Source organism: Phaethon aethereus (genome assembly GCF_964289735.1).
Source record: "Phaethon aethereus genome assembly, chromosome: 1".
NCBI classification, from domain to species: domain Eukaryota; kingdom Metazoa; phylum Chordata; class Aves; order Phaethontiformes; family Phaethontidae; genus Phaethon; species Phaethon aethereus.
This window is the reverse complement of record NC_138575.1, coordinates 35,063,221-35,207,399: the sequence shown is the minus strand read 5'-3', so window position 1 is coordinate 35,207,399 and position 144,179 is coordinate 35,063,221. Positions and strand designations below refer to the sequence as shown.

Here is a 144,179-nt window from a genome sequence, read left to right as displayed (position 1 = left end):
GGGAGGGAGCGATGCCGACAGCGGCAGCCTTGGAAAGCCTCATCAGGACAAAGGTGGGACCCGAGAGGGTTGCTCAGCACAGGTCAGCGTGGCGGCGGTGGTTGCTGTGGCAGGACTGGCAGCGCTACCTTTAAAATGCCCGGTCGGTAGCTGCCCTGGTTGCTGCCACCCCCCTTTCAGCCCCTTACGAAGGTTACGTGTCACTCTTGCAGCGAAAACTTCCTCCCAAGGGAAAGCGACGCGTGAACACTTAGAGGGACGGCGAGCGGCACCAGCCCGCTGGTGGTCAGTGCAGGGAGGTCTCCCACCAAATCCCTGGCTCTTGTCACCTCCTCCCTCCTGCCAGCACCCTGGTGCTGCTCCCAGCGCCTTCCCAGGGCCTCCTCCAAGTCCTGACGCCTGCTGCAGCCACTGGCAATATTCCTGTCGACTTCGAGAGCCTTTTCCTTCCCCAAGTACGTAGCCAAGGGCTGTAGCCTCTGAACCTCTGATTCCATCTATTGTCCTGCATCTTTTTTTTAACGGGATAGGGTGGAAGAGACGCTATATCGTGCATGAAAACCCAAAGGGCTGTAAAGATTTATTCTCTTCAGCAGGTCATGCCCTGATTTCACTCAGTCTTAAAATCAGCCTTTCTCACACTTCTCCTCTATCGGCTCTGCTACGTTTCGGAAGAAAAGATTACTTGCTTTCCTGTTGTTTATCCCAAAAATGTTTAACACAAAAATGTTTCCATTCATGTAACACGATTTGTACACACGCAGGCTGCAGTGTACACAGCCATGTTGAGTATCAGGCCAGTTTTCACTTTTTAGCTTCAAAAGGGACCTTCTTGTCAGTAAATCACATGAGATTTTTTTCAGTACTTTACTCTTACGGACTTCTTTCTTTTGGGGCACAGAAAGGTAAAAATCAAGAGACATTTACTATTTATACAGCTACTCCATGCTTCTTGCTCATAAGGAGCAGTTTAAAATGGCAAATCACTGTTCTATAAATCAGATATAGACAGACAACTTACTGGACTCCTTCCAGGATACACTGAGACATGCACCAAAATATCAGAGTGTAATTACTTTCATTATGTATTCCAATTAATCTGAAAACAACTGAGACTGTAAAGACCGCATCCTGCTAATTTTTACTGACATAAACCCCAATATTATTTATAGAATCGGTTGTCCTCTGTTTACTTGATTAAAATATGGACTAATCAGGCACCGCTTTTCTAGAAATAGTTCTTGAGTATGGTAATTTGCCATCTTCTGAAATTGTCTTTATTTAGCCAAAACACAAGTGCAGATTTTAATTCATGGCAATATTTTAAACTTATGTCTGTTTTAGAACCATTGGCTTAACTAAAAAAATTCCTAAACTAAAAGATAATTTTTTAACATGTATCTGAAAGGTATAGTCTCTTATGTGAACCCATGTTCTACTGATATTCCCAAGGTGTTTTGTTGTTTGACCACAGCCCTTTTCCAATAAGCATAAGCAATTATTTTAAATTTAAAATTATTTTGATAATGAACTCATCTTCACCTTTGACATTGCTTCAATGGGGGAAAGAATATACGGGCAGTTGCAGCCATATAACCATTTCTGACTCTGTATTGTCAACTAATTTAGACATCTTCTTTGTCTGCAAATGCAGTGATTTATCTGTCTGTATTATTTGTTTCAAAACATGCTTCCTTCTTCCTTTAAAATCGAGCTTCATTTTTGCATATCTGGAGTTCTCCATAAAAGGAAAAGAAATAGAATGCATCTTAAAATGTTGTAAGACATTAAAAGCATTAGCTAATTAAATACTATTATATAGCACATTTTAATGAAAAAAAACTTTAGCTCTCGCAAAGGATTGGGAAGTTAAAGGCAAGAGCTTGATCACAACTTCCTGGAAGGGCAGTCCATGTTGTGAGTGGATTCAGGAGAAATCTGCTGGCAAACCTGAGCCCTGGGTTTTGAAGCACCTCGAGTGTCTTGCTGGCTATCAGTGTCACCTGCCTGGCCTCAGGAGTACCTGGGGGCAGGAGGTGCCCTTTCATTATTTCCCTTTTTTCTGACCTTGGGCAACAAGATATATCTGTAGATTAATGAGAGAGAGAGCAAGTTGTCCATGCAGCGGATGAGTATATCACGAGTCCACAGTCCGGGGCTTCCTCCCAACTCCTGCTGCTTTACTGGTCTGAAAGTTCCCCATCCCATGTTGCGAGGGCATCTCTGCTTCACCCTCGGGTTTCTGCCTCTGGTGGCTGGGTGGGTCAGGTCACCTCCTCCTTTTCTTGAGGAGCTCTTCTGGCATCCCAGCTGTCTCCCACTGTTATGTGCCTCTCCAGGCACATCACTCTGTGTGTACCAGACAAAGTTTCAAAACAGCTCCAATATCAGCTTTCCTGTACGCCTCTGCTTTACAGATCAGTGAACTTGAAGTAGATTTTCCACATGGTGATGTTTCAGATGCTTCTTTGGGTTTCGTTTGGGTTGGGTTTTGCTAATAATCACAACGGAAGCTACAAGTTAAAGAATGAGGTCTTCCTGCTCTGATGCCTGCACGGGGTGAACATGATGTTGTATCAGACCAAGAAATATTCTCCAACCTTCGGGGCAGCTCAGCAGGTACAGACTTGCACGGAAGTTGAACACAGTGTGCAGGCTCATGGTGGCCATGCTTTGGTAGGCTGGTTCTTCATGGACAAGTACTACCTGCACAGAGAAGACCACTGAAGACAAGGATGTCTTGCCTTGGTGGGCGGTGTGCAGCAGGCCCCAGAAATCTTCTGTGAAGAGAGGAAGGATATTGCTTTTGCCTACTCCTAATCCCGCAGCTTCCCAAACACTGAACTAATTATGTTTGTAATCCTCTCTTCCTCTATCAGTTTAAGTCTTCTCTTCTGACCTCCTTCCTCCCTCTTGGCCCCTTCTTCATTGGCACCATGCTCCATGCAGGGCTTAATTACTCCACCATGCTTTGTGTTCCCCAGTTCGAAGCTACCACTTTGTGTTTTGTCATATTCTGATAATGCGAATAATCCCCTTCCTTTGAAGGTATTTATATTCTGTGATCTTGTCTCCCCTGAGCTTTCTCTTTGCCAGACTGCAGAAATTGAGTTTCTTCTGTCTTACCTAACTCACTGGATACCTTTTAATGTCTTCGCTGTGTGTGTTTTCTGTAGTTTCACGGCACTTCCAAGCTGTAGGGAGCAGAGTGGACCCAAACTGAGGTCTCAGTGCACACACTTAGCCATATAAAGTACTCTATAGCCTATATTACCTTTACAAAATAGCAGTGTACAATCACTCATCCCTCCCGAACTTTTTATCCAATCCTTAAGGTGAAGGAAAGTATCAAGGAAAAGGGATATCCATTAACCTATCAACAATTTGTCAAATTAAAATCTGTGCCCAGTCTAAAACCCATATGATCACAATTTACCATGCAATGCCTATTTACCGAGACTGGATTACAGTTAAGAGCTGTTTTGGCTGAGCCTTATCTAAACTGCACTGGCTGAATACATTGATTCTAATGAAGTTATTCATGGATTGCGTTGACTGATTTAAAGCCTTTGTCTTTCATACATAAATCTATTCTTCCAGATGTAAGGTGGGTGGAAAGTCTTGTGATTAGCTGCAGTGAAGATACATTAGAGAACACAACAACCAGAAGTGCTGTGGCTCCCTCATGTCCTGGGTCCTTCTCAGCCAGGGACTGTGTAATAATGACTTAATTGAAGAAGCTATGGGGGTACAGTGATGAGAAAATTTACAGTGGTTTCTGATGTACAAAGGTACTTTCAGCAAGCACTAATGCCTCAGCTGGTTTTCCTCCATCATCTGGTTTGTGTTATTTATTTTTAGACCCTGATGGTTTAATCAGTGCCATATGGGCTGAAGGCTCCATGTACCTGGAGCTCATGGAGGGCTACAACTGCAGGTTGCAAGAGCTTCATGGCAATGACTGCCATTCATCCCTGTGCAATCTGGTTTTACTGGAAATTATTTGTTAAAGGCTGATATCTCAAATCATCCAACATTTTAAATCCCTCTTGGTCTGAGACATCTCACATTCGCTAGTCATGCCTCCAAGAATAAAAAGAATAAAACCTATGCAGAAAAATACCTCACATTGTTTAGTGAGTATCTCTGGAAAAAATAAAAGTAAACTAAAAGCAATTCTTTTTTCTAGAATCCTTGTTCATCTCAGGATATTTTCAGTACAACACCTTCTCTTTTTGTGTTAATATAGTAAGTGATAATTGCACCCCTTGGGTACGTCTTGGCTGATGCCTAAAACACATCTAGAGCTGTTTTCATATTGATATGAAAAACTGTTTGAAATGGTGACAAGCACTTTAATACCAGGAGCACAAAATGAGCTATCAATAAACCTTCTCTACCATTTAAAAATGCTAAATGGTGCTGAGATTTATTAAATACTGAATATAATTGTATTGGCATACGAAACACCATAGCCGCATTCTGTTACACGAAAAACAAAGAAGAAAATATAAAAATAATGAGTTTTATGCACTCAGAAATCTCATAGAGCCCAGATCATAGCTCTGGTCTTGACTTGGCAGTACACAAAAGCTCTACCCCATGCCACAGAATTTCCCCAAAGCTCTCTGGTACTAATAATGCTTAATGGCTCCAGTGGAACTGGAATTTCTCCCAAAGAAAGTTACTTTCTCCTGCCATTATTGCAAAGGAAGTCCAAACCAAATAATATAATTAAGATTATGTTGTGTTTTCTAGCAGAAATGATCCTGTATTTTGTAGACTTCCCCATAAGAGGTAAGCAGTGTGGATCCTGCCTCGTACTTGCATGAGAGACCTCCTGGGAATCCCACAAAGCGCAATAGGCATAGTACGAGAAGCCATGGCTAACCAGCTGACTAGGAGGAGGCCACAGCAGTCAAATAAACTGGAAAACACCATTTGGCTGTAACATGGGACCTCAGGGGACAGGTGGGGAAAAGATGAAGGGAGTACAGCAGGTAAATTCATGTTTGCAAAATGATCCTCTTCCAAGCCTGGATCTCATTTCATAACACAGTTCAGGCGGTCCACAAGTGCACCATAGGCTTTGTGCAGGCTTCTGCAGAGATGTGTTCAGTATGAAGAAGGTACTCCAAAATATAGAGAAAATATAGATACCAATAATAATTCTCAGTCTCTCTCTTTTAAAATTATAGATGTTTCTAACTGAGCACAGTTGGAATATTCTTTATATGCTAGTCTAAATAAATTCAGATTTACTATGGAAAAACGTACAGTAGCTTTTCCTTATGTACAAGACCCCCATGGGTTTCAAGACAATGGGATCAAATTCCACAGCAGTGATCTTTTAATTTCAAGACAACACTAATTTATTAGAACATCTTGCAATAATCTTCCTTCCCATCCTCTTCCTGGCCCAAGAAGAAACCCATGCAACCAAAGTTTGCAGTTAAATGTGTTTGTTGACATGACATTTGTTAATGATTTTTCTACCATCCTTCACTTTGAAGATAACTTTTTCTGAAGATTTCTGTACCACTTGGCTTCAATTCCTAACCCTGCACAAAAGAGCCAGTGCACAAAAGCAAGTATTTCTGTCAAATGCTACCTGGCTCCCTGGAGAAGGGCAGAACTGTGGGGTTGTAGGGCTGCAATGGAGAGGAGCACAGAGTTGCAGCTCTACAGACCACATCTCCAAGCTGTCCAGAATCGAAATGCTGTTTTGTGCCGGGCATGAAAGAGTGAGACAGGGATCCCTGAGCTTTCATCTTGCCAAGACAAGAGGTCCATGCGGAAGGTGAATGGGCAGAATTACTACCTGAGATCTGGAAGCTGTAGGCTGTATTTTCCCCTTAGTGCTGAGCCTGGGGCTTGCACACTGCCAGGCGCTGGGCACTACTCAGCGGTCCCAGCTCAGGATGCCCACAGGGAGAAAACATCTCAGCTTTTCTTTTTTTTCAGTTTGTGCTCCAGAGGTTTTCTTTTTCTTGCTAGGAGGTTCCAAACCATTATATTAAAAAAAAAGAAAAGATCCTAATACACAATTAAGATTTTGTATATAATTTCACAGCAAACATTAGGTGTTGGTACATGGAATTACCAGGAAATTTATGGATTCTTGCAACTCATTTCTTATGCAAAAAAGATGGAAACTTGCATGTATCTGATGTCAGACTTTAACTGGTTGCTTGGTGCAACAGGAAAACATCATTGAAAATGTCCCTAGTCACAAATCTCAAGAATGCAAAGAACAATGCTAACAACCTGAATCTGTGATGCAACAGCTCGTTATCTGCTTGCTAAATAATTATATGTTTTAGAAACTAATCCCATGCATACAGCTCCAAGACTATGAAAAGAAAGAAACAAAACTGGTACGGTATGAAATGTGTGCTACCCAGCCTTCTGAGAAGTGGAGAGAATGCAAAGAGAAAACACAATTTTGTATTCTGTGAATTCCAGTTCTTAAAAGCTGTCTGAGCAAAATACCTACTGTTAGCTGCCCTACAATGAAGAATGGGAAATGGGCAGCTGAAATATATGAAAGGAACAATAGTCTAAAAGCTAATTGCTCTTATTTCCATATAATTCATAAAGATAAAATTGCCTGAGCAATATGACAAAAGATATTATTTACTCCCAGTCTGTGAATAACTTAAGCCTTACATGTTTCCCTATTTGAGAAAAACTTGTGTAGGAAAGTTAAAACAGTAAGCTCATGCATGCATTTCTTTCCAGGGTGAGGTTTGCCATTTAAAGATGGCATGTAGCTCTCGCGCCTGAGCAGGGACAGGTCTCATCCAGAGAAGAACCCGTCCCCTGCATAGGGCTCAGGTCCTCACCACAGCTGAAGAGTCATCACACAACCCCCTGTTTGTACCGGAAAGAACCCCTGCTGACCCCAAAAGCCTCCTGGGGAGGGTCTTTGTGGTTCAGAGTGCTTGACTATATGAGGTAACTGTTTCCCCACAGGACGGGGACATGGAGTAGCTCAGAAGCAGAAAGTTCATAGTGCCAGAGCTGCACTCAGCGTTGGTCCATCGGCCTGAGTTGCTGGATCTCTGCCTTGTCTTACAACAGCAGAGGACAGTGTCTCCTGCCTTACCAGTAGACACTAATAACAGGGAACACTGCTGTAACTGGAAATAGCAATTAAATTCGATACTGGCAGTGCTACATAGCAGGACTTCAAGTTCAATAGCTCAAAAGTTAGCACAGTAAAAGTAACCATCATTCACACAAAAGCACACATCAAAATGTACTTCTTTGAAAAACTAAAGCAATTAATCTAAAATCACCAGGATAGAAAAAATAATTAAATCTATAGCACTGAGTAAAAGGAAGTATTGTCACTATTATCATAGTATCATAGACTCATAGGATAATTCAGGTTGAAAAGGACCTCAGAGGGTAACTAGTCCAACCTCCTGCTCAAAGCAGGGTCACCTCTGAGCCCAGACCAGGTTGCTCAGGGATTTATCCAGCTGGGTCCTGAAAACCTCCAGGGACAGAGACTGCACAGCCTCTCAGGGCAGCCTCTTCCACTGCCTGATGGGGAAAAAGTATTTCTTTCCAACCAATGTGAATGTCTCTTATTTCAATTTATGCCCATTGTCTCTTGTTCTCCTGCCATGCACCACTGTGAAGAGCCCAGCTCTGTCTTTCTGCTTACATCCCCATAGGTGCTGGGGGGCTGCTGTTGGGTACCCCCAAAGCTTCCTCTCTTCCAGGCTGACCAAGTCGGTTCCTTCAACCTCTCCTCACGGGGCAAGTGCTCCAGCTCCCAATCAGCCTGGGGGCCTCTGCTGAACTCACTCCAGTTTGTCCATGTTGTTCTTGGTTCAGTATCTAGATGTGATCTAACAAGTCCTGAGAAATGGGGGATAATCCCTTTCCTCAATCTACTGGCTAATGCAGCCCAGGGGTATTCCCAGTCACCTTCTTCTCTTTCACGTGCCCAGAATTGTACTCCAAGAGGACTCACTGCATGATTTTCCAAGGGAACAAAGTAAGGCTGGTCAATCTGCAGTTCCCTGGGTTGACCTTTATGCCTTTTTGAAGATGGATGAAAGACTTTCCCTTCTCCAGTTGCTGGGGACCCCACAATGATCTCTGTTCCAAAGACAACAGAGAGCAGGCTTGCAAGGACATCAGCCAGTTCTCCCAGAAACCTTGGATGCAGCCCATCTGGTCCCATGGACTTGTATGGGTCAAGTTCTTGTAAGTGATCCCTGACTTGACCCTCATCCACTGCTGGCAGTTCTCCCCTTTGAACCCTGGGAGACCTTGTTACTGAAGACTAAGGAACATAAGATACCTCAGCCTTGTCTATGTCTGTTGTCACAGTTCACTCACCCAGGCAGCAATGGGACCTCATTTTCCTTGTTAAGATCTTTATTGTTAAAGTAGTGCCTGAAGCTCTTCCTGTTGCCCCTGACATTCCTTGCAAGTCTCAATTCTGGCTGAGCTTTGGGTTTCCTAATAACATTGCCTGGGCAATATTTCTAAACTCCTCCTTTGCAGCCTGTCCCTTCCCCTTCCTTCCTTCCTGTATTCTGCTTTTCTGCATTGGGGCTGTGCTGTGAACCAAGCCGTCTCCTGTTACACCCACCTGTCTTCCTGAATATCAAGGTGGGCCCTTCCTGTTGCTGGCGGATGCTGTCCTTAAAGGCTTGCCAGCTCTCCTGAGCATCCTTCAGAGGTGCCCCGTGGGATCCCACCTGTCAATTCCCTAAACAAGGGGCAGTCTGCTCGCCTGGAGTCCAGGGTCTGTGCTGTGCTGCAGTCCTTCCTCACTTCCTGCAGTGTGCAGGATCTTGGACTATTGCATGGTCACTACAGCCATGACTGCCACCAACTATCATGTCCCCAGCCAGCTCTTCCTCGTCAGTGAATAGCAGATGCTGGGGGGCTTCATCCTACTTGGCCCACACAGTACCTGCACCAAGAAGCTCTCCTTTGTTTCAAAGCAAAACATTAAAAACAGAGGTTGAAATTATAAACATTAAAAAGAGGTTGAAATGATAAAAATATGAGCAAGGTTTGCGAGTTAGCACTCAAATAAACAATCCTCTGTATTTCAAGCCAACTCCGAGTTTGACTACATGCCTATTTTGTGTATTAGGGGAAGAAATACAAAAAAAAACTTTTCTGTGGAAGTGATAGAAGAATGGACCATTATAAACTCTAGTTTACTGCATGAGATTTTCAGCTATTGAAAGGCCAGAAAGACTCTTGAAAGATTCACAGACTGTGTTCTGGAATGTAAGAACAACTGAATTAGGTCAAATTAAGGCTCTGTCACATAATGCTGAATCTAGTAGTGATCAATATAGGATGCCTAGGGTTTGAGGATTAGAAAGAACACAAATGAAAGATGCTCTTGTGTGGAACACCATCTGGTACTCCAGGACACCATTTCATCTTCAGCAGTCATTGAGTTTGGTCTGTTGGGGCTGTAGATTACAGAATCACAGAACCATTAAGGTTGGAAAAGACCTTTAAGATCATCAAGTCCAACCATCAACCCAACACCACCATGCCCACTAAACCATGTCCCAAAGTATCCATACGTTTTTGAACCCTTCCAGTGATGATGACTCCACTACCTCCCTGGGCAGCCTGTTCCAGTGCTTGACCACTCTCTCCGTAAAGAAATTTTTCCTAATATCCAGTCTAAACCTTCCCTGGTGCAACTTGAGGCCATTTCCTCTCATCCTATCGCTAGTTACCTGGGAGAAGAGACCAACACCCATGTCACCACAACCCCCTTTCAGGTAGTTGTAGAGAGCGATAAGGTCTCCCCTCAGCCTCCTCTTCTCCAGACTGAACAACCCCAGTTCCCTCAGCCACTCCTTATAGATTGCACCTTTAGATTGCATCCTTAAACCATCCTGCTAAACAATCCTAGTAATCCTATCCTTTACAAACCCATCTAATTTCCTTTAGAGCTCATTTATAACTTTGGTAACAATAAATTACACAATGAAATTGTAAATTGTGTGTTACGGCAGAAAAATGCTTCCTTTTATTTATCTTAAAGATGCAGTCAAGGCTGTCCCCTAGCTCCTGTGTGACAGGAAACAGTGGGAGACAATGAACAACAATTCCCCGTTCACCCTCTTTCCACTGAACACAATTCTCATGAATCTCCATCAAAGCCGCTCTCGAGCATTTTCTTTCTTGATGAACTTTCCTTGGGATACATTTCATATGTCCATCTGTCTCTTATGCCCTTCCCATGTGTCTCTCCCACAAACACCAGTTTGAGAACTGTTTACAAAACAGTCCACAGATCTCTGACAGACCCTTAAGCAAAATACAGTCTCTAGCCAAAGTCTGTGTTTTGGAAACTGTGTTTCTTTAGCAAGTATAGTTTCATTTTTATTTGATTATCTCCATTTGCTAAATGTGGTTAGCTAGCATTTTACAACAGTTATATTTCATCAGCTGGAAAGACAGGAGGGACTCTGATGCTACATTTGGAAATGGGAGTGGGAGAAAGATGTCAGGAATGGCCTTCACCAAGGTCTTTTAAGTTTTAGATACGCAGAGGGCTCCCCGCATGCCATGTCAAGGTGACTGCCCCATGGGGGTCATCCCTGCCACTCGGGAGTTCGGGTGGAAGGCTTGGGAGGAGGAACTGGAGATTGTCAGGGAGAGGCAGGACAGGGACGCTGGGGTGTTTAGCCCCAGAGCGCAGCGCGTGCTGGCATTTGGCCCCTGGGCTGTGGGCATCCTACCAGAGCAGTGTCCCGCTCACCATCCTGGCTGCCGTGTGCCCTCAGGAGCTGGGTTTGTGCCCTTGGTGCCACCACCATTTGCCTCCGCATGAGATGTGGGGCAGGGAGCAGCACCTTTGCCATGCTAGCATCAGGACATGGCTCTTCCTCTGAGCCGGGGTTCCTGCAGGCTGTAAGGCCATCTAAAAATATTGCCCCTGGTGCAATCAGTGGGATTTTGGGCATTTTTGCCTTGGCTTTAGTGATCTTAGGAACAATAGTCTTACAAATCGGGACCAGAAGATTATTTCTTGCCATGAAGGTAGAGCTTCAGTATGCAGCAGATGACAGGGGTGATGAAGCAGCACGTCATGGACCAACTCCCTATGGCTCCCTGCACTGATGTGTGAGGCTTTACAATTCAATACGTGGCAGAGCAGCTCCTTTCCACTTTTTTCCTTATGAAACTGGTCAAGCTGCATTTTATCCTTTTATTAGCAAGCCAGGTCCACTAATAATTTTAATTCTTGGGGAAGGACTTACTTTGGGGGTAACTTCTGGTCATTCAGGTCAGAGCCAACCTCTCTCCTGTAAATACTTGTGTTTACCCACCAACCAAAGACATTATTCTAAATATAGCTGGGACAGGACAATGTCTTGTCTTTTCCTTATGGTGGCCAATAATGGTGATCGAGATTAAAATAGGAAAGAAAAACAAGGAGAGGCTATCGATTCTTTCCTTGGTGATGTTTGGTTTTAGTCTAGGCTTTGGAAGATCAAGAGAAGTGTCCTCAGGTTTATAATATTTTATATCTAACTACATTTGTCTTTGTTCTGAGTTTGAGCAGGAGTTTTGGCTGCCAGACACACGTTGATAGTTTGTGGTGGGTGAGAACTGATGCCGATCTTCCTCAGTTCCTCCGAATTTTCAGTTTAAAGACGAGTCCTACATTGTGTAACCTTTTTTTCTAAGTAGTGTAGTAAAGTCAACACTCATGTTTTCTCTTCCACAAATAAAGCTTTTTGTTTCCTCGCAGCTGTGTTGCTGTAGCACACCATGCAGACAGATAGTTCTTTTTCTAGTTTCACACCACAGTAAAATAAGTAAACTGAAGGTGCTTACCAAAGTTGATGGGCATTTCATTTGGCAGTAGTGTCAGTATTTTGAAGACTTTTCACTTTCCTTTTGTTTAACTATTCAGCACATTTGTTTTCGTTTTCTTTAGTACCATAATGCACTAGACCTTTTCCTCTTATCTACCCAGACTTCTGTGCTAATGGTTGCAAGCCTTAATTGTGTATGGTTAAAAAGAGAAAAACATAAAGCATTAGTTTTGCCGGTGCAGATAACATACAGCAGATAGATAACAGCATTTACCTATGACTTTCCCCAGCATAATCTCTTACGAGTATACTGAAAATATGCAGACAGGCAATCTGCGTAAGGTTTCTGTGAGTGCTCTGGACAATATTTCTGACTAGATCCTCAGCTGATTTAAGTTGGCATTAGTGTGTAGACTACACTCATAAAAGATTTCAGTTATGCGCACTGAACTCACGTTTATCTCAAATTTAAACAAAGTTTAAAGATGGCTGAAGATCACAAGCTCTCCTAACCAAGAGCCCACTTATTCCTGCTTGAATGATAGAATGCCACTATGCAGCCAAATGCTTTTCACTGGGCAAACTGATTCAGAAAGTCTTCAGCATATGTTCAGTCTCATTGATATTCCATTGAAAAAGTTAAAATGGTACAAAAAAGCTTCAGAAGTTTTCAGCAATTTTTTTTCCCCCCTTTTAATTCCAGGTAATTCATATGGAAAAGAAGTAGAATTAAATTTCAAATAAATATTTATGTGAAACATTAAATTACTTACTTTCCAGTGAAAGAACTTGACAAATATTTAAAATGTGCTTTCCACAGGCAGTATTTCAGACTATGATATTTTATTTCAGAATTTATGAGTTCTGAGTTGCAATTCCTATGTATCATCAACAAAATGTACTGCTACTCTTTAACATGACTATATTTTAACTACATCATAATGAATACTAATAGGAGCACCATGGGTATTTTGAAAAATTTTCTCTATAGATGTCTTTCTTCCATATTTGTATTATAACATCAGGTTAAATTCAGTTAAACCCTGTTTCAGCACCTACAGATACTCTTCTTTTCACTTATGATTAAAAAATATTGATGTTTTCTGTTTTCAAAAATTTTTAAGAGATAAATGAAATTTATACACCTTAGTTCATAGTACATCTTAATCTCTAATACTATGTTTATAAATCATTAATTAGACATAAATAATATACATTTTTTATATATTATCTAATTGCATTTTCTCTATACTATCCACATTACACATGCTAATCTTTTTTTCAAGATATACATACCATTTAGTTTCCACTTTATTTGGTTTTAGTTAGCAAGTAACTATTGCAGATTTTAATGCTTCCTTCCTCTGTTTTTTGTGAGAGTATTTTCCTTAACCATTAGCTGTAGATGGACCTTTACCTCTGGATAAATCGGAAAAGTTGTGGTGTTCTCCTTCATCGGCGATCTTGGTGAGCATACTTTATTTTTATAGGACTTGTAGGAAATGTGGATATAATTTAATAGGAAACATTCAGTTTAGGATTTAGACTTTCAGTTAGACCTTGAAAAGAGTTTGAGGAAACTACAGTACTTCATCAAAGTGCTTGAAGATCCTATTTCCTAAAGCATGAGGGAAAAAAAAAATCAATATTTTATTAAATAAGCTGTTAACCACAAAGGTTTAGATCATCCAGCATGAGTTTTTGAACAAGGGAGAGGCCAAAAGAAAAAAGAAAGATGCAGAGGCTTTGTGCTCTGTGTCCCCACAGAGGGGCTGGGCAAATTCCTGCCCATGTGCTGAAGGCTTCAGCGTCAGCTGTGGCGCGGTGGGATCTGGGGGGAAGCGGAGCCACCGTGGCCAGTGCCTCCGCTGTCTCCCTGTCCCACCTCGACTGCTGCTCCTGCCCCGGGAACAAGTATCGTTGCAAGGTTTCATAAGGAAAATTGAGCTTGTGCCTCTTTCCAGCAAGGATTACCTCCGCGTTTCTCCAAACTGCAAAGGTTGTAGTTTAAACACTCTGTTTAACGCTGCGGTAGTACCTGCCTGTCGACTACCGAGTCAGCTCTCTTACTTTCTTCCTCGTGTGATGGAATATAATCTGATGCATTTCTAAGCGGTTGCAACAGCTGGAAACACATCTGCTTTTTTTCCTGCACAGAGCTCTTGTATACCCATCGTGAAGGACACGGACGAAGATTACTACTTCTTTTTCATTTTTCTTCTGCCATTTTTCATAGTCTTATCTGTGTTTGGAAGGTCTCCAATACGGAAACTGCTAATTCACAACTTTCCTGTTGTGCGTTACTGGATTTACAGTTTTGGCAGTTCTTAAGAATCGATCTTCGATCAGCAGCTTAGCCATTTCCCCAAATGCCTATATTCAGGCTGTTAAAAAAAAAATATTTATATACCATATGTTATATATCAAATATAATTCAGTTTCGCAGGGTTTTTCTGAGGTCACTTGCTGCGGAAGGATCACAGTTCTGATCAATCAGTCAGATCTGTGTTCCAGTGTTTCCTACCCTCTGTCGCAGTTTTCTGTTTCATTGTGGATTGTTACGACCCTTTTAAACTTTGTCCCTTAAATGACACCCCGGGCGATTACTCACTGGCCTTGTGCTAGAGGCAGCTCTGGATAACCCACCTACAGCAAGGGCACCTGCTTCACTGGGGTTCGCAGTCGACAGCCCAGCGAGCATGCTATCTTTCTACCTAGACACCGTGCTGTTAGAGGATTAAGAAAGGTTTAAGAAACCACACGTTTATTTGACTTACCTTCCATTGCGCACAAGGTTTCTCCAAGCTTTATGTTTCTCTCAGGTCTCCGATTCCTTCACTCTGCACAGCCTCTCTCAGCAGTCCCCTGCCTTCCCAGCTATGTGTGGCGGGGCGTGTGATGGCCCTTCTTTTTGCTTTTGGTTTGTTCTCGCATCTATCCTTTCACCTAAAGGTTGCCCTTGAACATCTTCCTTCTGCTGTTCCCACCCACACGCCACCTCCGGGGAGCTGGCTGCAGTGCAGTACGGTGTTTCACTGCTTTCACTACTTTAGGTTCAGGCTGATGCTGTTGTCAACATACCTGTGATGACAAGCCAGTTCTGAGACTTAATTTTTCTTCCATTTATGGAAGAAAATTTCTTCTATCATTTATGTTGGTAGAGTTACAACAAGGAGTGAATAAGCAAGCCCTGTTCATCTTCTCCATACCACTCATGATTTTATTGACCTTAGATGTCTCTTTTCCATATGATGAGTCCTGCTGATTTAATTTTTCCCCCTTCAGAAGGTGCTCCAACCTTTGGACCATCTCTCTCTTGTCTTTCTCCTACAACTGTACCATTTCTACAATGGTTTTTCAAATGTTGGGACCTGAACTGGGAACTCAGTAAGACAGGGTAAATTCACACCATCCACACAATGTCATAATTTCATTTCTGGCTTGGTTTTTGTTCCTTTCCTATATACTGACACCCCACTATAGGGTGGGTCTCTGTAATCCCTTGACAGAGCACAGGGGAGCAGAGACGGCAATGCTGTCCAAATGTTCTTTGCCTGTGATCGTGGTTAATAAAGCTCCTGTCTGACCTATCCTAAACTGTACTTTTGTTACTATGCACTTGGAGTCCCCAGATCTCCAACACTTGACAAAGCCATGTGTCCTTCTGACCACTGTTAACAGTGAACTGAGAACTTCCCACAGACCTACCAGCAGTGACTCCTAGTTCTATTTTCTAAACGTAATAGCCAATTTAAAATCCATTAAATTATATATGTCTAGCTAAGGTTGTTGCCCTCCGTATTCATTACTTTACATTTATTGACATTGAATTTTGTCTGTTATTCTACTGCCTGCATACTCAGAGCGTGTTCTACTAAGTGTAGATGAATGGCATCTGAGCCAGCCACCGTGTGCTCCCATATAGGCAGCAGAGAGAAAGAGGCATTTCTAGGGTTGTGATTCCTCCAATTCTAATGTATATATTTCAAACAGATCAGGGGAATCAAGCCTTTAAAGTGCCTGTTTCTCTCCACTGAGTGTGAAAGGAGCCTCGGGTGACTCGGTTTCTCTAACAGCTATCTTGTAGCTGTCCATGGTTAGGTAAGGTGAATCCCATCTGTGTCCTGTTGCAAGCTGTCTCTGTCACATTGCAGTCAGCTTTTGTTTATATTCCCCTAAACTATTTCATATCCCCAACAAACTCTGCCACACTGCTATTCACTTTTCTCAGACAATTTATGGGTAGATGGAGCACACAGCTTCTGGCAGATGCTGGTGGGACTCCTCTGGAAATCTCCCTTTTTTTTAAAAAGTGACCTTTTGTTCCTACCCTTTCTTTTTGACTACAAGAGTTTTATTTATTTAAAAACCTTTTGGGAGGGACCTTGTCAAAACCTTTTTGGCAGTACAAGTATGCTGCATCGACAGCACCACCGCAATCTGTGCTCTCACTGACTCTTTCCAAGGAGCTCAGCAGATTTATGAGGTAAAATTTTCTCCCTACAGAAGTCATAGTATTATTTTCCAACTGGATCATGTTTGCCCAATGTCTCTTAGTTCTAAGCTTTATCATAATTTTCCCAGGTTGGTGTTCCCAAGTCAGAGTTACAGGTCTGAAGATCTCTGGATCTTTTCTAATTTTCTTTTCCAAAACTGGGATCACATCTGCCTTTTTATTCCCTCATCATCTTTTAAGTGGTGGGTTGTGCACTGCAGCTAGCAGTTCTTTTACAATCCCCAGGCAAATACGGGGAAATACGATATGGTCCTGCTGATTAATTTCTACCTATTTTATTGATCTGTCCTAAATCTTCCCCTACTACGTTTGAGCTTCTCCTATTTTTTTTCTCACCAGGAAAGCCCATGCAATGGGAATCTCCCTGAGATCCTCTTTCATGGTTACCAAGTCCACTTAGTTTTTCTCTTTCTGGAAGCCCTGTGGGCCTATTGATTACCTGACAAGCTGCCAACTTGCAGCAAGTTTGAGAGTGGTTTGACTACTTTTGTTTATTCCTTTAGCTGGTTGTCTCTCAAAGTGCTTTTCGGACCTGCCTCCTTATGATTTTACCTTTTGCTTACTAGAACTTATTCTTTACTGGCCTCCTAGTGATTTGTCCTGTGTGTTGTTTATATTGATCAAATATTTTTCCTTTTGTGTTGTGAAAGAAGAACAATATTCTGTTCATAGCGGATTAGATTAAGTGAAGTGACCTTCATCAGGCACATATTATTTCCTGATGGCAAAGAGGTAGTTTGCCCATTTCTGCTCACAATCTACAATTCCAGTAATGAGAAAGAGAATCATTTCCTTCAGTCTGAAATGGCCAAATATAAGGATGTCCTGGTTTCAGCTGGAATAGAGTTACTTTTCTTACTAGTAGCTGGTATAGTGCTGTGTTTTGGATTTAGAATGAGAATAATGTTGATAACACACTGACGTTTTAGTTGTTGTTGACCAGTGCTTACACTAAGTCAAGGAGGACGTCTCAGCTTCCCATACTACCCTGCCAGCGAAGGAGGCTGGGCGTGCACAAGAAGCTGGGAGTGGACACAGCCGTGAGAGCTGACCCAGACTGGCCAAAGGGATATTCCATACCATATGATGTCATGCTGAACAGTAAGACTGGGGGCAGTTGGCTGGGGGGAGGTGACCACTGCTCAGGGACTGGCTGGGTCCATCAGTCAGCGGGTGGTCAGCAACTGCATTGTGCATCACTTGTTCCTGTGTATTCTTTTATCATTACCATTTTCCCTTCCTTTTCTGTCCTATTAAACTCTATCTCAACCCATGAGCTTTACCTTTCTTTCCATTTCTCTCCCCCTTCACACTGGTGTTTAGCTCCTTGACAGGTTAAACCACAACAAGGCAGCACAGGTATTTGTGCTCTGGTACCCTTCCTTTCTATGCCATTTTTAGAACGCTCTCTGCTCCGTTAAAAAAAAGAACAAACACCTTCCATTTTTTAATTAATTGAGTTAATACTGTTCTCACAAGAGAAGAACTTCCTCAGAGGAAGGTCAATAACATAATTAGCAAAACATAAATATGAAAGTGGTGCTGAAGAAAGAAGTTGCTGGCCCGATGCTTCCCGCAGTATGGCTGGTGGACCCAGGTAGCTGTGGGTGAGGTGCATGTATCCCTGACATCAAAGGCCAAAATCTGCCTTTAGAGAGCATGGTGATGGAGAGTGAGAGGCTGTCCTTTGGCTTGGCTTGCAGAAAAGACAGAATTTGGCAAAATTGCCAGGCTGAATACCTGGCACTTGAAATTCAACACATACTACAATTTGATTTTATGAGCATTGGATCTGTTGCAAGTTTGCATCCCAAGTGTGCACAAAAGGCATGGTTTATGTTCTTTATTTCAAAAATTAATTTTTCATCAGATATTAATTTGTAATATTCAATGTTTTCGATTTGTATTTTGATATTTATTTGCAGATATGAGCTTGTCTGAAGCCTGAAACAACATATAGCCTATTAATTCAGTCCACACTCTCAAATATTTGATCTTAATGAACCCTCTGATCTCTGGGGGGGGTTTATAGAGGGAATCACAACTAATTTGGAATAATAGCCATATTCAAAAGTTTGGGCCTTTGTCTATGACAGTTCATAAAGAGAAAAATCAACAGTTATCCCGTAAATTACTGGCAATGAATTGTTGTCCTTGCTCTATTAAATACCACAGGAACAGAAGAATTGCCATATTTTGCACTGGTGGAGTTTGCAGTCCTGAGGGATAGGGATCAGGCAAAGAGTAAAGACAGGACCCTGAATTTTAGGAAAGCAAAATTCCAGTTCTTCAGGGAGTTAGTCAATAGGACCCCCTGGGAAACTGCCCTCAGGGACAAGGGAGCAGAACCGTGCTGGAAGATCTTTAAGGATGCTTTCCATAGAATGCAAGAGCTCTTGATCCACAGGTATAAGAAATCGGGAAAGGAAGGCAAGACACCAGCATGGCTGAGTGGAGACCTGATGGGCAAACTAGAGGGCAAGAAGGAAATGCACAGGCAGTGGCATCAGGAACAGGTATCCTGGGATGAGTACAGGGACGCTGCCCAGTTGTGCAGGGATGAGGTCAGGAGGGCCAGGGCACGCCTGAAGCTGAACTTGGCAAGGGACGCAAAGAATAATAAGAAGGGCTTCTACAGGTATGTCAGCCAGAAAGGGAAGGTCAAAGAAAGCGTACCCCTCTTGATGAGCAAGACTGGCAGACTGGCAACAACGGATAAGGAGAAGGCTGAGGTACTAAACTACTTCTTTGGCTCAGTCTCTGCTGGCAGTGTCTCTACCCACACCTCTTGAGTGGATGGACTTCAAGATGAGGACTGGAGGAGCAAAGTCCCTCCCACTATAAGAGATCAGGTTCATGACCACCTGAGGAACATGAACATGCACAAGTCTATGGGACCTGATGAGATGAATCCCAGAGTCCTGAAGGAATTGGCTGACGTAGTTGCCAAGCCACTTTCCATGATAAAAGTCCTGGCAGTCAGGTGAAGTCCCTGGAGACTGGAAAAAGGGAAACATTGCACCCATTTTAAAAAAGGAGCAACCTAGTGGCCTTCTATGATCAAGTGACCACATCAGTGGACAAGGGAAGAGCTGCCAATGTCATCTATCTAGACTTCTGTAAGGCCTTTGACATGGTCCCCCACAACATGCTCCTCTCTAAATTGCAGAGATGGATTTGATGGGTGGACTGTTGGGTGGATGAAGAATTGGTTGGATGGTCGCATCCAGAGGGTAGTGGTCAATGGCTCAATGTCCAGATGGAGATCGGTGACAAGTGGTGTCCCTCAGGGGTCCATATTGAGACCAGTATTCTTTAATATCTTCATCAATGACATAGACAGTGGGATCTAGTGCACCCTCAGCAAGCTTGCAGATGACACGAAGCTGAGTAGTGCGGTTGACACATCCAAGGGATGGGATGCCATCCAGAGGGGCCTGGACAAGCTTGAGGAATGGGCCCATGTCAACCTCATGAAGTCAGGGCAACCCCCGCTATCGATACAGGCTGGGGGATGAAGGGATCAAGTGCAGCCCTGCCAGGAAGGACTTGGGGGTACTGGTCGATGAAAAGCTGGACAGGAGCCAGCAATGTGTGCTCATAGCCCAGAAGGCCAACTGTATCCCAGGCTGCATCAAAAGAAGCATGGCCAGCAGGGCAAGGGAGGTGATTCTGCCCCTTTACTCCACTCTGGTGAGACCCCACCTGGAGTCCTGCGTCCAGCTCTGGAGCCCTCAGCACAGGAAAGACATGGACCTGTTGGAGAGGTTCCAGAAGAGGGCCACAAAAATGATTAAAGGAATGGAACATCCCTCCTGTGAGGACAGGCTGGGAGAGTTGGGGTTGTTCATCCTGGAGAAGAGAAGGCTCCGGAGAGACCTTATTGCAGCCTTCCAGTACTTGAAGGGGGCTTATAAGAAAGATGGGGACAGACTTTTTAGCAGGGCCTGTTGCGATAGGACAAGGGGTAATGGTTTTAAACTAAAAGAAGTTAGATTTAGAACAGATCTAAGGAAGAAATTTTTCACCGTGAGGGTGGTGAAACACTGGCCCAGGTTGCCCAGAGAGGTGGTAGATGCCCCATCCCTGGAAACATTCCAGGTCAGGTTGGACGGGGCTCTGAGCAACCTGATCTAGTTGAAGATGTCCCTGCTCATTGCAGGGAGGTTGGACTAGATGTCCTTAAAGGTCCCTTAGAACCCAAAGACTCTACGATTCTATGATTCTATGATTTTAATAGACCACCAGTCTGATGAGTCTTGCACAGTGGCCAATACAATATGCTTCAAATAAAGTTTCAACAAATCCTATGAAAATATTATGTAGTAATCCACCCACAGGAGCAGTTCTTAACTTCTGGCAGCTAGTGCCTAATTTATGGCCCCAGACATGGCAAAAAAAATCTTGAATGATTTCACACGTCTTTTCCCAAGATGACCCCTTTGAGTACCTGCAAGACTATAGAACACTTGGGTTCCACCTGCACATTGTGTTTTTGGTTTTGTATTTATTTTTTAAAGAAGAGTTAATGGCATTTCAGCTATTTACACGGTATCTTCAGAAAAAGGACACTTGTATTTATCTCTGTAACAGATACTGGAAAGGCAGTGGAAAAGGGAATTTCCCCACACTGTTCTATGGGGACAATTAAACCACACCATTAACAGAGGGCATGAAGTCTGTCTTACCTCCTTATTTTGGCTTCTGAAACTTCAGCTCTTGTTCCATCAGAGCACAATAGGGTTTAATAATACAGCTACCTTCTCACTGCTGCTAACTGGATTAAGACCAACAACTAATTTTACATACAGGAATGTAATTTTCCAATTGCTAAGCACTATTATATTTCAGTCACTACTATGCAGAATCATTTTTATTAACAAGTCAAAACCTCCGGGGATTTTTTATTGGTTGTGACCCCTTTTCCTCCTATGATTCAATTCTCACCTGGGTATATAATACCAGTGAGATTATAAACTCTAATAATTTGGTCATGCAGAGCGCATCTTTAGGTGTTTGAATGCTCTAAGCATGGTTTTCCTGATATTCATTGAATAACATGTGGTTCCAGATTTTATTTAGTGGCCTATGATTGTTTCTATAAATACATGTTTGGGCATGGATTGAATGCATTTGGCAACACTACTTAGCCATGGATGACTGATGGACCATTACAAGTCATTGACTGTGGAGAAGGTTAATCAGACAAATGTTCTCATTAACCTGAATATGATTCTCTTTTTCATTACTGAAAGCCAGATAATTTTCATTTTCACTGTGAAGTTAAGGAACGAGTTATCTTATTATAAAATATGTTTATACACATATTAAGTGGGTGTGTAGTTTCTATGAAAGCTTTATAAAATAAGGAATATATTGTGCAAAAGCATCTTGTAGTGCTCTGCAATCAGAAAAAAAACCCAGAACAGTACATGTAAAAGAACAGAAGACTGTTCTTTTCCAGTGTACAAATGCATGAAAATGCTTTTCAGAGACTTCTTTTGTCAGCTGATGACCTTGATGACTTTTTTTTTCCACGGTTTTTCTATTTTCTGTGCTCTTGTTTGATTTTTTCTTTTATCCTGCCCAATTTTTTTTCATTGTTTCATGTTGATGTTTCATTTTCCTTGGGCTGTTTCCTTGCTTAATATACATGATTCTCCATTTCCTTCAGTGGTGGTCCTCATATTATTTTGTCTAATCTCTTCCTGGTCTTGCACCAACCTTAGTTAGTAATCTTGTAGGTGGCATACTTTTGTTTCCTAGGAGTGTATTTATGTTTTTGAAACAGATCTGCTCATTATGAGCTTTATTTCCCAGACCACTAGGTAAGACCCTATTTATTTATCTTATTTGGCAAACACGCTATGCCAATATTCCATGATGAGTAGTATGTAGACAGCAGGTCAGCTCACTCTTTGTGTCATTCAAAAATGATAATAATAAATAGTTTTAAATTATTAATGGCAGTGTGCTACATGTATCCCTCCATCTACATGTGGGAGAGGGAACAAGACTAAATGAGTCCAGGGTGTCCTTTTTCTTTGCAGTCATTGGACTTCCCCATAAGATTCATGTTCTGCAAAAAGCTGGAAGCAGTAGTATCTTTAGCACATCCTACATGCATATGGGGATGTCAAACCAAATTTAAATACTTAAAATTTTGTCTCTGTTGCTAGCTGACCCTGTCAGGTTCTTAAGTCTCTAGGTACCTACATTTCTGCCAGTAAAGTCCTTTATTTCTTGAATGATAGGTTGAGAACATGACAAGCACTGTCTCATTTCTGAGATTAAGTAGATATTCTCAGGCACTAAATATGATAGTTTCTTCTATCAGATCAAGGTTTTGATTTCTTCTCCAATCAATGTTTCATATCAAATAACTGAATAATCATGAGAGCAGAAACTGGAATGCAGTCCTCTTACACTTGTACTCCAAGTGATTAGAGAGTAATTTTCTGGCTTGCTAGCCCAACAGACATGTAATAATTTAATAAAATCTGGAACAATTTACTGGGAGAAAGTAGCAGAGCACCATCCAGTTACATGATGGTGGCCACAACAAAATCTAGATTAAAATTGCTTTGGGCAGAGAAGACTGGCCAAGGTTCCCACAGACCCAGATGGGTGTCCTCGCAGCTTCTAGAAAGCAAGGAAAGCAAGAAGGTCGCATCAGCATCTTCCTGAGTCTGAGGGAAAAGAGGCTTTCACCCTCAGCCCCGTAGTGCCTGCTAGGTGAGAGGGTTCCCCGTTCCTTCTGGTGGCTTTCCTAGATCCCATTCAGAGGCATGTGGATGTCTCCACGTATTCAACAGGGAGCCTAGGTACATAACCCAGGGCTGGTTATTTCTGCAGGGGTCAATATCTTGGATTCATCCCATGTAACTCTCAGCCTAAATTATTGTCTGGAGTTCTCCATTGACTTCAGAGGAGCCTAGCAAGATTTTTGTTCCTGGCTAAGGTTCCCAAAGTTGGTGGGATGAAGACAGTCAAAAGTGCCAGAATTGCGACACATGATATTGCAACATCTAAAGACTTTTGTGGATTGATCTGATGGGGAAATTCTGGTTAGGTAAACGCCGTGGTGTTTTACAATTTACTTTAACGGCCCTAGAAGTCATATAAAGAATTCTGTACAAAAGCTAATGCTGCTACTCTAGAAGTAGGTATTAACTGCCTTTGCTCTGATAATATTGAGGGATCAAAGCCATTCCTCCTAGGTCTTGCTGTAATGAAAGATGGGTTTTAACCGTTCTTTAAAAGCAGTGAATCTTTTCAATTCTTTTTCTCCTAAAAGCTCTTTCTATCAGATGTATTTCGATAGTTAGAATCATGTCCCTGTTTTCTTACTAAATGCTCCTATTTATATGTTAAAAAACCTGGCAGGTTTGCAAATACTGACAAAAATCCCAAGGGGACAGCATTTTTGAAATGGAATGGGATTTAAAGTGAGAATTCATGAATAACCCTTTGGCTGGGTATGACTGCAAATCTCACAGAGATCTGTGACATGCTCTTCTTCAGCAGAGTCCAACTGGGAGCGGCAGGTTGTGTTTGTGCAGCCCTTTGCTTTCTTCCTTGGTGGAGAAGGAGGTCAGCTCTGGATCCCAGCTCAGCCCGGCCCCATGGTGGGGAAGGATGTGGGTGCTCTGGTGCAGGTAGGAGAGGGGGCTGGCACTTGCGTGGTGGCTGTGGTTACAGCTGGAGAGTAGGCTGTCTGCAGGCGTTCATAAAACCTGGATCACCTTTTTGAAACTGAGCTACTCTCAGCCTTTTGGTCTGGCTCTTGATGAAGAAATTCAAGATTGTATAAACCTCTCTGAGCTCAGCACTAACACACATATCACTAGAAATCTGTTTTGGCTTTTGCTGGCTACTTCTCTATTAATGTTGACTCTACAGGTGTCTTCAGAATATAAATCACCATCTTGCACAATGCGTCCTTAATACAGGAAGCAATTATAGTCACTGCCAAGTCAAAAACTTCTGCCTGAGGGAAGATCTTGCAGGCCCAGGGCATGAAGGTGTTGCTGTGAGATAGACCAGTGATGGATTATTCCAGCACTGCCCTGTTCACTTCATCTTATCGTGCCTCCATCTTACTTTTTTTCTACAGTGCCCTTAAACCAATGGATGAAAAGGACCCCAGGAGCTAAGAAGAGCTGGAAGAGCTACTGTCAGCTGTCTTGGGATTAGATCAAGCACTGCAAGGTCTACAGGGTGGTAGGAAGGATGGCACCACTGGTTCAAATACTGGTTCAAATTTGTATGCCTGATTGAAAGTCACTAAAGCCCAAGAACATACACAAAGGTAACTCATTATTATACTTAACAGGAGGTTGGTTGTATTGCATCAGGTTTCCTTTAGTTTACAGAGTAGTTGGACAAAGCAGAGTCTTGCCACACTGGCAGACGTCATCTAAAAGCTTGGAAATACTTATGTATAAAGAGAGATGGAGGGACCACAGCTGCTTGATTCAGAAGGCAGAAAAAAAGTAAATGTATGAATAGAGTCAATATGGAGTGGAAGGTGCACAAAATAGTAAATGTTATAGAAAATCAAGGTCTCCTATTTGTTCTTGAGCATAATGCCAAAACAAGGCAATTTGAAATGAAAGTGAAAAGCAGCATATCCTGAGTGGTGCATTATTAATTTATGCTGCTACTCTAGAAGTAGGTATTAACTGCCTTTGCTCTGATAATATTGAGGGATCAAAGCCATTCCTCCTAGGTCTTGCTGTAATGAAAGATGGGTTTTAACCGTTCTTTAAAAGCAGTGAATCTTTTCAATTCTTTTTCTCCTAGAAGCTCTTTCTATCAGATGTATTTCGATAGTTAGAATCATGTCATAGAAGTCATATAAAGAATTCTGTACAAAAGCTAATGCTGCTACTCTAGAAGTAGGTATTAACTGCTGATGCATCAAAATGAAGGATTTAGTAAAAATAAAAACAAGGAAACATCTCTGTATGGAGAATGAGAAGATCTAAACCCTGTTAGACAGCACTGGAAGACACAAGGCATGGGAAAAAAAGGCAGGGCCCTAATTAATTGGTAGTGGGTTTCTTGTCCCTTCCTTTTGGCAGTGATCTGAACAGGAGTCTGAGATGGCCCCATCATTTCTCTGGTCAGGTGTTGCAATGCTGTACAGATAGGTTTAGGCATGATTTTGCTAAAATGCTCAGTACGGCTTGTGTGTATCCACATTTCCAGGTAAGAGATGTTTTATGTGACTTCAGCTGCATGCAGTATGGACAACCTGTTGTCAGCAACAGTTGCTTTTCACAGCCTAAGCAATACTAAGGAAAGTGAATTTGGCAAGAAACTTAATTGAAGAGGAGCACGCTCACTCCTGAGGTAACTCCACTGACCTCGCTAGAGCTGCTCCAGAGTTCAGTCTAGCCTTGACCTGTTTTTCTGTAGTTTGCAAGTCGTGCAGCTGGAGAACTGCTTCTGCTTCTGCGGTTCCATCCATCTTTGTTCAAAGTAATAACAAGAGAATTAAAAAGGGTTCAGGGAAGGGTGACAAACTTGATTGGAGCAGAGGAAAACTCTCATATCAAAGGAGATTGATAAGGTTGGCGTCGTTTCCCTTAGAAATGAGACAAATAAAATGGAGACATAAAAAAGAAGACAAAATAATAAATAGTCTAGAAGGACTCATCCACACACCCCTTGTGATCTGCTAAAGGACCTTTAGACATCCATGACAATGTAATCAAATTAAAGTGCTGCTACCTATCTCTAACTGCTGGCTGGTTGCACAGTTGGGCTCTCTGCCCTGTGCCTCTTTGTCCTTTTGGGGTATGAAGGCTGAAAACCGTGATTATAGGGAAGGTAGAGGGGGGGCAGCTGTTGTCCCTGTTTCCCACCCATGAAAACAGATGTAGTCATAGCAGGTCAGAGAATATTCCAAGCCAGGGGAAAGGGAGATACTTTTCCACATAACACACAAACATCCACGGGGCCAGGCAATAAATAATGTTTGAAGAGACTGTGCTTTGTAACAAGACTTTCCAGGGCTGTAAGAGTTGCTGGTAAAGCTGGGTGCAGCTGTGCATGCTGGGGGAGGCTGCACACTGGTTTCTCCATCCTGTGAGCCAGCCTGGCTGCCCCGGCAAGTGGTCGTTAGAGGGCTACTGCCCTCCCAGCCTGTTGCTGTAAATCTGCCCCTGGTTACGGCTAACAGGTATGCGAGCATGTTTTCAATAGCTTAACAGCAGTTGGGGCTTAGGAGGAATCCCAGTGTGGCACATTCATTATGCCACCTCTGCTTAATGCAGGGGACCTCATAACATCTAACGCTGACTGTCTGCTGTCGGGGTGGGATGGACAGGGTGGGATGTACCATGGATGCCGCTCCTGTGCTCCTGGGTCTGCATCTGCCAGCACTAGGGCTGCACAGCCATCCAGAATCCTTAACTATTAATTTCTTCCCCAGTAGGGAAATAGCTCCTACCTTGACTCCAAAACCAGCTGTGTGTTGTCCAGAAGAGAAGGGTTTGCAAGTAATTTCATTTTAGAGAGGGGTCGGTGCTTTTAGAAGGGGTCCTCCTGTGCTGTTTCAAACTCCATCCTTAGTTACATCTCATTCCTATGGCTGAGAAGACCACCTAGTACCTTTTCAGATCAGTTAGGGACTGATGTAACACCAAAGCCATCAAAGTTTGAAAACCATAAATGGAAACAGGCTAAAATCACATAGCATGTATTGAACTTTTCTAGCAGCTCATTGCTTTCACTAAATGAGGGAGTGCTCCGCAGCCTGCCATTCCCACCTCCTGCCTGCTGCTGGTGTTTGCCTGGGGCTCTGTTGAGCTGATGTGACTCGCCATGCGGGCAAAAACCTAACATGGCAAAAACCAGGAATAGCCATCTGTTGGTATGGTGACTTGCAGCTGAAACAAGCAATGATTGGGTGTTGCTCTTAGTTGCAAGACACCCAGCTTGGGGTCTGGGGTTCTTTTTTTTTTCTTCTGCTTGGGATAGTTTAAAATAGCTTTTGTATATTTGTCTTCTACAACTGCTTTGATAAGCAGGTAGGTGAGAATGCATTGTGTGATGCAGCTTTCCCAGCTGCAACTAGTCCAGTCTGTTGATTTAAAATACACGGCCATCCCAAAGGAGCACACACAGCCCAGAGCAGGCTGACTGTACCCGCTGGCTGGGGCACTTGCCTGGGCTGGCAGAGGTCTAGGTTACTGCTTCTGTGCCAGTGTTTCAATATTATACAGTAAACTGCTATTTTTTTGGCTGAGCAATTTGATGATTGATGGACTGATTAAGAATCTCTTGTTCTGTTGGTGATGCTTGTTTTCCAAGAATGAAGTCTGGACTCGTTATTTTACAGTTAGGAGTACCCTGTTTCACGCTACAGGATTATAACACGCAGCTGGGAAAGAAGAGACCTGCCGTCCGCTGCTTTCACTGCTGAAGGAAAGGTTCATTTCCCTTAATCGCCTCGCACTTACCCCTCACTTACTGTGCCAGCACATGGGAAGATGCCTTGCTGCTCCTGTGGGATGCGCGGTTCCCCGGACAGGAGAGGGGATGCACAAAGACAAGCCCTGAACCTGCTTCCCAGGGAAAGGTAGGGCTGAGGTGTCTGAGGCTTCAGCCACACCGGGGAGTTAGCTGCCTGAGTCAAGCCGTTATCTTGCATCATCTGAGCCGTGAGAGTCGACCTAGCGCGTGTACATACCCCGTGGTCAGTGTGGAGAGCAGTATCTCACAAAGTGATGGAAGTGGGTCAGAGCGAACATGCTTTCTCACATATTTGCAGTAGACTGGCAGCAGAAATGCATAATCAGCTACCACAGTTCAGTTGGTGTTTGGTTACTCTGGGTGATGGAGAGATATCACAAGACTAAGTCCTAAAATCCTGCCACCTCGTGCCTCCGTATTTCATAGCAAACAACCATTGTAACAATCTCTGAGGTCTCACTCAAACAAGTTATGAGTGAGTCAATGACAGCGCTGTACTTTCTCAGTAAATTTAACTTTGTGTCGGTGTCCTTCATTCTATGAATCTTTCATTTTTTTGCTGCATGGCTTCTGCAGCAGCAGGGCTTGGGAGTGCCAAGTCCTTGTCTTTTGCTCGGTGGTTCACTCACAGCACACGTGGGCTTGTAACCCGCAAGCCCCAGAAATGGTAAAAATGCATCTCTCGTGCCTGGGCTGGGTACTCCAGCTGGTCCCATACTGCCCAGCAAACACCTGCAGGGAGAAACACGGTCATTTGGGAAATGAGAAGGACCAAGGCAGGTGACCTGCTCCCAGGAACCGAGCCCTGGAGATCAGTGGTGGATCCCTGCTCCCATCCTGCTGGGAGGTCTGAGTCTCTGGGGCTTTTGTTTTTAACTTCTCTGTCATATTTAGACGGTCTTCGAATTTCAGGAGTTTATTCTTGTCTTAATATGAAGGGATGTACACTGATCATTCTTGTTAAGAGCTGCTGATGGGAATTTTATTCTTAAATCTCTTGTGTTTTGAAGTTCCATTCAGTTTTCAAAGCAAACTCAAATTTGTAAGCATTCATGTGAAGAAAAAACCTACCAGACTAGCCTCTGCACTGCCTAGCTGATGTTATACAGCCTTTTCTCATTAGCTTTTAAAAATAATTTTTCATTTTAAAATGTAAAATTTAAAATTTAAAAATAATTTTCCACTAAAGTATGTAGTGTAGAGCCCTAGACACAGGGCTTTGTGGTTCTTATCACTTCAAACAAGGTATCAACAACCTCCCCCCCAAAAAAAACAGATTGTAGGTGTGTAAGGGATTCCCTTTTCTCCTACTGCAGAGAGTTTTTACTTTTAATACCAAAAGGCTTGGCTGCAGCGATTCCCCATCTGCTTCAGCCTGACTCCAGCAATGGCTGAGGCTGCAGGTGAGCTCCCTGCAAAAACTGGGGCACACCCCCCAAATTCAAAGTGAAGCAGCTGCAGCTGGATGGGATGCACTCTGCAGACACGTTTCTTTTCATTATTTTTTAAACTCCCTTTACTATATTATTTTGCTATATTTCTATTCTATTTTTCTTCTCATTTTTCTGACCCAGTTAATGGCGTTTCACTTGAAATGGTTTGTACAGTCATTAGAGGGGGCTTGGGGAGAGACAGCAGCTCTAAAGTAGGTGCTGGGATGGTTTAGCTGATAGACCTCTGTGACTGCCCCTCTGCTCTGGAGGCCTTTGCACATGCCAACCTGACCTGGATGAGTTTATCTAAGGAATTTAGGCAGTCCTACAGGTCTCAGTTTATGGAAGGTTGGGTGGATTTGTGATGCTTATGTGAAAATTTGGTATATAAGTGGACAAAAATAATAGTAGAATGGAAGACTATGTAAAGGAATTGCCTTCCTAACACCCAGACAAAAATAGCAGGTTTGTGTAACCTAAAGCACATAGGATGAGCTTTCTGATGACTGAGTGTAGGAACGCTTATTTAGGCCACAAATATCAGGCTGCCAGGTTTTTTCAAGTTGAATATATGTAAAGAAATGAAAGATCATTTGCAAAGTCAAGTGTAAAAGTAATAGTGTCATGCAACAACTGCAATATTTTTTCAGGTGAACTTCTAAAATTGAGTGCTTGTATATTTTATATTTTTTTAAGCTATAATTAAGACTATATAAGCTTTTCCATCCTGACCTCTGGCTCACATCCATTGAGCTTATCTTGCATATTTGTTCTTTTCTAGAATAAAAGTCATTTACTTTTAGACTGAGCAAAATTTTCTCAAGGGGTCTTCAGTAGGTAAATGATAGAAAACATGGCATAATTGTCTTCATATCGTGTGAGATTTTCCCAGCTTGAAAAAATCCTAAGCCACTCTCCAGAATATGGATTCAAAGGTTAATTTATAAAGATAGCTAGCATATTTTTTTTATAATGGCATTAGAAAACTGCCCTGCATTGCTGCAAGTGAGGAGGGACAGCTATTTACCACTCCTGCCACACCAGCCAATCTCTAGAAATGTGTCTGGCCGAAACGAAAGAAGGAAGACAAGTATAACAATCTGTATTTGTATTTTATTAATATTCAAAGTGGGTTGCCTTTTCATGTTAGTAGGCTTTTAATGATTTTGCATGGGAGAATGTCCTGTTTAAAGAAAGAGGGAACAGATGATAAGTTCAAATATAGGAAATATAATTTAATGTGTAGCGTTAACTCGTGTAGCATGGCAGGATATTGAAATTTATACCATAACTTGTGCTGCCTCAGTTGTGAAATGCCCTCATATTTATTCCGCTCCATACAGCTTAGTAGTCAGCTGAAAGACTGTTGCTAATAACTGTTTATCTTTAATACCTTCACTAACAGCATTATTTTGCAGCCCATTTTCAACACATGCTGCATTTTAGAAATAGACCCTATATTAGGTCACATCATAACTGCCTCTATCCCAGAGGGCAGAAATAAGCTGCTTAAATAACTTCATTATTGCCTTTGTGAATGCTTATATGGGCAACTCTGAGACTTGTAGCTCCTTGGACGATGGGGCTGGACTGCTGAAGAGCGAGTGGGTGGCTGTGTCTGCTCACTATTAACAGCAGTGGTGAGGTCTTCCTTGGTTTTCCAAAGGAAAACCTCTTTCCAAAAAGAAAACCTCATTCTAAAAAGAGGTGTCCCTTGCGTACTCCTGGGGAATAGCCGCCGGCAGGACCTGCCCCACTGTCATTAGTGCTGTGTCATTTGGGAACGCGCTGATGGTTGACGGCAGGTTTGCGTTTGATGTATAGAAAATTCTGAACTTTATTAAAGCTGCCTTTCACTTGAGCTAAAGGGAGGAAGGATTGAGAGCTAAGGGCGGGCTAAATCCACTAAAAAGGAAGTACCTAAAATCGGAAGCACGATAGATTAATGGGTACAGAAAAAATAATTCAGTTGCTGCCTTGCTCCTCTTCACCCTGTCTTTTGAAAGTGCAGTGAAACTCCATACTGCACCTTCAGATGAAGAGCAGAGTGGTATGTGACTTTACGGGCTTTACCTTACACAAGGAGGAATTGCTCTCTCAATCCATCAGACAGGTAAATTGCATTGCATTTTGCCAGTAAAAGGTGGAGATTGGAGGAAACAGCCCATTAAATTGCCATTTACTAGTCCTAGAGAGGTGTTTCTGAAGAAATAGATCGCAAAGGTGTGAAAGGGCAACCAAGTTTCTCATCAGCTCCTGGTTTTGAGTTTGGAAAAAAGACGGCAGCGCCCGGCTCTAAGTGAGTCACACAGCTTAGAGTAAGTCCCTTTAAAATCTTCTTATTCGTTACTGCACAGATGAGAGACACGTGTGCTACACGTGTTGTGTGTTATGTGCAACCGGTATCTTGGATGCTGTAGAGGACTTTTCCACAAATGAACCCCCAAAATGCCTCCTGGTAAGCGGGGTTAGACCCAAGGGTGGAGGAGAGGCTGCCTCCACCCCAGCACAACCTGCAGCAAGTGCATGTCTTCTCAGCCACCCCTTCACCAGCCCTGGGAATAAAGCGGGGTTATTTACGCTTTACTCCTATTTTTGGTTTTGTCAGTGCTTCAAATCCTAGCGCAGGCTGGGTGAGGGCTGGCAGCACGGGGCTGCCTTCGCACCCACGAGGTTTCGGTCCCGGGAGCGCCCCAGCCCTCAGACCCACTCTGCCTCTCCCCGGCCCCTTCAGCAACCTCTTAGCTCGTTAGCACAGCAGAAGACTAATCAAGCAGTGGTGTTGCCTACTTTTCCAGCTCTAGGGAGACAAAAAAAACCTAATTTGGATTCTGGTTTGGGGACTCGACCTTGGGCTGCTTCTTCCAGATGAAGTTGCACGCTGTAGAGCTGATGGTTATTGCAGATGAGGGTGTTGTGTGCGGGACTGGGGCTGTCTGTCTCTTGGGACTGCAGCGGAAATCCCACTTTTTTAAGAGAGAAAAAGTTGGGCAGGGGGGTGTCTGGGTTTTTTTTCTTTTTCCAGTTTTTTCTATTCTGCTCCCACTGACAGATTTCTGCTTGAGGTTTCCCTTTTCATGAACTGGTATTTTTTTCCTGAAGAAAAATAGATGCTGTTGAAAAATTCCCTGTCAGCTGTATCCAGGATGATTGAAAAACTTCGCAGAGAGCCGGTCCTCTTAGCAGTGCAGTGTGTGGTTAGAAACCCAGTTTGCAAACACAGCCCTGGGGACTGGAACAAGCTTTCAGAAAGAGCTCAGGGGTGTTGCAGACACGGAGGCGAGCAGAGGGGAGGGAAACCCAAGGGTGGGAAACGGGGGATCTCGATGGGTTTCTGTCTCAGGGTGGGAGCAGGGAGGAGCAGTGGCCAAAGGGCGACTTTCAGCGCTGGGACTTGTGGCTCTGATCCTGCACGTGAACCCATGCTGGCCATATGCTGGTGATGATGAGTTTGAAGGATGGGACCTTAAGTTTGTAAAAATTAAAAAAGGGGAAAAATCCATTGACTTTGGATGGCCACCTTTCACGGAAAGACAATCACTGGCACTGAAGCACTCCCCTTCTGCTTTTCATCATTTGGAAATGCAAGTGGCTAGTGCCACAGCTGGCTGAATCCGCAGTGTGCCTTTGGGAGGAGTGGGAGCTGGCAGCCCGCTCCCTCTGCAGGTACCTGTACTGCTGTTCCTCCTTCACCCTGGGGCTTCCCAGAGCAGTGAGAATACTTGTGCTAGCATTGGTAAAACTAGTCTGGTTTTACAATGAAGAAAACAGGTTTGGAAATAAATCCAGTCTTTAAAAAGCAACTTCATTTCATGCAATATCATATATCTCATTTTATTTCTAAGCTAAAACATCAGTAACAAATGTAAACTATGTATCAGAAAATATTGCATAGCTTTGTAACTGATGTAAAAATCCAAGTGTTTTTAAAAATTGCAAGATTCTTTGTGTATTGTGTTTTTTCCTAATTTACAATCCTGAAAATTTGTACAGTCACATTTGGTACATATCTAAGATCCAGATCCAAAAGCACTCAGGTGTCTTGACTAAAAATTCCTCTAACACTTAAGTTTACAAATATGAATCTTAAAATCCACCTAACATCTATGTAGCTTTTTTACTGATTGATACAAAAGTGATGGAACTTTTTCCACCTTTCTACTAGTTACAATAAACATACAAAGCACTGATCAGGTTTTCATCAAACCTCCCAGCAAGGATAAAAACCAAACACACTTCTTAACAGATACAGAGCAATGAAAATCAGCCTAAAAGTGAAATGAAAATAATCTTAAAATCAAACTGACAAATAAAATTTTCAGTCATAGCTGGTATCAGCTTTCGGACTATAAATGGTCTCAAAGCATATATTAATATCACTAATGGGAAAGGGTCACATAAAATTGGGATTTTCTTATTTCAGTCATATTGCATGACGAAGCTAGGAAGATTCAGGCCTCTGGTGTTACCTGCTCTAATGTTATGGATCTAGATTTATGTTAGCAGCAATACTTCGGTCTTAGGGCTTTGCAGAATTATGTTAATCTTCACACTGTGAGATTTATAGATCAATACGAACTTTTTTTTTTCCCTCATTTGCACACTTTCTATGGACTGAATATCTTTCACTCTTTTTTTTGTCATCACTAAGCTGATTAATCTAAATTGAATCTGTTAGTGCAAAATGTATTTTTTTTTCTATTAACACACACAAATCCTTGCAGAAAGGCTCTTGGCTAAAGTACGGTGTTTCTGGTCCAAGCAGGGAGGAAAGGGGAGGAGGGAAAAGAAGAGCGGGGAGGAGGGAAAAGAAGAGCGGGGAGGAGGGAAAAGAAGAGCAGGGAGGAACATTTCTCCTCTTCCTCCTGCCATGGGTGAGTGTCCAAGGCCCATCCTGGGATGCTGAAGTCTTTGACTCAAATCAGATTTCCCTGGCTTCAAACTTGGCATGAGTGTGCTCATAGACTAGATGGTAGCTGGGTTAAGAGTTAGCTGGGAAGGACTCTCTCAGTTTCTTCTGATGAAATAATTTTATCCTGTCATTTTTGATAATTATGCATTGGCATAGGGACCTCAGTCTGCTTTCCCCAAATCCCACGTGAAACTGATTTACTCCAGTCTTTTCCAGGCTTTTAAATCTGTTTGTGGAAAACTTCCCAAGGTCTTGGGTTTGCCTTGGGTTGCGGAATATAAAACAGTTTGGACTCTTAGAAACTCTCTGGGGAGAGAAAATATTTCCCATTCAGCTCTAGATTAAAAAAAAAAAAAAAAGTTGTTTTTCTTTTTTACTCAATTTTCAAGGTAGCTAAGAGATAGATCACTCATTCCTTAAATTGTCTTTTTCACAGAGCAATTGATATACGAATGCTAGCAGATTAAACAAGCTAGTCTTGCTGTATTGGACAGCACTGCAGACAGCAGGCCTGTAAATAGATTGAAAAGAAAAAAATGCTGGGAAATGCTTGCCATGAAATTAATTAGGTGTTTAAACAGGAGGAGCTGATTTCTGTAAAACCAAGAGTATTTTATAATCTTCCAGAGTGGTTCAGAGATTCAGTCCTCAAGTGGAAGAAGTCCTAGAGGGCAGCTCTAATGTGGTGGTAGGCAAAGGATGAGGACCAGTGAATAAGAAGGCAATATCTGTTTGTATAACTACATAGAGACAGCTTCATCTCTGTAACATATTCATCATGCAGCAGTAAAAGCACTTTGGCCCCATGTCTTGAGGAACATTCAAGTTTTGCAGTGTGTTGCATGTCCTGCTTGGTGTTACTGCATACTCAGTATATCTTTTGGGCTTGTAATTGGGGTGTGTTGGGGGTATTTCGTTATGTTTAAATAATCACAGGCCAGATTTTCAAGGAGTGTCAATATGTCTGGATGCAATGGAGCCAATGGGACCAAACTCCTTTATATCAGCTAAGGATCTGGTATTAAAAAGAGCCTAATGAGGCAAGGACCCATCTACCTATTGAGAGGTTTCGTAACCTACTTCTGCAGCTCTCCTCATTTGGGAAGGCTCTGCTGGGCTTCTGCTTCTTCATCTCCTTGGTCTCCCCAAAATCGCTCACAAAAGCAAATTCCACCAGAGAGAGAGAGAGACAGTTGCTTCTGCATACATTAATAATACACAACTCTATAAATGATTAATAAAAGATACCACTGACTTTGAGTTATGGTATAGTAATTCACACTTGGCTGTTTAGATGGCTCTCAGCCTTCATCCTGGTGTTGCACAAGGCACCTGGGATGAACGATTACCCTGTCATGCAGCCTATTGTTTCTAGTTTCTTAAATTGAGCACTGCACGTATCAGATGGGATCATACAGCTGATTATGGCACACCAGAGAGACCTTGCCCACCACATGCATGGTCAAAATCAATATGATCAATTTTTCAAATTGCTTAATGATGCATCTGTGGGAATGCCGTTAGCTATAGACTGCAAGGGCTCCATCCTTTGGAATGCTGGGGACCTAGAGCTGGTCCAAAGAGGTTTTTAAACTTGTGATCATATTTAATCACATGTGCAGACATTTTGGTGGATCCTATGAATGCAGAGTGAAGTCCTGCTGCTCTTCTGGTGATGGATGTGATCACGTTGTCTTTTTCCAGTCGTTCATGGGAAGTCACTACACTTTCTGCTGTGCCTCTCCATGTTCTCTGTGACGTTTGTGTTTGTGTGAGATCTATCCTCAAAAAGAGAATACTTCATTTTTAAAAAGCTTTGTAAAGATGAGATTGTGTTTTTAAAAAAAAAAAAAAAAGAAAATCGAGAAGCTGGGGGTTTAGTAAATTAAACTGTCCATGTGTGATTGAGAACAGAAGCAGAAATACAACCTTGCCTGGTCACCTGCAGACAACTGAGCCAGTTCGGATTTACCTCCAAGCTGATTCACCACATCCCAATGTCGGTCAAAATGGATGAGAAGGAAGACACCTGAAAAGTGCCAGGTTTTATCTGTTAATTACAAAGGGATCCTAGGGTGGCTTGCTCAGATATAGATGTCTAGCTCCAGAGCCCTAAAACTTGGGGATGTGAGGCTTGGTCTTTAAAAATCCCTGTTTTCCCCATCCTCTATCACATTCTGTTGGGGTGACAGTACACGGGAGATGTTTTATATGCTGACTCCTCAGCAGAGGTGAGTGAAAGGCCACAGCCATCGCTAACATCCTGTTCACCAAATAATATTCAGGGTTAAAATGATGTAGTTAAAAAGTGAATCTGCTGATGTGGAGCTTCTAGGGGTGTAAAATCCTCACAGAAACCTTGTCCCTGGTGATGGTCTGCAAATGGGAGGTAGAAAATCTGGTTGGGTTGTCCCCAAAACAAACTCCAAAATATGTAGATCCACACTGAAGCCTCGCTCCTCTTCAGAGGAGACAGTGGGGCCTCAGGAAGGAGTTTGGTGCCTTTGTGCTGGTTTCTGAGTGAAACAAACCTTTCAGGGGAAACAATGCTAATAGAGTCATCGCTTTGGCACATGAGCCCTGCTGGAAGGAAAGTGTGTTAATTCCCTCTGTAGTCTCTCTATTTATACCCTTAGGCTGCACATAAACTGGCCAAGTACAAGAACAAAAGCTGACTAGAAATATCTCCTCTGACTGTTGTTCTCATGAGCTATTAGCCCCTTTATTAAGGATCAGGCTAAGAACAACCTCTGTTAAGGACAATGTTCTGCGAAGAAATGTGATTATCATGCTGATTTAGGTGAAACTTGGCCCAGTGGCTTGCCTCTCCCTCTGCCCTCACTGCCCATTTTTGTTATTCTGCTTTTAAGTGGTGGTGCCATCAGCCAAGCTGGAGGAATGGCCTGACCCCAGCCGTGTCCCTTGCTCGGGGAGCACATACCTCAAGATGAGTATCAGCCTAGAAGTAAAGTTTGTCTTCTCAGCCCTTGCTTTAAGATATTCAGTAATATATTTTTATAATAAAAAGGAAAAAAAAATATTGGACTATGTACTTGTGTGTCACCTTAGAGGTGGGATCTTCTAGAGAAGGGCAAGGCATGGAACTGTTCTCCAGATCACTGGTGTCCTTTCTTGTGTGTCTTTACTTAGAATAATTTTAGAAATTAATGTATTTGATATTTAATTTGTTTCTTTAATAAATATAAAACTCATTAATAATTGTGATTATCTTCTCTGCAGTTTTTATTTCATTAAAATAAAAATCTGCACCAAAGTCCTGTTTCACCATGACTGAATGGAGATGTACCTTCTTGACCTAGAAGGCAGTACAGCCCAGGTTCCTTTGTGTCCATCAAATCCAAAGAGGAAAACAGACTAAAGATGGCTTTTCTGATCCTTCAAAAGGCAAAGTACATTTCCAGAGGCTTTTGGAGAACTTCGTCATTCATGGAAATGCACCATTAACTGAGAAGATGCTTTGGAAACATAGAGTGCAAACAACTCCAGTCGTTTTATTAGAGAAAAAGGTGTGTGGGGGGATTCATCATTCTTGGCTGTACTAAACATGAAATTTCCTCTTTGGAAAACTGTTTGTCTGCATCAAGAATAGCTGTGATGTACCTTATGTTCCTGCAGTTGGAATTGTTGAAAAGATCTGATTAGACTTATCTGTAACAGTTTTACAAACAGTGACCAAATGTAATGTTTCCATTCACATATTAGAAGTATGATTGAGGATAAATCATTAGATAACGTGGACTTAAGGAGTCTATGAATTGAAAGATGGAGATTCTTGAAGTTGAGTAGTAAATTACTTTTTCAGACTATGTGGTTATAATTTTCTGACCCACCCAGTATTGGACAATCAAAGCTTTTATCTACAGGATACCCTGGCCTTTCAAGTCATAATCCCATTTAAGGCCAAACAACAGGAATAAATGAAATCAATGCGAAGAGCAGCACATAAATTTGTGGGATTTTTGTACTTCTTGAGCTATGATACGCATTTGTGAAAGGAAAGTAAGCTACTCTAATAACAGCTTAAATATAGACAGGCCAGATGAGGCTGTTGGTACTTAAAGACAGAGGATATTTATATTTAAAGAGATGAAACTCCTGTCACACAGCAAAGAAAAAGCAAACAAGGACAATGAGATTAAGAGTGGTAAGTGTTTAGGCTTATGTCTGAGGCTGACTGGGGCCAGATGTTGGACTTAGATGTGGTGGTGCTGGATTCTTATGAACATGCTGCTGCTGTGAGAGCCCACAAATGTGAGGCAGAGAAGAAGAACTGCCTTGAGGCCATTTTGACCATAAGCTACAAAGTGCAAGTATAGTCAGTCCTCTTTCTTTGTAAGACGAAGTGAAAACCAGAAGCAACAGGAGGAAGCAAAGATTTGGGAATTTTTGCACAAATGTGACTCATTCTGGGATTTCAAAGTGGGTGAATCGAGTCTTTCTAATTTTTGTAAAAGCAAGATAAATCAGAGTATGTTTATTAGGTCACATGCACAAATCATGTGATTTGTGAATCTGGAGGAGGGAAAAGAAATCCCCCTCAGAGTCAAGGTTGAGGCATGCTTCTATCTTATTTCTGGGTGAAGAAGAGGTAAGTTGGAGAGCCTATTGTCCACCACGCTGAAGATCTTCTCTTTGGGCTTGACTGTCTGAATCCACAGCTCATGTTTTGCCCGTTAAATCAGGAATGATCTCCTAAGAGGGTGTTGTACAGAGCCACCAACACCCATGTAGGAACTACAATAGCAAATATGGGAGGGAAGGTCCTGACTGGTTATTGTAAGAATTTATTTGTCTATTAAAAAACATTTACTTATACATTTTCTAAGTTTTTATTTTTCTGAGAACTCAGCTTTAATTGAAGAGGGATATCTGGAAAATGGAAGTGGTCTTCTTGAGCCAGCTGTTTGCCAGTGCTGTTAGCATCTCTTTGAGAAGCCACTTCTAAGAACTAGCCTTGCTCCTTCGCAAGTCCTCCAGCATCCTCCTGGCCAAGCCTTGGTTGAGCTTCCTCCAGGGATGTGAATTTGGATTCCTTTGACTTTCCTTCTGGCCTCAGCTCTGCCTTTTGAAGACGTGTACTCACAAGTGAAGACATCACATATTGCTTGCTCCTGCTCTAGTACAGACAGGGTTTAGTATTAATCTTTGTTTACTCAACAGTAAAAGTTGTATTTAATCTAAGATCTGTTAAATTTAATAATGATAAATCAAGCACCTTCTTAATATATGTTCACATTCTGCCTTAGTCTACTGTATATGTGCTGTACAAATGTGATACATTGGCTTTGTAAACACAAAAATAAAGACACAGAGGAAAAAAAATTTGCACACCAAGTTACTTTTCTGTGAAGTAAAGGAGCTGTGAGAACTGAAGTCCATCCCGTCCAAAGCTGAGGATGGCTCAGCTGATAAAACACATCATTACCCCTGGAAGGCAGGTCCGATCCCCCAGCTTCTGGCTGTGTGCTCCCTTGCCCCTTGTGCTGGTTCTGGTGCTGGCTGGATCTGTAACGAGATGGTTTGACTCTGATCCAGAATAAAACTGAACAGGTCAAAATAGGGGTAATTTTCTGCTGGTTTAGTGAGTTGCATCGTCTTCATGAAGGGCCTGAGGAATGCTGTGCAGAAGTGCGTGGTGAAGGTTGATGGAAACGGGAAGAGGGGACCCTTTTGGTAGCAGAGATCTGTTAGACCCACTCAGCTGCCTCTCCCACCTCCCCATGCAGGACACGGGTCCGTGAGGGTTTAAAGCAATCCAAGCAGGTGCTGCTGTCCTACCCTCTGTGCCCTGCCATGATGCCCTGCTCTTTCCGTGCACCAGCAGTTGTGTCCATCTGGCCCCTCAGTGTGCTAGACTGGCAGAAGAATCTTCAGTATTTGTACTGTTTTAGTTCAGTCTCTCCCAGTTTTGCAATCTGAGCTAGTTCTCCAGGATGTCAAATGAACACAGGTGATAGTGGAGGAATGTGCAGGGTAGCTTGCTTGGGAACACAGGAGGTGGCTGAACTATGACAGAGGTGGCTTAGATTAGTCGAAATTGTGAGCTGCAGTTCTACAACTTAACTTACCTGTTTTCTGTATTTCTGTTTCCCCTTTGCTTGGATGATTTTGGGACACACAGTTACATTTTGTATCTGACATGATTTTTCAGCTGTACAAAGCCATATGTATACAATGGACCTAACTGATACCTGGTTTGCAAAAATTTCTTACACACAGGATGCTGAGAGGAGCCTACAAGAAGGACAATCTATCTAAAGAACAAAGGTACATTAATAATGTTAATAAGATCACACACAGACATGAAAAACAAAACCTGAATTGCCAACTCGTGTTCAGTCATCAAAAATGTCCGCAGCTGGTCCAATTAATTTGATGAGGTACAAAAATTAGCAAATAACTTACCTTAGACTGTGGTAAGGCTAAACCAGGTTGTAAGAAATGGATGGACCTGTTTTTCTATGCCCATCCATACATCAAGTGCAGTCGTGAGAAAAAGTTCCAGCACCGTTCCCATATGTACTGTAGATCATACTTTAACTGCTTGCTACTTTGGGTGTCCTTCTCGTCGTAAGGTCCCTGTACGTGATTGAGTTTGTAGTGCGGGTGATACCTTCGTGAGCTATGTACACCTTCTGTGTGCCCATGACTGCTAAAGGCCGTTGGAGAACTAGAGCAGTCATTGTGTTTGATTTAGTAGCAAAACCTGTTTTCATTACTTGGTCTCAAGTCCTGAGGAGAGCCCAAATCCTCCAGCACTGGAGCTTTCAATAAGACATTGTTTGTTCTGCTGTGCTGTCAATAAGATGCCATTACTTTAGCTGCAAGATAAGAAAGGATTTGTTAATGGCTCCTCTTGGGGGATGGTGACATTTTTTCCCCTATAGATCACTGGGGAAAAAATATGGGAGCAGGCTGACAAGGAAAGAAAATCAGTTTTGCTTATTTTTTGTATTTATGCCTCCCAGTTAAAGCTTTAAGTTATGAAGAGCACAAATGCAGCCTTTTTCTTTTATTTGTATTGTGTGAAAACAGTGATATAATGTGCAATGTGCATATCGTATATACCTTTTTAAGAGGAAAAAAAGTTACTTTAGCTTCTCTTTAAAAGAAAACTTGCTGTGAGCTGTAATAGGTCTATAATGCATTGCTAGTCTGGAAGTACGGTACGCTATGACAGGCGGATCAGTTTTTTGCCTTTCCCAGATCAAAGTACGTAGTTACTAAGGCAAGAATTTTTCAGCTCTCGCTTTGGCGCAGCCGTAACGCGGTTGCTGCGCGGCTGGGGATGGAGCGGCTCTCGCCCGCGCCCCATGCCCTCTGCCTCTGGCCAAAACCTCCTGCAAGGAGCCCTGTCCGGTGTCCCCTCCGCCAGCCGCACAGCAGGCTTCTGCAGGCTGCCAGCACAAAAATCCTGGGGTTTGCGGAGGGCAGGTGACATTTTGGGTATCTCAGAAATAACAATGCCATATTCTTTGCAAAAGCACATTGAAGTCAACGGTTAAGGGCCTGATTCTGCCAATTTTCAGCTGCCCGTACAGTCTTGATATGTGATTGAAGTTACGAGCACCCAGAGGGCATGTCTGAACTTGAGAAATTCACTTGGCTTCAGGTGAATCGCGAGCTGAAGGCACAATAGCTGCCCCTGAATGGGGGTATTCAGAGGGCCCAGACCAGGTGCCAAGACCAGCCCAGCCTGTTTGCAGTTCTGCAGGGGACTCTTAAAGGCACAGCCTGGCCCAGTCAGCCGGGTAACCAGCTCGGGCAGGCAGGGAAGCCCCTTTTTGTTAACTCATTAAAATAACCGTGGGATGAGGAGCACATCTGGTTGCATTTTGGTAGATTTCTTGTGCCACAGCGGTGAGCCCAGGCTGCACCGTTCCCCGGCGGGGGCTGCCCAGCTTCTGGGCTGCCTCTCCCGCTGCCCCGTCCCCGAGTTGCCACGCTGTGTGACCCTCAGCCGCCCGTGCCCGCAGCCCGGCGCCCGGCTGCGCAAACAGCGGACCTGGCGTGAGGCAGCCCCGGGGTGGCTGGCAGAAGGCAGAGCCCCTGCCTGCCTATGGCAGCACAGCCACCACAATGGCCACCGAAATATTTTCATGGGACAAGTAACCTTAACCCCTGGCTCGCCTCTTGGTAGCCAGGCCTCTCTCAGCTCCGCAAAACCCAAGAATGAGACAAACCCCAAGTGCCATCGACCCGTTGGTGGAGGGGCTGATATTCAGGGCTGAACGCTGGGCTGGGGCTATGGTCGCTATTTCCACCGGCTTGTGGGCTCCAGCAAGGGAAGCTCCTGCAGTGCCCTTGCCGCAGCGACTTACATGAAACTCTGCTTGCCCCGAGCAGCCAGACCCATTTAGAAAATGACGGCATGGGTGAGCACAATACGGCTGTAACAGGAGAGCAGTTGCTGGGAGCCAAACGGGCTCCCAGAGGATGGGGAGGAAAGGCGATAGCCGCAGGTGGCTGCGGCTCCAGCACAGCTTGTTTAGCCACTTGTTGTGTGACGTCCACCCAGGAGCAGAGAAATGATGCGAGAGGCTCACATGGATACTACATAAATATCTAAAACAACCCCAAACACCTGATACTGTGTTAATGCCATCAGAGCTGGCTGTAATTTCCCTCCTGCTGCACAATTTAAGAGTTCCCTTATAAACTCTCTCTTCCGAAGCTAGAGATCGCTTTTTGGTGTCCTGGCTTGTGCTCACTGCACCATGGAACACAGTGGGGTTTTCGCGGTGGTCTGTGTCCTGTGCTTTTTCTTCTTTTTCTTTCTCTTCAGCGTTTAGGAGATTACCGCAGCCCACGTATTTTGTAGAGAATAATATATCTTGCTACAACTGGATGGAAGACTTCTTTTCTTCACTGGAAAAGAGCATCTTGCAGCCTGAGGCAGGCCAGGAGTCACGTTCCTTACAGTTGGCAGAACACCCATCAGTGTGTGCATGTGTGTTTGAAAGAGGGTAGAGGATACGTGTTCACGTGTGCACTTCCATACAGTCCTAACATACATGTGTTAGGACTGCCCAGGATAACCAGAGAATTGATGAATCCATTCTAAAAGCAAGAGAAGTGATTTAATTTCTTTGCATCTTTGCTGGCTGATAAACTGTAACTTTAATCCCAGTGATTAGCATTGCTTTTACAGGAGAGTTGTATCAGAGAGTGTAATAAAAATTGTAGAAAACAACTTTTAAAAGGCTCTTGTTTTGATGCACTTCCAGCTTGTAAATAAAAACCACTTTCTTCAACTTTCCTGGAAAGCATTTTTTACTATTATCGGGCTATTAAGATACATTATTTTCTTATGAGGAAACTATTGCCCCAAGCCGTGCGGAGGTTATTTGTGACTAACTACACACACATCTTTTCAGTGCTTTGTGTTACTGATCCGCAGTTGAGGTCCATATAAATGCAAATAAAAATACGGCCTGCAGCCACCAGCACTGCTCCCCTGTAGAGGACATGCAGCCTTATTTAGTGGATTGGAAATGACGGGTGGGCATACCAGAGAAAAATCTAGACTTGGTGTGTATTGCTGAACTCTGGTGATGTGCAGGCAGAGCGCAGTGACGAGGTGGGGTGTACCAGGTGGGGCAGAGCACAGCTTGCTTTCACCTGGCACATACCAGGTATCCAAAATCAGTGCAATTCATCTTCCGTCTCTCTGACGGAAAGAATTATAACTAAGCAGGCAACACCAGAAGTAATATGCTACTTTGGCTATTTGTGTATTAAGTAGAAAAATACTAAAGCTTGTTCTTTGAAGGGTTTTAAATGTATCAGTCAATTTAAAAACACACTGTCCTCATATATATTCAGCCTATGATAATACTATATCTGCCTGTAGGAAAATAACCCTTATTATGCTTCATCATTAAGTTCCTTTGTTCTCCGTCTGACAAAGCCAAACTGATGCAAGAGCGGCCGAACAGCTTGGGTACCGGCATCTGTATGACACATAGCCCTTAGTCAGCAGAAACCAGGTTGCAGATGGTGGTACCTCTGCTCCCACAACTATCATGAAGCTGCACTTAAAGCAGATCCTGGGAGTCTCTAAGAGGAAAAAACCCAGCACACATCAATGCAAAGCAGGTCTCAGTTTAAAATTACTCTCTAACCTTCTTGTTCTCTAAGTCTTAGAAAAGGATTTCCTCAAAGTAGAGAGGAAGAGTCAGAGCAGAAGAGAACTGATGGCTGACTGGCAGGGAGATGCAGAGAGAGCGGACTGCCTGAAGGTGGGAGCATCACAGACTCAATTCAGATGAAGAAATAAATGATGACTCTGAAACATAACACAGGGTTTATCATGACAGGAGTGAAAGGGTATAAAGGCCTAAACTGTTTATTTGTATGAGAACATAATGGTCCTTGTCTTCGACTTGGTGTTGAAAGGAATGACTTCCATCTAGAGGATGCAGAAAAAACAGGAGATAAATTTCAGTACTAGTAACAGTTTAATGGAAAAAGATTGAAAAAGAGGAGGAATATGGAAATTAGACAGGGATGACATTCTGAGAATTTAAATGTGGCATTTGGCAGCAGCAGTATTGTTCATGGAAAAACAAACAATGCTAATCAACATCAGATGTATTGTTATTTTAAAATAGACTTTATTTAATGACAATAAATATAAAGAAATCTTAATATTCAGAAACTAATAGCAAACATTCTTAGAAAAATACAAAAAATACATTCTTACATTCTGAATTTTATCAACGTGCACAGAGTCTAAAAACAGTGGCAACAGTCTGTAATTTATGGTGCTTGTTAAGGCAATGAAATGGTCACTGGTCCAAATTCACCCTGACTTTAACAAATCTGTACAAAGTAAGAGTCTGGCCTACATATAAATGTAAAAAAGAGTAAAATTGATTCATAGTTTAAAACAAATGTTAATTTTCCCTTCAAGCAGATCTTTAAATATTATTAAAGTGATCTAACCTAAAAAAAAAAAGTTAGTTACAAATACTCACATGTTGGCAACTGCCCCCCCCAGTTCTGATGCCTGTGCAGAACTCCCTGTGTACAAGCAGAGCACATTTCAGCAGTTGGAGGTAGAAGCTACTGAAATTGCACAGCTTAAGAGATCCAACTATTAAAATGCAATTATTAGGCACTCTGTTGGCTTTCCTCTTCTCTCTCATTCACAACTGTGCTGTGAATAACACCATGCATAGGGCAAACTGAACTGAATTCCTGACAAAATGTCTTCTGAAAGGAAATGTTACAGCTACGTTAGCAAGGAGCATGGCACTTCAGAAGCAAACCACTAGAGCAAAAAGTTGATGTTGACTAGCTGATGCCTACGAAGTACTCGCTGCTCTCTTCAGCCTAGTTCTGGTTTTAGCTCTCTGGACTAAGTGCCTGACAGAGACCATTAAGTACATATCTAAAACCGGCCTTCTGGTTCAGCTTAAATCAAGAGGAATCCAGTCCATGTGCCCTGAGACCAGTCTGCGATGGGAAACACTTCCCAGAAAGCAGGGACAAGTGGAAGATGAGTTTTAAAAGCATGCTCAATCTGAATAAAAATGGTGATGTAGAAACACACCCAAAGCTGATTAGGATTTCATTATGGGAGGAGCTTTTTAAAAATCATTATTTTAAAGCAGGAATTTAAACTGTCGATGACACTGAAGGCCAACTCCCCTTTAGGAAAGGCTGCCAACTGATGTAAAAAGGGGCAACTGAGAGAGGCCACAGGAACCAAACAGGGAGCTGAAGGCAAGGCCACTCCTGAAAATGAGCCTTAAGCTCTGCGCTGCTCACAGTGTGTCCCCAGGCAAGGCACTTAATTCCTTTGTTTCCTAGTCTCTTTACCTCTCAAAGAGGGCAATAAATGTTTTCTTAAGACCAAATAATTACATGAAATGGTCCATTGTGTGCTGCATTTTTTTTCCCCGTTTTCCACATTCCTCCTTGCCTGCCCCAGCCCTCTAACACTGCACTCAAAAGAGTGTTTAAGGCACATTGGCACTGCCATCACTGGGGGGCGTATGACAACGGCATCTCAGCTGAACACAACTGCAGACGGGGAAGAGCCAGTTCAAAGAAAAAATCAAAAGCTCTAAGTCTGCAAGGAGCTGACTGGCCTTTCTAACCAAACTCATTTTGCACAGGGAAGTCCTGAGTACTTCACTAAAATTGTTCCATGAAACAGTTTTTCAGACAAAAATTTGTTTTAAACAGAAGTTTGGTATACTATGCAGTGACAGGACCAGAGGCAACGTGCACAAACTGAAACACAGGAGGTTCCCTCTGAACATCAGGGAACACTTTTTCACTGTGAGGGTGACCAAGCACTGGCACAGGTTGCCCAGGGAGGTTGTGGAGTCTCCATCCTTGGAGATATTCAAAAGCCGTCTGGACATGGTCCTGGGTAGCCTGCTCTAGGTGGCCATGCTTGAGAAGCGGGTTTGGACCGGATGACCTCCAGAGGTCCTTTCCAAACCCAACCATCCTGTGATCCGGGTAAAAGGTCAAACCAGTATTGAGGGGAGATATTTTGATAAGAAATTCTGTCTTGTTTAGAAACTTCTGAGTGTTTGTCCATTTGCCCAATTTATATTTGCTTCCTGGTAAATTAAAGACTTGTCATGATTCTGACGAAACCAAAACAAATGGCAAAGGGTAGAATTCCCTGTGCAAAGAAGGACTGGTTCTGTTGCTGCTCCGGTTGACTTGTCATTTATCATTATGGGCTATCGTTTTTCTGTCCTACATCTTTTTTTGTATTCAGGTGGTGTCTACACAAAGTTTTCTGGACATTATAATAACTAAGCTTCAGTCCTTCAGTGTCAGAAATGCAAGTGGTTCTCTGGAACCTGTGAGTTCCTTTCTTTCATCTTTCCTTGATTTTTGAAGCAAGCTTTCCTCTCATGTTCTTCCACGCAATCATGCGAAGTCTTGCTGAGTGAAAGCTTGTGTATCATGACTGCTGAAAGGGCTCCCCTCACGTGCTACCGCTTCTGGTTTAAATGTTGCCATTTCAAAGGGTAGGCTTGAGGTACACAGCAGTCAGTATTTGGAAATTTTGCTACAAAATTCAGATGTTTGATTCCTTCTGATTAGTAATGTGATAAAATACATCTTATAAATGCTACTTAGTTTCTGCAAATGAACTTCTTAATATGTAAAAACCTGTATGAATAATCTGCCTAAAAATTCTGCATATCTATTACATTTAAGAAGAGTACAAAATTACAAATGTAACAGTAATCACCTGGTTTAGAGAGTACAGACGTACTTATGCTTTTTTAACAAGATTTTGGTTTTCAGAATTTGTAGAAGTTGATCCACTAAAACTGTTAGAAGAGAAAGCAAGTCGATAATCTGGAGTATCACTGCTGCAGACATAAAGCGGAGCACTACAAACATGCTTAATCTGTAATTCCCTAACTCCCAGTTTGCAACTGGAGCCAAAATAGCCAAGCAGATCTGCAGCTTAGTTTGAAGATAACTTATGGCTCTAGCACATGCGTCTACACCTCTAACATCCTTCCTGTTTGTTTAAAGCTTCATAACATGGCTAAGGGATATTAAATAGTTCATTCCAATCTCCAGTTTCAATAGATTCATCGTCTTGTCAGAATTCACTTTATCACACAATGGTGTATCACAACAGATCTAGCTGCACATTCTTCGTATGTCGAAATCTATCAAGGAAGAGCACGGTGCCTCTGGTGTGGGAGAAATGCAAAAGACAGCCCTCCACAAATATTGATTTACTATGTGAAAAGATTTTTAACACACATTACTGTTACAGGTAGGAGACCTTCAAGGCTATGGTCATTCAGAGCAGAATGGGCAAGTGAACTAACAAAAGTACATTGACTGGGGAAAGATAAAATGCCTGAGTTTTCTACTCACTCCAAGTGCTGTAAAGTCAGTTTGTATGCATTGATTTCAAAAGCAATTCTCTTGTTTACACAGAGATTGATGAACAGGATGGGCTTACAGTCCTGCTGCTTTTTGTGATCCAAGTCCGTGATTAATTGAAATAACTTGTTATCCATTTAAGTCTCAGTATGCATAGCTAATTCAGTGTAGCACGCAACAGTGCTTAATATGGCAATTCCAATGGCTTAACAACATGATTTTGTGTTGCATTTTCCTTCTCTTTGCTTTATGTTTTGGCTTTTCCTGTTCATTTTATAGTTGAAGTTTGCATTAGCAAGTCATCAAAACTCCTTCAGAAGACGTGATGCTATTCTTACAACAAATCATTCTTATTCTTAAGGTTTTATTCAAGTCAAAAAAGAGGTCTAATAGCTGATGCCTAAATAAAGTGGAAAACACTCTGTGTATTTGAGAATTAATCTGCATTGTCTTAAGATGATAAATAACTCTTATCTTCACGTGTTAAAAAAATATGTCCTACTAAAGCTGTTTAAAAAATTGATAACTCTTATCTGAGTTGCAGTGGTTGCATTTGTCCAAGGGAAAGAGGTAAATGAGCAGGTAACAGTTGCAAGAAACAATGTTTAGTAAAGGGAATTAATCCAAAGTGTCTGATTATCTATTGTTAATATCTGGACAGGCATTAGTTGGCTAAATACTGTTCTTCCATATAAAAAAATACTTATTCAGCTTTAGGTCGGAACGTGCTGTCTACTCCTTTGATAATTTTGTCGGCTATTTTCCCCATGTTTTTTTTCACAACTTTGAGATCGTTCTCATGCAAGAGTTTCTGTGTTAGGTACTTCTCTCGTTTGACCTTGCTCTTGGTCTTTTGTGATACATCCGGAATTACGTATGAAATAATAAACTTCACAAAGTATATGACATGCTGGGGAAGGTGAAAATGAAAAAATGTCAGTCAGGCTGAACAGGACATTATTATTATTATAAACAAAATGTCACATTATCTCTTAAGACTCTGAGCTGGTTCTGTACCAGTATCTATCACAGTGGAACAGTATTTTAAAAAGCAGATATAACTAGTGAATAGAATAATTGTTAGAATAATTGTCTGATAAACAAGAATTTCTGATTTTCTAATCCTGATTTTAACAATGACTTCTCTGCCTGCTATGGGGGAACCCTGGTGCCCAGTGCTTCCTACCTGCATGGAAATACTGGTTACAGTTTCTTTGAAAATTGTTTTAGGTTTGTTCAAATATCTCTGGGGCAATGGACTTTTCTCTGCTATGGGACCTCTGATCTAACCAGTTGCATGTTTCTGATGACTTCAGTAGTTTCTGGATCAGGCCCTAAGTATGTTTTATAATGAAATAATACCCAGTACTCCTCTCCCTTCATCTTGGACTGACTCCCATCTTTCATAAACCCGGATTGTAGCTGCAGAGGAAGGAGCAATCGCTTTTTGATGCTTTTGTAGAGACTCACCTCTTGCAGTGATTGTCTTGATGCACTTCACTCTGCTAGTGCACATGTATTATATATATGTATTCATGAGGCTGTGCACAAACATCCTCTAAGTATATTTTTGGTGTAACTGACCCTTCTATTTCTGATACTAAAAACCATTTTACAGTTTTTGTGCAAAGAAACTGCGAACATGTGGGGCAATCCTTCACTGATGTCATCACTTTGGACACTTAATTTTCTAATGGTGCTACACTTTATTTACATCTCTCAAGCTCTTGCCCATGCTAGCACACATCACCAGCTCTGATAGCTGTGCCTGGGCGGAACAACTTTGAAGGATTTTCTGCATGGAGGGAAAAGAAGTTTAAATAAGTAATGCTCAAAACCCCATACGCTTACCTCCATGACAATGACGAAAGCCAGCTTGGCTGCAATGACATGCCAGTAGTATATGTTATGCTCATATTGGTGCTGGTGACCAGGAGGGTAGCGGAGATCCCTGTACCTGAAAGCAATGTAGGAAAGCCAGGAACTAGTCTTAGGCATCTCTGCAGTAAGGCCCTGTGGCCAGAGGATGGAGCAAGACATGTCCTTGCTTAATGCATCCAGGAACAGTTAGCTGCATCTAACTACGGTAACGGGTAAAATCATACCTGCAGAGTAAGATGTATTTGGCTGAAATGTCCTTTTTTTGCCACTGTATTAAGAATTACTTATAAAACTTTTAAAGTGCTTTTTTTGAAGGCAAGCAATTGTAAGTAAACCGTAAGAAAATAAGAATTTTCTGCATAGCACAAACTTATGGGTGAATACTTCCACTCAGTTCTACCCTTCAAAATATGGTGGTTTTTACTATGTTTTAACATTTCTTACTGCATATTGTTAACTGAATTAAGATGATCCAGATATTAAAAAATTATATTTATTTTTGTCTTTGGAAAAGAACTGTTATTTGACACTTGCCTGCATGTTGTTTGATTTGCGAACCAAGGGGAAGGTGGTTTGCTTGCATTCTTGAAGTCTGATATATTGAAGACAGAAAGTGTACTGTTTATATACCCTTTCATAGTGTGACTGCTGTGACTCCCATAAGGAGGGACCGAAAAGGACCAGTAATAAACCAGACGAGGAATCATGTCAGATGTAAAAGCAATGATCATAGCCTGCATTTCAGAAAAAGAAGACAAAAAAGCAGAGCAATGTTCAAGAAATAAGCCTTAATATGCATGGCTTGGCCATATACTTAGTGTTACAAAAGTTACAGCATGAGCTAAAAATAGAAAATATGTGCTTTTCCAGTCAGTGGTTCCCTCTGTAAATGAGCATGTAGTCACTCAGGGGCATAAAACAATCTCTTTCTGGAATGTGCACTCTGTACGGTTTTAAAATTACACTAGCTCTGCTGGATGCCTTAAAAAAGTTATCCTATAATACACTTTTTTCCTCATGAGCATGCAGTGGAGGTCAGAAGCCAAACTCACCTTGAAGTACTCTAAGGTAATCTTCAGCAAACGTGCTTGCTATCAGATGCACTTATGAGATGCTTAAAGAAATCCTGCCTGATGAAACTCATGGAAACAATGGCAGAGTCCTTCAGTAATAGAAAATTAAATTTCACCAGGAACCCTGAGGTTTGAGTAAAGGAATTAAATAAATTATATATATAGCTGATCCATCTCTGACCCTAGAAACATCCCACTCTCTGAGGTGCTAGCCAGCCCAAATTCATCTTGGCAGTTGTTGCCTCCTAAGTTTCAGTGTCAGTACATGTGGAAACTGCTCTTGATGCCAAGATAATTTTTTTAATAGCAGCTGCGTAGTGCTGTTTTACATGACGTGACCATTTGTTTTTATCTTGGTCCCAAGAGAGCCCCTGTCCTACTCAGTCTGCGAGTCACAAACTGGGTAGGAAATTTGATCTGTGGGTTTGTTGTGGGAAGTCTTTTCTAAACTCATGAACTACCCAAAACATCCTCTTCTGGAGGACAGGTTAACTATGTTTAATCCAATCTCCACCTCTGCTATTACAAATTCAGAAGGTTTCCCTGTGAGTAAGACTTTCCACTGGCAAGATCTGCAGCTCAGTGCCTAGCAAGAGGCTGCCCAGCCAACACATCACGGCAGGCGTCTCTGGTGCCCGGCACCTAGGAAGGAGCGACGAGCGGCACTTCAGCGCTGAAAGAGAAGTCTTTTGTCCTATGGAGGGGGAAAAAACACTTGACAACATGGATGGAAAGAACCAGGGCAGAGACATGGAGGAGAAAGGTGTGAAGTGGGGTTCTAATGGGATCAGAGGGAGGGAGGTACAGGATGAGATGCATAATAGGGGCAGAAAAAAGCTGTAGTAAAGGTGTGGGACAGAGGAAGGGGCGACGTTAAGCAGTAATGGGTATCTGAGGAGCATAAGAGCTAGTTAATATCTGTATTTTATTCCCCTCCATGCCAGCCAACAATTCATGCTGTCCGCATTTCATTTTTTTCCATGAAAATTTCATTTTCATGACATGGGGCAAAAATTGTCCACCTTCATGCAGCACTTCCAGCAAGAGAGCCCCAACCTGAGGAGGTGTTTGCAACAGTTGTAAAAAAAAGGGAAGGGGAGAGAGGAGAAAGGGTGAAAAAAAATGCGGACATCTATGGTTCCTTAAATAAGACTTTGGTGGCAGCGCTAGCTGAAACAACCGCCATCCCTCCTGCCTCTGTCCCTAGCAGTCGCTCATGTGTTCATGCAGCTGTGCAGCAGATCAGATCATGGCACTGATCTGGCAGGGAGTCCCGGCCGGATCCACTCCCTGATCTGGTTCATCATGTGTTTGCAAATGTGCTGGTGCCAGCACAACGCAAGAGGCAGCAACAAGGGGAAAAGACAGGGAAGGGAAAGTGCAAGGAGCTGAAAAGGGTGCAATTTCCACCCCACCTCAGGTAGCATCACTGCCAAACATTGAATGCTATCCTAATGTCTTACCTTCTGGGTTGGCTTACTTTGAAGTACCTGAGAAGCTAAACTCTAGTAAAGACAAAAAATGCAGGAAAAAGACTTAAGATTGAGACTGTGGTCCAAGGTCTATATTTGGTTCTCCAGAATATTGTTACAATTGAGTTCAGTTGAGAGAAAGCTAATTTGGCTGATGAGAAAGAAAAGGGAGTCAAGACTAAAATAAGCCCATTTAAAATTTTCAAGGATAAGATTTTTTTTGTGTGTACAGTACTCTGGCTTAAATCAAATGTAGTTGGCATGCACTTTTAAAACCTGTTTTTAAGTATTACATGCCAGTGTGCAAGGAAGTTAAAATTATATGTTGTTTATATTTACACGCAGAGTAGTTGTTTTTGGCTGACAAGAAATATATATTAATCTGTATTACAGTTGCAGGGAGAAGGCCTCACACCTAAGTTACTCTGTTTTGAACTGAACTACAAGCACAGAAAGTTTTAGTTAAATATACTTTCTTTCTATTCATTAGCTCATCCAGTCAGACCATAAATGAACGAATAGCAACCAAAGAGTACAGCAAAAAAACTTCTTCTCCCTTTGGACCAAATGAATTTGATGCTCCTTCTGTGTATCATTTAGAAAGACGTTAGAATATGGTATTTACACAACTTACTTAATATTTGCTCTTACTGAATTTTTTTGCAAGGCCCCAGGTCTCTCGTCATCCTAAATCTGTACCCTGTCTCACTCCCCTCCCCCTGTCCGAATGATCTCCAGATGTGCTCCACAGAGCTGCAAGGACAGAAATATGAAAGCTAATCCTCCGGCGTCCTCTCAAAGGAAAACCTTTTTTTCCTCCTGAATTATGGGCTGCATTTCAGAGTATTGCACTGGAGAACTACAAACAAATAGCACATTCTCTACTTCCCAAACTTTATTGCACACAGTTTTCCATTTATACCATAACAAATTAAAATCAGTCTTCAAATCAACAACAGATGCTTTGGTGTCGTGCAACAGCAAGTCCGGTGGCTGAGCCACAAATCGCAAAACTGATAGTTTTGTGCAAAAGTTGCTTGCAAGCTACTAGCAGGTGTTACAAAGGTAATGCATGAAGGAGAAGATGATACACTACCTAAGTCAAATCAGCTGTAACGTATCACATAGAGAAGAAACAGTTTCTGTGCACTAAGGAAAAATCAAGGCGGGGTAAAGGAAAGACTGATGGCCTGTGCTAGGTCCTGGATCAAACAAGAAAAAAACATACTGAAAGGAAGAAAACCACTTCTAGCATTTGCTCTAGTGAGCAAAGTCTACATGGCTTTATAGCCGACACTTGGTTAGCAAGAAATGCTGATCTCTTTGAGGTCCTTACAACACCTGCAGCAGGACCTTCTGAACATGACCGTCCCTGGTGCCGTGCCCCTCGCACGCTAATAGCCCCACCGATGTCAGTGGCAAATGCACTGCATTTATACTGACGTTAACTGTATAACGCGTGAGACCTCTAAACAGGGTGGCTCTAAAAGAAACATGCCTGCAGTTAACAGTCACATGAACACTGGGACTGAGTGCCTGTCAAGGAGGACAGAGAGTAAAACCAAGCTGTAAATGTAATTTTGCACATCGAGGACACCCATGTTTTCAGCGATGCTTTGAGGGGTGTAGCACATAAGGAAGGATTTGGAGTGAAAAATGTTGCAAAGCTCAGATTAGCCTCAGGTGGGCTGTGACTGGGTAGCGACAGACACCTATTGCTTGGCCATTTTTCTGCGGAAAGCAGGGCATGAATAGAATCATAGAATCATTAAAGTGGGAAAAGGCCTCTAAGATCATCATGTACAACCGTCAATCCAACACTAAACCATGTCCCAATGTGGCATGTCTACACAGGTTTTGAACACCTCCAGAGATGGTGACTCCACCACTTCCCTGGGCAGCCTGTGCCAATGCATACCTAAGAGAAGTCTACACGTCTGAGTCACTGTAAGGTCACCAAAGCCACTTTAACTCTGCCCTGAATATTATAAGGATTATGTCTAAGGTATTCGTAACAATATTTTAAAAGTCATCTTAAGAGGTATATCCAACTTTTTATTTCATAGTACTATTACAAGACCCAGCTGGATTGACTAGGAAAGTCAGTTAGTTTATCCACTAGCATAACATGTTTTTTTTTCTTCCAGGGCAAACTTTTTTGCCTTTTATTTTACAAGTTTTCTAACAGCATAGTTCAAAAGAGGATATTGATGCACCAGTAATGGTGCCTCTACTTCTAGCTATGCTAGACAAAGCTATGCTTCATCTGGGAATTTGCATTATCTGTTGGGATTTGCATCATTTGCTGGGAGAGTTATCATTAAAAATTTTTTGCACAAGCAGTAAACCAAAAGAGCCCAGAAGTATCTCTGGTGCCACCTGACATTTCTGAAAATCTGAACGTGTGTTACTGAAGTTGCATTGCTTTTGTTTTAAATTTTAACACCAGATTTACTACTAGGCCTTGGACGTTTCACATGCCTATGGAACAGCTGGATTTATGTTTGGCTTGCCTCAGCAGAGCAGTGCGAAACAGCTGGATCATATGCTCAAGCTTGTTGTCTGTCTCCCAGATCCTCTTGTAAATTTTTGATACTCAAGTTCCCTTTTTTCTGCCGTCATTTCTCTGTGCTTAATTCTCTGCTGTTAGTTCTCTGCCTTCATGTTCTCCTGAGTCTCCTCTCTACATCCTAGCTATGTTTACCATATCTGTTGAATTTCTATAGTGCAAAATAAAGTTCTGAACAAGAATAATGCCTATTTTGGAGGCCTTTGAATGCCTGAAAATACATCTGATGATAGCTGAAGCTGACATATAAAATCTTCCTAGTCACTCAAATCCACGCTGGATTCCTGTTTTTATACGGTACCACAACCAACCCCCAAAATAATGAAAACAAGCTACTGAGAAGATGATCATAGAATTATAGGATCATAGAATGGTTTGAGTTAGAAGAGACCTTTAATGGTCATCTAGTCCACCTCCCCTGCAGTAAGCAGGGACATCTTCAACTAGATCAGGTTGCTCAGAGCCTCATCCAACCTGAACAAATACAATAACCCAATAGGCAGTCAGGTCATGGAAGCTCATCTTCCCATTCTTTGAAAACAGGGCTCCCCTCCTTTCAGGGGCAAAACAAAGACTTTTTAAAGTGGGGGGAAAATGAGAAAGTAGTATGCAGGGACACTCATCTGAGTGTGGGAAGAGAAGTTGCATGTACGTGTCCCACTATTTCTGAAAAGCATAATCCCTGGGGTTGAGACCCCAGAACAGCCAAGCACCTCATTACTATAGAAGGTGCTTGAGATACAGGAAGATAAGTTCATGCCCTTATTTATATTTGAATTGCTCTTTTACTTGAAATAATAGTCCCCTAACTCTTGGGTTAGTATCTATGGTAGAGTGCTCAGCTCCATCTCCCTCCTCTTACCCAAAGTTCACCATTCTTCAAGCAGGCAGAGCCTCTGGTGAAGGCTTGGGCTAAGATGAACTCTTGTCTTCAGACTCAACTGCTTTCTCCAGAAACTCCTACTGAGCGCAATAAGGTACTGTTACTGCAAGGACGAGGCCCTGGAGGAAGCAACTACCTGTAAGAGTGTCAGAAGGAGTCCCTGATCTCAGCGATAACACTAGAAAATGGTGACCTTGTTGAAAAACGCTATTAACCATGGACAGTCTGTGGTGTTACTGTCCCTGCAGAGGAAACCAGTGGTGACTGCTCTTTTGAGAATGGCAAGCAGTGGGATTTTTTTGAAAGGTAATACATATTAGCTACTGTTTAAGAATAGGCAATCAAATAATTCACCATGGTAAAGTCCAATGGATTATTTTTCTCCCCACAATGCAGCCTACGTATAAGATCTTGGTGAATTAACAAGATGGGAAATTTGAAAGTTCTGAATTTCATTGTTAGGAACACATTCATCAGAAAAAACACAATTTTTTTCTAAATATTTTAAAGACTTTTTAAAAAATTAATTTAAAAACCAACTGAAAAAAAGATTAATTTGCAAATTCTAGAAGATTCATTCTGATCTCAAAAGGTAAGTGCTGCAATTTTGAGCACACGTTGTATTTTTAAGTACACAAGAAAGAAGCTGAATTTCTGTTTTAAGTGTAAAATTGCTTAAAGCCAAATTCCAGTACAAAGGCATTGACCGTAAGAATTGTAACAATTAGAAAAAACAATCAATTATAACTTAGCTAAACTGCAACCTATTTTTTTCAAAATTCGTGCATTTAGTTGTAGAGTGTCTGAAAAGATCTTTGTACTATGCACTGTAATTTTAGGAAAGATGCGCTATAGTCTTGATATGTAACAGATTTTTCTGAAGACCCTAGCGACCCTAAATAAATTTTCTTTTCTTTAGTTATTGTATTTTGGACAGTAGCCATATTCTGTTTTCAAAACACCTGAAAGGTAACTGAGAGCCTATTTCATGAGAGCTGAAGTCTTAAAGGACTGATGCTCTTAATTCCTTTAGGATCATTTAAGTGCTGCATTGCCACACGTGGCATTTGCGCGTTTGGATGTAGGACCTGCAGTGAAGGCATTTTCTCTTTTGCAGTTGTTGGCCCAGTACTTACATTGGTGACCACAGCCAGAATGGCTATGCCTTGCATGATGGGCTGCCAGGCGCCGATGTCCTGTGCCTTCTGTGGAACCATGCGCCTGAACTGTGTTGTCAGCTTCCACGCATCCAATCGGATTTCCAACATGTTGTTGATAAGAGCCAGAAGAGGAGCCAGGGGGAACGACGCCACAAAGAGGGTGACAAAGCCAAATTGTATGACTGTCAAAGGGAAAGAGGTTACATACATTGATGAGGCTTTCACTTACTGGAGGTAAGCCTATATGAGGACATACACTTTATATACTCAAACTGTGGGAGCGAGAGGCGACAAAGACTGGCTGAGCTCCTAGCAAATCTTCTGTATGAGAAGATAGGGGCTCAACAGTACTGCAAAAGCCTGCCAGGTGGAGGGGACAGGAAAATGTTACAAGTCACAACACACCAAGAGGAGCTATTCTAGGTATTTAAACATCCATTTCTTTCTCAAGTCTTCATCATGAAGACTTGGAAATCTAATGACTATCTGTTTCAGTGCTGTGCTGGAAAGCCTGAACTAACAATCACCATATTGGTGTCTGGGTGCTGCAACAAGTATGCTGGCAATGCTGTGACAGAATGGATGGTGGCAACAAACCAGAGATCCACCAGCTCCCAAGAGATCAGCGATAAGTGCTGGTGACTGCAGATCCCCAGCAGAGCAGTCTGACACAGCGCTCTGCTGCACAGCACCAGGACATGGCTGTGGTCTGCCTTCTGGATACATTTCTCAGAGAATGGGGCAAAGAAGCAGCAGTACTCCTCCTTGTACGATCACGTGCTGTTTCCTAGTTATAAGTTGTATTGAGGCTTAGCTGCTTCATAAAAGCTTGCAAAGCTATCTATAATGGCTCATCAAAACTTGTCTTCAAAAAACATTTGTGTCCTCTGCCTATACACTTGTTAAGCATTGCTTGTGTGAAGATTTTCTTTAAAGCATGTTTGCATCCAGCACAGATAATGAATCATAGTTAAACTGCCACTTACCCATTTCAAGATACTCATAGAACAGTCCAAGTTTTCCAATGGGCTGCAGGTGGTAGTCCTGTTCCCAGCGTGGAACAACTTTTTCTGATCTAGCAGCTGCACAGTATCTTCCAATTAGATTCTTAACCCAACTATCAGCCAGGGAGAAAAAGACCACTAACATTGGTAAAATAACCTAAAAAATTCAGTAAATGGAAAAAATCGACATTTGTGCTGTTATAGCTTTGGATACTGGATTTAGTTACTCTTGAATTACTGAAAATTTCCTTCAAACATGAGTATGATCTTCTGTTGCCTTATTCTGAAAGCGGTTAGTTACAACCGTAAGTAAGAGTGTAAAAGAGTAATATATCAGAATCATAGTGATTTATACTTATATTGTACAGGTAAATGACCACGTAAAATTCAAGGTAACAAAAAATCAAGTTAAATGTAGGCCTGTGGTTAGACAGATTAATTCCTTCTGTTCACAAAATTCACAGAATCATAGAATGGTTGAGGTTGGAAAGCAGCTCTAGAGGTCATCTGGTCCAACCCCCTCTTGCAACAGCCAGGGCCACGTACAGCCAGTTGCCCAGGGCCATGTCCAAACAGGGTTTTGAATATCTTCAAGGACAGAGACTCCACAACCTCCCTGGGCAAGCTGCGCTAGTGTTCCGTCACCTCTCACAGTGAAAACGTGTTGCCTGACGTGCAAAGGGAACCTTCTGTATTTCAGGTTTTGCCCATTGCCTCTGGTCAGTTCACCTCACTGTCGCTCCTCCAGCCCACACTTCAACAGCTCCTCTATGAGGCTTTTGTAGAAGACAGTGTCAACAGCTTTACTGAGGTCCAGGTAGACAATATCCACTGCTCTCCCCTCATCTACCCAGTCAGTCATTTCATCATAGAAGGTCAGCAGGTTGATCAAGCATGACTTGCCCCTGATAAATCCATGCTGACTACTCTGGATGACTTTCTTGTCCTTCATGTGCCTGGAAATGGTGTCCAGGATTAGCTGCTCCTTCACATTCACAGAGATTCAGGTGAGGCTGATCTTGAATGAAAACTGGTGAATTGTCTGTAGCTATTTTCAGCAGTCAAAGGACCATATTAAAAAAGTGGGGGTGTGCATGAATGTCTATGAACAGAGACAGAAACCAAAATGCCTCTCTTTATAAGGTGCAGAGATGCAGAAAGAGAGCGCAGTTAAGAACTAGATCCAGAAGCAATACTCAACATTTCAACACCTAAATGTGACTTGTAACCCTGGGAATTCAATTTAAAATTCTGATTAGGTGAATGTATTTCCTGTACACAGAAGGGGGGAGTCGGTTGTCTATAGCTGGAGCTGACAACTTCAGGCATACTCAGTCTAGGGACCCTTCCCCAGATAACAGAAGATGTTGAAAAGAGGATGGGTCTACAGGTCCATCCTGCAACCAGCAGCCTATATGGAGCATTGCGGTCTGGAGGAAGCATATCTCAGCAGAGCACCCTAACCTCAACCTTACACGGTATTTGCGACATGCTTTGAAGTGGGGTCACTGTGCAACAAAGGAGCACAATTCATGGGCTTGGAAGAACCACAGCCTGAGGGAATGCAATGCCGCAGGCTGGTGCTTATGGCGTTCATGAGGGCATGAGAAAACTGGGAGTTCCCTACTCCAAGCAATATAACAGTTATTATACTGATCAGCATAAAATAAAGAACAAGATCTGGGAGCAGGAACAGAGTCCTGAATAGTATCTTAACCTAAATTAAATGGAGGGCATTAGCGGTTAGCATGTTGCTTATTGTTTACATTAAAACATGAGTTTCCAGAGATCTGCCCTACTGAAAGAGAAGAGAGTCTCAAATATGACTGTAAAACTGAGTTAAATTAGTAACTTACTTATGCATTATTTTTAAAAGCTCACTGTATAACAACAAATTCCACTCATTATTAAGCAATATTATTTAGTTTAATATATTCACAGCTTCTATTGCCTCAATTTTATGTATGCAACCTGAAACATACAAGTTTGCAGAGGAAGGATGCGTTTCTGATTAGAACTAAAATCAGTCAGAACAAGTGACAGGAGCTCAGAGCTGCCAGACTGAAAATATCCAAACTGTCTAAAAAAGCCCCAAAAGACTAGTCTTATTCTTTTAAAATACAATATGCTTCTATTAAATCTAGTGACCACATACCTGAACATATGATATGTAAATGCTGTACCTTTCAAATCTGAAAAAGCATATTACTTAATCGTTTGAACTTACGGAAGAAGCACTTCTTGAACGTTGTTCCAGATTGCTTTACCTCCTACTATGATGGCAAGCTGAGTCGTGAGTTCAAGGAGACAACCGCCTGGATCACACTGAAGGTTGGGAGAGACATGAGAAATTTTTGAAGTTGGGTAACTTTTCAGGCATGAAGGAAGCATTTAAAATAATGCATTCCTGGTGTATTATGATAACATTTCTTAAAGCAATACAAGAAAACTATTTAGGCAAACCTTTCCAATTATGTATGCAAAAGCCAACTCCAGGCCACATATGGCAGGGTTGAGAGGGCACCAGTGAAAGAGTGAAATACCAGGTGAAGTCATGCAGCTTTGCACTCTGCTGTCACCAGGCAAGGGTCACCCAGCAGAGTAAGAATGCTTCTACTGATGTTCTCCCCTTCCCCTCTGTGCTGATTCACGGGTTGTTGGGCCATGGGAAACTAAGCTTGTCTGGGTATGCATAATACATTTCTAAGCCCAACTGGTCTCGTGTCGTATTCGTTTATGCTAAGGGTTACTAAGAAGGCAACTGGCTTGGGAGGCAGTCACTTTTTGAAGCCGCATGTAAAATATGTACAACTATGTTATACACTCTTAACTGCAGCAGAATACCTGGACTAATGGCTCCTGGTGTTTAAAAACAAACAATATCATACATTCTTACCTCTTCATTGCGATACTTTCCTAGCCAATAAACTGGATTTCCAGGGTGACCTACAAATCTACCCTTAAAGAAGGCTATGTAGAAGCATGAAGAATAGTAGTTGACAAACTGGAACAAGAACATCTTTGTGGTCAGACTGTTTTCATAATCGGTCTGTGTCCTTGGAAGCTCTGCAGTTAAAAAAAAAAAAAAATTTAAAAAAATGCCAACCTACAAGTAACCTACAAGCTGCTTTAGAGCCTCAGCTGGTAAAGTATGTGTATGCCTTGTATTCCTTAATATGACCAAGTGCATTATAAATTAGATTGTACATAATTCCCATGTATACTCTAACCATTATGCTAATTCTAAAACTATATGAGTTGTAAAAAGGAAAGAACTTGTTCCCTGACAATAAAGAAAAAGAACAAGCAAAAGTTCCGATAACTCAGGGAAAAAAAAGCACCCAAATCCCACACACTGAGGAAAGATGCAAATATAGCACTCTGAACTGATGAAACAGTATTAAATGAAACTATATTAAAGCACCACACTACTTCACACATCCAAAGTGAAATAGCTACTTTAATGCTGATGGCCTGGATATAAAGAATAATAATATTTGTGTCTGTTTATCTATTTAATAACATGGGAATGGTATCTAGCTTTGGAACAGTGACCTTATTTCATTTATTTACAAGAAAATAGCTATTCTCCCCATAAACAAAAGCTAATGTAATTGAATGTGTTATGCGTTACTGATCTGTTTTCATAAAGCTTGGTTATTATAGTAATTTTCTTTGCTTTGTCTGTTTCACAAGCACAAAACTGTAAACAATTGATATTTCATGCTGGCTATACAAGGAGTTTTCAGACAAGGAGCTGAATATCATATTCCTTTGATATTGAGAAAATCTGTATTTGAAAATTTCAAGGTAGTATTGTGTGATTTGGTGAAAAAAATCTGAAATATGTAGTACAGGTATTCATTTATTGGTATTCTTACTATACATAGAGATGCTATTTTTTCGTGCTATTTTACCCCAAGTTTCTATCTGAGGTGCAGCAGCGGCATACCAAAGTCAGTAATCAGGATTGCCATTTTTTCATAGATGACGTTGAGAACCATAATGACTATAAAGTTGATGAGCGAAGCAGTTACTGAAGTGGCGGTCTGTGGAGTCAGGTACTTGCGGATCGCCTCCGTTCCACTAATGTGCTGTGACAATGTTGCAGAAAACACCAGGAAAACCGAGAGTCTGTAGACAATGATTCCAATAACTGAAGCAATAATCAAAAGAATCTGCCAAGGGAATGCAAGAGAGAAGTTAATATTGAACCACTGGCTTTGGGAAAGAGTGAGTTTGAAATACTTTTTACAATAGGCAAAAGGAAACCGATTGTGTGCCTGTCGTTCCATCATGTAAGGTGAGTGCAAGAGGATGCTCAAATAAGGTAGAAGGCAATACATTTAGAATCCCTAAAAGAAGCCTTTTCTTCATGCAGCATAGTCAATCTGCAGGAAAGAAAAAAGATGGTCTGGCTTACGACTAATAATAAGGTTTGTACTGATGTGAGTGAAGTTAATGAGATGCGTAATCAAACCTCATGCCTCGAGGCATGGGATGGAAGAAATCTCCCTCTTTTGACATAGGGCAATTGGTAGGACGGCAAACGTACAAGCAAGTCTGCATTGATTATGGAGGGGGCTGTACCTCCTCTTTCACATGATAATATTCCAGACTACAGACGCCTCAAAGGAATAGACAAATATTAAGCCAAGTCATGTAATCTGCAGGAGTTGTGATAATGATCCATGTATCCCACCCTGTTTGCCATCTCCTCTCTTTCTGCTCCTCTTCCTGCCTTTATTTCTTGTTAGCTCTCCGGCTATTGTTCAGGTTAAGGTCCTCAGAGCTGCGAATCTTTCTTTCACTACCTCTGCAAACTGCCACGAATCTGCTCGCTTCCCCCCATCCTGCACATAATGAGAGAGTGCAGTAACACAAATGACAAACCCCGGCCCTTCAACCTGAAGTCCTGCCTGTTTAAATCCAACAGCGAGCCAGTATTCTTCCCTTTGTGTTTAGAGACGTGTTGACTATGAGGCTCTCCTGGGCTGCTGGCCACGACTCTATCTCCTGTCTGTCTCCTCTTATCTCGGATGAGGGCTTTTCCAGCTGCTGTTCGTGCCACAGGTGGGGAGGACACGCAGCGTGCTAAAACACTGAGCTTTTCAAGGTGACCTCTCTGGGCATGCTAACCATGTTATATACTGCTTCATGGGTGACTGGACTGCTTTCAAGTTTTAGTTGTAGTTAAAGCAGCAGCTCTGGAAGATTAGAGAGTGCCCAGCTTCGCTCTGTTAAGTGAAACAAAAACACTGAAAGAGGCCCAGGACTGTGGGAAGCGATACTGGAGCCAACGGCTGGAAAAAGCAGGATAGAAACTGGAGGAGATCATATAACCCAAAGTCTTTCCCTTACTTCCCCCTCAAAAGCAAAGACATTTGACTTAAAACAATGAGGGCAACACGAATGGACCGCATTCGCAAGCATAACTCACAAGCTACAGCTGCAGGATATTTTGATGCATATTTTCATATTTTAATATTTTCTATTGACTGTATGCTAATGAGTATTGGGTGACTACAGCTACCTTCTTCCTGTGGGTCCATACCTTATGGGCTTGGTTTGTGCATCAGATGGAATCCAACCGAACCTGTTCCACTGTTACCTTTTGTTCTGTTCAGGAGGATCGTTTTATAGACACTTACTAGAGAAGTGAATTCATGAGGTAAAAGAATAAGCGAACTTTACCCAGAAGAAGACTGCACTTATACAGAAAGTCATCCGTATGCACTTCCCACAGGCAGTATATGGCACATGTTCTTCTTGCTGTAAAAGATTTAGGAACAGATCAAGGATGCACTCAATCTTTTCTTCATATTTTTTGTGTGCTCCAGTTAAACCCTTTATGATATTGAGGGCAGAATTTTTTCAGTCCCTGGTTTTATTTCCTTTCCTGTTTTTTGAGCTTAGAATGGGAACTCACATTTATTCATGATTTCAAAGTCTTTCAAAAGTCTTGCCTGACTACATATGTCTGTCTTTTTTTTTTGCTGCCCATTCTAAGATAAAAATGACTTCCATAGAGGCTGAGTGTCCTCAGTTCTTACTGCCTTCAGCTATGACAGGGTGCATAGCCCTTTTCAATGGACCCATCCTTCTTGGCTGATTATGGCATCCAAGGTCATTATCTTTCAAATCTCCTTGGCTAAAATTAGCAGGCACTAAAATTTTGGTCCCTGATCTCCATATTTCTCAATTATCCCATAAGAACAATAGGATGGCTTTCCCAAGGAAAATGCCTACCTCCATATGGTGGTGTCAAAATTCACTGAGTCCTTATAGGATCTCTAAGGATCAAAATCATTATGTTTTAGAATATTTTTCACTCTTTGAGCTGTTTTAAAGGAACTTTCTAGCTATGACATTATACATTGAAGGTGGTATAGGTTTATAAGCTTTCAAACAGAACCAGTTTTTCAATAGGATAAGATGTAAAAAGGAGATCTATGTAGGATGGTTTCAACTATGGTAGTTAATTTTGAAACTTTTCAAGTGCCCTCTTAATAAACATTACTGTAATGTGGATGGAATGCCAAAGCGATGCAAATGATCAGATAAATGCCAGAGTAATATATTGACAGAGAATAATAAAAAGTGAAGCTGAGCTGGAGTGAGCTACAGAAGCTAAAGCTACTCAAAATGTATAATAAATAGAGATCTAAATTAAGATCCTCATAAATATGAATCCTATTTCATTGAAACGAGGATTATCCTTGTCCCTGTGAGTTTGCTGTTGTTGAACATAATTGCATCCACATGCACTTAGCAACAATACCTATTTATACATGTTTCAAACAGAAGCATCTTTGGTTAAAAAAACAGTCTTGGCATGATACATAATGTAATATCTTTTCCTCTATTTCACCCTTTTGTCCTGATGCATTCTTAGGCAAAGATAGCAAATGCTCTGTGATCTTGGCCTCTGGCAGCAACACTGAATCATTTCTTGGGGGATTTAATAAAGCAGACTTGGTCTCTTAAGCTGGGGCTGATGCCTACTTCTGTTTATTTATGACACAGGAACCTCAGCGGTGCAAGCTCCTCAAACAGGCAACTACTTTAGGTAGTTGCACTTCAAGGTGCCTACAGTTAGGTATAAATTCCCTCCCACGCATCTGTACTTTATATGTTCATTATTTCCAGGCCAGCATATCAGCTCTCCTTGAAGCACTGTTGATTTATACAGCTCCAGTCCAGATTCACCATTTTCACAGTGTCCTCTCACAACACGTCTATTGCAGTAGCCATCACCAGTTATCAGAATATTCCTTACCTGTGTGATTTCATTCATTACGACATGAGTGCATCGAGCTTCATATTCTGGGCGAACTTGCTCTTCTTGCTCCAAGTACTCAACTGTGTCCCATTCGTACTCCAGTTCAGCTTGCCGTCGCTTCCAAAACTCCAAAAACAGAGTAACTATCCAGAAGATAAACAAAGTGAGCAATACCAGGTGAGTGTTGGACACTGATTGACCCCCTGGGCTACAACATGTGGCTCGTGTTTCCCATACAGATTTCCACAGACATCGAATAAAACCCTTATTGGCTGCTGTGACGGTGAAAATAACTGGATCTACTTCTTCATGCCATTATTGCTTTGAATATATAGGTACTTTAATAAGAGAAACCTGAGGTAAATTGTCTTGTGAGCACATGCTAAAAAATACATATAAATTTATTTGCTTTCTGCCTAAGGCTAGAATCTGATTTCATATTATAGACTGCTTTTGAAAAAGTTTATTGTGGGATGTGTAAGAAAGCAAGTTGTTTGGATAGGTGAAGACAAAATGCTGGAGAGTGCAGGACTTCTAGAAAAGAAAAAAACTCAGTATGCCAAAAATTGCCACGGGGAAAGCTCACGTTCATTCAGTCTGCAATTTTAGTGTGGACGAACTACCAGTTTACAAACTACAAGAATCAATGATAGTTCAGGTAAAATGGCTGAAACATAGCTGTCTTTCTTCCTCTGCCAGCGTGAATCTGAAGGGGCTGCAGCTCTTTTTGCATGGCCTGGAGCTTAGAAACTCCCTGGGTTGGGTCCGCAGTTTCCCTGGACTGTGCTGCTACAACTGGAAGCGCTGGGACACCAGGTACGCAGAAGCCTAAGTGGTGCTGGTTAGACATCCAGCCGGTCAAACTCATTACCTTGGCCTGAGACGTGATGCAGGTAGACCTGGCAGCAGAGGCGATGGCAAGCCCAGCTGAGGAGGCTGGGAGGAGCTCAGGACCGGTGCCAGTACCACCCTCCCCGGTGCACCCGGATGCTTTATTCCTCAAGACAGCACAACTTCAGATTAAACGAGTGACACGGCTCTGCAGCACTGCCTGCAGGAGGAGTCAGTATCCCATCACTGCACTCCTCATTACTCCCATTGTCTGGGAGTAATTAACCCTAGAAGTGTGATTGGTTTTTTTTTTTTTTTAGTTTGGCTCCTCATCCTGAATGATGAAACATCGATGGCATGCAGTTACAAGCCCAAACATTAAAGGTTATTTCCAAAATCAAGTGTGGTCAAGAAACCCCAAACTGAAGCACTTAAAGATCGGAGAACGCCATGGGCTGGGCTGTGAGATGACCTTGGCATCTCCACACAGGCAAAACCCCAGGAAACCTTCCTCCCCTGATTGTTCAGGGGCCTCTTTCACAGGAACTTCTCTGCTACTTGAGGCTTAGAAGCACAAAAACCATTCCAAGCGGTGGGCCAGAGGATCACATCTGCCTTCTGCTGCAGAGGAAGACTAGTCTTCCATGAACCTCTAGTCTTCCATGAACCTCTAACTGCTGGTTGTGGCCCCAGCTGATTAGCCCCATACTGATTTGCTCCAGCTGCAAATCCAGCTGCTGCTGGGAAGTTGAAAAGTGCAGGGCCTCCTCCTGTTGATAGGCTCTGTGCTAACAGCAAAAGAAGGGCACGTAGCATGGGGACAGTCCTCTCAGCCCCAATAAAAAGAAAACTTCTACTAGTTAAAATAAGCCAGCAGCCAAGTTGCGTCTTTCAGAACAGGGAAGGAGCTGGATTTGGAAGTTTTATTTTGAACCAGCATTTTTTAAACAGTGGAAACAAATGAGGTTTCAGAATCGGGAGGTCCGAGCACTAATTCCACCTCCCATTGGGAATTTGCGCTGTCCCCTTTCAGGTGTGCCTCAACGCTGCCGTTCGGTATGACCCGGGTGTTCTGCCTCTGAAGCTGTCACCAAGGACTCAAAAGAAATGCTGCCATCGGAGAACATTTGTTTGTTTAACTGATCTTGTTCAGGGAGGGGATCCACCGATGGCAGCAAGTGAAGTGGAAGCTGCTGCTCCAGGAGCTTTGCCACTCTAGGCATGCCATCGCGGGAGAAGTGGTAGAAGCGCTGGTCCGGAGCTTTAATGGTTAATTCCTGACACCGACTTCCTGGTGTTTTATAGTGCTTTGAGATCTTTGAAGGGAATATACTAAAAAAACCCCAGAAATTATTTGAAAGTGCATTGCTGATAATGATGCAATAATATATCTAAAAATCTAATATTCTTTAAATTGTTTTGGGCCAGGATGTCCACAAAAGTATTACAGCAAGATGAAAATTACAGCTGGAATTATACCAGGACCATGGGTCATTTGGATTCAGTACAATTTTGACTGAATTTCTGTAATACAATTCACCTCTTTATGTAGTGGATTTATGATTAACTATTCAGATGACAGAAGATGATTACATTAGTATCAAACTCCTCTTTTTTTTTTATTTAGAGAATTTCCTGCTGGTATTTTGATTTTAGCATGTATTTTGAAAGAAGTCTTCTTTTTGAAATGATATGTGTCATCTTGTATTTCTTTAAAGCAGTAGCTATTTTGAATCACTTTAGGTCATCATAGGAAAATAAAAATGCAATGTGTTTGCAAAAAGAAAGCAAATTAAGTATTCTCCTCAGCCTGCATATGAATTCAATAGTACACTGTATATAGACCTAACATATAATTTATTTTGGTAGTTTTTGGATAGGACAGTGCAATAAAAGCCAGTTAGAAAATTTGCTAATATGAACAAATGAAACCATTCCTGGGAAAATAAATCTTGCCTAATCCTTTGCATACAGCACCAAGTTTCACCCATTGGAATCGTCTTGGTTTCAGATACATTTTGTCTTCTAAAAGATAAATCTAGCGCTTGTAACTACTACACTTTTTACAATTGGTGTCTTAAATAAAGACAAAAGGAAAAAAATCCTGTGAAATAAAATAAATTACTATTTTTCAATTGCCTTGTGCAATCACACAGCTGTTAATAGGCACAGGCAGCTCCAAAACTCTTTGGAAAAAAACAGCTCCTCTGCCAGATATACTTAAGCATGTGGCTAGCTCTTGCTGGATGAACATGAGGCAGCTCTAATAACTTCTCTTGGACTTTTCTCCAAGTTAAATGAAACAAAACAGATGCTGAAGATCAGCTTTAAGTTCTACCATTTTTTTGCTTTCGTATGATACTAAAAAAGAGTTCCTGTGTATCTTCTACACAACTACCTACTGGTGAATTCCTGAGTGCTAGAAAATGAAGTAGTTGCAAATTTATCTGTGTTTTCCTGGCTGATGCTGGAGGCTTGGCCAAAATTAGATGACAAACCACAGTTGTCGAAATTTACTTACCCCATATGCCCATAAATACTGCAAACACCAGTGTTCCAAAGCTATCAAATATACAGAGTTTCTGGAAAAAATAGAAAATAAAAAAAGTCCTAAAATATAATCAAGCATTTTTTTTTCCACATTGACTCAGAGAAGAAGCTGCTTACTGAACATGTTGATTTTTAGCTTTTATGTAGTTTAATAAACATTATTGATAGTGTTTCCTCAATTTCTGTCAACTTACAGAAATTTGTACATTTACGATCCTTGAGTAAATTAAGGAAATTAAATTCAAAGCCCAGAATTAACAATATAAGCCAAATATGCAGCAAGAGGATAGTAAAATGGTGTGCTATCAAACTTCCTTCCATCTGTTGCATAGGAAGAGGAAAAGCAGTGCTTCTGGTCTGAGAACTCTATATTGAATTATGTATTTTTAGTACAGCCACAAAAAGGCTGTGGTGGCCACATCTGGTTCTCATGAGCGGGATGAGAACAAATCAAGCTACTTAGTACAAACACATTCTGATGAGATACCTCTGCGGTCGCAATTTGTCTTTTCTTTCCATCATAGCCTTTTCCCTGTATTCTTATTTCTTTTACCCTTTAAGTGCACTGAAGCAACACATTAAAGCTGGGCAAAATATTTCTGACGAACAGCTGAAAAATTACAGGAATGACAAAAGGCTAACAGTAGCCTAGTGAGAGAAGTTAGCGGAGAAAGACAGGCAGGTTCCTCTAGACAGGAACTCAGAGCAGGAGTCCGGCTGTGTCACGGCTAAAAGGACACTGCTGTGTCACAGCTTCTGTCATGGCCAACATCAGCCTCTCCATGTACCCATCTCCTCCTTGACAACACGGGTCAAATTCAAGGCATGGATACAGATAACTTCTTTGGGGAGGGAGGGGGCAGAATTTAGAAATGTCAAAACATGCTTTAAACATTTCCTTAGCAAAATGGATTTGGAGCTACTGATTTAATAATTGCATGTGAGTTTTCTTCTTTTTCCCCCCAAAGGAAGAAGTACCTCCAAATGAAATCATAGAGCTTCATTTTTGATTAAACAAAACCTTTTAGTCCAGTACGAAATATTTGGGGACTATCTGAAATAAAAAACACGATTATTTTTCATCTTAGATCAGAGTGGAACAATTATGGTTGTTGCTTTTACTTTTCACAGTTCAGCCACTGTATCAAAAAGAACAACTATTTGCACAGTTCTAGCAATTCTGCAGGCCATTGGTGGAGGAACAACTTTGTTTTATATTTAGTACTACAGAAAGTGCAACTAAAGTTCAGTAGCTTGTCTATAAGCTGTAAATGTAGTTACCTTGGACGATTCACAGGTGATGGTGAGGTTCCAGTAGGTACATACTTTATCACACTGAGGGCACATTACGATATTGCCTCCTATGTTGGGATCACATACTTCTTGGCTAAAAACAAAACTAGTCAATCACTCAGCAATGCTAAATCCTTCAGTCTTTTTTTTTTTTTTGCGCATGAGAACAGTGCAATAATCTCAGGAAATTGAGAAAAAATCTACCAGTGGTGTGCTCTCAAGAGTTTCTGCCCTGGAAACCCATCCCCATTTCCATTCTTAGTCCTCATCTCAAAAATGGATGACATGGGGGAAAAATAATTTCCATCCCTTTTACATGGGGGTAATTCTCAAAACCGCTCACATTAAAAATAAAACAGCTCTTCAAAGATCTCACATGCTGATTCAAGGAATGGCAGATTTGTCTCCTAAGAGATAGCAAAAGAGTTTTGGCTTATCTAACCTAGCATGGTGGTGGCTGAAAGGTGATGTAATTGTTTTCTATAAATACACCAGCAGAGTAAACACCGGGGAGGGAGATGAGCTATTTTACTACATGATAATACTGGCATAAGGCTAAATGAATATAAATTGGCCACAGGAGTGGAGCTCTGGAACAGTCCTTCAGCATGTTTTATAAAGATGAACAACCCTCCCTGAAGGGGGTATGCAGTGTGATGGCCTGTAGAGGATTTGGCACAATGACCCAGGTGTTTTTTCCTGGGTTGTTGCACCATGGTTGAATTTTGTCATGTTCTGGTGATGGAATCTGTGTCATGGCTATGCCTCTCCTCCCAACACATCTTGGGCAGCTGAAGCCCCCTGTGTTGTTGTTCCTGTTTTCTTCTCTCAAAATAGAGGAAAGAAACTTTGGGGATGTTATCAAGGTCTTTGGATATCTCCTTTAAGGATTACCACAGTGAAAATGATGTGTTACAGCAATTTGTATTGACTTCTGACTGTTACTCTTTTATTTGTGTTTCTACACTAGGTGTGGTGAATCTAGTGCAAAATATAAAGAAATATAAAGAAAATGCAGAAATAACAAACTCTCAGATGTCTACTGCTGTAATGGTCCATGGACATCCATTACTCCTCTAGCTCACATTTTATGCCTCTACCTTCAAATCCATAACCATTGTTATTCTCAGGCCCTTTCATTTTGCCTCTTTTATTATGCAGTGCCTTGCAAACCCCATATTGTCCCCCTCTGTAGGGGACTGATCAAAATTGCACATGACAATAAAATAGGCCTGGTCAAGTACCTCCATGTGCAGTTGTCCTTTGTCAGGCATCCGTATAGGAAACAGCCAACTCCTACAACCGCAGCCACGATCAGCATATTAGTGTAAAAGCCCAGCCAAGCAAAGTAGATTCCAATTTTCTCTCCATAGTATTTCCTGTGGAGGGGAAAGGTTTTTTTCTGAAATGCAAGTAAATTCACATTTCTCTTTCAAATGGCTCTTCATTTCAGACATTTTGTGCCAACTCCTATTGTCATATTCCTCTGGTTTGAACTTTGGGACTGCAGAAGTATTACAGCTGGGTATTTCTATCACCACTTTTATGCTTTTATAAGAGGATAGGAAGGGGAAAGAAAAAGGAAAAAGAGAGAAAGATTGTATCTTCTAAAGAAAAATTTTAAGCCGTTCCCTTTTCATGAATTGGCTTATCGTGAAACCAAGCTCAAAATATGTTCCCATGGATGAGCTGATAGGGGTGTATGTACCTGCCCTCAGAACGGAGCTGTGTCTCTTTGACACCCCCAAAACCAGACCTGTTAAGTAAATTCCTAGTTCCCTCTGCATTAGTCCATCCCCGGTCACACCAACCTGATGAAATCCAGGGGTTGTAGTTTGAAAATATTTTTAGGATGAGCCCATTCTCTGTAGAGAAGATATCGTTCACTTGGGCAGACAGGATCAGCTGAGAGGTGCCTAAAACTAGACTGCAAAACAGAAAGAGTGTGGGAAGAAGATACTGTTAATGTAAGCAGCATGGACCAGCTCTCGTCTCCGCAGACCCTAAGCCATGAACCCAGATCCTAGAACAGCCTTTTGGCCCAGTCTCACTGCAAGCCAGGGAAAGGAGCAGGAAGGCAGCTCTGGAAGCACACCAGGATTCAGAATAGAAGGTTGTCAGAAAGGCACCGAATGCTAAAGCAAACGCCTTACATATGTGAGCTGGAAATAACAGAGACTCATCGTGAACTTGAATCTAAGCACATGTCAGCATTTTGGCACTTAGGAATAGAAAATAGGAAAGGATCCATTCTAATTAGAGAACAGGACTGATTTAAAATGGATTTTAAGTAGCTTTAACGTGCTAACATGCTTTGCTTCATAATAATATTGTGCTGGAATGGAGGCTGGAAAGTCTGAGGGATAAATACAGGGCTCGTAGTCTCTGTTTAAAATTTAAAAGAGAGTTCACATGGAGATAATCGTTGTGTTTTTTACTAGGGTATTTGAAAACCTATTTCAATAAAGCTTTCTTTTTTGTGGTGGAATTTTCCATCCTATATCTGTGATGCAACAAGGCAAGTAGACTCTATAGGCTGCTTTTGATTTTCAGAGTAGCTGTGATATATATTTTTATTGTATAAAAAGTCAGTAATTAATTACTGGGCATACTGAGTCCAAATTTCCCAAGCCATGATAAAAACAGCCTGCAAGGCAGGTTTTAAATCTTTGAAAGGAAACCTTAAAAAGGAATAGTTGTGAATCATATTGATTCTATCCTGTGAAGCTTTGGGTTACTTAAAAGAAACATGATTTGTCTTGATTCTGCCTTAAAGATTTCCTTGAAATACTTGCAGGCCTCCTGAATAAGTGGAGTCCAAATATCTGAAGTAGTTACCATTCCTGACCTCCCATGTTCTCAACGTCTTCTCCACCTTAGACACAGAATGGTGGCTCTGATGGGGAGGAGGTGTGGGGTGTGGTATATAATGCAGAAAATTAGCCCTCGGCTTACAGTAAGTCCTCATTGCTTGCTGTACCCCATCTATGGCCTCACACCGAGTTTTTCCTTAGTCACATACTCTGAAATATGATTTTTTTTCTCCTTAATTTTATTTTTCTGTGCTATCACTAGCCTTTGTATATATTTTCAGATAACTGGCTTCTTTAAATGCTATACTTTAAAAATAAAAAGCTTTAGAAGTGTAGCTACAAAAGCTGGATTTCTTATTATTGCAAGGTGAAATTCACCTTAGTTAAGCTTTTCTCCATGTGACTCTGACATCACCCGTGAGGTGTTGGACTGGCTGGACAGAGCCTTCCTGCAGAAAGGCGAGTGTCCCCGCACGTATGTCGCAATGTTTGGGAACTGTGGGAATGTTTCTCACTGTGTGAGACTGTCACACATCCTAAGATGAGATTTGTAGTCTACACCTTCATTAACAATGGTTGATACTTGATGGGAATTTTAATACTGAAAAACTGAATACCAAAAAAGGGTCAATATTAAAATTGATTTAGAACTGATGATACAGTGCATCCTGGGAACTGTCACTCAGGCCAGGCACTTTACTGAACTACATCTCCCAGAGAATACAAGGTTAACACCTCCTAAATGAAATGTATTATTTTTCAGGTACAGAGCTACGTTTTTAACCGACTGTGCTTTGGAAGAAAGTATCTTTATTCAAACTATGTCCTGTTCTACTATGTGGATATAATAACCAGTCAAGGAGTAAGGCAATCACTCGTGCTTGTATGTTTTGCTATAAAAAATGCAGATATAGTTCAGACATCTATTTCAAAATATATTATAGTTACAAGCGCTGGACTTACGTCATGAAGGGGAAATGCTGCTTTGTAAATTCCAGAGTCCAATAACTTGTTAATGCCAAACTTTTTCACGTTGTTTTTGGTTGCATATTCCACACGGGACAGGATAAAATGAACCTGAAATTTATAAAATATTTTTGTGTCTCTTGCAACATGAAAATAATAATACACAGCTACACCTCTTTCAGCATATAATCCAGTTAGGGGAGGGTAAAGCAGAGCAGACAAAATTAATTGCACAGGGTATATGAACCATTCAACTCCCCCCTTTAAATTCAGGTGGAACAGAAATGGGACAAATAGATGGAACGTTTTCCTTCTGAATTGTCCAGGTTGTTTCATAAATGACACAGGACTATTGCATCCCAAATATTTCTAATTTTTCAGGATGCTTTCATGAAAGTAACTGCACCAATTTGATTAAAGGAATCTTTTCTTTTTAAGATTAAATTCTAGAAATACTTCATGGATTTACAATTCGACTTCTAGTTGCAGGATTGAAAAATGTGTCTTTGTCTTGAATATAAAAGTTGGACAAATATTCCTTTTGAAAAGGGGCAGTGAAAAATTCTTGCTCGGGTTTGATGATATTTTCATCCACTCTGAAGAGGCTGCTAAACCAGTTGAAAGCTGAGTCTCGGGTTTTCAGGTCACTGGGTTGCAGAGGCAATTTGATGTGCATAACCTCGGCGTACGTGCACAGCACTTCCCAAGGTGCATGCACTTTCACAAAAATAAGTTTTTCATCCAAAACCTAAAATGAAAGAATATTAAAAATATGTGAGAAAATGAAAGCGAAGTTTTTTTCATAACACTTCTTAAACTGTGCAGAATTTTCTTTCTCTTCACAGCTCATAGATGACCTATTCAAAGTTGCATTTGTTGTCCATCTTAGCAAATATATCACTAGCTTCTGTAAAGGCACTGACATGAGGTGGAAACTCTCAGGAGAGAAAGGCATATAAAAAAAGACAGCTAAACCTTCCCTTAACGCTTAATGTTTACACCTCTGCAAAGTATCTTACAAAGCAATTGAAGTTTAACAACGCTTCCCCCATGCAGGTTAATTAGGAGTGTTTGTACTTGTAGCCTGGAAGGCAGCTGTGGCTTTGGAGCTGCCAGTGGCTCCCCAGTAGCTCAAGTACAACCAACCCCAGGGTGACGTGACTTGATGGAAGCAGGCTAGGCACCCATGGGTGTTCCTGGGCAACAGCAATTCCAGCTTTGTAGGGAGGATGGGGACAGAGAAAGGGGAATCAGCCAAGACTGCTAAGGAAAACAGCACAGGGCACATTTGCTCCCAGTTGCACGCCCAAACTAGCACCAGTATGCAGCAGGAACACTGACAACCACTCTTGTCTCCTGTCTATACATCGGGACCTCCTGTTGCCTTCTTGTATCGGTGAGTCTCAGCCACGTGAAATGAATTACATTACGTAGCTCATTGGCTCAGGACCGTAGGTCAGGTATCTGACCAGCCTGGAGGAACTTACAATTTCCAAAGTTTTTCAGTCATGATCATGGCAGAATTATTGAAAACTGCAAAATTTAAGTACAGCAACAGGTCCATGTCAGAATTCCAGCAAGAGTTTACTTTCTTATGAACGTGAAGAGCCAGACTGCAAGCTTGGACGTGCAGCACGATGCTGCTGCCACTGCAGAAGTCAAATAAACACCGTGATGCCATGGATTCTGAGCACGATTTGGGAGGAAGGGGCAAAGAGATGTCTTCTGGAGCTGACTACCGATGACCAATCAACAACAAATTTAGACTGGAAGTGGTTGTCCTGGACGGGGAGACGCGGAGGCAGCGCTGCAGCCCTGCGGGGCAGGAAGGAAGGGGCTCGGAGGGGCTGTAGCCCTCCCTGCAAGAGACAGCAGCTCCGGCAGCTGGTGTGCGTTACCACAGCACTCTTGAACTGCCTGCAGGCGACAGCGCAGCCCAAAACGTACAAAGCGTGGTAGTTACAACCACTCGCACGGTGCCAGGCCTCGCCAGGAGCGGGGTCACGTGCGGGACCCCTGCGCTGCTCTTCTGGCAGAGGCATTCTGCCCCAGGCACCCGCTGGCTTCCTACAGGTCCTCCACGGCCGGAATAGGTGGAGGATATACTCTCCTTGGAGTGTAACCAGTAATTTTTGTCTTCTGAGTGCTGAGCAAACATGACCTATGTAATCTCCCAGCTTCCCATCTTTTATTTTGCAGAGGAAGGAACAGGCACAAAGTTTAAAAGACACTACTGGCGGAAAAGAGGTGGGCCTTTTGCTCCTGAGCGGAGAGAAATGTTACAGTGAATTCATATATCCAGTTTCCTTATTCCCACAGGGGCAGCTTTGCTCTCCCACACAGCCATTCACACAGAGAGCACTCACCGATCTTGTTGCTTCAAGCTGCAAGCCATTGTTTATCAGGTTTGATTCATATACTTGTCTCTTCCTCTGTTAAAAGGTATTGAACACCGTAAAACTTCTGTTCCAAATTTCACAAATATGCATGTATGGAAGAATGACATTGCCTCCCAAAATGAAGAATCACTAGGTCGTTATCTCTATAGCCCACTTCACAGCTACTGTGGTGATAGATACAGTCTTACCTACTAATCCAGATCAGGGTTTTTTTCTGTCTGATGAGAAATATTGCCCTTAAATGCAATTGTGGAGAATTCACCCTATTAGTTTCTGGTACACTACAGAGGTAAAAGTGTGCCCCAAATTTTGAATTCTGAGAGCAACTACCCCTGAAACTTGTCATCTCCTTCACCTTTAGTCACTAATTGAACTACTGAAGGCAGCCTCTCTCCCCGCATTAATATGCACTTTAGAAAGTACTCTTCATCTCTGGGGCTTTCCATCCCACTTTCCTTCCAGCACTCTGTAGCTTTATTCCTCTTTCCCAGTAACCGTATGAGTTCACACCATGGTTCAAACTGTACTAGCCCTCTACATTTTAGTCCATGGCTGAGCATCCCCAACGGGAGGAGCTGAGAGCTGTAGCACTTGTAGAGTCGATGGTGCTATTCTAGGAGCATTCAGTGTCCTCAGAAGGACATGACAAGTTTCCCTCAGTAAAGATGAAATTAATGGATCATTTTAATTTCACTTCACAGTACCAGCACTTGGCAGGCTGTGAGTTGCAAAAGTGAGTTGCAAAAAAAACCATCTGAAATGTTTTTGCAATCTTGAGTTTTCTTCTCCACATACATGACCTCCCCTCCAAAAACACACAGAGGCAAGCAGCCCCTCTCCCCTCAAAATACCAAATATACAACTCCATAAGGGATTGATAAGAAATTTTGAAACTTCATGTGAAGTAATCCAATTTAAAAGCTATCTTCATCAACTGGATAGTTCCCCAATGAGCTATTTGTTTATGTAAGTCAAGGCTAGCCAGCTCTCCCCGGCCTACACATTGCATGTCAAAATACCAGCATGGGTAAGGGGGGAACACCTCCAGGCAGCTGGGGCCGGGGGGAAGGCTTCTGTGAGCAGTTAGCCAGGAGGAGATGACATTAACACACTCAGGACTGATGGCCTTATTCCTGAACCAGGATAGGGCTGGGCATGCAGCCGGGTTCTCAGAGTGACTTGGTGATACTGCTTTCTTGCTCCCAGATGGCTTTCATGCCACTGGCCAATTTTTTGGTGGTGTACATGCCCTGTGCTTATGTGATCGGTGCATACCACTACAGGAACTTTGAGTTTCTAAAAGAATGGTTCAATGGTTTCTGTCACTTGGTCCTCTATAGCCAGACTAACTGCCTTAACATCTGTGCTTAAGATCCAGTCTTGTTGCTACTGTGAAGGACCAGAGGCAATGAATGACCCTTTAGTTAAAATCTTAGGAACGTTGATAGGTACATAGGAACTGGTCTTCAGGACCTGACCCAAGACCCACCCACTCTAGGGGGAAAAACAGATGCTTCAGGAAAAGGGCAAAAATCTTCAGGAGTTCCATGGGAACAGGTCAATTGTATCTCCACATAAGTTTTCTCCAGTTCTTTAATGTTTAAAGACTGTTGTAAGTCCCCAAAGCAAAACCCACAGTTTTTTCCAAGACTCTATCAAGTCTTGGAATTAATAATTATAAAACTGAATAATATAAACAGCCCACTCTGTTTATATTTGTTAGTGCTTAACTCCAGCACCTGCATAGTCATGATGGGCTAATTTCATATGTTGTTAAAAGGTATTTCTTTTATCGGAAAAATTATTTCTTTTAACCTGTTTTGGGTTTTCTGCCTTTTTATTCCAATGAATATCACCTTCTTCTCAAGTTAGGGACAAGAAAAGCCAAATCTTTCAATGTTTTCTTCTTTCATAAATACTTAGCACATTTCTCCTTATTCCTCTCTTTTCTCAGGATAAAAACACAATCCCAAACTATGAAAGCACTCTTCATGGAGCTCTCTCTCCATGGCCCATTAATCTACTTGTGTATTGGTGACAGTATAATGCTCTTTATATTTTCATTATGTATATAATATTGTATATATATAATATGCACAATTATAATATATTGTATATATTTAATACATTCTATTATCTAGAATTCTGATGGTAGCTGTATCTTGAAGAGGGCATTTAATATGTCTGTCTCCTGTGACATCTAAATAAGTCTCCTCCTTGTACTAACAGCACTAACTTAGAATCATGAATGTCAATGATTTTTTTCCTTGCAGTATCATACTTTCTTGCATTTTTCAGCATTTCATAGGTAATAATGCTCTCCATTCTCCTTCAGAGCTAAAGTTACAGTCATCTTGGCTTCTGAGCAAACTGCATAATGATTTCCTCTGCAATTTTTGTTATATCGTAACTCACTCCCCTTACCACATCATTAATATATGTAGTACCCAACACAGGAGATGTTTGCTACTCCACTATTAACTCTTCCGCCATTTCATCCTACCTCTTTGCTACTTCCATATTCACTTGGTTCTTTATAAGGTGTGTTATACTGAATCGTGAAAATATTTCAACCTGAGTTCTGCTTTGTTTCAGCAAATAAAGAAGGCAGAGGGCTAAATACCTGTTCCATTTCTTCCTAAATAGCACAAAGATGGATGCAGGGCAATTCTCATTTGTAGAAGACTAATACCTTTTTTCTTTTAATCTTACCATTCAGATTGCTTTAATAATTTATTATGGCAAGGAGTTCCCCAAATTAATTTTTCCCTCAAAATCTTAGCAGAATGTTGACAATATTAAGGTTTTTAATACTGCTTTAATGCAAGTAGTGAGAAACAAAGCCCCTGAGAGCCTTTGCTAATTAGGGGCTTTGCTATTTTACATAAATGATTGAATTGTGCTTATGATGATCTATGGAGGAACTAGACTTTTACCCAGAGGACTCTATAGTGGTTTTGCATTGACTGGGGAATACAGCATAAAGATATAATAGCTTATTAGGCTGGAAGGTGGAGACTGTCCAAAGTTTATTTTAGTATCTGTCGTTTTCCTCAGCTATCTTCAAGGCTAAGTTATAATAATAATAATGTAACCATGGCAATGCTGCAGGTCTAAATCTGACATAGATTTTGATGACTGAATGGCTAGCCAATAGACTAAGACACTATGGGATGCATAATCATATACAATCTTACGAAAGTGAAAGCATAGTGTAAGTAAATGCCAAGTATTACAGGCATGTAGCAGGGTTAGCTCCTAGGAGCTGCTTTTTCACCATAATGCTTTCAACGTCTGGTGATTGTCTTGCCAAATTGAAAGACTAACAAGATTGTGGGTCTGGAAATTGGTAGCAGACCACTAGCAGTTTTTTCTCTGTGTTTTGGAGATGGTAGTGAGCGCTTGCTTTGATTACAGTGACAGAATGCCAACTCATGTCTTTGTTTAGTTTCTTTTGGGCAAAGAGAAGAGTTCCCCACAACAGTATCTGTGTGGCTTCAGGGGAAAAATCCTAACAAGGAAGGAGTGCTTGAATAGCCACCTCTGCCTTACCTGATAGGCAACAGATAAATTGCGGTCAACAAGAGAAAGAGCATGGGGCCCAAAGCCTCCCCCATGGAAATCAGCTAAAGGGAGTGGAGAGGGTCGCTGAGTCAATATTAGCTGCCAACTCTCATGGTTTCTTTGATGGTATTTGGAACATTTTCTGAAAGTCCCAGCTGTCAGCATCAGGAAATCAATTGATTGAGAAGCTCTGCTTCTGTAAGCTTCTTTCTCTTATGTTTGAAGACAATAATAAAAATGTGAAGCCGAATACGCTATAAAGGCTGACACAAAAAAAGTAAACCCAAAGGACTCCAAACACATATTTTCTGAGATACTCACTGATTTTAAGCCAGCCTCATGATTTTCTGAAACCTGATTCATGACCACACAGAACAGGCAATACTGCAGTCTAGCGCTGCTCTCAACAGTGGCTTCTAGTCACCCTGCTTGGAAAGACCCATATCTGGTCCTATGAATGTATGCAGTAACTTCAGAATAACTCCCTCCTTCCATTTGTCTTCCCATCCTTCTTTCATCCTTCCTTCCAGCCATTAGACAGAGAAGTAAAATTTGGGTTTGGCGTTGCCTCAAGGAACAGAGATTTTATTTCAGTCAGTTCCTGCTTCAAAACCCATCCATCCAGCAGAGACCTGGGCAGGTGTGGTTGACCTCCTCCTCCCAGTTTCAAAGGTCCCTTTCGTCCTTGTTATCAGACTTCCTGGGTAGGTCGGCTGAGCACACCGCAGGCACGTAGAGCCTACCATCCTCTACTGCCTCAAATCACCACATAAAATGGCACTGAGGTACCCTTCTTTCTGTAAACCCAAGTATTGTTCTCTTACCACCGGTATGACACATGCTGAACAGCGGGAGAAGTACAATTAGGTTTTGAAAAGTTATCCAAGCTTTTTTTTGTTGTTGGTTATCTAAACTAAACAAGTCTGGAGGCAGCAACTGTTCCTTGTTTATTTATGAAGACAAACTTCTCTCGCTCTGCTGAAGTTCTCTGTAACACCGTACTTACATTCTGCATTGATTTATTTTGAATTCACCTTTCTGGCGCTGACCCTTTAACTTTCAACAATGAGTTCCTCGAGGACCCTAACAGATGAAACTGGCATTTTGGAGTGTTCTTGGAAAGACTGGTGATACTTAATTTCTATTCTGATGGTAACCTATCCTGACAAATAGGGTATATAAATTGTAGATTTAAAAAACATGTTTTGGGCAGGAATTTCAATTGCTTACAAGATACAGTTTCTGGAATCTGCTCCTGACAGTTTGATTTTTTTGCTAGTGCTTGCAAAATTAATTGTATACCAACTTAAAAAGGTTTGGAGTTCAAATTGAGTTGCATATATGGACCTTATCTGCTAACTTTTGAATCTGTAAATTATGTTAGAAACTTGCATGAGGATGTACTTTCATTAGTTTGACTTTGCCTGCTTTAAACCAGATTTCAGGAACACAGGAAAATGAGGGAAGCACAGCACCACTCTGCATCTCCAAGGGCTTCAGAATCCCATATTTTTGTTCCTTCTGTCCAAATCATCCCCATGTTTTTCATGAAGTTATTTCCTTCTGTCATCTGAAATTTTTTCCTAAAAATACTGCTGATGATTAATAAAAATTAATGTTGTGCCATTTTCTCAGTCACATTCATACAATTCTTTGAAAAAGGACAGAAAGCCATTCAAATCAAATATGATGGTCCCAGGATCCGATTCTTCTCTTGCTGCAGAAGAATAAATGGGTCTATGCCCTGTTTCTCTGAATCCAGTAAATTGGATACCGAGGTTCAGGACTGATTTTCAAATTGTTCCGACTGTATTCAGTAAGCGTTTGGGGAGTCCTCTGCTCCCAGTACCATACAAAACCACCCAGTGCAGCACCCAAAACTTTCCACTTTAGAAATGTAGATCTACAAATGTCCATTAACAATCAAAATTCTGCCCCAACTTTCACATCATGCAATCAGGTGGGGTGCAGTGCACGTCAGACAGAATTTGGCCCAGCGACTATGCTCCTGGTCCCTACCTTTCACAGACCTGTAACATTGCACGTGGCCAGTGGAGACCTTGCTGCTGACCTCAATGAGATGAGGATTTCACCCTATGAGAACAGACTTCACTGGATCTGCTATTCTTTAATAAGCTGGAGTTTCCAAATTCTGTGGACAATAAACCTCTGGATAATAACACTATAAAATTGTCAAGGGAGTCAAAGAAGGAGTGGGATGGCAAGTAACATATTCAGGCTTAAAGCACCTTGAATTATACAAGATACTGCTTATAAAATTTGGCATTTTCAGTTCATCATTGATCAGAGACAGACAATGGCATATGCAGTATTTAAAGCTGATAGTAAATGGCAATACTCCTTATTTTGGTATCTTGTATATCATCACAAGGGTAGAAGTTAAGAAAAAAATATAACCAAATAAACAACGGTGTCAGTAAAGACAAGCTATCAACTTGGTTTTATGCCAACACTGACAAAGCCTGTATGTATCTTGGGCAGCATCATCCCCACACCTTTCTGGGAACTGTGGTGGGCCAAAATGTTAATTCTCTCCCTGGAATTCCAAGGATGCAAAACCGTATCATAAATGTAATTTTCTCAGACATAAGGTATATGTGTTTTGTTTCTTCTTTTCAGATGGATTATTCACATTTATTTCTTTGTTACTTCTCAGTTTCTCTCCTAGTATGAGTGTGAGGCAGGTCCCAAGGCAGAGTCTTGCACCCTACCTGGGAGAAGGTACAGGAAGGAAAATGTTACCAGTGCTGCCAATGTCTGGGCAGCATTTGCTTAGGGAATGAAGGTTTGCAGCACACACAGCTTCCTCCACCAGCATAGCAAGTGATCTCCAGCGGGACTAAGCACCTCTCTGTCTTTGAGGTGACTAAAGTGCTCGTGTGCTTGGAGCTGACCTGCACCTATCCCTTCCTAAAAAGTTAGAAAGCTTACTTCTATTCGCATTTTAAAAGGTTGCTCCTGCAACAATAGACAAAGGAATTGCATTTCTCAACTGATGACACCTGTCTTTGAGGAACTAGAGGGAGGGAACCAATATTTCTGAGCTGCATCACAGGGGTTTGGTTATGACCAGATGACCTGTTTCTGCTTATGTGATGGACTCATTGAACAAAATCCTCCCTTTCCCTTCTCCTTCCTCCACCTCTCAGTGCCCTCTGGTACTTCCCCCTATGTGCAATGTTTTGTCTGTTTTGTGGTCAGCTTTGGATTTTTTCATCAGTTCTCCAGCTCAGTGTCAGCATATGTGTAACCTTTGTTCTTGTCCTTGGAAGTCTTCTGTAACTGCCACGTCTTCATCCTTGTCTCTTTCTATGCTTTCTACTGCCCTTTTGGTTCTGTATGTACTGCCAGTATCAAAATCCTTGCCCCTGCCTTCCACACTGCCCCTATGGGACTCTCCCTGTCCGTGGGAATCCTGGCTCTGAAAACTGCTATCACCACTGTTTCCAGCTTCCTTCTGACACATCCACGTCACCCCAGGCACGTGCCCTAATCTCCTGGCCATACTTCTGTCCATACAGCCTTTGTCAGCCACCTTTGCTGCCAGGACACACAGCTGGCTCTTGCTCAGCTTGCTCTCCACCAAGACCATGAGGACCTTCTTCACTTTATCTGATCGTTAGTCTAATACACCCTCGTTCTCACATTTGTTGTGTGTAGGTAGACTCCTCTTCCTCAACACACCATTCCATGTGGCTGCAGATCTTTGTAGGACCAAGACCTTTGAAAGTAAACTCTTTTTGTAAGCACCTAGCACATTACCCACCATCTCATAGCATTAACACTGCACTAAAAATATTACTTCATTGCTCACATTTAATTCCTATTACTATTTGGAAAAGACACTCATTATATTTTTAAGTACATTTGGGCAATGGCCAAATATTAAAAAAATAAATGTAAAATGCTAATTGATAAAAATAATTGTTTCCAAAGAGACAGCTTCTTGTTTCTAATTACCTCTTTCAATTAATTTTTATTGCTGATCCTCTGATCATGTGTAATGCAACATCCACCCACCGCAGGACTCTCTCAAGTCCTACTAATGACATTCCTTACGGTTGCCTGGTTAATGCCAATGACAACACTGTGTAATGAATATCAACCGACCTAGCTACAGGCCTTTTTACTCCTACTCTTTTCTAACTGCAAACCATTATTTGTATACGAGCTGCTTTCAGTGATATCTTTGTCCCCGCCTGTCTCTACCAAAGGCTGCTGCTAGAACATGCAGAGCTGTTCAACTGGAGAAGGAAGTGGGTGGGTGGGAGAGCACAGATGCCAAGGGGACTACAGTCCTGTGGATGGATATTTTCAAGCAGTTCACAATTAAACTAGCTCAGTGGTATGGCTGAGCTTGATTTTATGGCTCTGGGTGCCATAGTGAATGAAGTCCACTGACAGACCTACTGAGACAATTAAAAAATAATAGTTAAACAATAAGCTATGATTGTTGTTCATAGTTGCTAAGGAACATCAAGCAGTCACTGACTTATGTCAGAAATTTTTTGCAAGGTCCCTAGGGATGGCCAAGTTGTTGAAGTGTCAAGGGAAGGAGTGGCACCATGAGAAATTCTGATGGCAAAGTGATGTACAATTATTTCCCATAAATGACTTCTTAGGTACTTCATTGGGCAGAAGGTCAGCAGCTATGTTCCCAACTGTGATCTGGAGTACCTGGTCCGCTGCCTCCTTCAAAGGGTTCCCCTGAATACCCTGACTCTAATACCAGAGTCCACTAGGGGCCTAATTCAATCCCTGTAGATACAGAAAATTGCTCTAATCTGAAGATCTTGGTGTCTAATTCTAACTGGGATCCTGATTGATAGCAGCATTCTTCTGCTCACATCTCCTGAAGGGTTCCCTCCCTGGAGGATGCTCTGAGGTCACCTAGCACACACTGACACGATGTGCAGTGCTCTGCCCATTTACACAGCAACCTACTGCCTTGAGCTCACCCCTGTTCCCTGCTCTGTGTGATGGGCTTCAATCTCCCAGCTTCCAAGGGGAGGGCAATGCACTTGTCGTTCTAGGTCCTTTCTGCCCACTGCTCTAACACTCAACTAATGATTCAGATTTATATGGAAAATAACTTACCTTTTGCTTTTTATGATCCCTTCTCTTATGAGTAACTTTTTTACTTTCATCTTCATACACCAAAACAAAGTCAATTCTTCGCTGCCCATCACTGAAGAACAAGGAGTCAGGCTTATCATCAAAATCCACCTGGAAGGCACGTAGCATAGGTTAATATGAAGATCTTTACTCACCAGTTCCTAACTTGCTTCCTGTCACACAGTATTTCAGTGAACAGTGAAATTCAACACATATCAGACTCATATAACAAGAAGCCCAAAGTGACAACAAAAATAGCACAGAGTAGAACAGAGGAAAAAAAAAAATATCCAGTGGAGTTTGGCAGGTCTCTGCATGACATAAAATCAACAGAACTTTGACCTAATTTTGTTCTTTAAAAATGGTATATTAGCTTCTGGCAACGGGATGAACATTGGGATGCGTCTGTCAAGTAATTTGTATGCCATCGTGGATACAATGTTAGATACTCTGGTTGTTACCTGGTGGAAATCTCAGAATTAGTGCATTCCCATCTGTCCCATTACCTGCCAGAAATGTAAGCATCTCTGCAATTATTAAAACAAACAAACAAAAAGAAAACAGAAAGAAGAGTAAAGAAAGAAAAAAAGAAAAAATTTCATGCATGCTAATACCCAAACCCACCATTTCCCAGAGAACAAAGAACATGGCCAGGCCAGAAATGAACTCTCAAAATGGACACATCCTATGTGGATTTATTTATCTTTTTATTTGCAACGTCTCAGCAAGCAAAAACCATTGTTGTATGCCATACATCCATCATGTTATAATATATGCCAAAATCAAAAGGATTAATATATCCATAAAGCATTATCTAGTCCCCGGAGAAAAGTAGGAGAGATCGTCATATCCACTAATAACATCTTAATGTGAAACAATACAGACGCATTGATGACGGGGGAACCCCAATGCTCAAGTTATGATTTTGTAGTTTCTTAGCCTACTCTGTGGGTGCTATCACATGTAACAACCCCTCCTTTCAGGTAATATATAGCTGTGATGTGATCAGAATCGTCATGTTAGGTGGTGAGCGTCAAACTCTCAGGTACTTGGCCCAGTCCATCCATGGTGTTCATGAGGGCAGTGCCACTAATTTCATAGTTATCAAATGTCTGGAATGGCACTCAGCATTGCATCAGAGATGGTAAGGAAGATCTCCAAAGGTGGCAAGACTCCTGTACAGAACTACAGAGGATCTTTGGCTTCCAGATGGCTGGGCATGCAGGGTGGCCCAGGGCAGGATCAGGCCAGGCAAAACCACCCAGAATAATCTCTTCAACATGATGTGTTTTTGGGGTCACAGAAAAGATTCCCAGATGTCCTATCCCTGAAATTTCCCTACCAGTGCAGACCAAACTTCATGAGGGATGCCAGGTCCAGTTTTTGGGATGTCTCGTCCACAGAAATGTTCAAGGAAATGTGGTTATGGTGTCAGAGATCCTCTAAGTGCAGACTGAAATGAATGTTCTTCAACTGTGAGAGGACCAACAAGAATGCCAGTCTTCAGTCAGGAGCACCCCAGTTTCAGGTAGCACGCAGAGTTTTAGGAATAACATGCGTCAGTGTTTCCAAAACAAAATTTCCCAGGAGTTTTTTTCTAAACATCTCCCTGCAGACTATTCTATTGCTGTTTATTGGCTGTGTCAAAACAGTCAACCAAGATGTGTCTCCCTGTAATTATGACAAAAATTCCATATTTTAAATAAACTCAGGAAAGTTTAAACTCACTATTTTTTACATTGTATGTGCAAAGGCTAGGACCTGCTGCAAAGAGGTTCTGTAAACTTAGCTGCTTCAAAGAGTCTGAGCAGATTGTTGGTTAGAAGAGTTTTCTTTGAATCCCACCTGTGCTGAGACATTTATGACAAACCTGACAGCAAGCAACTGCTGACATACGTACATACATATATATATGTATATTGGCTGACATACGGTCAATGTATAGATACATCATACATTAGTTTCACAACCTGGCCTAGGATTCAGAAACTACCTAGGCAGTCACCAAATCAACATACAACTGCACATTGTAAATAAAGGTTTAGGAAAAAAAAAAAAGCTTTGAACTTTCAGATGGCATCACCAGGCCACACTGAGATCTCTGTCACCCAAAGCAAGTCACAGATGTGAAGTTCTAAATTCTTGAGAGCTAGAGCTGGCGTAGTCCCATAAGGCAACCGGGCTTGACCCTCACAAGATTTCTTCCTGCTGAGGACTAGCCACGGGTGTAAAATGCAGCCCTGCTGCGGCCATTTCCAGCCTCATTTGAAACACAATCATCATGATTTCATGTTGACTAGATTCCCGTCGGGAGGAAAGCACCAACAACAGCCCCCGGTGGGAGACATCCGGGGAGGTGCTGGGGCAGCAGCAGAAGGGAGGGCGCGGGGAGCTGAGCCCAGCCCGGCTCAGAGCCCAGCCCAGCCGCCTCGGCTCTCCCCCGGGACCCCAGGAGCCTCTGTCCCGGCCTAAAATTGCTCCGTGTTGCAATGCTGGAAAGACAGAGCCCAAACCTTGTGATAATGAATAACATGGGGAAGTGTTACCATTGCGTAAACCAGGAGGTTTTTTAATTGGGTTTCTTTGTCTTCTGAATTTTGGAAACAGCGCTGTAGTAACTTATGTTTAAAGAGACAGAGTTCAGTTGTGAAATTCAAGCACTTGAAAGTGTAAAAGTAGTAATAGCTTTGAAGTTTTTTTCTCTACAGCTTTCAGCTCTTTTTCCTATATGACCTATCCACAGGATAGAAAAGAAAGAAATGGCAGATGGCAAACATCAGATCAAGTTTTGACCTAACAAATTTTGATCATAATTTGTGATTGCATAACTTCACCATCTAATTATCCTTTAAACATAGTCTCCTTTAAGCTTATAAAACCAGTGTGTAACTTAGCGATAACTGGCGTAACTGGATTGTCAATAACCAGATGCAGAGACTGCCCGTTAATCAGTGTTCGGACTCATGAATTTATTTACATATGGGTTTTCATATACATGAGTATATGCATGTTACCATACGCATACACCTATCTACTTCTATGTCTACATCTACATCTACATCTACATCTACATCTACATCTACATCTACATCCAATCTATATCTAATCTATATCTATATCTATACCTATATCTATACCTATATCTATATCTATCTATACTTATACCTATATCTCTACTGATATCAATATCGATATCAAATTATGCATATCTATAATAGAATATAGCTGAAAGATGAATCAATATTGGACTGCATGAATACAGAGAAGTTCATACTTATGAAGCCAACTTCTTAAATGTAATGTCTATTGCTTTTAATCACTAGGGCAATGTTCAGTTGACCTATCCATAGGCAATTTATACATCAACAAAATAATAAAAATTACCTCATCAAGCCTGAATATTTATGGGATCAAGATTAAGACCCACACAAATCAATTGTAATGTTGACATTAAATGTTGCTCAATTAAAAGTAAGAAGTAAAATGGAAAAGGGAATGTAATAGTTAAGGTTCCGACAGCCATATTAACTTAGATGTGTGGTGTATCTTGTAATCCCTACTGGATAGTTTGTAATGAAAAATCATTTATTATGCAACATAATTACTGGGGGAAAAGAGGACTGGAAACCAAAAAGATGTGCTGTACACTGAAGTTAATAATTCCTTTGAGGCAATATTTGTTTTTTTTTTAAAAAAAAGTAGTATTACTTGACAGTATTACAAATGTTACCATCATACAAATGCAACAAGCTTGTGTGCATAGACCCATAAGTTAATGGGCCTGAAATTCCAATACATAATTTTGCTTAAGTATCAGTAGCAAATTAGAACCCAAAATAATGAACAGGCCCATTGGTACCTCTTTGTTTTTGAAGAAATAAACATGGTGTCTACTTACTGCATTATCTAATTTTGTTAGCCTCAGCAAAATCACATTTTAAGTATTGACAGAGACAATCACTTGTGCACTCTAATGTTATAATAATACCCTAGTGGACAGCAGGTTAATATTGATTAACGTCATTAATAAATAAAAAAAATACAATGCATATAGCTGTAAAATACTAATTATATTTAGCACATACTCCGCAGCGCTTCTGAACTCCCCAAGTGCTGTACAATCAACTGCTAGCCTACCCCTGAGAGACAGGGGACTATTAGCTGCTTTATTAACGGAAGGAATCCGAAGGAGGGGAGGGGCAGGCTGTGGATAAAGCTTTCTGAAACAACGCGTGGAGGTACACCTGCGTGGGCTAGCCTAGAGGCAGCATGGCCATGGTCGTGCGGGTGTACCCCCGCGTTTCAGTCCAGACCAGGGTCAGACCAGGTGAGCATCAGCGGCTCTTCGCTCCAAGGGATGACACTGGAGGAAAACTGCGGTAGCGAAAAGCCCAGAGGTGTGTATAATGCAGACACCACCCGCTCCGCACCAAATGCGTTCATCCGCAGACCCACTGCTTGGGTGCTCGCTACCAGGTGATGAACGCGCAGCTGGTGGGAACCTGCTGGAGCTGGGAAGTGCTGCACTGACGCAATCACCCTGAAGGTCCCCAGCCAGCCCTCTGCCATGCACACCCCTCTGCTCACACACCTTCTCTTAATCCTCCTGGACTTCAGTCCCTGCGGCCACCAAAGGACTAAGGAGCTTGCTGCGCTCTTTGCTAATCCAGCCCAAGCTGTCATGGGTAAACAGCAGCTGCTCTCCCAGCCCTCAGGACAGGGTGGCACTTGGAGAGGGACAAGTGGGAGATGAAGACAAGCTTGCCGCTCCAGGCAGGGCTGTAAAGGCTGAGGTAGCCGCTTCGGCTCCAAGTGACCACATCATGGAACCAATGCTCACCCCCTTGACTCAGAGCTTCTTCTCAGGAGGGAGACTACCCTGTGCTCCTCCTCACGTATCACCAGGCTTGCCGGTATCTAAGGGGAGTTGCTGTGTCTCACTCTTGAGACCGTTCCTGTAGTCATGGCTACATGTGATGCCTGCAGCAGAAGATGAAAGGAGACCACTCGAGTGGGAAGCTCCCTTCAGCAACAGCGATGCTCCGTGCCAGCAGAGGACCAACGGTGGCATGACAAAGAAACCCGTTTTCACTTTTCCAGGCTTCTCTGGGCATTATATTGTTAAACATTCAGTGGGAATAAAGGTGGGAAGGGCAGCATGGAGACAAGCATGAAGACAAATATGCACACAAGAATTGCATTTATTTATTGTTTACTACACCCTGAACAAACACCATATTGTAAGCTGATTTTTTTTCAAATAACAAGAGATTCTGCAGGAATGACTTATCTAACTGGAAAGATAAAAGAAATGCTTTATTTCGCCTGCACTAGCCTTTGGTGTGACTGTCAATAGCACTAAATATATCATTACTGGAGGGATACGCTACTTCTCTGCAACCTCACATAATTTTCAGATATGCTTCAGAACAGCTTCCCGCAGCATGCCAGGGAATAAATCAGTACTGGGAAACAAGAGAGCAGAGCCGAGCCTGTGTAACATTGACTCTGCTGACGGGCACCTGCAAAAAATCCTCCCGCCAGAGCTCGGCGACAGTCTTGCGGGGGACCCGCAGGTCACACTTCAGTTGTGGGTTTTACGTAGGTGAAAATTTTAGAGTGCCTATTTTAAGAGCACAGTTATTTCTCTCTACAGGCCTCAGGAAACTTCAAATCAAGTAAATAAAAAGAAAATAAATGATATTACCAGGATATCATGAAACAGAACATAAAGTAATAACAGATCTTGTTAGATAGCTGTGATAGTAAGAACTTTATATTTCTGTAACATTTTCTTAAAGCACTTCACAAATAATTCTAAGTGACCGATAGAGACAACTTTCTGACAGTAAGACCAACACAAGCATTTACTTCTGGAAAATATAAGCTATATATATTATATAAGATACCTCAGGAAATATAGGTTTATTTGCATACCACATACTAGTGTTGGTCTGTCTCTGCAGGGCCATATAACTGTTGTGACTTTAACGTTTTTCCTTGTGACTCATATTTGCTAATAACAACAGAGGACTGTTTCAGTTCTGGTTTTAGCAACGACGAGATTATTAGCAAGAATTTAATCAGAAGAAGGTTTGGTTGTTCGGGGTGTTTTTTTTTTTTTTCATTTCCTCAGCATGCAAAGAAATTTTTGATATGTAACAAGCTGAAATAAACTGAGACTAAAGACAGAGTAGAAAAATGCGGGGCGTCATTACAGTCATACGTTTCTGTCAGCAGAAAGCGGTTGGTAACCGGCCAGGCATCGGGATGCCTTGTCCCCTGAGCTAAGTTTGGACCAGACACCCACTTGACTTCCTGTCTGAGCCTCACGTCGCTGCTGGCTGCAGAAGGAATTCCAGTCACTCCTGATTAGAGAGAGAGACAAATGGCTTTACTTTTAAAGAAAGGTGAAGCAGTACTCTGCTGAAAAGTTGCTTTTCAGCACCTCCTATCTTTCTTGGGATGCAGGAGCTGGGAAACTCACTCTTTCGGGCTTCCCTGAAGCCTTCTCGCTGCAGAAATTGTATTTGAGGAGCAGCAGTAATAGACATTTTGAAGAAGTTATCCTCCCCTTTACAGATGTTGACTCTCAAAAAAAATCCTACTGTTACATCCAAATTCAAACTATCTACCTATAAAGCATATAAGACTGCAAAATGAAACATCTGAGAGCTGGAAACGGCTTGAATTAATTCTGTCTGCGTGGTTTTGTCTTCCTTGTACATACTGTTTATGATACATGACTCAATTGCACAACCACATGCCATGCTTCTACCCTCCTTGTAGTAGTTATAGAATACTCCTTAATATCTTCTTTATTCAATGTCTTTTTTTGTTACACCTCATCTAAATAGCCTGAATGCTTCAAATAGGTATTTCCTTCTGACTATGCCTGTGGTACTCTCCTCATGGGATCTCAAGTTCTACAAATGCTGAGAAATTTAATTTTACAAGATCCCCCAGGAGAGAAAGTAACAGTATAACCCTCATTTTAACGGTGATCACATAAGGCATCTAGAGATCAATGTCAAAACCTGTTGACTGTCTCCTGAATTTGGAGCTCCAGCTTGAGACACCAGGAGAGTGACGTCTTTCCAGAGAGCTCAGCAATTCTCTCTTTTCAAAGAGCAATACGCTCACTTTCAGCTCCGCATGAGACTACTTTGAACTAATGCAAAAATGCAAAATGCAGGGCCACCGATGCTCCCCTTCGACACTCGGGAAACAAACAAAAACTGGATGTGACTTCGCAAGTCTTGCACAGAAACACTACAGCAGATGCAGGGTTAAAATCCAGTTACTTAGGACGGCACTCAGTTTCTCTAGTCATAAGAACCTTTCAGTCTCTCCCTGCAATTTCCTGCCACATTTACACCTTGCTGAAGTACTACAAGCAACATCCTCACAGAACCTGGGCTTTTTGGAGATTAAAGTCCTACTCGTGCTGAATGAGGCAGGGATCTCGTGGCAAACTCGGCATGTGATCCTCTAATTAGAGACAGCACCATGAGAAGAACAGGACCATTTTTATTAGCCAATAACTTACTCAGTTTTGGCTACTCCAGAACGACTTTGCAAAATCAAATCAAATTCCCAGAATGCTTCCAGTTGCAAAGCATGATCTAAGTTTAGACAACAGGGACAGTATTTCCCTTCTATTCAATTGTTTAAGGCCAGGCTTCCTATTCAGTTTCCGTTCCTAGCTACAATTAGCACTCATCCATTTCATAGATGGGCTCGGTAGACCTCAATTTTTTTCAATCTTTGTAGCCCCTCCAACCCACTGAAACAGCCCAGTGGCCGACACGGAAGATCTGACATAGAAGGAGCAGTGCAGAAGCGATGCTGCTAAAACTGAGCAGAAATTACAACTGCTGGTAAACATGAGTAACCAAAAATAAAAATTGATTTTGACAGTTGTTTTTCAGTAGAAATAAAAATAAGTTCTACCAAGACTTCTCAGAGGAGACTGTTCTAACCACATGGTATAGGACATTCCAGCTGTTTTGATGCTATTTCACTTCATATAAATACATTTTTAAAAAATTTAATTGAACCGCAACATAAGGATTTTTATAACATCCTTTTCAGGGCACTCAGTTGGGAAATGGAAGTGTTTGGTTCCACCTCATAATCCAGAAGTATTTAAATATATTTCCAGAGACTAAAGCAGCTTCAAACAAAGAATACCCTGCCGCAAAGCGCTGGGGCAGGGGCAGGGGAGGCTGAGGTATCCAGCTCCCAGAAGAAACCTCATTTCCTGGTACTTTGGGTGTTTGTTTCCTACAGCAGAGGCAAGGACAAACCCCCCATAACTATAACAGGTACTTTGCCAGCTAAGCTGCCAGAGCAGCTCCCCAAGGCTCTGGTGCACCTTGGTGCCATGAAGACTGAATCTATCCCTTCATTTAGACTGCTTTCAAAATGCACTATCACCATGGAAATCCTTTGTCTCTTTCTTTTACGATTCTGTTTCCCATTTCAGTTTGATATGAATCAAAACAGCTTTCAGTTTGGTGGCCAGGCTGAAAAGTAATTATCTAAACAGCTCCAATTAAAATATCTACATATAAGACAAGGAAGGCTTAATTCACCTCCCAGAATTTGAATGCTCCATTTGCATCTTTTAAATTTTTAGCTTGTTGTTCATTGTGTTGTACGTTTTCCTAGTTATATAAAGAAAACAATGTATTTCCCTATAGAGAGAGAAATCAGCAGGACCTGGACCTCCACAATCATAACACAGATCTCCCCTGTGCAAGCTAAAGGGATAACCAGTAGCAGTGGTAGCAGGCTGTCATTCCTGGAGTAGGATCTAGTAGACAACCATGAAAGAAATGCGCAGGCAAGTTCAGTTATTTGTAAATAGCTGACGTTTTAGATGTCAATGCCTTGGACAGGGATGATTGGGAACCAGCTCCAGCTCTCATTACTTAGTGGCACCATAACAGTAGTTTCTTGAACGACTTGTCTATATGAAAACTGTCACGAAGCTCTAGACACTTGAACCTGTTTCTTTATGTCTTTTCCTCCTGTAACATTGATCCTCTTGTAGAGGTAGCTTGAATAGAAAAGACAACTTATACACACCCAAAGCCAGTGACACTAACCTCTGCCATTAGACTAATGAAACACAGAACAGGCTTTTTGATTTATACAGTGTTGCTCTATTAGCTTTAGGATAAGTACATGATTTTACACCTTTTTAAATCCAGGCTTATAGCTATCCCCTTGTGCAACTGCAGACCACACTTGTACCATTCTAGCGGAAAAACTAAAATTGGACTCATCAGCATGCCAGTTGGGCATCAGGATGGCAAAGCATGAGCCATGGCAGGGCTTGTTGGGGTCAACTGGCCAACCCTTAGAGATAAATGAGATCTGAGACAGGGGATCTTGAGCTACAGCCAGGAACCTGTTAGCTGCAGAAAACATGAGGCAAGCTGGGGAACTTGAACTTTGGATAAAGGGAATGGACACCTCTAGGTCTTTCTCCTTTTTGCCACTTCAGTCTCTGATTGGAATAAGGAATTTCTTGGTGTCTCCAAGCTCTCTGTAAAAACGAAACCTCAACTCAGCTGTTGGACAACTAATACCTGGGTGTGTATGAATCTACAGGGTATGTGTGTTTATATGTAGGATGTGTTCATAACTATTTAACCTTGTATACACACAGAGAGAAATCCTATACATGCATGTACAAAATTATATACAGAGAGGAGGTGTATGTGTGTGTGTCAGTTTATAGCGAATATACATTGGTCACTTTTAATTGAGTTAAGTGCCCGTGTTAACCTGCACTTTCACGTCTGAGCCAATGACTTCAGGTACCTTTGAGGAAGCAGAGATACAGCGACTCAGATTCAGTCACACAGATGAACTGCATGTGCTACAAATACAAAGGGATGCTATTCTTTTGGAACAGCTACCAACTGTTGTATATCTATAGGAGAAGAAATTACAGGTAGTCCTAGTTTTGAAGTAAAGAAGTACCCACCCATTCAGGAGTATGAAGGCTTTGCTGCTCTGGCACAGTTCCATAAGTGGGAATAATCACCTGGTTCAGTTCCAAGACTAAAAATAAACATAAAGAATTAAAACATTTCAGCATTTTTGTGGTAGTTTTTTTTTTTTTAATTATTTATTTTAATTATTTATGGACAAGCCACTTTATTGCACTTAGTGTTTCAGAAACAGAATGTTTGTCTCTCATATTCCAGTCATAATGAAAAGGTGGCAAGAGAACAAAACATACATTTCAACAGGATGAAAAGCTAATGCTAGGAAAGCACTCCGGCCAAGCTACAGTGATGCAAAGCATCCCTTGCTAGTATGTGTTAGTGTTTCAGAAAACTCTATCCACACTCCAGCAGTAGTTACTATTACCTTTCAATGAATAAGTGCACCAGAACTGGCTCCACCTGCACAGATAACCCCAGCTCACGCTGACTGTACTTGTCAGGCAATAACCAATAACAGTAGCAGGGAATTCTTCAGAAATCCTCCATAACAGGAATGATTTTCATATAACCTAATATCACACCTACAAGTTCAATGTGTGTTAATGGCCCAGTGACTCTTCACCCATTTCCCTTTTATCAATACCTGCTAAAAACCAACAACCTGCAAACTGAATTGATTTCCTGAAAATACAGCATAAAATAAAAATTATTTTGTGAAGTATGCTACTCCATGGGACCGTTATCAAGCACACTGGGAAAAATTGGCCACCAGGTCAAACACTGGATAACATCTAAATTCGTCCTAATAAAGCTGTTGGAAATAAGTTACAGAAACTCTACAATTGCTGCAAGGTATTGGTTTTAGTTTCTTAAAAAATATTTTTGGGTCTTAGGGAGAAGTCAGATAACATCCTGAGGCTGAAGTTAACATCAAATGGCTGAAGGGAGAAGGTTGCTTTCTGTCTGTGCATGGTGGGCAGATGGACCTCAGGTGTTATTTTTAGATCCTTAAAATAGAGAGGTGTCTTAGTCAAGTCTGTCCTGAAGAAACGGTTGTGGATTTCAGTGGTACCTAAATGCCAGTGTTTTCTGGAACAGGTAGCCTCAACTTACCAAAAGCCACTATAACAGTAAAAAAGATTCCTCAAACTCTTAAATAATATAATCTATAGTACTCTTAGAAGGGTAACTAAATGCCCATTAGCTACAATGCCAAGACAAATATAACTGATAGGCGTGACTTTTTGTTTTTCCCCTTGGCTTAAAAACTTCATTGGTATGTGGCCAAATTCTCAAGAATTTTTAAGAAGCTTTTTTCTCACTGATGATTCTCATTTATACCAGCTGAAGATATGTCAAAACACTTAGAAACAGAGCACAAGAAGATTGCTCTTTACAAATGAGCAGAATTCTCTCATGGCCTCTAAGCAGCTGAATTCTCTGGTTTAAATACTTTCATAGAGTTTGGTAGGGACTTCTTTCCAGATGTTGAGCTGTCAGTTTCCAGGTCTTTACTGTGGTGGTGACATACTCTAGGGAGGAGAGAAAAGCAAGTCCATGAACTTTTTCCATCATCATCGCTTCAGAAACATTTAAATCATAACCCAAAGGTTGGCCCAGTTGTACAGTCAAAGTCTGTGAGGTCTCAAAGACATTAGCATCTTTAGAAACGTTTGTCAGTATTTAAAAAGAGAGCAGGAAAATATGGACTAGTGTAGCACACAAACAGCATATGCTGAGACTGTAATATGAGGACTCAGAAAACATGAGCATATGTCATATTATATTTTAATAGGTTCAGCTCAGACTAGTGTGAGGAGGGCAAATATATATTCTTGATGTCAGTGTAATGGGCATCACCCTGTGTTCCTTAGGGCATTCTTTATTCTCGATCTGGACATAAAGATATCCAGATACAAAGTGCTTCTGCAAACTCACAGAAGAGGGAATGTTTCTGCCCACGTATAATGGGCAAGCTGAAGGAGAAAAACAAGCATATTGCTTTGAAATATAAACATCTGCTCTGAAACTCTGGGTGCCATTACACAAAAAAAACAGCTGTGGACACAGACACGAAGACTTCTGCCAGCCACTGAACTGCAGTAACGAGACTCATGAGCTAAAGCGGCCTCTTTGCTAAGTCCCTACGATGTATTAACTACACACCCCTCATCAATGCCGTCTAGAAATCCCTTCAGCCAGAACTCAACAGAAGGGGGACACGTGGCATGCACAGCAGGGGGGATAACTCCAGGTCTCACAAATCCTGATAGATCTGGGGCTGGCCAGGAACATCCTCTGGAGAAATCTATATGTGAGTACAATTTGCTTCTGCCTCTGTGTCTCTGACCGGCGTATCTTCCACATGATATGGTGGGTGTCATGCACACTTTATCATTTAGTCAATATTTACTATCTTAACACATTTTTACTTGAAACACTGCTCAGTACAGTCCCTGGGCCATTGGCCCAATAAAAGGATTCATGCAAAAGAGACCTCCCACTCTCACTTCTTAGAGGACATTAGCCCCAGAAATTCTCTCAAATTAAATACAGATTAATGTTTGAGTGAAGCCAAAACACAAAGCCTTAACACTACCTGAATGTGTCCTTAGATAAGATTTGTTCTAGCAGTGATTTGCAAGGACAGCTGTGCCAAACTGTGCAGTTTTTAGCTGGAAGAGACCATTCTCATCTCTCAGAAATACAAAACTGGTACCTGCAAAAACTCAGCTTTGCCAGAAAAGCTGCACCCACACGAAGTGCTTTTCCTACCCCCAGAATCACTTCTTCTCCCATCTCTCCTCCAGCATTATAGTAAAGTCAATTTTAAGTATGAAGGACAAGAAAGAAAATTGCGGCACAAAAGTTAGGGACTGGCCTTTAAGAAAAACTTTCTAACAGCGAGAACAGTAGAAGAGACTGCCTGGGAAGGCAGGTAAGGTCATGTGAGGTCTTCAGCATCATTCAGTACAGCTTAATCAAATATCCTGGAACAATCTAGGCCAAGTTGAATCTGGCATGAATCTTAGGAGGATGGCCTAGATGAGCTTTTGAGGTGCTCTCCAGACTCAGTTTCCCCTGAGTGTGGGTCTGGTAACAGTGTTCTCATAGCTATGTCCAAAAATAGACCACTGTGCTGAGATTTTATATTAAAATACTAGTTCTGCTTACCTATTTCTTCTTCAGAAGCATTATCACTCCTGTTAATGTTTGGGCTGGAGCACATCAAGTGTAGATGCTTATGTTCTACCGCTCAGCCAAGTAAAGCAAAGAAGGTGCTTTGGTGAAGGTGAAGGAGATCATTCTGCAATCCGGCACACTGAATTGCACTGTCAGTATTTCACACCTTACCTCAAGTATGCCTATACACAACTACTAAGAAATCTACGTTAATCCCATGCTGCTTCTTTATAACCTGTGTACATCCCACACTTTGGGCCAGGCCATGGGAGATGAATTCTGCTGTTGATTCTACCAGTGATGTGTTTTGAGTTTTCTCTATGGCTTTGCTTTCTCACAGGTCAGCCAGCACTTCTGACTGGATTGAATAAAGGCCCTAAAATACCTTGAGGACCAGTGTAAAATGTCTAGTCTTTCCATTAGTTAATTGATACTGCCAGTGAATGTCTTTGGAAGTTCAATGATCTTCCCATTGAATAATTCAATTTTAAGGGCTTTCATGAACATTACTAATAGCAATTTCTACCTATTGCTATGGCAGACGAGAGAGGCTGTGGCACACTGATAGGCATGAAAGCTGTTCTTCCTTTGGAATAAATATAAAGAAAAATGAATACCTTCCTTGGAGTCTGAATAGTGAAATAATAGAAGCTGTCCAAAGTACAGGCAGTAGGGATGAAACAGTCTTTTTGAGGCTGTAAATTAAGAGGCCCGAGCATGGAAAAAAAGCAGTATCCAGAAGTGAAAAGAAAGATGCTGTCCAAAAAACCATTAACGACAAGAAAACCACAATGATATTGGATAAGCTGGTGTCAGAAAAGGCCACTGGGCTTGGCTCTATAAGCAAGGACATTGCCAAACACACTCGAAGCTGCCAAACCTTTTGTGCCAAAGAAATTCTTGGCTATCATTGATTTCCTCTCTAATGGAAATAATCAAAGGTACAAAAGGGCGGCAGCACTCCTTAAGCTTGTAAATCACCTGCATAAGCCAAACTATGAGGCACAGAATTATTCTGAGAAACCAAAAAGCTTGTACAACACCAAACTCATAGTACCTGGTACTTCAGGTCCCTCAAACAGGCCTGTGAGACGTTGCAAAGGACAAGATCCCAGCCCTGGCGCTGAGAACGGTACCGCACGAGCAATCATGGGTGTAAAGCCAGGAAGCGATGTCTGGGATCCCCCAGGGTCCCCAGGCATTGCTGCTTGGCTATAGATACCATATCACCCCTGATTTCCCTCGGAGTACTATGTAAGAGTACTGACTGTCGGTCACCGAAGTTTTAAAAACTCTAAGTCCCAAATCCTGTTCTTACAGGGGGAAAAATAAATTGATAGAATATTGTGCTCTCCTCAACGCAAAACTGATGTGCTCAAGAATACCTGCTCAGCCCCTCGGTGGGGTTTGCTGCTGCGTATGGTGCCTCCTCCGTAAGCGGGGAAGTTCACAGTATGGTTACAGAAAACGAGTTTTTGCAAAGCTAGACCACCAATAGCTGTCCCACAGCTAATGCAGGTGGAACGCATGGGAGGAAAGGGTGGCAGGCATTTAGCAAAGGCGAACAGGGAATAGATGGTGTGCTTCAAACCCATGCTCCAGCTTAGCTCGCAGCACTGCCCTCGTGTAGGCATGTCTTGGACAACAACACTGCGTATAGAAATGTGAAAACATAGGTACACAATCAGACACACCTAGGTCTTTTAGACCTCAAATAGATTGCAAAGAAAATTAATATAATAATAATATTAAATAAATAAAATAAATAATAAAATAATAATAAAATAATTATAAGTATAATAATACAGACTAAAAATATAATAACAAAATGCTTCACTGACAGGAAAATATCAGGAAAAATTTACATGTATTTTTATCTATCTGTCTTTAAGCGACACATTCCCTGAAATGTTTGTTTGACAGCCCTGTCACCACATTAGAACAGAAAAAATAGTCATTCGTAAAGCCTATCTGTCCTAACGAAAATCACGTGAAAAGAGCCTATCAGGTTTGCCACCGTGAGGCTCAGAGAATTGCACGGAGTCAGACTGTTCCCATCTGCTGGGATAAACAAGAAGATCCAAAGAGGGTGGGCTTTGCCCAGGTACTGCTTCCTAAGCAGAGCTGATCCTGCATCACACCCTTCCTCAGCCAACAGACCAACACTGCGGCAGTATCTCCCCACCTCGGCAGGCTGCAGTCGAGCTAGCAGATCGGTTTTGTGATACCATCGTGCACGGCACCCAAGAGGCAACCAAGCAAAAAGCCCCACTTCACAGGTACCGTCTCGGAAGCCACGAGAAGGCATGAGGTAAAACAGTGGCTATGAGCTGAGTCCTGGAATAAATGAAGACTACTCTTGAAGCCCATCATCTAATCAAGTCAAATTACTTTCACCTTATTTCCTACAAAAGAACAAACTACTGCTGGAATAAAACCAATGTTTCAAAGAGATACATCTTCTCAAAAAGGATGAGTATTGACACATCCAAGACAGGGAGCCACGTGAAGAAATGCCAATCACTGTATCAAAACTGTGGAAATAAGAATGAGGGGAGAGCATCATTAGCAGGTGAATCACTCTAAAGATCCAGAGTCACCCCTGAATACCAGCTGGGGACTGCAGTAAAGCCACTGTCCTGAAAGGGACTTGATGTAGATGGCAGCTTCCTTAGGAACGCCCAGCCCTCTGTCTCTTGGTCCAAAAAGAATAAAATTATGGTACTGAAGTATATGATTCAGTCCTAGATTTTGGGGAGAGAAGGGGGGGAAGAGGGGGGCAAATTTATGCCATGTTGTTTTAAATGCCCCAGAAGATCAAAAATGTGGAGAACTGACAATGCAAAGGAGTTTCCCTACTTATCCAGAAAGTGAAGATACTGTTTTAAACATGACTACAAGGTATTCAAGCCATATGTAATACTTGCTGAAATCTGAAGTGGAGTAAAACCATTGCACAAGTCGATTTTTTCTAGAAACTGTTGGACTGTTTTTTGGCAGACAAAATCTCTTTTGCTGGTGCAGAATATTTCTTTACTGTGGTTTATTTCGTACGTTCAGTTCATTGTATAGGAGTACTTTCAGAGCTAAGAAACCATTTAGGATTTGAAAAAGCAAGATGAGATCCATAGCTCTTAAACAAAATTAATCAAGGCCATTAACTACCTTGAGATAATTCCTTTGTTAAAAAAGAACAGTTTTAAATGTAAAATATCCATGATGGTCTTGATCCTTGTATATCAAGCCACATATAAAATAGTTTCATTTAATAACCTAAACAATTTTAAACAAAAAAAACCCCAAACCATCAAATCCTCCTTAGCTGGGATGATACCTAATTTCTTTCACTTTCACAGAGGGAAATGAATAAACACAAAGAGTTAAGAAAAGAATGTCTTGAGTTATCGTTCCAAAACATAGGTTTGATCTTTTTACTTTGCTCCTTCCTAGGTGGAGACATTATTATCGGATCTTTCTGATGGTTAAAGGTCTTTCTAGGTTGAAGTGACTTTTCCAGACTAGCTCTTCTCTGGGATACGGTCTCTTCTCCACTCATATATGAGGGCAGCTGTTACGATCACAAATTATCATGGTTTCATGTCATTCCACCATAATACTATTGGCTTGGCATTTAGTAGCATTCATTCTTTTAAGTTCAGTTATTGATTGGAATGTGTTTAAATTAGTTTTATTTCATACCTGTTGACCTTATTTGAAGAAAACATGCTACTAAACCCTATATTCTTAATTTTCCAAAAAGTTATGTATTTGAAGTGAATTGAATTATTTTTGTAACAAACTATACTTTATAACCTATTATTTATAGTCAGTAAGAGAACCATACAGCTGCCTTCCGTGTGAAAGTCTTATTCTATTTGTATGGTCGCCTGCACTCTTGCGGTACATGAGAAAACCGATGACAATTAGTAATGCAAAAATGGCTTTCCAAGCTGTCAATAAATTATGTTCTTTGTGCACTCAGAGCAGATCTGCAGGTATCGTCAACCCAAAACCTAATCTATGCCACATAATAAGAAAAACATTGATTTTAATTTCAGATGCCCAGGCATACCCAGTAGACGCTGTTGAATCACAAAGGAAGTGAAATGTCTGTCTTGGAAAGTGATTCTTTCTTGTTTGAAAGACTATTCTTTCCTTAAGTTATCTTCTCTTACAGCTGTGCAAACAAAGGATTGGGAACATGTGGTATGACTTTCAAAAACAAATACTTTTTCATGACTAACCCTAAACAGGAAAACATTCAGTTGGGGGCGTAATACAGAGTATTGCAGCTCTACCTCCCCTGTAGAGCTGGCGTAGCTCACCGAAAATCAGAAAGTAATTAGCAGGCAGTTATAGAAGAAGAAATTAGACTTTGTGCAAATGATTCTGCTGATAGCAGTGCCTCAATATTTAAGAGGCACTGAGTTTGAAGGTTTAAGGGGCTCAGTAACCAAATTGTCAAACAGACCTTGTGCATCCAGAGCTCACAGCGGGACACTTACCCAAAACCTGTGGCAAAAATCCTACATCATTTCAGTGAGATCTGGACTAGCTCCAGCTTCAGTTTTGAAAACAAACACAGGGCTAATGACTTTCTAGTTGCAATTCCGTGAATGCAGAGTAATCGGCTGAAATGCAAATGCTGGCTCCTGGTTTTCACTGCTGCAACGATCAGACAGCAGTTGACCGTAAATCCCTACAGAAATTCAGTTGCTAATTAGACTATTCTAAATGCTTTTTCTGGGGCTAAGCAGTTTACACACCTTCATCTGAAATGGCTGTCAAAATTATTTTGGCTCCCATCTGTCAATAAGCAATATATAGATATAGAAACAATTTTTAATTTTAGAATTTATTAACATGACTACCTGCTGTAATTTTAAACAATATTTGGGATCCTTTTTGGTTGTACACTGAATGCATCCATATCAAACAGCTAGCTGGCTTTGTCAGAGTATAAAATAATGGAATAAACTGATTAAGTCAGAAGGCTTCAGACTGATAATCTTTTCAGGCATTAATCTCAGGTTGAAATATGGGCTTGAATCATTCTCTCTTCTCTGCATACACCTTCTTATAATCTATTAAGTAATTTAGCTATATTAAAATGATGCAACAAATGAGCCGCCTTACATTTTTCAATTAAGGGCTGCTTTGTTTTAATTATATATGGAATCAGGCAGAAAACTGCTGTAATGTTGACTGTCAGTCTGTTTCATTATTGATTCAAACTATGTCACATCATTACATACTGAACCAAACATACATACATATTTTATTTTGGTTTTAACAGTGTAAATATTGTCATTCCTGCTGTCAAAAATGCAAGGTCTTAGTTTCTAGGGTTGAGAAAAATAACTACCTCAGTTCCATTAAGAACATAAGACATAAGGGATCAGCTGGGTCACCAAGTCCAGCACCAGCTTACAGACAATTCTGATTTTTAGTTTTGTTAGTGGATTCTTAGAGAAAATTTTCTTTACTTGGAATAATCTGTTTAAGTCTGAAAAAGGGATCAAGAAGAACAGGCTGCTGTTTTTCTCTTGCAGTAAATAAAATCCAGGTGGCAGAGGATGAGATCCACTAATTGTAAAAACCCAGAGGACATTAGGGCAGATTTGCAGAAGGTGTTAGGCGTATAAGGTTACAGATAAATTCCTGCTGAGGTATTCAAAAGTATCCAAGCAGACTGACAGTTTTTATGCCAAGTTATATCAAATTGGCATAAAAAGGCCCTTAGTGACCAGAATAAATCTATCAATTTCATTAATCGATCCATCAATTTCATTAACTACAGTTAATGTTTCCTTTGCTGAACAAATTATTTCAAATACAAAATGTTTTATAAATGCATTTTCTTCTTATGTATACAGCATACTTAAGATAACTAATAAACATGTTTGCAGGTTGTTTTTCTCTATGGTTAATTAACTCTACTTACCAATAAGATGCATCTAAATACAAGTTCAGAGTAAATAGTTATTATCTAGTAGATAAGAAAGAAGTAATTCAACAACAAATTAAAATTCCGAATAGGTGTGCATTGAGCTATATACCTGCTGAAATGAATGTGTGTTATGGAATTAAAGAAGGGGTGTAGGCACCTAAAACAGGATTTGGGAGTAACTCAAACATTCAGGTCCAGGAGTTCAAACCAAAGCGGTGGCTGTGCAAACAGGAGCCTCCCCGCCTGCCTGTAGGGCATTCCCGCGGGGGGGTCACCAGGGACCAGGCTGGGTGTAGCCCCTGTGGTGCCCTCAGCAACATCACGGTTCAAAGGAACACAATGGTTTTACTGTCTTAGCTGCTCTATCAATCAACAAAAAGTCCCACTTTCTCTTAGAAAGCCTTTTAAATAAATATTCAAAACATGATTCAAAACAGTATACAGGTTACTACTTATTACGACCTGTAAATTAAATCGCTAGCTTTTGTCGTTCCACTTCGGTTGATACTGCTCTATATGGTAGAATCTGGTTTTCAGGGCTCTTAAAAAAATAGAAATTTATAGCCAAATGTGGCAAGTGAGCAAACTCAAACTCACGAACACTGAAATAGTGCTGGTTCAAGACTGTTTGTCATCACTGATGCTTATTTTAAAGAAGACAAAGGAAGGGATTGGAACCTGGTCTTCCCATTTCAGAAGGGGTTCTTACTACATGAAAGCTAAAAGGTACACAGCAATACCACTACCACAGAAGATGCTGGTGGATTTCAAAGCAAAGGAAGTAATTTTTCATTATAAAGCCCAAATTGTTATCCTTTTTTCTTCAGGAACCCGCCTCCTTTTGTATACAAGATGGGATTGCAATGAGGAAGAGACCAAGTTTCGTTATGGAGGAGGACTCATCCATCTAGACCTTTAACTTGTTTTTGCAAAAGATGGATAGGATCTAGAGACTGCAGGAAGATTGAAAGGAAGAAAGATTTTCTGATTGTGAAAGAATTTGCATTCAGCCTTGAAGAAGTGGCATAAGCAGCAGCCTCGGCATCTAATACACGTGACGCTGAGCAAGCTGCTTGAACAAAGTGTTGCCCAGCTTTCCACAGCGGAGTTTTCAAGCTACCTGCCCAGGCTGCAACAGCCAGGAAGCTCAGCACTTTTACAGCAGAGCTGGGCATTTGTCACTAAGTTAGCTGGGGAAGTGCAGTACTTGGAATAGCAAGACTGGGAAGTGCTCTTATTTCTGAAAAAGTCAGTCCCAAAGCATTTGTGATTGGTGAGCATTTTTTTGACAACTTCATAGGAAACAGAGAGTTTATTGGCCATAAACCCGGAATGGTTTTAGTACCTAATTGTACAGAAGTGCTTGAAAAAGAATTATTTTCTTGTGGCCCTGCAGTAGCAGTGCTTGAGGGAGACCAGAGTGGGACGATGTCTCTCTGCTCAGCGCCTTTGTCTTTGCACAGCCCATTCAGAAGTGTTTTACATTCCCCACATCTTATCACTTCAGCAGCCTGCATTCCTGTCCCAGCGGTCTGGATTCCTGAAACTCCAGCTCTCCCTTAAAAGGGGTTTAAGGCAACCTGACACGCGCACCCCTGTCCGATATAGTGCTCAGATGTGGTAAGAGCACCATAGGAACACAGAGGAGGAAAGGAATGAAAATGTATGCTGTGCAAGGCTCGGATAATTTGAGTTAAACAAGGCTTGGAGCCATGCTCTTAATGAGGAAGATAAAAAGAAATCTGCAATTACTACCAGTTTACTGAATGAGGCTGTGGACTTAAGAGGATAAAAAGAACGGTATGATTGTGTAATTAAAAACTGTAACATGCATGCAGACAAATGGCAGGAAAATTGAAGTTGCCTGGGCAACGTTAATGCTGACATTGCCCAACTTCTAAGTGCTTGACTTTGCAACCTTAATGTTAACATTCTTTAGACATAATATATAATTAGCCACAGCCAATTAGGGATGCTATGGCTCCTGTTGGCAACTGGTAATATTTACTTTTAAATATGGAGAAAGATTACTGCTGGCTATACTGTATTATTTAATTATACAGTCAGTTTAGAAATGAAATTATATTTGAAGCATTTGAGGGATTCCCTTGAGCAGAAGTGATGGAACAATTATTACCGCAATTTGGCATGAGGAAACTTTGCGGAAAGTCTCAAATTTCACCTAATCAGACAATTTGATTAGTGGTCCATGTGTAGGAGCACTCTGCACTGCTGATGAGTAATTTCAAAATGCGCTGTAAGAAAAGTAATCATAACAGCTATAATACACTTTTCCTTAGCAATGCACATATCAAATTTATTATGTTTTAAAAGTCAGTTCAGAACAATATAATTAGTGTAAATTCAGTACCATGATGAAAAAAAAACCCCAAACCCACTGTGTTTTAGCTTATTACAATCACTGTGAACAAAAAGTTCTGGTTTCTGCTGACAATTCAATTCATGATGCCCAGCAACTACAGCTGGGCAAGGTCTGATAGCTTCATGCCAAACAGCTGTGGCTGTGAAGACACAGAGGTTTCTAAATTACTTTCTGGGAAACGAGAGGCGTTAACGAAAAGGATGCGTGTGTGCACACAGCTTTCTAGTAACAGTAATGTGGGCAGACTGATTGAGAATAAGAATATGCTCTCTCTGCCTAGCATTCAAAAGTCCACTGTACAACTGAAGGAGAAAAATAGGTGCATGTGAAAATACCAACTCGAGAAACTTATACACACGTTTGGAAAATATGAAGGCAATAAAAACACGTCAGAGTGATCACAAACATTTTTTCCTGGACTTTGAGAACCTGGAAGTAGAAGGAGGTAAGAGCTCAGCAGTAATCACAGTCCCGTTACAAGACAAGGATGAAAAAAGGCAGTGGATTCCTTTAGAGAGAGAATGCTGTGCTTAAGATCTTGGTCATTTCAGTCACTGGTAAAGACCCCCCAGCTTTAGGTGACGTGAGTGCACAGATCTGGCATCGCACATTTACCAGACCAAGCCTTGAGCTCCGACAGGGTTGGTAACACTACTAGCTTTCCAAGGTAACGGCACCAGCAGACCACACCTTTGACTGCAATCAGCCTCTTGTTGGGAAGGGTGATCTGTCATCTGGCTCGTGAGCCTGACTGGTGGCTTGTCCTTTCCCCCAGATGTAAGAAGGAAACGCACCACTTGCCTGTGGTCGTTGAGCTGGAGGCCTTTGCGCTAGCTCCTGGCTTTTGCTCTTGGACAGATTGCCTGCTCCCAGGCCTCAACTTTATGTTATAATGGAGTCTTTGGCCTATAGCCTGCCTTCTGTCCATGTTCTTGCCTTGCTTTTTGACTATAAGGCTGTTCACCGGTTTTGCACAAGCTCAGTGATTTTTAAGAAACAGAATGTGTGTGCGGCTAAAGAAGAACAAGGGCACATACGAACACCAGAATGTGCTTTATGGATCATCTCAATGGTCCACCTAGCCCAGCCTCTTGTCCCCAAGAGTGACCAGTGGTGCTCTGGGCCGAAAACCACCATGCAATGTTCTGAAGTGTAAGATGAGGGCACAGAGGCAGTGAAGCTCCCACAGTATACAATCAGACAGAAGCAGTATATTTTTGGTTTAGATCATCTTGTGGCTTTTTAATTCATAAATTTCTCTCAACAGCTTTTGAACCTGCAACTGCTTCTTTACACTTCTTAGCATGGGGAAGAGGGAGGAACAGTGTTTTTATTTACTTTCAGTCCATGAGGTGGCACATCAGAAATCTTCTCAGCTATATTACATATTACTACACACTCTGAGGCAGATGCCGCAGATACCTGAGGAAAAGTATCAGCAGTGCTGCCCATGGGATAGCGAGAGCTTTCTGCGTGCTTGGTGTGCAACGACGTTAATAATGTACTGGGTATCTAGATATTAGGTCACCCTAAGGTTTGTGCTTGTGAGCAACACGTACAGAAGGACCATTACCCGCGTAATGTCATACTTCAGATTTCAGCATGGTCACCCACCACCGTCATGAATAGGTCTTTCAGAGCAGGAACAGCAGAGGCAGCTTTAGACCCACCAAAGTAAGCACATGTTAGTGTGGCGTAAAGTGCCGTTTCTAGATTTCTCTAAAAATTGTTGCACCTTCCTAAAAGATTAGCCATCCCAGAGCGAGTAAATTCAGTCTAAGAACTTGTCAGGAAAGAATGCGGGTGAATTTTAAAGTACAAGTCTCCTTTCGATTGGCAGGTAGCATAAAAATGTGGAAAATTTATTCTGATAACTTACCTCAGGAGGAAGAAAAAGAAGTCAGGACTATACGCTAATGACACTGATGAAAAATGGCTGACTTTGAATCTTAGAATACTGTTCAGCTATAACAAAAACAAGCAGCAAGAATAATAAGGAGGAAAAAGTCAAACAGAAATTTTCTTGTTTTCCTCCTCTCTCACCTATACCACAGTGTAATTCCATGAAATCTTAAAAGAAGCCTAAAAAAGAGGAGATGTATGCTTTGCTTTGGAAAGCATTGAAAGACGTTTTACTTTGGTGTCTAGAAAAATTCCTGCTAATCTGTTTTTTGATGTTATGAACATACCAGATGGCAGTAACACAGGAACAACCATAGGGCTTGCTCGTGTTATACAACATTACAGATCTTCATAAGAGTACAACCAGTGCTGAGAGACCCAGTCATACTCCACAAACTCATTTCCACAGAGATTTTAATTCATTTTTTCCAACTGTGGAAGTGAGAGGATGTAAAAGACCAGTTTTCAGATGAAAAAACCCAAGCAGCCTCTACAGAGTTGTTTTTCATTTAAGCTTAGGTAAGATTGCTTACACATCTGATTATAACAGCAGGGAAAAAGCAAGTGTGATGGGCTGTTAGGAGGCTAGTCATAATCCCTTGACATTGGCTATGCAGAGTTTTGTTTTATTTTTGAAGAGACTACAGTGGCTTTACTGCAGATTCTATTTTTTGTCTCGAGGGGAACAAAAATGACCTTTTGCAATGTGTGAATCCAGCTCATAGATTGTAAGGCAAGAAGGTACCAACGAGGTCATCCAGTCTAATCCCTTTAGCGCAAGCGGGAGGATTTCACCTCTTATCTCTTGTGTCAGCTCCAACTTCTGGCAGAAGGCAAATAAAACTCTCAGTTCCAAAGATTTTACTGAGTTGAAGACTGATAGAACGATATCAAAGAGACCTCTTAAAATGGACAACAAATTAGGATCCAGTAAACGCATCAAGAAAATTTTCTCTTTACACTTTATCCTAAATATGGACTTCACAAATCAATAGCTTGACATACGGACATACTCATTTATAACTTAATGAAAAACTACACAAGCTGTGAAACAAACACTGCAAGTAAACATACAGAAACGGAAGAATTAAAAGACAAACCAATACCCACTTTCTCTATTCTTGGGGTTTTTTTTAGGCCTAACTGTATTTGTAAACCAAAACTCACAATGACATCATATTTAGATCTCTAAGTTTAAATGCAAACTCCATTTTGGAGGGATTTAGCACTCAGCTCTTCTAACGGGTTATTAATTTTCTTGAAAGTCCTTAGAGTAACAGGCTGATGGAGATGTTGCAGCACATGAATCAATCTCAGTATCTTCTGCTAGAACAGTGAGAACATTACATGCTGCTCTCCCTTCACATGGTCGAGGTGGGACAGAAAAGGAGGAGAAGAAGAGGTCTTCAGGAGTAGCAAACACCAAAAAGAGACAACAAGGAGGTGATAGTGTTAGTTGTGCCAGCCACTCTGTAATGCACACTGAGGGGACTGAGAGGGACAGCCCCAGGCAGAGCATCTCCGGTGGCCTCACCTCTGAGCCCTCTGCAAAAGGCATGACCTAGACTTTAACAAAAACCAAAAACGTCACACACTTGAGGAATACTTGAGCTAAACTCCAAGCCATATTTTTATGCCTAGAATGAACAATGCAAAACATCTCCACTGATTTCAATAGCAATGTATGTTCTAAAAAGCAGGGATATACATTTGAGACTGAAACCTTTAGTTGCGATTTGCCTTGCCTGACTTCTTACTGTTCCATGTCAAGGGGACATGTTAGACAAGGGTCCACAGATATGGAAAGCCCTACATTTAGAAAAGTACTGGCACTTTCATTTCCCTTGCATTATGAAATGAAGCAAACATGTTCAGTTAAAAAAAAAGTGGAAAATTCTGCTTATACACTTTCAGAGACAAAAAGGATAGAATAGAATAGAATAGAATAGAATAGAATAGAATAGAATAGAATAGAATAGAATAGAATAGAATAGATTTCAGTTGGAAGGGACCTATGATTATGTAGTCCAACTACCTGACCGATTCAGGGCTGACCAAGTTAAAGCATGTTATTAAGGGCACTGTCCAAATGCCTCTTAAACACTGACAGGCTTAGGGCATCAAGCTTCTCTCTAGGAAGCCTGTTCCAGTGTTTGACCACCCTCGTGATAAAGAAACGCTTCCTAATGTCCGGTCTGATCCTCCCCTGGCGCAGCTTTGAGCCATTCCCACGTGTCCTGTAACTGGATGCCATGAAGAAGAGCTCAGCACCTCCCTCTGCACTTCCCCTCCTCAGGAAGCTGTAGAGAGCAACGAGGTCGCCCCTCAGGCTCCTTTTCTCCAAACTAGACAAGCCCAGAGTCCTTAGCCGCTGCTCACAGGACGTGCCCTCCAGCCCGTTCACCAGCTTTGTTGCCCTCCTCTGGATGCACTCAAGGACCTTCGCACCCGTCTTAAACGGTGGGGCCCAGCAGCGCGCACAGCGCAGGACGCGAGGCGAGGCCGTGGCAAGGCTGAGCGTAGGGGTTTAGCCACCTCTCCCGAGGGCCGGTCGTGCTGTGCTTGGTGCTCCGCAGGGCGCGGGGTCCCTCTTGGCTGCGGGGCACACGGCTGAGCCCTGCTGAGCCGGCTGTCAGCCAGCACCCCCGGCCCCTTTCCGCAGGGCTGCTCGCCAGCCGCTCCTCTCCCAGCTTATGCTTGTGCCTGGCGTTACTCTGTCCTGGCTGCAGAATCTGGCACTTTAACTTGTTAAATTTCATCCCATTAATCATAGCCCAAATCTCCAATCTATACAGATCCCTCTGCAAAGCATCTTGTCCCTCAAGAGGGGCAGTGCTGACTCCCAGGAACTCGTGCAGTTCAACATTTCAACCTCCCTGAAAGTAAACTTTGCTGACGAGACTGCAAGGGATTTTTTAAAATATCGAATATACATTTTCTCACTTCTGTGGACTACAGGTCCCTACATAAGCACAGTTATAAAGCTTCCTGATCATGCAAAAGAAAAGCTTTTTAATCTTACTTTTTGTCATATTTTTGACCTGCATTCTACATAGATAAAACCTGAAAGGCTGTAAGTGCTTGCTGTATCGGTCCCCTGCTGCACATAGCACTGATGCATGATTCCATGCTGAACTCACACAGCTAGGATTTCAATGACCACCTTTCCTGTAGCCACAGACTTTGGCTTATTTTATCATCTGGTTTATTATTTCAAACATGAAATCACCAAATGACTTCTCTCTCCCCGTTTGATGCAGGTTGGCACTTTGGCTGTGCAGTCTGGACCCTAAGAGAGCCTTATGTCACTTCTGAGTGACATTTCTCTTCTGCACAAGCCAGATCTGCTCATATGGAGCCAAACTCAGCACTCTGAAGGCCAAGAGAATCACTCACCCTAAAGGTGACAATAAAACAGTGAAGAAAATGGTGAAGGGGATGAAAAAGAACGGACTAATCCTGAAAGCAAACAGGATTTCTCTGAAGTTTATTTTTGCATACAAGGTGTTCCTAAGGAGCATCCTGTTGAGGAGAATGGTCACTGGGTTTGTTCTACATGCAGTGAGAGATGCAGAAACTCCTCTGATGGACACATTTGATCTCATCTTAGAGTGCAGGATAAACACCTATCCCCAAAACTTTTAATTAAACTCAGAGGGAACAAACAAAAAAAGAAAGACAAGGATACACCAGCCACAACTGATAAAAGGAGTATTCTTGTTTAGATAGATATTTATGCTTCCATCATGAACAGCTTTGGAAGACTAAAAAAACCCCGCTCTGAACAGCAACATACAGTCTCTGGGGGCTGAGGCTGCAACATTTACACACTCAAATAACTTCACGGCTGCTGACGGTTCCGCTTAACTCAAAAGGTTTGTTGTCATGCTTGTGTCATGTTTGGCTGGTAACACAGCCCTACGCGGACTGGTCTGCAGAGACGAGCAGCAGCTTGCTACCTCAGAAGTTTATGCTGTTGTGTGAGTACTATATAGGAGCAAACTGCAGGCAATCCTGTAAAAATCAGGATTCCTATGATGGGCTGAGAAGAGTATGTGAAATTTCAGCAGTATAACAACTATCAGATGCACTACACTACTTGGGTCCAAACATCATAAAATGTCATTGTTTACATGTGTTTTCTTTCTCTGAGAGATTTCGGGCGAGTTGTTAGTGAGATCTGATTTAGCCTAGCTCTGTTAAACCATAATATTGCTGATATTTTAAGAGGTACAAAGGATAAAACCAAGAAGTGTAAGCTGTTTATCACTTTTGTGCAAGCACTCTACCTTCCCTGCCTATATCACATGCGTGCTCAGAACCTGACCTGATAAACATGCATATCTCTGAAGTCTGATTTGCTGAAGGACTGTGACCTAATGCTTCAGTGGGGACTGCAGAATTAACCCTCTGGTCAAGAGTACAGAAAGCTGGTTTTTTCACCTGCTCCAGCGTTGAAGTACGTCATTGCACAAATGCACCGGGACTTCTGCCAGTCCCCGAGTGCTTTCTTGAACCCGAAGGGGTTTTCTTCATTGCTTAAAATAAGGTGAGGTTGTTTATTTCCCTGTCCCAGAGCAACTAACCCAAATCAGCTGTCCTTAGGCAGGAAATATAAAAAAGACAAGCTGCTTTTGCCATGAGACAGACTTGCCAAGATCAGCCCCAAACATACTGTCAAAATTACTGCCCAATTACACGGGGAAGGAGTGTGCCCTGCCTTCAGTCTGTTTTACAGGAGGACAGCCCATGCGCAGCGGTTGCCCCAAGCTACACACACAGCTCTTTGAGCAGCCAAGCCGATCCCGTGGTGCTCCTCACCGATGCCAAGCCTCCCGGCAGCTGTGGAGCCTTTTCATCGGGAACTGAAATGATTAACCAGATTGTAATTGCAGATCGCTCTTTGGTTAGACTTCAATGCCCGTGGATCAATAAGCTATCTAATTAGAAATCTTAAGTTTGAAATATGTTTATAAACTTATACCCATTGCTCTTAAATTTACATGCCTCCAAGGAGAGATACTTGAATTTCTGTAATGAGTTTCTCAGAATGTTTGCTTTCAAGTGTTTCCTACACTCAGCTGTTACACAGCGTGTTTACAGGAGGGTCCCAAAAAGATACCTTTAATTACGTTGGCTATGAAAGTCAAAACCTACAGGCATTTTTGAGCTACTTTGTGTGTATAGATGCAAAGGCTCATGTCTAAGCATTGGCAGTGTTGGATCTAGAGTTTAGAAATAAACTGTATACTTCTGTTTCCTAATCAGGAAATACTTTGCAGTTTTAGCAATTGAAGGACTCTTCAGATTTTTCTTCTAACAGCTGCAGCTTAATAACCAACTTCAACCTAAAACCATCTTCTGTGCATAAGAGGTCTAAAAGAGAGCTTTGCTCTTCTTGCAAACACAATAAACTTAAAAAAATATCTGGAGCTCTGTTTGGCCAGACTGCATTACCCTTGAAGCTTTTTCTCTCCTCACTTTATTAGCAAGGAGCAAGTTAAAAAAAAAATTAAAATTCAGCATTAACTCATTTATTCTTCAGGTCATATTGATTTCTTCTTTTTTTTTCTTTTTTTTTTTTTTAATTAAACAATACATAACGTGTTTAAGTCTTACCAAATATTGTAGGAGGTTTTGCTGGGCTGTTTATCTTAAGCACAGCCATCAGTTTATAGATTAAACTGTTCTTTTGTACAAATTCCTTCTTGTCTGTTATAGACAGCAGAACAATTAAATGAATTTAATTATTTTTCCTAAAATAAATCAGTATATATGGAAATTAAAAAAGATTTAATAAAGATATTTCCTCCATTAGGGACTAGTTCTGCATTCTCTACTATGAATAGCATTTACAAAAATAATGCTATTCCCACTCTAGTGAATGGGACCGCTCACAAGGGTAAAGCGTGCATTGTTTGACCTCCTCCTTGTTCATTAATGCCTATAAAAACTCCATTAGACTACCTAAGGAAAAAACACATAGAAAAAGAACACTAATAATTTTACTAACATTGCACACAAACTAATAAAACTCTCTGGCAATGCTAGAGCCCTCTGGATCAGCATCTCAGCCTTGTTTTGTTGAATGTTGTTATCTGTAACTGCAGTGCCAAACCTAGAGCATGGAAAATTTTTGCAAATAATTAATGGTATAGTTTTTTTTTTTTCCTGATGGATAAATTACCTAGGAACACATTGTGATTTTTATTATATATTAAAAATATGCATGAAAATGCCACAGAAGAATTATTTCAATTCACTGCACCCACAGTTATATTGCCTTAATCCCTTGCTGTAGCTTATTTTCCTGAAGAACTGACTTGGACAAATCTTTATGCCGCTGCTTTTGAGTTCCTGACCAGATTGAGAGCAGTCCTGCTGAGAAGGACTTGGGGATACTGGGGGATGAAAAGCTGGACACGAGCCAGCAATATGCGCTCACAGCCCAGAAGGCCAGCTGTATCCTGGGCTGCATCCAAAGCAGCGTGGCCAGCAGGTTGAGGGAGGTGATTCTGCCCCTCTACTCCGCTCTGGTGAGATCCCACCTGGAGTCCTGCATCCAGCTCTGGAGCTCTCAGTACAGGAAAGACATGGGCCTGTTGGAGAGGGTCCAGAGGAGGCCACCAAAACGATCAGAGGGATGGAACACCTCTCCTATGAGGACAGGCTGAGAGAGTTGGGGTTGTTCAGCCTGGAAAAGAGAAGGTTCTGGGGAGACCTTACTGCAGCCTTCCACTACTTAAAGGGGGCTTATAAGAAAGATGGTTTAGCAGAGCCTGTTGCCATAGGAAAAGGGATTATGGTTTCAAACTAAAAGAGGGTGGATTCAGAGTAGACATAAGGAAGAAATTTTTCCCAGTGAGGCTGGTGAAACACTGGTACAGGTTGTCCAGGGAGGTGGTAGATGCCCCATCCCTGGAAACATTCCAGGTCAGGTTGGACGGGGCTCTGAGCAACCTGATCTAGTTGAAGATGTCCCTGCTCATTGCAGGGGGGTTGGACTAGATAACCTTAAAAGGTCCCTTTCAACCCAAAGATTCTATGATTCTATGATAAGTAGGTAAATAGCTGCACTGGTCGGCTTTACCTTTATGAATACTGTCAAGAGTTCTTCCTCTTTACTTACTTTCTTAGTCTGTACCCAGGTCTCAGTAGAAGTTTTGCCAGACCCTTCAGTCAAGACCCCAGTCTGTGCTAACAAGGAATCTCTCCACCGATCTCAGTTCCAGTCTTTGGTGCTTATCTCGGGCTCCCTCCACTGACAGCAACAGACCCCAGCTTGCCCAGGCAGGACATGGCTCTTCTTCAACTGCTCCACTGTGCCAGATCACAGCAGCATGTCCTTGGATTACTAGTATCAGTTCCCAGCATCTTTAGCAGGGTTACTACACTGACAACATTTTACAGTTGGCTCTCATACTTTCCACCCTGATCTGCAATGTAGATGACATTTTCTCAGTTAAATATTCCTCCCACAAAGGAAGGAAAGAACCCACAATCTTTCACCCACTGAAAAGTCACTAATTTCATCCTCTTCTCCTGACCAAAATACATTAGCACCGCCATAGCACGGGAGACTCAGTGCATCGCAACACAAGTGCTTCTTGCTTCCACTCTTCAGTCCAAATTCTGTTCCCTGCCCAGTGAAGATTCCTCATTTGACTGTAATTTCCCAAAGTAGTAACGGTTGAGGGAGAAGTCATGGGTCTCTCCTGCAGCTGTGGAGCAAGAACCAAGATCTTCCTTGTAGACACTGTGAAAGTCAGATACCTTAGCAAAAGAACCACCCAGGCTAGAAGCCCACAAGGCAGAAACACACCTTGGACACTCAAGTTATCAGACATTTAGCCTGCTGCAGCAGCGGCTCTCAAACAGCACTTGAGCAGCACAGAGGTGGTGGCTGTTTCTACAGAAGAACACTGGCACGGCAGCTCATTCTAATGACTGTACTGTAAGCAGTCTCCTATGCAAATATTTAATGTCCCATGATAAATCACATCTAAAAAATGCTGGAGAACCTGACTAACCAGATTAATGGAGTCAGGGAAAATCCATCTACAAAAAAATGAAAGGAAGGGGAACTATAAAAGCAAAGCAAAATCTGCTTTGGTGGCAGTTCCTACAAAACTTTGATTTTCAGTAATGGCTACAGAATATTGATGATTAGTGGTTTAGTCGGAAATTATTTAATGTAAACACTAAATTGAAGGGTTCAATCTTATTCAGCCTTTATACAATATTTTGAAACTAAGCTGCAATATCTACCACATGAGGCATGAAATCAATTAAAGAATGTTTATGCTCCAGCAGACTTGTAACTACACTGGTTAAAGTTCATCCAATTTGCTTCAAAACATTTTTGTTAATTTTCCAATCTGAATCTGGTATTCATTAAAGATGTTTAAATGTGGTCTCTTTCCAAAATCATTTGGTCTTCCTGGTTCTTCTCTAACGGGGTCTATGCTGGTCTGAATCTTACCCTTTTACAAACTCAACACACACATTTTATTAATACGGCTGTTTCCATTAGCAAAACTATCTAGGCTCTGCCTATTTTGCATTCAGTAATATTATGTCCTTCAATAGGTCAATTGCTGCATAGGAAAAGGACCATTGATACTGATAAGGTTTGGAACTGAAAGGCTTGTGAAGAGGAAGGTGCTCTGATAGGGATGCAGGGTAGGAATGGGAAAAAGGGATTATACTCCCACTTGATATCACACAATGGAAGAATATGTGCCAGGCTGCCTGATGTTAATGAGAGCGTAAATCTTCTCCATTCCCTACCCTTTGCCAGTCAGCAGCCCATCCCTGATAAACAACAACTGCTTTAAGTGAGTTATCTTCTCGTAGGCAGAGTACGAAATCATGGATATACAAAAGTGGGGCTTGAGCACATCTCTTGACTATGCTGGTGAAAGTACCTCATGTGTACATAAGGAGGTTGGGGAGTGATTCTGAATCCTGCAGGGGAGTGAGGACTGCTCAAAGATTAAATCAAGCTGTCTTCAGGTTGAGGACTTGTTTTTAATTAGCTCTAGTGATGCTCCAGGATCTCACTTCTAAAGTCCATGCAGGGAATCATGCCTACATGTCTACTGTTGTTATCATATGCTGAGTTTGGGACAGGCTAGAACAAGGGGTAGAAATAATTCCATTGAACCAAGAAAAAAAATATTTCAGATGCTCATATAATTCCTCAGGAAAATAAAGACACTCATCTTGTCACGAAGCCTTCCGATAGATGTGGGATGCCCGAGTAAAGTGTGAAGGGTGGAGAAGACAAAGGATTCTGCGCTCAGGTGTTTGCTTTCTTAGACCGATTATCAAACAAAATCCACTGTTTGATGGCAATTTGCATGACTGCCAGTTTTCCTTTCCCACAGACGACACTGGAAATAAGGAAATAAAGGGTACAGTGTCCTTCTTTATTGCTTTCTTTCCTACCACACTGTCAGTGATATATCCCAATGAAAAATAAGGCCAAAATGCCATGAAGTCTTAAGCTGCCTCTGTAAGGTGGTTGTGGGAGGAATACTTCTTTTGGTAGCCAAGCCAATTTATGCTGGCTTGACATGTTTGTGACGTTACAGCCTACAGCTTTAATTTCAACTTCCAGATTCATCAGACCTGAACCCTAACAGAAAATGTTAAGAACGTCCCAGCGGGCTCTCACCGCAGCCAGCACAGCAGGTGAACACATACACCCTTCAGTGGGAAAAATGTTCCACCTACATTCACAGTGAGCCTGGATTTGAATCAAAACTCCCTAAAAAGTTACAAGTGATACTACGCCCATGCCTTGGTGAAATGCTGTTTAAATTTTATATTAAAAACAATCAAATATCAGTGTAATAACATACAAATTCTCCAGAGTTTCTAACTTCAGACTGTTAGAAAGGACTATGCCAGAGACATGCACTGAAGCAAAACTGACAATCCAGTAAAAGCAAGTTTATTTTTTTCTGTTCAGTAAGATACAGAGCTCAGCACTTGCATAATATCTCTGGCCCCACCTTTGTTTTCTGAATGAAAGAACAATACACAATCCAACCCATGGCACCATTCTTCAGTGCCCTCCTTCCTCCTTGTCATTCACACCCTGTTAAATGCATTATCTTGTTAAACACACACCTGCAACGGCTCCGTACGCTTAAGGCCTGCAGCACCTCGTTCAAAAATCTTCTCATGTCAAGCACAGGATATTTAATTTTATTACTTGTGCATTATTTATAATGAACAAAAATGAGCAACTCTTTTTTCCTGACCTACCCCAGTTAATCCCAAATTTAGGCTAATGTTTCTTTTATTTGACTTTTTAGGGGAGGATACCAGAGTGTATTATCTCAAACTAAAAATAAACAATAACAGAAAAAATCCATCGTCCTTCATAAGGGATAAGCTGGAAGGCATTACGAGGACTATTTAATTTATGATGGTCAATTGCACTCATACAAATCGCTCTTGTATCTTGTATTTTTTTTTACCACGGCAGAAAACATCAGTTCTAGTATCAGTTGTCCTTCGGGGTTTGCCACATGTCTAGTGGCAAACTAGACCTTAATTCCACAGCATGCAACCCATCATTTCCTAGGAAACGGCAGGTACCAAGAAATAGTAGGATGAGGTGATTTAAATGATAACAACTTTATTGAACTTTCCATGCATACAGTAACAGATCTTATTCATCATCTTTCTCTAATTACTTTTGAAAGGTCCATTTGTGTGACCCACAAACTGGCATTATGTCTGTTATGGCATGCATAGATCGCCCTTTCCATGTCTTTGGTCTCCTGAAATTTAAGCTCTCTACCTGCAATTTGATATACTGCATAAAATGCAAATCAGATGATACTAGGGCAGTTTTTTGTGAGTTTTTGATTGCGTTACTTTCGATGACTGTAACACTACGGAACTGCTGGAGTTCTGCACCGTGTAACACAACCCTGGCTGTTTCCTATGCATCAATTTTAATAAGTTTTCTTTTATACAAATGATAATGCTTGAAAAGTAATTCAAAAAATCTGCGATGTTTAGCATAAATGTGTATAGGGTATTTTTCCTTTTAAAAGAACTTGTGGGTTGTACAAATAGAAGAAAAACTTTAAGGAATCACCTGTGATAAATATCAGATGTAAAATTAATGACTTAATAACTAGGAAAAGAAACAAAACTATTACTATTAAAACTGTGCAAATAGCACAAGTTGACACAATAGCAGATAACAAGTCCTCCTACAGATTGTAGACTGTAGGAGGAACTGTAAACAGACCTGTAAACTGCACTCATATATTCAGTACTGCTAAATCCAAAATACAGGCACAAAGAATACTTTCAAAGCACAGGAAGTTTTTAATTGACAACTGGGAATTGTTATGGTAGAAAAACTTTAAAAAGAGAAAAATCTGGTAAATTTGTGAAGTTTACGTTTCCTAAATTCCTGCCTGATTCTTGAAATACTCTGATCTCCTCCAGAGTCTATGAATTATAAATAGCTGCAAACCAGTAATTATATTGTAGTTAACTACTTATACTCTCACTATGTGTTTTTTAGTAGTTTTGTAGGTAAATTATTTAATCATAATTAAAAAGAGTGGTACCAGCAGCATACCGTTCAGATACAGCCGTACCCAGTGACAAGGTTGTTCTTCCTGCATGGCTTGGATTTGGTGAAAGTGGGCAGAAAGTCAGAAAATAAAATTACTGAAGTATAAGAGGAAGAAATGTAGGTAAACAATCAGGGTAACAGATTTAAGAGGAAGTACATGAAGGTATGAAAAGTAGTTTAAATTTTGACACATACTATAGGCCAGTGTTTCCTGGACCTGTGCAAGTCCTAACTCACCGTGAAGAGTCTCTCGCTGCCTCAGTAGCAAATTAGAATAAATGAGATATATATCTACATTCCTGCTTACTCCTGATCGACTCCTAGATGCACATGTACAAGAACGGTGTTGCAAACAGAGCACAGAATGGGGCAGCAGAAATTCTTGATTCTCAGCTCATCAGATGTACCCATCTTCTTCAGGACAGTGGGTGACTGAAATGTGCTCCAGTAATTTTTAGGTTGATTAAAAGACAGAGAAGAAAAAGAGAAGAAAACCAGGTGTGGTACGAGTGAACTGGGGCCATCTTACTCATTACTGTAGGTAAACTTAAAAGCAAGATACTGTCCTTTTTGGAAACAGAATTACACTTTTTAAAAGAATCTGCTTATAAAGCCTTGCATGTTATAAAATTATCAGACCTGATCCCTGCACCTACTGCCGAGTAGACCACTTTTAAATTTCCCACAGTGTGGGGATTACAGTCAATAAATTGTGGGACAAAGCCACAGTTTTCAATAGAGGAATCTAACTGTTCAGACTTTCCATTGCCTTCAGAAGACTTCTGTAGAGAACTGACCATTGCACAGCGTCATGAAGGCAAACACTGGAGTAATAGGTAGAACACTGTTAGTATACTGTACACTTGGAGTACAGTATATGATATCAATATCAATATAATTTATCATATAAGAAGCAGGTCAAGCTAACGAAGCTATTGAATTGGAAAAAATAGAAGCTCTAGGCAGGCAAAATGATAAAATTCAGCATATGCCATGATGAAACAAGCAGAGAACAGAACAGCGAGCAAAAGTAACGAAGTAAAGAAGAATAGCTATGCCTGCGCTTCACCATTTGGATTACAACATCATTCCTTAGGACAGGGTTCCAGCTGTACAGTGGGCTGCACAAAACTAATTATTTTAGGCTGCAACTCCAGACATAATGTTGCTTGAATAAGCCAGTACTGTTGTACATTTTTATTGTAGTTGGTAAAAATGTGTGCTGAACAACAGCATGAAATCCTTTTCAGAAAGAAGAGCTGGAATCCTCATCAGCACAGTATCTACATTGTGTGACAAGAAAAAGGTTAACACATGAACATCCATTTCTTGGCCATCCACAAAGCATGACTTCATGGTTCCTGCAGCAGTGTCAAAAGATGGCAAGATGTTGTACACGCAAGGCTCAAGGAACAACTAGGAGATATATTTGAGCAAAACCAAGACAACAAAGAGTGAGCAAGATGCTAACATATCCCAAAGAAGAGAAAAGTGTTTCATGCAGAATGGTCAGAGTGGGTGCCTCTGGGTATTGTCTGCAGAAGTTAATTTTTCTGGAAAGCACACTCAGATATTCTGTAAATCCCCAAACACAAGCAAACTAATTTAGATGTGGTATGAGGTTTGGCACCAGGGAAAGAAAAACTGTACAGTTTATGGAACTGTCTGACAGTTTCTAGGCAGAAAATAATGGGTTTGGAGAATTTTAAATGCTGTGGCAACCGCAGGTCAATGTCCTTCCCACCATTTCTGCTTGGTAACAAGGTATCTCAGAAACAAATTGATGCCACTAATGTAACAATCCTCCAAAAGAAAAAGTTGCCCATCTTGTTTAAGCACTGGAAAAAAACGGGTTTCAACTTGTCAAAAAAGCCTAACCTTAGGACAAGACTTTCCTCCTTAAGTACAAGCCTGACTGAAACTATCCGTTGCAAAGTTATGTATGGCCGGCAGCGTGGCTGTGGTACCTTCCTGCGGACTGGGACTCGTGAGTCGAAGCTCTTTCTATAGACTCCCGCCTAAGTCTGCTCCTGATGTGAGTGGTTCGCTAGGCATCAAAACCAACTGTATGCCAATATGAGCCAGAGGACTCCCTTTACGTGCCATGACTACAACCTTAATATGCCATAATAATGCTTTCCTGATGAGCTATAAACACTTGGGATTGATCTTGAATAGAACTGGAAAGAGTTGAAGTCCTGCTTACTTGCTAAAGCAGGGACGGCTTTCTCAGGAAGAATGCAGATGCAAGTGGTAGAATAAAACTGGAGGTAAGTGGATGATCTACAAGTTTCTCCGTCTAATAAAATAGCTTTCCTGTACTTACACCTAATGTAAAAACCTCAACATTGATACACGTGCATTTTGCAAGGCAGAACAGCAAACATGACAGAGCTGGGCACTGCGTAACAGTGCTTTGCATAAGAACTCATGAAATCATTGCTTGATTTTTAGTCAATTTTGCCACATAGCATATGTTGTTCCAAACTGCTGTAATCTGCAAGTGGAACATGCAGCTTGTGATTAGCTGGCTCTGGGAGCTGAACTAACCCCAAATTTGATAGAGAGTCATGAGTAGGAAACAATTTAGTTGTTCTCTAGGGTAAAGAATGGAAAGAAAAAGGCATGTGTGGACTAATACATTGCAGTGCTGACCCACCCTTTAATTTGGGGAGTGGAGTCAAACAATTCCTCTGCCTCACTTCATATGGAAAACTGAGTTTGTCTTTGGACTATTGCTGTAAAGCAAGGGATACTCCCACAGCATCTGAAACAAAGGCTAGTAATGTTGGAGGAAAGACATCTCCTGATTTCCACAGACATTGGGTGAGGCTCAAACTTTATACACTTTTGGAGTGAGCTAACTGAATAAATGAGCCAAACTGTATTGGCCATTATGAAGGATTAGTATTTAGAGGCAACAAGAGTATCAGAGAGAGCTAATGTCGCTAGAACTTTTTGCAAATGCAGAAATTCAGTCACAATATTAAAAAATTACCGCAATTCTGTACTTCTCAGTAAAAACATTCACAACCTTTTGAACAATAACGAGCAGGAACCCATTCTATTTAATGAAATTTATATATACAAATCTATCTTCTACTTGCTTGTCTAATTGACATTTGGCTGCATTCTTTTTTTGTCGGGTCCGTTTTAACAAGTGCAGTAGAAATAAAAGACTTCAGAATATCTTGGGTACTGCAGCTGAAAACAGCTTCTGAACTGAAGCAAATCTGTGTCTCTTCAGTGAAATGAATAGACCCCTTCAGTCTGAACCAGCTGAGAACCAACCTCTTTTGGGTTCCTTTCTGGAAATACTTTAATTGAATTAATTCCCCACAGTAAACACAAATGTCGTTGTCCTGGGCTGCTGCTGTTGGGACAAGACTAACATACTCTGTCTTTGAATTTAAAACTCTCTGGTCCTTTTACTGTCTTCATTTCTGGCAAGACACAAGATGCATTTTTTTTCCAGCAAAATTACTATCTTTCTATGCTTTGCCAATTTTCTCCCTTACGTTTTGTTTCGTTTTTTGGGGGGATTTTTGGGGGGTTTTGTTGCGGGGGGGGGGGGGGCGGTAGTGGTGGTGTAATTTCCCCTCTCCGTTCCCTGGCTGTCAAATTAAGGCACGCCAGTCCGGCAATACGAGGAGCTGCTGCCCCTGGAAGCTGCTGCCAGCCGCAGGGGTGGGCGCTGGGGATGCTGCGGGCACGGGGGTGTGCGGAGGCCGTGGCATTCCTCGCGTGTTCCAAGGGAAGAGGGCTGCGCCTGTGCTGGGCGATCCCTGCCACACCAAAGGGCTCCAAGCACCGCGCTCACTGCAAAGTCCTGCTCCTCTGCCACCTCAGGCGGTTCCCTCCCAGCAGCGGGAAAGGAACAGGTAAAGTTTTCGGTGCCCTTCCCACCCGCGACCCCGGCTCCACCAGGAACTTCCCTGCTGCAGCCCCGCCCCGGGGGTGAACCCGCTGCCCCGGGGGGGACACACCGTGCCCGCGCCAGCCCCCTACTCACCGGTCTCCCCATCATCATCATCCTCATCATCTTCCTCCTCCTCCCCCTCCAGATCCAGCAGCACATCTTGGTTCTCCACATTCATCCTCCCGAAGTTGCGGCTCCCGGCCCCCGCTCCCCCGCCGCCGGGGAGGCGAGCCCGCCCCGAGCCCTCCCTGCCCCGGAGGCGGAGCGGCGGGGGCGGGCGGGGCGGCCATCGCCTTCTCCCCGGCTGGGCGAGCCCAGGCCACGGGCGAGAGCCCGTCCTGCGGCTCCCGGCCCTGCACAGCTCCCGCCTGAACCCGCTGAAGGTGGGGACAGCCGAGCTCCACGCGGGGTTCGGGGCCCGCGGCCACGCAGCTCCCTCCTCCCCGCATCCCCGCGAATGTGCAGCGGGCTGGAGCTGCCGGGACGGGGAGAAGGCACTTACCTGTCTTTGGGGCAGAGAGGGGCGGAGACCATTAACAAAATCGTGCTCTGTAAGCAAGGGCATTTACGTGCTTCATTAATAGGATCCTGAATGACTAACTTGGAAAAACATCATTGTGAGTTTTGTTCTGGTTTTTTTTGCAGTTGGCCGCATCTTAAATTCATATTCATGATCATACCATAAGCTGATCAAACACCATCTTAAAACTAACTAGGGAACACTTTTCCTTAACAGGATCCAGAGCAAAGTTTTTACAAAGATTTCTCTGGTTCTGTCCATATTTCGTCCACCTTTTCAAAATTGGGGCAGGAGTGAAACCCCTGTGTCTTCTTAAAGTGTGCCAAATTATGCACCCAAGCACTGAAGAACTCACCATTGCTAGATACTTCTGAAATGTGAAACCCACATATGTAAAACAAACAAACAAAAAAACAAAAAAAACCCAGTAAGTATTGGCAGAGTTATCTGGAGAAGTTAGCAAAAGTTGGAGGGGGAAAGCTCAAGGACTGAATAAAAAGCCATAAAAAGCCCATATCTAGAGCTCTACTGATGTATTCAACTCAGCTGACTGTTTCACAGGTGAGAGGTTGTCCTCATCTCCATCTTAGTCTGCAGATACAGACTAGGAGAATTTTGCAACATGGGGAATGCAGAATTGTCACTATGCAGAAATGCTGAGGGGGCAGAGGTGCTCACCAAAAGGGATTTGCGTGCTCAGCAATACACCAATCTACTCACTTGTATTGGGTCCAGGGGAAAGTAGAGAGTTCCTCAAATGGAAAAACATCTGGAGGAGTGCCCAGAGAGGAACTGGACTGAGCTTGAATAATGGGAAGAAATGGAAATAAGGCTGGAAAAATGGATTGAAGAAATGGGGGAGTCCTGTTTGGGGAAAGGAGAAAAGACCAAGATAACCTTTTTCTTTTCCCCTTGCATAAAGCAATAAATACCTATAAGCAATTTATTTTCAGTCTCTGTTCTATTGCTGATACCCAAATGGCCCACAGGATCCAGGATGTCTAAAGTATACATAGAAGAATCTGGACCAAAAGCCATTTGTCAAATAAGCTAGTCGCTTACTATTATGGTTATCTGTTGTCAAGCAGCTGTGGGTTAGGGTCACATCAGGGCCTGGCAGCACAGCGAGTCTAACTGCAAGCACTTTCTGACAAAACTGAGTTGAGAAATTTAATTGGGAAGTTTTGAAGCAACTCTGCTTAGCACGGACCCGTTCACATTCATCGCTTGGAAAGAGGAGTAGTCTGCAAGGACATTTGTAAATTCATCAGAATGGAAACTACCTCTGCTGACCTTAATGGTGCCAGCACCAGTATTAGCAAACGAGTGTTACCTGCACCATCTGACACCGAGCATTTTTCTCACTCTGTTAGCTAAAGAAAGCATCACAGAACTGAACCAGAGGAGGGCAATGCCATGGGTGGGATACCTGGTAAGGGGTAATGCTGCATCGTAAGACATATGTTTTCGTGTGTCCCAAGTTTGATATACAGCATGCCGCCCTGTGACACAGCCAGTCTGCCCCTGACCATCTCAGCATGTACCTTACTCATTGTCACAACCACTTGCCAGGTTTCATACTTGGTGAGGTTACAAGGACAGGGTGAATTACCCCGCTCCTTGCGGGGAGCGTTTACCCCAGGCTGACTCAGCCACAGACACCGCATGGTTTTGATGTGTCCAGCAAACAGTGGCAGCAACATCATTATATACCTGTGTTATGTAATATTCAGCTGCCTACCTTCCTTGTGTGTCCTCCCCAAACTGTGGTCCCAGTGGTGAGATCTTATTTCCTAAATGATGGGAGGAGGGTGGGGAATCTTAGAGACAAGGTAGAGCTTAGGACTCTGACGTGAGATTTGTGCACTCTCAGATACACACTAGGGACATCATTGTTACCTTAGTTACCTGCTTCCTATTTTCACATTTCATGAATGAAAATGTAATCAAAAAGCTGCTAAGTACAAAAAAAAAAAGTGTACAAAAGGAGCATTTCAAAACCAGGCTATACACAAAACGTATTTTTTTAACCTGATACAGGTAGAGGACCTACATCTTCAGTGCTACTCTCACTGTAAGATTTCTCCCAGCAATTACAGAACATAAAGATTGTGTAGGCTTCATTCAGCCCTCAATACCTGAATGTTCAGCTTTGTAGACTACTTCAGAGCCGAGTTATCTGAAAAGGCCATGGAAGTACCGTGTCTAAAATGCCTGTAAAACCTTCTGAAAATGCATAGCTATTTGTTTTTTAACTTTATACCTGATGCAAATATTTCCATGTGTACTTTTGGCAAATCATCAAAGCTTCAGAAGCTTGGTTTGGTTACTTCTGAAAAACAGAGATTAAAAAAAAAATAGGAAATGAAGAGAAAAATGCAACAGCACCACCCTGCTGCCATCTCTTTGTCAGACACATAATAACAAAAGATATACTCAAAGAATTGCAGTTGTGTAACCTCTAGCAGGCAAACAGGGTTTTTCAAAAGTCAGTTGAAATGAGAAAGTTAGACTAAACCAAATTCTTCTTCTCTCCCCAGTTCAAGCATGGCTGTTTTCAATTTATTGAAGAAGAAATAAAAATGTTTTAACATTTCTGGTAGTCAGAAACAGAGCCGAAGTCCATGGAGCCAGTGGAAAAATTGCTTCCATGAGTAAGGGTTTCATAGCAACCATAACAACATAGGTCAGGAAGCGACTAAAAGAGATAGTTTAGTCCAGTCGTGACAAAAGCTGGTGACAGGCACCAAGTCTCTTAACTGGCATGGATTTGGGCTGGCACCAGGGTCTCTGAATCATAGGGCCTTTGACAGTGGATCTGGCTCTGGCATCATCGCTGGTCTGGTCCAGCCCTCAGCAGTAAAACAGGTTTGAACGTATCCAGACATTGGTGACAAATATTTGCCGGTCATCTGCTCCACAGTCTCCAGTGAGGTAGGTAAGTTCTCCCCAGGCAAGCTCTTGCCAGGGTTTCACTCCTGTTGATACTCAGCCAAAATAGTTTTGCAGCAATTGAGGTTGTTTTCTTCTTGTCCTTCTTGCAGCATCCATGAGAACAGCTGGTTGTTGTCCTCTTAATAACAACAACATGTTACACATGGAAAAACTATCATCACCTTAATTCCTCTGAAGCTCTTCTCATCCAGACTACACAAACCCAGGTCTTTCAGCCTTCCAACACATACCACGTCTGTGCTTTCCTCTCTGCTAAGAAGTTAGTGTAAAAAACTCAGTGTGAGACTCTATGGAAGGAGAAGGTGATATTATTTTACAAAATCTCTAAATACATTGGCTTTATCCATTCACAGTCATTTTCTCAATGATTTCATTCACTTACTTACACTCTCACACCCACATACTCACAAGAACCAAGTTGTAAGTGTTCAGGTGGTCAGGTCTGGATCACTTGTGTCCAACATAGAGGACAAGGGGCCGTGGAGAATATCATCCTTGGAGATATTCAAAAGCCATCTGGACCTGGTGTTGGGCAATCAGTTCTAGGTGTCTCAGCTTGAGCAGGGAGGTTGGACCAGATGACCTCCAGAGGTGCCTTCCAAACTCAACCATTCTGTGATTCTGTGAAGGGACACCAGGTATCAGGTCCTCATCACATCTGTTAAACAATGACAAACTAATTTTAGGACATTGACTGTGATTCTTTTGCATCAGAATTTTGCTTACTTCCACCTCCATAAATTTTAGGCAAGTCTGCTCCAAGTTCCTTAAGGCCATAGTCTGTATTACAGCTGGGCTGAAGGGAAAAGGAATGGCATATGTGATATGCTGTAATCTTCTTCCCATCTTCCTGTTGTTAGAGTGTAAGGGTCTTCTGCTGACAGGTCAATTGTGGTTGGTTTTACTGGAGTGCAGGCCTCCTGGGCTTAACACAGGCAACAGTCCTCAATTTTACTCTTGTGGACTATGTCCTTGTTTATGAATATAGTTCATTTTTTACATTGTTCTGCTGTTTCTTGTGCTTAGGCAGCTATACCCATTCATACTTCATTTCTGCCATCTTAATATTTCCATTACAAGTCAGTACCTCTGTACATCTTCTTTCATTGCCTAACCCTTTATTTTAAGGTACAGCGCCCAACAGCAAATACTGTATTCCACGTAAGAACTCACCCACGGTGAATACAATTGCTGTACCATTTTGAATGTGATGTTCCTTCTAACAATTACTTTTTTTTTGCAGCAGTATCACTTTGTCATCTCATATTTCTATTGCACTCTGCAATAGTCTTAGATTAATTTCTGCAGTTGAGTTCTTTGTCAGGCTATTTCCCCTTTTGTACTTCTGTAGTTGATTTTCTGCTTCTAAGTGGACCTTTTTTTCTCCTTGATTTTATTATATTTCCTCATTTGACCAACTCTTTCTCATCTGTCAAGATAATTTTGAATTCAGATGTTGTCTTTCACAGTGCTCGCGAAGTGCTGGGGGAGAAAATCCATACTGCTTAAACCATAGGCATAGCAGAATAAAGACCATGAGCATCAAGGAAGTGGAGAGTCAGCAAATGTGGAGGACTGGTAGGTTAAAAAAAACCAAACTTGGAGGGAAAGGGTTTTATGGGAAAGCTATCAATTATTGAAAGATACTGTATTAAGGCTGATACAACAAATTATATCAGTGAAGAAAAAATTTGGGAAGAATAACAGGAGAAAAGTATCACTGTGTGAGGAATTCTTTAAGGATATGAATGTCAAGGTGGTCCATCACTGTGGGATTCATTGCAGAGCAAAGAACACACATGTCTTTCTGTTCTGCGTTCTTAGGTGGAATGAAAGAGGCAATTATCCCAGAGACCAAAGAAAGTCTATTATTTCACATTGCATAAAACATTAGACTTTTTAATAACTGCTGGGATATTGTACCTCAGTGTCTGAAAGCAGGTGAATTTTAAAGCATTACTGAAAGAGTTTGAAACTCAGTAACAGAAAAGAGACCATTTGAAATGATCTATTAGATAGGCCTGCAAAGGCCCTGTTCTAATGGAAAAATAAGATCAGGGAGAAAATAAAACCAAATAAAATTATTATTCCTCACAAGAAACTCTCTTAAGTGCATAGAATTATTCAGAAATTTGCTGCATTGAAAGTCAGCAAAAGAAAATGTAGAAGAATGTACTTCTAGTTCACCAAACCATATATTTTCCCTGGTACTGTTAAATTGGTGCTTACAATCTGTTCAAGAATAGAGAAAAATTACTGTGAAGAGTTTGGAGTTCATTTTGTTTCAGCAAGCTCTTGTGTTTATTTCAGTATGATTCACAGATAGGGATTGAATGCAGTGAAGCATTAAAGGAAATGAAAATTACCCAAACCCTGTACAGCTCTAGTATTTTTCTTTTACTTCGGTCATGTTTCCAATTGTATGTAATCCTCCCAGATTTCTTAATTCTTACTCTTGCATGCAACCTCCAGTCGGAGATGACAACTTCAGTCTCTTTTGCCCTCTATTGAAGTGAATTGGTAATAACAATTGCCAATAAAATGTGAGCTACAATATATAAAAGAGGATATAAATAATTGATCTCAGACCAGTGGTATGTGTAATTACTTTATGTAAAAGTCTCATAAGTGCTGCCAAGTCTTCCGTTGGATCCTACCTATGTGTTCATTTTACCTTCTTTTACTATCTGTCCTTAGTACGGGATATAAGTCTACGGCAAACTTTTTGTCTGACATTTCTAACCTGTTTAATACAAAGCTCTTAATTCTTAGGAAAGGTCTATACATGGCCAATGGATATCTAAGAATAAGAGAGTCAGAGTTCAAATAGTTTTATTTTTCTAACACAAATGTCTTACCTCAAATAGTTCAGCATACATAAATTTCAGGGAGTTAATGGAGTTATTTCATCAGGTAAATTATGATCAATTGCATACAATCATTTAATTTGTAGTGTGCTATACTAGTTTTATGATATTTTAATTGTACTTACAGAAAACCAGTTTAGATCCCTGTCTGCCTGGATATCCCTAAGTCACAGGAAATGGCTGTAGCAAATCTTATTCTTCAAGAGAGAGCATGTTCTCAGTCATCCTGTCTTACACTGCAAGCCCTCAGTAAACTGCAAACATTACTATAGGCAGGTGGTATGGAAGGCAAAGTCATTCACATGGGTTAGTTAGTTCAGGCACGGTATATGACTAGACCTTTCCAATCCTGTGCTAGTACCTCTGCATATTGCTGCCTTTTGCCTGGGGATATACCAAGCTTCTCCAAATTAGCTGTGGTAGCTGAGCATCATGTTCAGCTGACGGAGAAGGTATGTCCCACACTTGTGAGACTGCAAACACGTTTTTGACTTAGTGCTCTGAGAAGATGCAAAGAGCAACCTTAAGTACTGACCTGAAACCCAGGGAAATTGTTAAACTAATTTGAATATAGTGCAGCATTATCGTGTCCGAGTGCAGGTACAGTCTGGGTGGGAAAGTAAAGGAGAGGAGTACACACAACCACATCGTATAACTGAGTGTTCACTCTACACTGGGAAGCGCTAACCGTGGATATATATTCTCAGAGGAGTAAAAAACTGACCTTACCTTGTGATAAACATGCATATGGGATTTTATCATGATAAGGTCAGAAAGGGCTGTCATGGCACAGTCAGACTAACTCATGTGGGTTACATCCCTTCCCCTCATCGTCACCATCTCCCCTTACTGTGGTGGCCGATGCATCCCACACTGCAGCTCGTGCTAATTTTTACTGTACTTCCAGCAGGATAAGCAAATGCTCCCTCCTTGTGCTTTCAGAAAGGCTCTGTGGTTGTGGTAAGCAAAGTGCTTTCAGTGACTGCTACTGTACATCTCCACCAATTGTAAGCACAGCTTTTCCGTTAAAAGTTGAAGAGAGGGGAAGAAAGAGGAATTCTGAAATCAACCCCACAATTAAATAAGTGAAGACTTAATGTCAAAATACTTCACAGCACTTTTAAGGATAACTTGGTTCTATCCTGTGGCCACGAAACAATCTTAAAATAACTTGTCAATAATCGTATCCTGCAGGGATAAAATAGGACCTCTAGCTTTAATGAAAAACCTGGCAATCAAGCTTCATAAGCCTTTACTTATAGCTGAAAGCAAGAATATAAATGCACAAGAAAACACTTAGCAACAGTTTGATTTGTCTTTGTGATTCTGATACTCAGCAGTTCCTCCCGACAAGTAAAGGGAAGCTTCAAACTCCTTTGGCTCCTTCTCTTCCAGCAGAAAGGAAACAGCTTTCTGCTACTTCTGGATCAGAGTTCTTATATCAAGATGGGTAGCTCTCCTGCTGGGGCTGGTCTTAATTTGCAACAGTCCCTCATCTAATCTCCAGCAACATCCCTGTTGCTGGGTTGCTCCGCTATGTCTGTACTTGCTTGTGGTCGTGTAACTGGTGTACATCAGTGGACTCCACAATTCATGATGTGAGAGCATTCTGTGACAGGCTTTAACGCTCACGCAGGAGTTGGAGGAGCACATATGTCTGTCTCTATGTACTCATCAACGCCCCTTCCTCTCTTCTGCAAAGGGAAACGGTCTGGTCACCCGTCCTTCCTCCTTCTCCCCTCCCTTGTGCCATGTTGCACCTCACTGCATTTCACCTTTGCTCCAGGAGGGAATTACACTGATAGGCAGATAGGGAGAGTCCTGATCATCCTGAAAGATGAGGAAGGAGGGGTTCTGCTGTACCCTGGTTTGGAGCCCCAGGAGAAATATCGATGTGCTTTGCAGTGTCCTCATTGCACTTGAAAGAGAAATTGATCCTTTTTCACATATCTTCCATGCCTTGCAAAATGCAAGATAGAAGAACACTCTTATTTATTACTATGCAGCGTTAAAAATATATATATGTCTTAGAGTGTGAGAATTTTCTAACCTCAATGTATAACTCTGTTTTAAGCAGCTTCTTTTTTCTTTCCCTGTGTCATTTTTCCCTTTTATTTTCTATCGAAAGTGAGCTTACATGAGCCTTAAGATATTAGTGGGATAAGACCGATATCATTCACCAGATAGAAGTAGGAAAGGAAACAGATAGATGTGTGAGGAAGCTGGGACCAGAAACTGAGTTACCCATCCTTTGCCGCGTGTTTGACACCTGCGGTGATTTTAAAGTGAGGAGTTTGCTCTGTTTGTCTCTGTGGCTTCAGCCTGCTCAGTGCAGGCTGCTGCATTGCCAGGAATGTGGATGCTTTCTGCTGCCCGGGATCCTGTTTTGTTACCGCTTCCTCCTTCGGCCACGTGCCAGAAAATCACCTTGGAAACCCAGGCACTAGTTTCCATGGTCACTTGGAGGAATATATGTTTCCTTCCATTGCGTTGTGTATTAGGAGGAGGAAACTCACAAGCTTTTTTTCCTGGAGTAAGTTCAGTGGCATTGGACTGAAAGGGCTGCATCATGACCTGATTTCCTCCATCGAATCCCCAGCGAAAGAAACCACCAAAGCTGCAGAGTGTAAAAAAGGGCAGAATGTGGCTTTACATGAACATGTTCACACTAAGCTGTGAAATGATGTCTTAAAAGCAGCTTGCTTCTGACTTATTACCAGCCCAGAGAAACTGAAGAGTGAGATAAACAGGAATAAAATGGAACCTTGTTCTCCCCTAAACAAAGGTACTTTCCACGAATTGAATTCAATTCCACAAACAAGAAATAAAAGCCTTTGAAAGCACTCACCTGATGGTTGAGGTGAAAACCAGCAGTAGCTCGTCAAACTAAAGGTATGACTGTGCCAGTACCCTGTACTCAGAAATGGTTTGGGGATTGCTGTGGAAAAAAGTGTAAGAGGTAGCATGAGTGTTTTTCCTGACTCCCAGGATCATGTAATCAGCTAGCTGGGTTCAAGCACTGTAGGATCAAAGGCTAACCATCCAGATGAGGAACTTGTTGACTCCCTATATGAAAAAGTAGAAATGTTCCTCAAGCTGATGTGGGAAGACCTGAAGCTTTCCTCCATTGTGACCACATAAGCTGCAGCAGAAAGATCCTCACATCAGGTACTGCACTGAGGCCAGGGCGAAAATAACAAATACATCATGCTCCTCTGTGGCCTGAACTTTTCCATGTAAAGGTTGTTGCTGTTCCCCTTCCAGCTCAAAGCTAGTTTCCTTCCGAAAGGTGCTACACCCATCTAGTTCCTTACACAAAAAAGATGCCTAACCAGAGGGTCCAGGATGTTGATGAACTGGTAGATCACAAAGTGATCAAGGTCACATTGCGATCCTGCAGAGTAACAGAAGATCCATTTAACACTTTGCAGCAGTTTTCCAGCTCTGCAATTTGAAGCCATTGCGATTGCTTGGTAAACAGTAATTCTGCTCGTTGCAATTGGAAATGAATGCTTTAAAGCAAGAAATCCTCCCCATTTATCCTCAGATCCTCAAAAGTGGATCTGAGACACCAAATCACTACAGCTCCTGCTTCTTCATTCTTACTTTTCCTAACTTTCCACTCTGAAAGAAAAATTATGAGGGAAACCGTAAAGCCAAAGTAAAATACCACAATAATATTTTCTGTTAAATTCAATGTTTCAATATGGGGATGTGAATGGTGACACACCACTGCCAATGCACAGAAGGGTGTGAGCAGATTTGAGCTTATTTTGCCCAAGCTATGGCTGACTTGATACCAGCCAGACAGTCCAGAAACCACATAAACATGGTAGCATGCCTGATGTGTTCCTATCTCTCTCTACGCCAATATGCCCTTGTAACCCAAAACAGCCCTGCATATTATTTCCCACATTATACTGAAGTATGCAGAAAACAAATTACATGATTGCTGTGGTCCTTTCAAAACCAGCTTAAAGAGAATCAGTTCAGTAAATTCAGGTTGTTTGGGGCACACTCCATTTGCACAGGATAGCCCATTAAGTCATGCTAACTCTCACAGCAACATATCTATGGAAGCTACTGTTGAACCATCGGTCGGTTCCCCATCATGTGATATCCCCTCAGATCACCTGGGATGCTTTTACCGTATCTGTATTGCCATCAGCAGCTTTGGTTCCCCTGAAAGCAGCTGATGGTTTTCAGTAACCACAGCTCAAGTGAAAAGTTCACCTTCGCATTGATCAATTTTGTGTGTACCCTGCAGAGTCGTGGATAGAGTTACAGCCTTTTACTGCTAACGAGTGAGAAGCAAATCAAATCTGCTTATATTAACTTGCAAGTTCACTTCAGAAATATGTATCTGCACCTTCACTACCTATTTTTTCACAATTTCGCCACTATATTTTAGTATTGCATCAATTATGAAATTCAATTTCTAAACAGATAGAGTAGCACAGCTTTCATCTTACTATGGGTAGGGTGCAATGAGAACTGGACCCTTCCCTGTGCCTCAATACGCCCCAAGAGGTTGTGTTTACTTTTAGAGATTTTTTTGTTTTTTGAAGGCCATGCACTCCAATTACCCTGTACATGAACTGTTCCAGCAAAGTCTAATATTAGGCCTGGCTCACTAACCTTTATTTATTTCTTTGCTAGGAGATTACCTTCTTTCTAATTATCCATGCCTAAACTGCAAACATCAGTTTCTCTTAACCTCCCTCCCTTAAATAGACAAGACTAATATTAATTCTGTTAAAGTTAATTTCTGATAAAATAGTTTTCAATAATCCATTATTTTCTGGTGCAGTTATTTAAGCAGCAACTTGTCTTGGCTGTAGGAATGTGGCATGTCAAACTAGTCTATTTATCACTCTTTCTAAAATGACATTAAAAATAATTAAACAACATGAAATGACTGCGATACTGAGAAGAATGTAGGAAATACCAGAATGCTGGCTCTCTGCACATCCTTAGTGGGTTTACCCAGTGTATATACTTTAGTTTACATAAAACAGCATCATGTTATTTTTTTCACATGCGTCTTATGGGAAAAACACCACCACAATAATAACAACAACATAATTACACATAATTATTATGTGGACGAAAAGGTCTACGCAATAACTAATGTTCAGGAATGGAGCCTTAGCTAGCTAAAATAAGATAATCTTAGAGCCCTGCAAAGGGAAGCCTGATTGTGCCCCTGTACTCGGCACTGGTGAGGCCACACCTTGAATACTGTGTTCAGTTTTGGGCCCCTCACTAAAAGGAGGACATTGAGATGCCAGAGCGTGTCCAGAGAAGGGCAATGAAGCTGGTGAGGGGTCTGGAGCACAAGTCTTATGAGGAGCGACTGAAGGAACTGGGGCTGTTCAGTCTGGAGTCTTCTCCAGAGGTTGAGGGGAGACCTTATCGCACGCTACAACTGCCTGAAAGGGTTTTGTGGCAAGGTGGGTGTTGGTCTCTTCTCCTAAGTAACTAGTGATAGAATGAGAGGAAATGGCCTCAAGTTGCACCAGGGGAGGTTTAGACTAGATATTAAGAAAAATTTATTTACTGAGAGAGTGGTCAAACATTGGAACAGGGAGGTAGTGGAGTCACCAGCACTGGAAGTGTTCAAAAACATGCAGACGTGGCAATTTGGAACCTGGTTTAGTGGGCATGGTGGTGTTAGGATGATGGTTGGACTCGATGGTCTTAAAGGTCTTTTCCAACCTTAACGATTCTGTGATTCTGTGAATAAGTGCTTGTGACAGAGTCAGTTCAGAGAAGGCGTGTCACAGCAGAGCCCACAGGAAATTTAGTCGAACACAGCCCTGCACACAGACCATGGTAGATGCAGGACAGCGTGGCTAAAGCAGAATGCCAAATAGTTTCTTTGAGTGGGTCCTACTTTCTGTCTGATGGGCGAAGCATGAGTTCTATGGTGAAAATAGTATTTTATAATGTAACTACAGTTAGCGTCAGAATGGAAATTACAAAAGCTTTTTCTAACTTGGAGATCCCTGATCTTACAACTTGCAAATTTTTTTCAACAGCAGTCTTTGTGTATGTAATACAAACCAGTTTATATTGTCCATACCATATTTACATAATTTATAACAGAGAAGGAAACTTCTATAATATAATTTAAGATTGTGTCCATGAGTGATGGATCTCTGACAGTGAAATGACACAGAATATATTGTATCCAGCTTTATTCTCAGTCACTGAATATAAATGTCTTGCTCCATGCTGGACTTGGTTGCATCTGCATGGTGATTTCTCTGCTTCCATATGCGACCGGCAGCTCTTGAGAAGTCTCATTGAATGACATACACATGCAGGCTGTTAACTTCCCTCATGTTTGCCAACACATGTTTATATTTGATGGTTGGTAAGACCTTTTTAACACGAAGTCATGCATTAGAGAAGAAGGACGTGGCATTTTAGCGAGGCACACAACCAGCAGTGGGCAGCCTTGGCAGTGACCTACCCTTCGTGTTTGCAGCAAGAAGTTCCTGCTGAACCCCCCCACAGTCTCCAGTCCATCGCAGCACAGATAAAATGGATTTTGATTTCGTTTGTTTGGACTTGGTTTAAGACACAGACTGTTATACAAGCCAGAAGGAAAACACCCTGTTGCTCTAGTCTGGAGAGCTGTGAACAGCACTCCAGTACTTCAGGGAGGAGATGAGGATTTTGAACCTTCCAACCCCATTCCTGGGGAATGTGGGAATCCATCTCTCTGTTAGCAAGGGTAGGGGAGGGAGGCAGCCCATGGTGGGGCTCACTTCTACGCTGGTAAGAGGGAAATCTGGTCCCTTTTCATCCTTTCTATGCAGGCCTCTGCTTAGGGCCCTGGAGAACCTCCTTCAGGTGTTTGTGGTGCTTCTGCCCTTGGAGATACACCTCTTCCTGGTCCCGCAAAGGGCCTTAAACCTGCTTTTTCCCAGATGTTTCTGGGCATCATCCTCCTTGGTGTGGCCTTCCAGGGTTAAGGAACAGTGAGGCTCTGTGACATGCAAGAGACATTTGAGGGTGCTGCCACACTATGCGACATCAGACAGCACTGCTTTTTAAAATTACAGCCAGGCATACCTGGTTGTAAGCTGAGACTGATGCGCTGATGGGTAGGTAGGTGGTGGAAGGAACCCGGTGTAAGACAAGAGTCTTCTGTGGTCATGAGAGGAACAGAGGTGTTGAGCGACCCCCAGCTATATGCTTGCAATTCCCAGGCCAGTTGTAATGTCTGCCTTGCGGCAACACTATACAGTATTTTGGTCTGGTTTTACGCTTCTTTTTGTTGAAGAAGAACATTTCTGACTCTACAGTCTGAACTTTCAACTTTGATATATCCAGTCAGTGCAAGATGTTTTTTCTAGGAACCTCAGACCTTTGTAAAGGTCAAAACTCAAAGTCAGAATTTCACTGTCAAAGGTAGTTTCAATGAGGGTTAGGGTGCATTAGGCTAGGGCTTGGACAAAATCTCCTTGCAGCTGTTGGTCATAACAGCTCTTTTTCATTCAGAATAAAATATAAGAAACAGTAAAGCTCCTTCATGGAATTAGAGAGCTGAAACAAAAAGAGCTATTGCCATGAACAGGAGAAAGCCTGAGAGAGTTGAGGTTGTTCAGCCTGGGGAAGAGAAGGCTCCGGGGAGACCTTATTGCAGCCTTTCAGTACTTAAAGGGTGCTTACAAGAAAGATGGGGACAGACTGTTTAGCAGGGCCTGAAGCAATAGGACAAGGGGTAATAGTTTTAAACTAAAAGAAAGTAGATTCAGGCTAGACACAAGGAAGAAACTTTTCACAATGAGTGTGCTGAAACACTGGCACAGGTTGCCCAGAGAGGTGGTAGATGCCCCATCCCTGGAAACATTCCAGGTCAGGTCGGACAGGGTTCTGAGCAACCTGATCTAGTTGAAGATGTCCCTGCTCATTACTGGGTGTTGGACTAGATGACCTTTAAAGGTCCCTTCCAAACCAAACTATCGTATGATTCTATGATGAACAGAGCAATATAGGCCCTTGTAAGGATCCCAGATAAAAGAGAAGGTTTTCTTCGGGCTGAATACAAATGCAGAGGTGTGGGATGGAGCTAGATGTGAAGACAAGCAGCAAAACTGTCACAGGCTGACACAGAAATATCAGAAAAGCAAGGAGGTAACCAGAGCAAGCATTAGGCACACGGCTTCATAAAAAGTCTGTAGCCAGAGATGTCTTTCTGTGAGACCTCTGCTGAAAGGATTTTGAAATTGAGAAGAAAGTGCTTGCCCTTTTTTGATAACTTGAGTTTTAGTCTTTGTACATAAAAAGGACAAAAGTCAGAAGAAGATCTGACTTTAACATCAGTTTTTCTTCCTGAAGGAAATGTCCAAGTAAGACTCCAAACACTGACTAGAAGTTTGTATCCAAAAAGGAAAAGCATCTCTCCCTAGAATCTCACCATCGTCTCAGCAGGCTGTCTGGGAGTTTGTCTGGGGCCAGCCACAGTCCTGCCAGGCAGAGGGGAATTCAAACTGTAACCATTTTAAAAAATTGTAACCATTTTAAAAAATGTAAGAAGAAGTTAAAAAAAAAAAAAAGAAATTGTGACTATTTTAAAAAATGTGAAACTCCCTCAGTGTACCATGCATGCCATGAATAATTAGTAGGACAAGAAGAGCAACAGATAAATATCATTATAGCCCATGCTGTTTCATACCTCAGCTAGAATCTCCACCTCTCCTCCCCAACTTTCACACTGATCGAAGCCAGATGACAGCGGGCAGCTGTAGCACCTCTCCACAGAGATGTGCTGTGCCCACCCAGCGGGGTGTCTTGCCCAGCCGCTCCTACCTCAGTCAGCCTGGAGGAACCTCCTTCTGCGCCTTACTGTAATGCTGCTTCCAGGCTAACTTAGCACCAAGAACAGAATTTTCTGGTACCACAAGGACCTGTAGGGCATCATGGAAGCATCACAGGTGGCCAACCACTAGCTCTGAGTTTGAGCATTAGATTCTCCTTCTTTGGTGGGTTTCTTGCCTGTACAGTAGCTTGAGCTTCCTTGAGGAAAGCCTCTTCCTACATAATCTGCAAAGCTTCCTCATAGCTTCCTCAAATGAGAAAAATCTTCCTTTCCTGTGAGGTCAAAGGGCCAACACCTGTGGAGCACCCTTTCAACTCAACTGGTCAAAGTTTAAAGAGACTCTGTACACCACAATGTATAAAAAAAGGAAAGGGTGGTTGTAGCAGAAAGCCTTCAGAGGTTTGTGCAGACAAAATGAGTCACCAAGAGAAACTGTATGTTAAAATGAAAGTAGGTAGGGAGCTCAAGCCTGGAAGCACAGACTAGCAGCAGCTCCTGTGAAGTTTGTGCATTCGTTAGCCTGAGCCTTGTGGGACTAGTTAGTTCTTTAGTGAATTTCCATTTCCTATAGCTCTTTGAAACTTTTCTGTAGTTGCAGTTATCCCTGATATCCTTAGTATTTAAAATGTGTTTATCCTTAGTATTTAAATATCCTTAGTATTTAAAATGTGTTTATCATTTTTGAAGTGCAGAATATGGGAAGAGAGTGCTGACACCAACAGGGTACAGGCAGAAAACAAAGCAAAATGATAATTTTCTAAACATATGCTTTCATTAAGAATGAATTACCAGATGGTTCTGGCAGCTTTAGTTATGGCTAGTGGTGCAATGCACTCACAAATTCAAAGGAGAACCACTATCTCTTGTGAGTAGGTGAACAGCTTAGTAGAGGAAATATTTTCAGAATAAATTCCACCAGCACAAAAGAAAAAAAAGGCTGCTACTAGTTCCTAATAAAACTAGAAAATAGATGATTGTTTTAGAGAAAATAGAGTGGCCCTTGAAATTTGGCTGTTCCTACTTACATTTGGAAATGTGTATGGCCATACAAGTATTACAGGGTTTGAATACCTGGACATTGAGAAGTTGCCTCTTCAGGAGAGGTTCCCATCACGTAAGCCGAACCGCCGGGATCTGTGTGGCTTTTGGGAAGGGCGCACGAAGGCAGAGCGATGGGCACAGGCAAACCATGTCATCTGGCTGCTTTCAGGAGCTCAGGACCCTTCAGCCATGCCTGCCAGCACATGTGAACATTATGCAGCTGTCCCCATTTCCCACTGCCACATGGGCCACCTTCAGATGGTCTCAGTGTTGAGTGAAGGAGCCTGGTCTACCTGGTATTATGGATATTGGTGGGTTCTAAGGGATCTAGGTGAATCATATTGCTAATCAGAAATATAGCCTAGCCCTTTCCCCTGTCACACCTGCGATGGCTTTTCATGGAAACATTGGTAATTCATTAACTAGTGTTCATTAGGATCTATAAAATGGTGGGTGTAACAATGGCACTGAGATGGATGTGTGAAAATGGTATTTGTAAGCTGCTTCACCCCTATAATGTCACTCACCACCATTGGAAGCAAGCTGTTAGTAGAAACTCTCCGCAGATGTTATTGCACTCTCTGGGGGATGGGATGCCATTAGGCATTTTGGCCGGAGGGAAAGGCCATTACACTTCAGAATGCCTTTCCAATCCCACAGAAGTTAGTAACTCCTGACAATTATTTAGTTGATCTTGATCTAAGGATTACAAGACACCACTAAGTTAAGAAACTCTCAAGATCATGGACAAATCCCTGATAGATCGAGGAACAGGAATGGAAAGAATCCAGACCCACAGATTGGTAAAAACGAGTATGTTTTATTTACAGACTACTTGTGCCTGTCCATAGAAATGGATCTTTATGGAAAAAGTTAGCTGAATAGTCCACAACTGGATAGTTAGATTATCCAGAAAAAAAGAAAACTCCTCATTAGCTTTGCATAAAATATTTTTTCATGTATACATTTTTCCACAAATAACATTAAATAAATTCTCAGAGACTGTGAGGGCAGCGTGCAGCTGTAGTGCCAGCATTTTTCTACAGAGCAATTCTTAAGGAAAGCTCTCCAGCTGCTACATGCTGAGGTAGCTCCAGTGACGCCAGTTGCGTCAGGAGACTTACACCTACATATAGACGTATGTGTATGTCTGTAACCTAGAAATAAACTTAATTTGCTACTGAAAGTAACTGGAAAAAAAAATCCTGATGCAAATACGAAGTTTTACTAATAAGATTGAGGATACCACATTGCCATGGTCTTACGAGAAAGAGTACACAGTTACTTCACCTGGGCACCTACTGTCCTGATGCTGGTCTGAAAGCGCGGCCGCTGGTGCGCAGTGGTTTCCACTGCCGCCTTTCGCAGTACGTGGCCGTCATGTTAGCGCCGTTAACAGCCGTTAACGCCACACGCGCGTGCCCCGCGTAGGCGCCGACCGCCACTTAACCAAGCCATAGCCGACAGGCAGCCCGCGGGCAGCTCGTTACTGCTCCCTCGATGCTGCCCGCGCACCCGCCAGCCTTGCGGCAGAGCTGGGGGTCGTGTCCCGCTGCCCGCGGAGCCGGGGGCAGCCCGGCTTGCTGGGCCGGAGGCGGAGCGGGGGCAGCGCGGTCGCTGGGGCGGAGCGAGGAGGGGGCAGCCCGGCCGCTGGGTCAAGGCGGGGGCAACCCGGCCGCCGCCGCCAGGGGGCAGCACGCGCCCGCCGACCACCGCTGCCCGCAGCCAGCGCCGGGTCTGGCTCCCGGCCGCGGCTGGAGGGGCGAGGGAGGGAGGGGGGAGAAGGGGAAAAGAGGGGGGAAAGGGGGAAAAAGGGACAAGAGAAAAGCGGGTAAAAGAAAAAAGGGAAAAAAAGGAAAAAGGGGAAAAAGAGGAAAAAGGGAAAAAAAAGAGGAAAAAGGAAAAAGCGACAAAAGAAAAAAGAAAAAGAGAAAAAAGGAGAGAAAAAGAGAAAGGAGAAAAAAAGAAAAAAAGAAACAAAACGTGAGAAAAAGAGAGAAAATGAGAGAAAGGGAGACAAAAGGAGACCAAAAGAGACATGACAAAAAAGAGAAAAAAGAGGAAAAAGAGAAAAGAGAGAAGAGAGAAAAGGAGAGAGACAGAAAAGGAGAGAAAATAAAAAAAATATAAAAAAAGGAAAAAGGGTGAAAAAGGAAAAAGCTAAAAAAAGATTTAAAAAGGAGAAAGAAGTAAAAAGAGAAAAAAACAAAAAAGAGGAAAAATGGAAAAAAGGAAAAAACAGGAAAAGAGAGGAAAAAAGAAAAAAGATAGAAAAGAAAAAAGAGAAAAAAGAAAATAAAAGGCTTGTTGTACTAACAGGTTGGGGTTTGGAAATGTTATTAACCAGAGCCGGTTAGATGACATTTCTCTAGGAAAGTAAAAATGCATTTAATTATTGTTTTAAAGTTCTGGAGGCCTTTAAACAATTAAAACATATTTAGATATTTGTTGGCATTTTAATGCAAATTTGACCACACACAATGCAAGGAGGAAAACATTTTGTATGGTTTCTATCCTCATGTATGCACTCTGTATTTGAATATACTGATTTATTTCCCCTGTATAGAAGTTCCTTTAGTAAACAGGATTTAACTCATAACTTACACTGAATAAGAATGCTTTGGTATTTTTAACCACGCAAAAGATTAATATATAAGAAAATACACAAGTGCTGGTCAGATTTTGCCTCCCAGTTACTTATTTCAGGGCCCAGTAGATGACTTTTCAAAGGAAAGAAAAGCCTTCACTTGCACAAATGAACTCCTAGTAATGAAAATTTAGGTTTGCCAACCCAGGATGGGGGGTGCAACATAGAAGAGCAGTCCAGTTCTCTGCACAAGAATCTGAGAAACAGACTTTGGAAAATTGTACCCCAAAATAGGTGGCGTTGGTCCCAGGGAGTCCTTCCTTGACGTCTGTGTACTGGAAGCAAATTTGCAACAAGGAGATGCTGCCCCAGTGCAGTGTACTCATGGAGTTGCCGTCCATTCCTCCTGCGGATCCTCATATCAAGAAGTAAAAAATAGGCAAAATTTAACACAGAGAAAATAAAGACTGAAATCCTGAACATTTACGTCAAATTTAAACTTTTTTTTTTTTAGATTTACGTTCTTCGCTTTCCAAACCTTAGCCCACTGAATCCACCCCACCAAAGAGAAAGGTATTACCCCATGGGGTTTTTAAAACTACATTCTTTTTTTTTAGCTGGGCCACTCTAAGTTTAATTCAGTACAGCTGAGCAATAGTGGGAGGGCAAAGGAGAAGAAGCTGTCAGGGAACTTACAGTAATTCCTTGAGCTTCGTTGACTTAATGCAGTTGGAAACACATTCAGACAGGCATGTGCTGTCTTGTCCGGTTGAAGCGAGGTCTGTCTGGACCTCCCATCGGTGGAATGTAGTCATGAAGTTCCAGTTTGCCATGTCCAGCTACTCGCAGTGCCTCATAAGCTCCTTCCTCCACCCCGACGTGCCCATTCCCCCTCTTCAGCCGGGAAACCCCAGGCACAGGCAGAAAAGCAGCAGCTTTCACCAGCGGAATCTCAGTGCAGGTTGATTTTACAAGAGTGGGAAAGAACCTCCAGCATGGAGAGCCACCAAGTTAAAGTAATGGCAGATGAGCTCCTATGGGAACTTCCCTTTAGCAACAGGTAAGGAAGCAGGACTATGCAATAACATTTGGGGGTTTTTGCTTATTTGTTTGCTTTCAAATGCAAAAACCATGAGTTTCTGACCATGAGTCCTGTGTGCTGGCTTTTGTGTTGAGAGTGGCTCTTAGAGGCTACGTGTTCACTACGTTTTCAGTTTAACATACCTTCCTCTGCCTCTGTCTGCCAGGGGCATTATTTTTTCCCCCAGAAAATAGTAATCCAAAAGGGAGATTATCCTTATCCAGCATTCCCATCTTTGCCAAACACTGAAGTAGAAGCAGTTGCCTTAATTAACAGAAGAAATAGGACCCACTATGGGACCCCATTTTGCTGTGAAAGTAATCTCCCCATGTTCCGTGTGCTGAAGTAAAGTAACTGGATTCAAAGTGTTTGCATTCTATTCTATTTTGTATTCTTCTTCCTCTACTCTCAGCCACACGAAGCGCGTT

The 144,179-nt window shown here is 41.8% G+C and overlaps 1 protein-coding gene across 1 annotated transcript; it reads right to left on the bottom strand.

The window, feature by feature from the left end:
* Window positions 1-48,781: 48,781 nt before the first annotated feature.
* On the bottom strand, window positions 48,782-125,102 carry ANO6 (anoctamin 6; the record flags this gene model as incomplete). The annotated part of the gene is made up of 20 exons (XM_081997401.1): window positions 123,961-125,102; window positions 94,955-95,031; window positions 84,937-85,065; window positions 76,222-76,287; window positions 74,325-74,603; window positions 73,853-73,966; window positions 71,888-72,003; window positions 71,321-71,455; window positions 70,065-70,170; window positions 68,755-68,815; window positions 65,400-65,545; window positions 63,815-63,892; window positions 62,073-62,298; window positions 61,017-61,186; window positions 60,348-60,445; window positions 58,103-58,233; window positions 57,093-57,298; window positions 50,494-50,693; window positions 49,930-50,035; window positions 48,782-48,988 (listed from the first exon to the last, which is right to left on the bottom strand). Exons 1-20 carry the CDS (start codon window positions 124,430-124,432, stop codon window positions 48,782-48,784), a joined length of 3,123 nt encoding a protein of 1,040 aa, XP_081853527.1. The 5' UTR covers window positions 124,433-125,102.
* Between the last annotated feature and the right edge of the window lie 19,077 nt (window positions 125,103-144,179).